Source organism: Pelodiscus sinensis, chromosome 1 (assembly GCF_052426305.1).
Source record: "Pelodiscus sinensis isolate ZL-2025 chromosome 1, ASM5242630v1, whole genome shotgun sequence".
In the NCBI taxonomy this organism is placed as follows: Eukaryota; Metazoa; Chordata; order Testudines; family Trionychidae; genus Pelodiscus; species Pelodiscus sinensis.
In genome coordinates, this window is record NC_143052.1 from 176,976,407 (window position 1) to 177,120,585 (window position 144,179).

Here is a 144,179-nt window from a genome sequence, read left to right on the forward strand (position 1 = left end):
TAGCAAGTAGAGGAGCCATTTCAGACTAGTGAAAGCAGGAAGATAGTTGAGAAGTCAACTATAAACTTCCTGGCTGTGTCTAGACTGGCAAGTTTTTCTGCACAAGCATCTGCTTTTCTGGAAAAACTTGCCAGCTGTCTACACTGGCCACTTGAATTTCCGCAAGAACACTGACTTCCTACTGTCTGAAATCAGTGCTTCTTGCGGAAATACTATGCTGCTCCCATTTGGGCAAAAGTCCTTTTGCGCAAAGCTTTTGTGCAAAAGGGCCAGTGTAGACAGCTCAGATTTGTTTTGCGCAAAAAAGCCCCGATCGCAAAAATGGCCATCGGGGCTTTTTTGCACAAAAGCGCGTCTAGATTGGCACGGACGCTTTTCCGCAAAAAGTGCTTTTGCGGAAAAGCGTCCATGCCAATCTAGACGCTCTTTTCCGCAAATGCTTTAATGGAAAACTTTTCCGTTAAAAGCATTTGCGGAAAATCATACCAGTCTAGACGTAGCCCCTCAGTTTGGAGGTTGACAGTAGCAGTGGGAGACGCCTGCTGGCTCCCAGACCTGGAGGGCTGGAGCTGAAGGGACAGAAAACTCTCCCTCTCCCCCACAAACCTGACTGGACAGGGGAGGGAACACATGGGAGTACTTGTGCCAATGACAGACAGAGATAAGACACACCAGCCAGAAAGGTTTTGGAGAGAAAGCAAAGCAGCAGCCAGCACAACAAGTAGAAGCCTTGTGCTGGGACACATAGGCTACATCTACACTGCAGAGTTTTTGTGAAAAAAAAAACCTCACGAGTGTCCACACCTCACGTGTGCTTTTGTGCAAGAAAATTGACAGTGAATTGACAGAACAGAGGGTTTTTTGTAGTACAGGAATTCCTCTTTCTATGAAGAATAACTCCTTTTCATACAAGAGTTATTGCACAAAAAGGTGCATGTGGAGGGACAGAAGGGTTTATTGTGCAAAAACAGCCTATTGAAAGACACACAGGTGCCCTGGTGGCCATTCTGTGAATGGCAATCAGAGCTTTCTTGAGAGAGAGCATCCATGCAGCGTGGATGCTCTCTTGAGCAAAAGCACATCGCTTTTCCAATGTGCTTTTGCAGTGTGGATGCGCTCTTGTACAAGAAGTTTTTGCAGAAGATCTCTTCTGCAAAAAGCTTCTTGCGCAAGAAGCCAGCAGTGTAGACGTAGCCACAGAGAGAGAAAAACTGTATTTGGAGCTGCTTGCAAAGACACAGCCTAAGAGATGACAGCTGAGACCCCCCTCCACAACAGGACCCTCCCTCTGAACTCATCCCTCAGGCTAGCATCAGAGTGCTCTGATTTGTATCTGCTCCTGACTTTGCCCAGGTCAGATAAAAGTAACGTTAAGGGTGGTGCTTAGTCCAGGGGTTAACTCTGAACCCCTCACCCCCAGAAGAAGAATGGTTGCTTGTGCAGAGGTGTGTGGCTAAGTCCTCTCTCCTGGTGCTTGGAATCTCCTACCTGACAGTTGGCTGAGGAATGATGATGAGATGAGCCTCTTGAGTGTCTCTGGTCAAGAACTGGAACCACACTTAAAAAGGAAACCAGGTGAAAAATCTTTCCGGCTGGAATGAGGCATGGTGAGAGACGCTGCAGCTGTACCTGATGCTCTGAGGTTGGGACTTGAAGGTGATGTATTGTCTGGACTGTTCTGGGGAAATCTGGATTCTGGGGGTAGGCCTTTTCATTATGATTTTCATGCACTGGACTTTAGTTCTAAGTTACCCCAGAAATGGCTATTTATATATGGAGAACTTGGGTGCACTTACTGGGGACTCTATAAGAAAAGGGAAACTGAGGCAGGTATACATGTCATGCTGTAGCCCATTGTTAGATGGAGTCCAGCGAGGCTTGCCCACTCAGTCTATTTTATCTTTAGTTAGTATGTAATCTACAGGAAGAAATAAAACAACCTTGCCACCAACTGAACTGACTATATCCTATGCAACACCACTGGTAAAAGCTGAATGGAATCTTGTTCTGGATTGAGGTAGAACCTCTTTGGGCTAATGGGTGACCATTTAAGTCTGTTGTAAGAGAGAGTTAAAGGCACCAAACCTTAAGGAAAGCCTAATGAAATCTGCCCCAAAGTCCCTAAAGCCCAGTGCTGTGACCAAGTGTCAGGGGCAATGGTGGAGGGAAGAGAAAAGAGCATATAGAAACGGACACAGAAGGAGCATTGTGGCTGATCCTGGAAGAAAACTGCAGATGTATTCTGGGGGTGAAAGAGCAGGATGAAAAAGGGTGTCCTTAGTGTTGTGAGCCAAAGAAGTTGTTCCCCAATAAAAACCCTCCAGAGACACTTGACATTATTTACAAAAACTGTACAAACAAAATTGCAAAGAAAATACGAGGCTCGAATGCCCACTTCCATGCAGAATTTATCCAGGGCCCCATGTGTGCTCAGTCATACCAAAAAGGGACAACCATGCTTATTTTTCTATACTGTTTTGTTGTACGCACATTACAGTTCACAGATGACTTTTCCCCTCCCACATCTGTGGGAAAAAGTCAGAAGCAAAGGGAAGGATTCACGTTCATATTGAATTAAAAATATGCAGCCTGGATGCCTAATTTAATTGTTTAAATGCTTCAAGATGTGAACAGGGCAATTTCTTATCTTTTCCTATCTATCCAAGCTTTGATATCACAGTAATGAATTTAAGATTTCAGCACCACACGATGTCTGTTTGATGGTGGTCTGAGTGGTAGGGACAGAACCTATTTCCAGAGAAATGACAGTGTTTCAGGGCTCTAATTATATTTCAAGAGCATAGGGAAACAAGTGGATGTTATATAAATACATATCACAAGGTCAGTTCATATTTTAAGCATCACACTTTGAAATACGTGTGGGAAAGTCCCCATAAAGACAGAAGCAGAAAATACATATATGTTTCCATTAGGTGTGAAAAACTACCCAAGCAGTGTAAGTAGAATGAACTCATTTGGGAAGATCCAGATTGCAGTTAGCCCTTTGACAAGTTCACCAGAGAGGGGAGGGGTCTTGTGATACTTGTCCCTTTGTGCCTTCTGCATACAAGGACTATTTCTCAAAGAGATGGAGGGAGGGTTAAAGCAGAGGTGGGGAACCTCAGGCCTGGGTCCAGCCCCCAAGGCTCAGGGCTCCCCTTTCATGGCTTTGGAGAGCCCATATAGGGCTGGAACACTCAGCATCTACTAAGCTGGGTGCCCTAGGCTCTGGTGAGCAAGGGGAATGATGTGGGGAGTGTCTTTCTCCTTCTCAGTCATGGGCCATGTCAGTGAGGGGTGTTTTTTTTTGGTGCTTCTCACTTGTGTGTGGCCCCTGATTTTTCTGTGGGTCAGTGGCCCCCAATCCTAAAAAGGTTCCCCACTCCTGCTTTAAAGGCACAATTGAGGGCAAAGTAAGGGAATTATGCCCGCATTGTCATTTGGTGCAAATATAAGGGGAAAAACTATCAGCTTGAGAACAGGCCAGACAGAGTCCAGAAATGCATCACACCATACTAGCTCAAGAAGAGTTTACATTGTCTTTGCAAGTTAATATGGATGCATGAATTAATTCTCACTAGGGTTGGGTAGAAAACAGGAGGATTTGAAATCATTTTCATTCCAAACTGGGGCAAAATCAGAGCTCTTTTGTTGCAATCTCCCTCTCTCTCTCACACACACCCCTCAATAGCCTAGAGATCATGGTGCTCAACTACAGTGAAACCCTGCTCTACCTGATGCATAGCTTGGAAATTGCATGTGAATCTCCCACATCCCAGGTGAGTACTGGAGGCCTGGGGCTTTCTGGGATCTCTTTTGCTTTTTCTGAATCCCCTCTGGCTAAGAGAAACTTACTAGCCAGAAGTTTCATCAAAACCCAGTACATTTTGCATGAAAAGTTTTGGTTTTGGCGCACAGAGTTAGAATGCCTCCACCAATTCTACAGCAGAGCACATCCTTACCCAACTTAATTGTCTGTAAATAATTCTCTGCCGGTTTCAAGACCACTAGTGGACTGGAAAATCCACTCTGTGGAGTTCTCATAGCTGTGTTTGAGAGAGAAGAATGAATCTGGGAAATTAGGACTGGACATAGAATCTAGTGAAGAGGGCATCATATCAAAAATTTATATTTTCCACCGTAATTCCCACTGAAGTCAATGGGAGCCAGTGTTATTCAGCACCTTTGAAAAATTACACCACTTTTATGATACTGCCTATATAGTACTAAGCAAATAAAACTTAAAAGTCAAACTTCAGACACCTACATTTGCAAAAGCTGGTCTGTATCATTAAAAATGTCTCTTTGTGTTCAGTCAGATCTAACCATCTGGACCCAACATTTACCAGCAGGGAGATTTTGGATAGTGCACCATATCTCTGATGAGAAGGTCTGACTTTGAGGCTCCCCTATGGCAACTTTTCCAGATGGGCCTGATAGTCTGTGTTCATGATTGGAGCTGAAGTATTGGAATTCTCTTCTTTCTTTAGTGTTGACAGTTTATTTATTTATATATAGTTTGTTTATTTTTTTAAAAAAATATTACTTCCTTGGACAAGCACATACTGAAATGTAGAACTGCTTGTAAAAAAAAGAAAGAAATCAATGAAATGTCAGTCCCTCAACTGCAATAAACTGTTTTTATCACAAGAGCTGAGCAAACTATTTCTCTGACTTCTGTACATCCCCAAAATACTGCTGTTTCTTTAGAAGCTACAATCTTATTTTGCAAAATTTTACTGTAATATGCAAGCTAAGGTTTACTCACTTGATTATCATGCACATACTAATTCTGTACAATCAGGTGTAGAAGATCTGTCTTCTCTGTTAACAGAATATTAAATTTTATCCTAAGAGTAATAAACTCTTGTAACACAGCAGGGCAGCAATTCACTTTGGCTCCCATTGAAGTTGCACATAGGCACTTTCTCCAGTGTTACTCTGCACCTTTGAGAAATTACACCACTTTTATTTGTGTTTCAGATCTGTGAAAGTTGCTCTAAGCAGCTTTTGACAAGTTGATGCAAAGGAGACATTCACCTCAAATGGTGCTTTAAGCATTCCTCAAAGGAGATGTGGATATATACCTAGTATATAATTCAATCTAAAATGTTTTTAACATGACCATTTTCTAGATGCAATAATTTTTGACAAATTTAAAGATTCACAAATCTGCACAGGCTGTGAGCTGCTGAGCTCAGAGATATGGGGCTCCATCCTACACCCATTGAAGCCAATGGTAAACTATTGACTTCAGCATGCAAGATCAGGCCTTGAAAGACCAGTGTATATTCTGATCATGTTATATAAACTGAACTTTTTTTAAAAAAAATATGAGAATATAAATATAAATACAAGCAGTCTCAGAAAAGAAGCAAAATTTGTTTGTTTGCAAAGTGTAAGAGCTGATGTTGCTAACAGTTGAACCTCTCTAGTCCTGTATGATTTGAATTAGTGGACGTCCACTTATAAGCGTGACCAAGTTTCTCATGATCCCATAAAGTTTGTTTACAGCCACCAGTCTTGCCTTTCAGTTTCCAGTACCCTAAGAGACTTCTAAAAGCCCAGTAAGCTGTGGAAGTGTTAGTAATACTGCTAGACAATATTGACCTCCCATGGTCTGGCAAATTCTCTGGTTTGGCACCGGTCACATCGCAAGGATGCTGGACTAGAGAGGTTCAACCTGTGGTAAACTAGTTTTTAGTGATTTACCAGAGGGAATTTATCTACTACTTATATGTAAAGCCTGAGATTGGGTATTTGTTTTTTCTCTAGCATGTATAGGTTTACTCTCCCTATTTTATCATTCAGTCACTGGGATTTTCTATTACATAAATTTTATTTTTATCCATAGGCCTTGTGTGCAAACTGCATAAGGTGCGTGTTTCCAAGTGAGCTGATATCTGGATGGTGGTGTTACAGTAGGAGTGACCTTTTGGGAACTACCGAAAGCAAAAGGAGTTTCATCACCTGCCCCATATCTTGGGTGCTTTTATGCTGTACAGCTTTTGTTCACATCAAAGTAGCCTGCTCACAAGCACAATGTTTCAACTTGCTTCCAGCAGCTGAGTTACCTCTCGCAGGGTGACACCAGCCACCCTTCCACTTCCAAGTCTCCCGAAATCATTCCTTCCCAATTTCCTAATGATCAGACACTTAGTTCTCCCCTCTCCCCCACCACTTCAGCACCTCTGCAGGTGTAATATCAGCCTCCTTCCCTGCCCACCCAGTTATCAACTCCCTTTGGAGCATACCCACTAAACAGTTTGCACACCAGACTTCTGCTTGGGTAAAAATAAACCTCATTAACTAAAAAACCCACAGATTGAAAGAAGAACTAGGGAGAGAAAATCTATAGATGTTACAGAGAAGAAAAAAACCCACTATCCAATTTCAGGCTTTACACTTAAATATTAGATAAACTCTCTCTTCTAATGTTCGTTACCTATGGGCATTGAGGGACAACCTAGGCTAAAAAGGAGGCTGCAAGATAGTGGTAACCAAGATGATTTCCTGGGATTGGGTACTTTTGCTAGCTGCATTTGCATACCTAGAATTTGTGGATTGTGCTGATTGAATTGTAGCAGCACTGACTGAATGCAGAGGGAGCTGTTAGAATGCGTGCTATCAGCATCCACCTTGCTTCACATGACCTTGCTTTAAGTGCACATCACTTTTTTAATATCGGTAAGAAAAAAATATGCAGAAAAAGCCAACGGGATCTGGCAACCCTGCATGTGAGCAATGATAAACCAAATGTCTCATACGCCCACACACAGCACCTCAATGGGCCACATGAGATGGGTGAAAAACTGCAGGCGATCCTGTATATCAGAAGGAAGAGGGAGATTCAGAAATGCCCTCGGGCCACAGGCTGCCCACTACTGCTTTGAACTCTTCACCAACATAACTGCTAACAAGTTGGGTGTATTTAGACGCGATCAGGGTATTTTTCTTTGTTTTGGTTAAATTTCTGTGTGAATACATGCCTTCCCTCCCCCATTCACTAACAGTATACCCAGAGACGTTCTGTGTTTTGTTTTACTCCGTTGCTCTGTAACACTTAGCAACCAAGTATGCATTATCAAGTATATCTTTTCGTTTTGTTAATAAAAATCACCTTTTCTAAGGCAATGATTTATTCTTGTGTCCTGGAAGGTAACAGGAAGTTGGTGTGCATCTGCCTAACCTTGGAGGTCAGCTATCAGAGACAGTTTGTTTTCCTGTGATTTTTGACTCTTTTTCCCAAACTTTCTTGGGGTAAAAGAGCTTGGGTTACCCCAGGGAAGGAATTCAAGTGTTCTTTCCTGTTTTTTCAGGTTTAAAATCACTTGATGGCAGCTATCCCCTGAAGTCAGTAAATCTGTGACTGTGGGGAGTTTTTGTAAGTAGAGCCCATAGAGGCAAGGTATCTAAGGTTGCTTGCAAGCCCCCATCTTTTGTACTCAGGTGCCAGAGTGGGGAGCAGTCCTGATAACTATATGTGCTCAAAATGTTGTATTTGAAATCTGCTTCAAGAAATTGGCAGCCTGTCTCTTTATATTTTTGTATGACACCAAATCACCTCCATGATACTTAAGTAATTTCTAGCCTGCAAGAGTACTTACTCCCCTCCACTGCTGACTTAAATTCCAGGCTTTCTGCTGTCCATTTTTTGCTGAATTTTTCCTTTTTGATAATAAGAGTCGTTGTTCTGATTTTGTATGTGCATATACACACATTTTTCTCTGACTTTAAAATTCAACTTTTTGATGGACAAATTATATTGCCATGTACAAAATTCCTACCACAAATTCACACTTTGGATTGTTTTAGGTTAGCTAGAGACACGACCAGCCTTTTTGCACTTTCACTTTCGTCAAAGTAAGCTTTCTTTTTTAAATCCTAAAAATAATCTCAGAAAATTGTTTTAGTGTCCTGTCTTAATCCAACAAAAGTCAAAAGTCTGCATTAGATGGAAAGCCCTGCTTTATCTATGATAAATATATTACAGATGGTAAACAGAGGACTAAAAATATACTGTAATCCTGAAAACTGGAACAAAGCCTAAGTAAAAGGGCCGAGGAAAACACGTTGAGGCACAGCACAGCTGAGAAAAGAAATGCTCACAAGGTTCCCACTACCACAGCAGAAGTGGAGCATTTCCACTGTACTAGAGCTGTATGAGGCTTCTCAAACTGAAGGGTTAAACCTGCTGTGTGATTATCAGGGCTGTGGTCAGGTTTTACAGGGTCCAGGTCCAAATTTAAAATAGCACTTCAATCCTATTTTAATTATTCCCTAATAGGAAACCCTTTTCTCTCACACTCCCCCCTCCCCGCCCACTTTCTACCTTATGCCCATCCCCAGTTTGTTTTTTAACCAGCTTCATTAATTCATTATATTTAATTATTTTATGTTTTAAAAATATTTCTCTCACCAATACTTGAGAGAGAAATCCAGTGAAACCAGGGAGTTAAAATGACCAAGATAGGCCCAGCATCGCAGAGAGGTGACTAGAGAACAAGTGCAGAAAGCTGCAAAGGCCAAAATTCTGGAGTTTCCTTTCTGCTCTGTGGTTCCTTGCTTTCTGAAGTCAGTTGTGTCAGCTGGGGATTGCCAGAGCATAGCAGCAAAGGACACCCTGGGTTTTCCCCACCCCACACCCTGCTGGTTTATCTAGCCTAAATATTTTAAAAGCTCAGATATGCTGGTTTTGGTACAGCAGGGCTTACTCAGACATAGAAGGGCAAATGTCTTATCAGAGTTGCTTATGCCCCCCATTAATATAGAATCTAAGTGCCTCACATTATATAACTTATTTATCCTCCCTGACACTTCTGTGAAGCAAGGAAGTGTTATCTCCTTTTATAGGTGGGGAACCACAGCACAAAGAGGCTGTGACTTGCCAGTGGTAATACAGGAAGTAAGTAATAGACAGAAGAACCAAGGTGTCTCAGGTCCCAAGCTAGTGCCTTCCTTCCTCTTCTGGGTAATTAACTTGTAAGGTGGCTGTGCGCTAGAATGGTAAAAACTACTAAGCAGGAGCCAGGATGTGTCCCATAGTACTGTTAATACTTAGGCCACAGCACTCAAATTTTTGGCACTAAAAAACCCTCATCCTTGTACATTTTTTATAGTGTGGTTTCTGTTTGGATTTCATATTATTTCCCTTGCCTGTGCACCATTCCAAGAAGGGCTCTGCCAGTAATTGTACGGTGTACCACGCACTTTGATCTCCCCTGGCAACAGAACCATCTGCTGTGTACCATGAGGGAAGGGGGTAAACAGAAAAATACCAAATCTTGGTAGAAAGAGAATCAACAGCTGCCACATGTGCAAATGGAGGTATGAGGCAGGTATGAGCAGGGACCACTGTCTCCATGTAAGGCTGTATTTGCCAGTTTCAAAATAATAGTCATATTCATTAGATCTCTGAAAACTCTTCCTGCTCAATCCGCTCTACTTTGTTGATATTGCAGTAGGAAGCCATGTACTCAGCCTCGAAAGCACATAGATCGTTTCAGCACCTGATACTCTCTCCTCACATCAAACCTGCATCATCGCTGTCTCCTGCCCTTGGGATCGCTCTATAGGTCCTACAGTCCCCCAGAATGGTCTTCGCAAACTCCTGACCTGGTTCCACATCCCATGCACTAAATCGGGCTCGAATAACTGGTCTCTCTCTCATCTTTCACACTGAGCAATTCTGTGCTTCTGATGATCAAATACCACTTCTGAGTGTGCTTAACAGTAAGCTCCAAGAATTCTATTCAGCTCTACAACAATGGAGCAAGCATTCATCCCTACCTCATCACTGCTCCTAGACCTTAGTCTATTGCACTTGTAGGATCCACCAATGCTTATTGGACACTAGTTTGGCTGCAAATGTGCCTCCTTGGCACCAGTTCACACCGTCCAGCTTTTGCCCAGCTGACTGCATGCTCATAGGAAGTCTCCTTCTGAAATGTTTACTGTAAAAGAAGGAGTTTAACACAGAACAATGGAAGAGAAGTTGATGCTTCTAAAATGATATGCAAATAAGTTCTATGGCTTGTGCAATGTTATACATGTAAAGCACTTCCAGAGCACCTTGACCTAAGTTGAGCACAGAAATTAGTGATCAGAATCCAATGCCACTGGAATTATTATATACCAACTCTTACCATCCACCATGACAATGCATCAATGAAGACTGGCACCACGATGCTCAGAATAACTCCTTTCTAAATAATGGTGCAAATGCCTGTCTACTGCAGGAGCCAATGAGTGTAGGTAAATGGATTTTATGGCAACCAAATGATGGCTTGCAATCCACATTTTATTGCAGACTCACCCAGAATGTGTATTGACCTTTAGATCACAATGGAAGGTGCGTCTACTTATACATGCATTCAATGGATGATGCAAGGGAAGGAAATAGAATGACAGGTATAGAGCAGTTCTGAGCAAGCAGTCACTTTAGCTAATACTAATTACTGGTCTGTTCTATTTGTGTAAGTGTGCTGAGCATGTACATTTGGCTGAGAACAATTCATAAACTTTAAAAATAAAACAAACCGTAGGCGATCTGGTATATTGGAAGGAAGAGGGAGAGAGAGCAATGCCTCTGCAGTAGATTGGCAGAGGGTGATGAAGAAAGAACACAGTAGCACAATTCTTACCAAAGTGAACAAAGTTTCCAAGTGCTAAGCAGATGAGGAAAAAAAGGATAAAGAATGCTCTATTGTGAATTACCTATTCACACACATTAGTCAACACTTTGACGAGTGTATGCAGTGCAGGAACTGCGGTCTCTTCCCAGATAATTGTGTCTTTTTGTTAATGAATAGTAGTATTAGTAGTTATTGAGTAATAAGATACTAAATTCTTTGGGGACAGGGAGTATTCGATGCCATGGTGATGTGTTATAGACTACATGTAATATCTTGGGCCCATTGAAAACTCAGTGACTACAGTGGGGTCAGGATTTTACTCTGTCTCTTCTTGCTTGTACGTGCAAAATGTACGTACTCACAACTGAATAATATTACAGCACCTAACCCAATGGGTCCTGTTCCACAACAGGAAGTCCCGGGGGTTATTGTATTGTAACTAAGTCAGTTATATTAAGAAAATATCTGAATTTTAATAAGCCCTGCAGTTGCCAGATTTCCAGAAGGGAGGCTATGAGAAGCCCAGGAAAAGCATGAACCTCTTCTAATTTATGTTGGCCCACTTTGCTTCTGATTTCTTCATTTTTAGCAGAGGGCACCAAATTAAGCATTTCTCTTTGACCTTTCTACTGACTGAGGAGCACTTTCTTCCTCTATCTTCTTCCATGTTTCCCCTAGCTTCTAAGTTCATTTGATCAACGATGTAGACTTCAAAAGGAAAATAGCACATCTCTCTCTCTCCTTTGTCTTATATCGTCTCATGTTCTCTCCTTGAACTGATACTTTCTACCCAGTGGCCTTTGTAAAAAGAAGATAACTTTGGTTTAAGAAAAAATGTGGTTTTGCAATCCACTCTTCTTTCTGCCCTGCTGTGTAGCTTCCTGAAATATAAACATATACCGGGGTCAGAGCCAGTTATAGGTCACCTCCTCTCCTTTCAGTGTGCAGCAATAATACAGCACCTTAGGTTAATACTTACAACTGGAGATTACTAGGTATGGCATGCAGTTATGCATAATGTAGTACCTTTTTGGAGTAAACATCTCCCCACCCCCACCCTTTTTTTTGCACTTTTTTTTCCTTTCACTATATTTCACTGTTTTTTCTTTATCATTCCAGTAGTGTGATTAGGGTCCCACATACATAAAAAATTAAACAAGAGGACTCAAAGTAAGAGGAACAGAGGAAAAGATGTCTGAGTTGGCTTTGACTGGGATACGACACAGATACCATCACCTACAGGAATTAAAAGACCCAAATTCTTTTACGTTTCCATACATATACAAGTAAACCAGTTTTTAATATGAAAGTATTTTGATCTGTGGCTGGTTTTTCAACTGGTGTAAGCTAGGGTAAACTCCACTGATTTCACACTAGCAAAGGAACTGGCCTGCACAGTTTTACTATTACCCAGGCATCCTGGCTGTTGCTAAAGTCCTTTAATATTATGAAGTATTACTTCAAATACTAAGAAGCAGATACTCCCAGCAGCTACACTGAAGAGAGGAGTGAAGGGGAACAAAAGAGGCCCTTGAAATGCAGGCAACATGGCACAGAAGTTTGCAGCATGCTGTGCTGGGGCTGGAGATCCCATTTATATAAGCATGTCAGTCAAGGCTGTGAATCTGGAAAGGGCATGCTAGACGAGCATCAAACTATGCAGAGAGGTTATGGAATCTCATTTCAGTTACTGCTAACCTGGGGCACAAATGGTACCTGCAAAATTAAAGGTGGGCGTAGGTCTGAGTGGCAGCACCACCAACTACACAGTTTGCATCCCTTGCTCTCACTGGAGTTAGGAGTCAGTCAGTCCTCTCTTGCAGACAGCTTCCTAACCTGAAACACACACTCACCATCAATGACACACCCCACCACAGCAATACTAACTGGAAGAAATCCCTGCAAACAAACAGCGTTTTCAACTCTGTCCACATATCTACCTTAGTGACACCCATCATAGGGTGTCCACCACACCACACCAACCATACCATGAAAAGCTAGTTCATCTGCACAGGTATCAGTATGATATATACCCTCATGTTCTAGCAATTCCCCTCTGCCATATACACTGGACAAATCAGACTCTCTGTGCAACAGAATGAACGAACACAAATCCGACATCAAGAACAGTAACATACAAAACACAGTGGGAAAACATCCCTGACACACAGTGGAAACTTTCAAATCTGTAATGCTCAAGCAAACAAACAAAAACAAAACACACCACACAACATCACCACTACCTTTAAAACCAGTCTGCAATGTGAACCTGCCCAGCTTGAATTGATATGCAAATTTGACACTGTCAGAGTGGGTTTGAATAGGGACTGAAAAGGTCTCATTACAATAAAAAATTTAAACAATGAAAAGTCTAGTAGCGCCTTAAAGACTAACAAAACATGTAGATGGTGGTATGAACTTTCATGGGCACAACCCACTTCTTCAGATGACAGGAGTATTAAAAGTCCAGATCCAAGAATAAATAAAGGGGGGGGAGGGGGGGGGAAGAGACCGTGAGTGTAACTACTGGAACATGGTCTTTTTTCCCTTTTTTCCTGCTTCTGTTCGCTCCCCTCCCCCATTTATTGTTGGATCTAGACTTTAAATACTCCAATCAGCTGAAAAAGTGGGTTATACCAAGGAAAGCTCATGATATCAACTACATGTTTTGTTAGTCTTTAAGGTGCTACCAGACTATTTGTTGTTTAAGTTTTTCTAGTTACAAACTAACTCAGCTAACCCTCTGAAGCTTTCATTACAATGAGTAATTTTCCACTTTACATATACTCACCTTATCTATATCCATCCTGATTGAATTAGCTCTGATGTAATGCTCCCACATCTGTATCCCTACTATCTGTTTCTTTTACTTTATGCATCTAATGAAGTGAGTTGCAGCTCACAAAAACATTATGCCATAATAAAATTTGTTAGTCTTTAAGATGACACTGGACTCCTGACAGTCATGGAGTTAAGGCACTGCACAAGTACTCAGGGTTATTTTCTTGGCTTTGCTACAGATGTCCTGTGTGAACTGAGGAAATCACATGCTGGGCTATTTGCAGAAGATGAGAGAGGCCAGGATGGGATTCTCAGAAAACGAACTTTTTTAAGGGGAAAATGTGAGTAGTACTTGCACTTTTAAAATATTTCCACTCTTCTTCCACACTGGGTAGGCATTCAGGCTTTAGCAATTGAGTGACAAAACTGGTGTCATTCATGAGTGCTCAACAGCCTCCTATCCCCAACAAGCAAAAGCTTTATTGTAGCAAGGACTAGGCTGTGTCTTCACTGGGAAAGTTTAGCAACTAAAAGTGCTGTCAACATGCAAAAGTCACCAGAAGTGAAAACCGGTCAAACTGGTTTTCCTGCTTCCCGTTGTTGGCATTTGATGCCACATTGCTAGCACCTTCCACAGATAGAACAAAGCAATGTCGGTAAGAATCCCACAGTGAATTGTTGTGTAAAGGCAAAGCTGATCCCTTTTGTTTCTTGGGACGCCCTTGTAGCTCTGTGAGCTCTCTGTGCTGAGGGCTCTACAGCACAACAGTATCTCCAGTCCTCCCTCTGGAGCAGCAGCTGTCTGGGCAGAAGAGAAACATTCCAAATTATTTGTTCCCCAAAAGGAGCAGCTCACTCATCTGTCATATGCTTCCTGGAGTTTGAAAGAGGAAGGATGCACGCCTGCAGGGCAGTAAAGATCACTTTAGCTTGGTTGAAACAAAGAGGCTCTGGGAGACAGACCCATAGTCTCCTATAGACAACAACCTAATCTCAGGATTATTCTTACCAACCACCACAGGACATACCACACTAATACCAACCATGGTACCTTCCCTTGCAACAAACCCCATTGCCAGCTTTGTCCACATATTCACTCTGCTGATACCATTGGACCTAACCAAGTGAGTTATAAGATCAAGAACACATGTTCCTGCTCATCCAGAAATATAATTTCTGCTATCATGTGCCGAAAGTGTCCGTCTGCTATGTACATTGGACAAACGTCTCAGACACTTCGCCAAAGGATCAATGCCCACAAAACAGATATTAGACAGGATCACAAAGAAAAAACAGTTACTTGCCATTTCATCCAGTAAGGACATTCTCTCAATGACTTAATTACCTGCATCCTGCTTCAAAAGCCTTTTAAGACTGCACTTGAAAAAATCCTCTGAACTGTTATTCATGCTTAAATTCGACACTTTACACCTGAGTCTGAATAAAGAATTGAGTTATCTTACCCATTACAAAGATAGCTTCCCCAATTATCACCTCTAATATCATTAGCTCACAGACATTTACCTTCCTCCCCATCCCCCTTCTGTTCTGAAATTTGATTTGTCCTTTTCATATGTGTTCATTTTTTTTAATTGTATCTTTTGGTATATATGGTTGTGACAATTTTCTTCCACTATTTGATCTGAGGAAGTGGGTCTGGCCCACGAAAGCTCATCACCTAATAAACCATCTTGTTAGTCTTTAAAGTGCTACATTGTCCTGTATTTTGTTTCAGCTACAACAGACTAACACTGCTACATTTCTATCACTATTTAGCTTGGTTGTGAATGTGGAAGAGGCTTCTGCATGAATTTGGGCATCTGCAGCAACAAATGTGTTAAAGGAGCCATGTCAGTGGTAAAGCATTCCTGGTAGAACTATTAAAAAGCTGTATATTACTTAGAAATTGACAGTGATTCTTGAACTTAATCCATTTGTGTGTTGCTAGCCTCAGATGCTGATTCCAGGGCCAGAAGGGACCATTCTGATCATTTAGTCTGATCTCTTGCTTAACAGGAAAATCTCTAAAATAATTCCTTTTTAACTCAAGTGGGATTTTTTTTTAAATCCCATCTTTATTTAAAATTGCTAGTGATAAAGAATCCATGATGATGCTTGGTAAAAACTCTTCCAATGGTTGGTTACTCTGCTAAAAATTTACCCTATTTGTGGCCCAAATTCGTCTAACTTAAATTTCCAGCATTTTACTGTATTATATCTTTCTCTGCTAGATTGCGGAGCCCATCACCATGCATTTATTCCCAATATTGGTAGTTACAGATTGTATTCAAGTCACTCTAAGAGAAATGTATCACTTTAAGGCATGTTTTCTAATCCTTCAGTCATTCCAGTAGCTTTTCTCTGAACCCTATTATAAACATCCTTCTTCAACTGCCAACACTAAAACTGAACTCATTATACTAGCAGTGTCCACATCAGTGCTAAATAGAGGAAAAATAATCCGTCTATTGCTTCTCAGGATTCCTCTGTGTATCAAAAGATCTTATTAGCCATCTCGGCCACAACATATTCAGGAAATTCTCTTGAGGCCTGGTAGTACAGGAACACCTGAGCACCCAGAAAAGGATCACACACAAGTAGCTCCCATAATTTACAGCTCTCATGGGTACATTTTGTGTACTCAAAGCCCACACACGGAGAATTTTTCCATCTGCTAATCAACAATTACCACTTACTAGTGACGTATGCATGCTAAAAGACATGCAACTAAAAGTGGGGAGATATTTTAGAGTTCTCTAACCAGAGCATGCAGAATGGCTACAGAAACAGGTTTTGGACAGATGGAAGCAATGGTGTTTAGGACAGAGAAAGGGACAGGAGTGAACTAAAAGGAGGCCCAACTTCACTGGTAATGAGATGAACACAATTATCAGTGAACCTCTTGAAAATGGCTACCGTGTAGAATGATGAAGAAGAATCTCTGAAGATAAGCACTGTCTCAGTTAAATATCTTGAGTGGCCCTGGCAAAAGTTGTGGAAGGTATAAAAGAAAGGCAGGAATCTCTCTGTTATGGATGATTAGAGATGACTGTCTCCCTAGGAGTTTGAAAAGGATTTAATGCCAGAAGGAACAGGCCCGTTAGCCCTCACCAACTGATCCTTACCACCATTCCCTTCCCTGGCTATCCAATTTCCCCTCCTTTCCTGTTGCTGTTCAGCTCAAAGCATGGGTATATTTCAGAGGCAGTATTAGGCACATGTAGTTTGAGGCTAAGATTTGTGAAGTCGCATCAGGGAGTAAGATCCCAAATCCCATTCAATTCAATGGGATTTGGGCACATAACTCTTAGGCTCCTAAAATCATTCTAATTTAAGTGATTTATTATCTTTCAAAACAAGAAATGGGTTAGGTGTAACAAAGGCCTGATTCCACTGTAACCATTTGGAGTTTTGCATGGACTTCAATGGAAGAAGGATCTATCACCACCATCCATCCCTCACCCCCATGAAGTCATACTTTCCAGATGACGTTTCCTGAGAGTTAGATTAACAAATATTTATCACCCTGTTTGGAAGTGCAGGCAAGGAAAATCTATAATGTATAAAGTTATTCTGAATTACTTGCCTGCAGTTGTGCAACTCTAGACAGAATAGGTCTACAATAAATTATTCTAGTAGCTGCTTAAAATTCTGTGGTGGAACACAATATTCCATACCTAACATTTGTTGAAATAACATCACAGTTACAATTACAGAGGACATTTACACAGATATCAGAATTAAAAATGATGTTGAATCTTAGTCTGAGTATCCACTCATTCCTACTAGCTTTTATTAATTTCTTACTGCACATTTTGTTGAAGAAGATATGGGGTCCTTTGAATTCTTGCAGGCATTTTTGGCTGCTGAAAGTTTACAAAATTACGTAGTGCTATTGGACTGTAAAGACTCAATACAAAGAAAGGACACATAAAAGTAGATTTAAAAAACCATGAACACAATGCATTTTTCTCATTTATTCAAATTTTCTGCAGGAAGTAAACACTGAAAGATTTTAAAAAACTCCACTCTACAGTATGTACAAGTTTTGTGACATCACATGAAGAAATTAATTGCTAATAAAAAATGAGACCAGCTATATTACTGATAACACATCATCACAACAAACTTGGTTGCAGTAAACCCCAGTATTTATGTATGGCAATGAGAACTGTCATTCCATTGTTTTGCAATGGCGAAATACTCTCGGTACAATATCTCAATTATTGTAAATGGAGTTCAAAAAATGTATGACCGATTACAGTTGTGTGAGTTCTTTATGCTTTAAAAGTAGTTTTGAGGGTTTTTTTTCCAGACCCTTTTGATTTGAAGCACATTCTTTCACAAAGCTAAAATACCACAGAAGAAGTCATGTCCAGAAATGGAATACTGTTGTGTTTTGATGAACTGACCTGACTTAAGACTTTTTTGCCAATGCACAGATGCACAGGGTCCCCCATGCACTTTTCATGCAGCAGGTAATCACAACTTTAAATTAAAGGTATTTTCTATACATTCTTCCAGACTTGCAACTGTATACTTACATGCAAAAGTTTTTAAACCTATGTGATCATATTTACACTTGTACATAGAATATACATAACCAAAAGAAAGATTAAAAGGTTTTTTCTTTTGCATTAGAGCAATACAAAATATGTATTTTTCATTAAGGAAATCACTATTTACATCACCTTTTAAAAACCAATTTTAACAGTATATGTTTAACAAGTCAATTTATTTACATATATAAATATATATAATATATACTTACCAGTTTACTCTTCTGTAAGATGCTGCAGAGAACAAAACTGGTAATATTTCACAGACATCAATGAGCGCTGTAGTACTCTTTCATTGACAATGTTTAGCAGGGAAATTTTAAATCATTCATATCTTTATTTTATTTTTAAATTGTAAATTAAGCATTTTAAAATGTTATAAACAAGAGATGGCTAAACAAGTGAAAAATATGGCTGAATTCCCTTTCAATCTTCTGATGTTCTTAAACTGTTCCACCTGAAATGATGGTTTAGCATCAGCGGAAGCTTCCCTAGCCTTGATTCTTTTATGGTCACATGTACCTTAGTTGTTTATACTTCTAAAACTGAGGCAGAAATGAAACCAGAAACAGCAACTCTGCCCCCAATCCCGCACACCTCATTTCTTACGGAGACAGTGCAATTCTGGGCACTCTCCACCCCGCTTAACAGGAATATTGTGCAGCACAAGTCCTCCTTCCCCCATTGTGCTGCAAACCTGGGGTTTGTTAGGCCCCTCAGCAGTATTCACCAAACCTGCTCCCTTCTCCTAACCTAGTATTCCCATCCAGGGTATGATTATTTAAGCTCCTTCCATACAGGTTTAGAGTGCCAATTTGCAACCTCAAGATGTACTGCTTTCTGTCCCTCACTTCCACAATTGGGAATCCCCATTTGAAGATGGTAGTGGAGAAAGCCACAAGCTGTATATGTCCAGATAGAAAGGTTCTACTGAGCCATGAAGCTGAGGATTGCTAAGGCTATAGAGCTGTGAGAAAGCGTACAAACTGAGTCTCTGTACAGACCTTCAACTAGTGCTGATCCTTCAGAATCCATGCAGATTCCAGAATCTGGGGACTTGCTGCAACTGGAGGACAGGGCTGCAAATAGTCTGAGGGTGAAGCAAGCCCTACCCCTGCATGACGTCTGATGGAACAACTGGGAAGAGAAATCCCATAAGGAGAATTTTGGTGATCTCCCCTGTAACTCTTGGGTGAGAGTTAACAGAGAGGATATCAAGTCTTTTAGGTTAAGATAAACCTTGCTAATTGGTTTCAGTTTACCAATATGAATGGGGGCAAACCATATTTAAAAATTCCCTTGGCTGGTCAAGAATCACATTGGTATTACACTGGAGGAAGCTAATAGATAATATCCCCCTCACCCAGTGGATAAATGAATAGTATTAAATAACCAGTTTAGCAGGAACTGTGTACCAGCAGAATGCCCTCATCTCTTTTCTAGGGTCTTACTGACCATTGTTGCAAATCTTGCAGTTGGTGAGATCTTTCTGTCAACATGTTCTAAAATGTTATTTTGCCGTATTGTAACTCTTGACATTTGAGAGTTGCAATCCTCTTTCATTAACCTCATCTAAAAGGAAAGCTAAAATGTTCACGGTTAAAACAGTTAACATTTTAACTTAAACGCCATGTAAGCTTTAAAAAACAAGAACTATATATTATAAACAATAACTGACTACCATAAAATGAATACAAAGGTAAGCACCCACTATGGGCTTCCTTGCCACTCCTTGCTAGAATTGGTTAGAAAACAGTGAAGTTTGATGTTCCCTCATTTTTCAACAGAATTTTGTCAGAAGTTTTCCAACCATATCTACTTCATTCAAGTTGCCTCCTACTGTATGTGAAGTAAGCAGTGCCCCACAAGTGAATTACAACTTTGTATTTATTCTAGGAACTATGATTCTATATTTCATAGCTCTATACATATGTAATTTCAAGAAAAATAATCACTTAAGACTTTGAGACAGGTTTCATGGATGGAACAAATACCATCTTTTTCTAATATTTGTGTCAGGCTGATTCATATAAAAACATTCAACTCCAATGGCAATAATTTAAAATATAGTTTACCTTGTTAACATTTAATTTCTAGGATAAATTTCATTTGTCAGCAGGCCATTTATTGTAAATGCTAACTATTAAAGAGAAAAACTTTTTTTTTTTTTGGTAATTTACTGAACTGAAAACAGGCTAGTGATAATACAATTTAAAACAATATTAGACTCATGAAGGTTTTTAAATACATATCTTCTTTACACAGCTCAATAATATATTAAACACCACCCAGACAATATACAAATGTATCTTTTAGCCCCTCTGTAATTATATATCTTTTGGGATGATTTGTATAGGACACTATCAAATAGGTCTCAGAGGGGTAGCAGTGTGAGTCTGTATCTACAAAAACAACCAGGAGTCTCGTCTCACAAAGTGATTTCTACCCACAAAAGCTTATGCCCAAATACATCTATTAGTCTTTAAAGTGCCAAAGGACTCCTGGTTGTTTTGTCAAATATGCATTCTTTAAGACACTACAACTTTCATTATCTAGCTATTATAGGGTTTTGTTCATAACACAGGGCATTTTCAATGAAAAAAATACGTGATCCAGTTTTGGATAAATTAGGTTCAGCAGTACTCGTGTTATTAGTAATTATTTTTGTTTTGGGAGGAATGGGAGAAGTAATTCTTCACATTTTTCTACAGAAGTTTGGCATTCCTTAGGGGTCATACTGGACATTGGGAAAGTGTGCAGTCCTTACTTTCCCCACATAATGCCACTTCTAATGCTTCTCAATTTTAATCTACAACTCTCCACTACTCCAGTCCAAGACTGATTTTGAACCAATGGTGCCAACATTACAAAATATAGGGTGGAGGCAGAGGAAGAGAAGAGACAGGCCATTTTGGAGATGTAGTCCACTACCCACTATGGAATATAACAAAACCAGAGTGACATCTAACAAACTGTTCTGAATCTAGGTGTTCAGAGATGAAAGGCCAGTGTTTTAACTACAGATCAGTTGCTCACAAAGTAAATACTGGCAGGATATACATGAGGCTCTATTCATAGGAAGACCTATCATGTTTTCCACCAACATACTATAATTTCCATTGAAATATGAAATATGTATTGTATGAACACAGTAACTGTTCTTTTGACAGAAAGCAATATGGTGCTGAAAAAAAATTGCTTATGTGTTCCATAAGCTGGAATCAATGACAGTTTTCTGGCCACGAGGACAAGTCTCAATCCCAAAATTCTAAGATGCTTTTTTATCTTCCCTTTATAAGGGTAGGTCTGCATTATCGTCTACCATAGCACAAGTGCAATGTAGAACACTTCCTACACCAGTGGGAGAGTTTCTCCCATCAGTATAATTAATTCACTTCCCTGAAGGGTTGTAGCTATGTTGCTGGAAGATTCTTCCACTGATTTAGCCCTGTCTATGCCGGAGGTTAGGTCATCTTAACTATGTTGCTCAGGGGAGTGGATTTTTCACACTCGCAGACGTATAGTTGGCACAACACTATATACATTGCAGACCTGGGCCAAGGCAGGGGAAAGAAGAGTAAAAGTGGACAAAAAAGACCCACTTTTTTATTACAGTGCAGATGAAAATCTGCCTTTTGTATCAAGTGTTAGAAAAACCTAAACAAATGTTTAATCATAACCCTATTTTATGAGTACTACTCTGGGTCCTGCAGAATGCTCTAGTCAAAAGCAAGTGGGAGGAGAAATAACAAAACAAAACGACATCACACCATGATTTGGAGAGGACTACAAAAATAATAAAACACAATTTGGAAGCACTAAAAATTACATTTCAGTGCATTTGATTAACTGACATAGATTACCAAATGTAATGTACTATTACCCTGGATGGACTGTTCCATTTCTTACAAAATTCTTAATTTCAGAAACATTAAAAAAAAACATCAACTCTTACATGGTCTCTATGCTCAAATGGCCAAACAAACAAGCAAACAAAGGAATATACTACATGGAAAGAATGAAATGCAGCAGAATGCATTACCACCACCTCGGCTGTATGCTTCCATTTTATTTTATACCTAAATACCTGTGGCTCCAATAAGGATCCAGTCACAGACTATTCATAACTTAGTTTGATGCATACAGAATTGTGTCTTGTACAGCTTACAACTCACAGTTTCCTTGCGACTATCTACTGTAAAGCAAACATATCTACATGTTTTTAAATATCACCAGAAAAACAAAATTTCTCAAATGAAAATATGATTCAACAAGACCATGCTTTTCTCAAATCATGCTCAGTTTATACAGTTTTTTTTTTTTTAATACACAGATTCAAACCCACTGACTGTAAACTCATTGTGTTGGCTATATATTTCACTCTGGTTCTTTTTTGATTGTTAGCACTTTTTCCAAGAGTCCATACACGTCCCCATTCACATTATGTTTATGGGAGCTCTTATTCCCCATATGGCTATTGTAAGGGCTTCTTACATTATGTAGAGGCGTTTTAGGTTCAGTGTCAGGTAATAACTCCTCCTTGATTGTAACAGGAGTTGAATTTTCCATAAATGAAGGTTCACTCCAAATGTCCTTATGTGCTTCTTGGCTATTAACAGAATTGCCTCCTTTCTGTAACATGTAATACAATATCGGATTGGTTTTGGTCAGTCTCGGGGAGGCTTTTTCATATTCACCCTTGTCCATTCCCGTGATAACCCATCTGATAGGGCCTTTTTCACCAGGGATGGGGCAAACACTAAATTGGTCAGATTCAGGTCTAGATACTGTACATCCCAAATGTTCAGAGAACGGGGAACTTGTAGGACTCTTCATTGCTACTGGATACTGAAATGTCCTGTGATCTACACAACTGATTGGTTGTACAGGATTTCCCATGAAGGCATTTATTGCAGAAACATTAAATTCAGGTTTATTATTTGCTACATTACTTTTATTTCCTTTCTTCTTGCCCTCTGTTACTGCACTATTCCTATGCTGTGAAAAATCTCTCTCACAGTTTTCTGAGAGAAGCAGTTGTTTCAACACATTAAAGCCTTTACTATCTCTAGACCAACTCCTATTTTCACTTTCATTATTTGAACCCTGACCTGCAGCATATTTAAATTCAAGATCACTTCTGTTGAATTTCAGCTCTTGCTGGTTAAGCAAAGGCCGATACAATGCCTCTGCAGGAGAAATTGGATTGTTCGAAGCATCGGGCACATTGCTTTTTACCTTTTTTAATGGACTTTCTGAAGGCTCGGTATGAAACTTTCTCTTCTTAGGAATGGTGCAAAGGCTCTTTGAGTCTAGAACTGTCAGCTCACTATTTCTGTGACTTCTGTCCAGATCATCCACAGGGTAACTGTCTTGATTCTGTCTCAGCAATCGACTTAACAAGCCATTTTTTGAAAAAGAAAAATCATCAGGCAAACGAGGCTCAGGTTTCAAGTCCTCAGACATGGGAGAGGCACCTATGTTTCTCTGCACTGAATGAACTATCCCTTGAAAACTGTTACCCTTATGTTCTGTTATTGGCTGGGCATTTAAATTAGGAGGCGTATTTGATTCTTCACAAGGTTCGGTTTTTATTTTTACTGTCAATATTTGCTCACTCAAAGCCTGTTCTTGTGAACTTTCATCTTTTAAAAGCATCCTCTCTTTCTTTTCACTTTTGCCTTTAGTGGGGGTTCCCAGCAGCAACTGAAGGACAGTGCGTCTTTCAAGGAGATTTTCTATTTCTGAACTGGGAAGTCCTTGTTCGGTGGATGTAGAATGACAACTGAATATTTTGTTTTCTTCAAATTTACCTGGTACATTTGTGATTAAAGGACTGTTCAATCTATCAATCAACCCTATTGGTTTATCCGTATTTATTGGTAGCAGCTGTTTGCTGGTTCTTTGCTCTTCACCTGAAATGGAAGTCTGCATTCCACACTGAGCTAAGTTCTGCAACAGCTTGCTGGCACTGAAAGCAGCAGAATTTTGTGCACTTTCATTTCTGTTTAGTTTAGTTCCTTGAAGTTCTTTATTTTTTGTAAGATCGATCAAATGTTTAGATGCTGGATTCAAGAGCCCCTCTGGCTGGATGTTGCAAGCATATGGTGGTGAATTGCGTTTGACTCCTAGAGAAGATTGGTGGGAGAGATTTATAGGAGAGTCTGCTTTCGTAGAAATAAGTAAAGGAGGAGTGCTTAATGGAGTTATTCGATTCGCAGTGGGACTTTCTGTCACAGGAGTCCTCTTATCAGTTTGTACAGTAAATTTTGCCACATCAGCTACACCGTGTGGTCCCTGAGTGTCTGTATTTTTCTCTTTGTTTTCTTCACTCTTATGCCCAAGTAATAACTGAAGCAGTGTTACTTTCTGATGTGGATTCAGTTTTGAATCTCTAGGAGTGCCTTTATCTTCTTTATTCTCCATACTGTTCTCTAGACATGGAATTTTTGGATCCCAATTATGCAATAATGGCCGAGTCAGATTATCTAGAGAAGCAGGCAGTCCAGAATCTTGTTTGTCTATCCTCTGTTTGAAAGATAAATCTATAGGAAGACAGTTAGAATGGGAGCTTTCATCATCACTGCTCTCATCTTCTGTAAGACTGGGATTGTTGTCTGAATACTCATCCACAGTAGTTGGTGTGCTACGGTCCTCAAAAACACCCACTGTCTCATTCTGCTCATGCCCTTTGGTTTGTTTTGTAGCATTTTGACTTTTGAGAAGATGTAAAAGCAAACTGTTGCTAGGAGATGGTTTTAAATGGTTCTTTTCCAATGCATTCTTATATCCTACATTTCTGGGAGGAGAATGAATGATTCCAACGGGGCTCTGAAATGGTGCCATATTGCTTTTGTTTGTTGTTATTTTGGTTGACGATCTCGTTTCTCCATTCAGATGGCTTGGCATTCCTTTTGATAGACTGAAATGGCCAAGGTCTTTCTGGGCACTTTCTTGTAATCTAGCCATGGCAGCAAGTCTTTCGCTTGCCACCTGATTTGCATGTTGTGCTTTTAAAGCATGTTCCCTGGAATACTGCTGCAAATGAGCTTCACTTGAAAGTAGTAAAGCTAGCTGACTACAAGCTATGCTAGGTTTAGGCGAAGCAGTAGGACTAGATCTTTTCTCTACCATGCTTGCAACTGCTTGTAATCTTGCAGCACATGACAGAGGTTCATTCATTGCCTTGGGTCCACTCTGCCCTGTATGTGGAGACTCTACAAACCTCTCCTTAGGCAGGTTCGTTGTTGCATCAGGCAAAGTGGTGTCCAGCTTTTGTTCTTTTGCTTTTCTTTTCTTCAGCAGAGTTTTCAAGCGACTAGATGCAACACCATAGCACCTTACATCTTTCTCCACTTGTAAAGAATCATGGCTGAGGGAATACCCTTGCTCCTTGAGGCTCTGCCTAATCTGTTGTGACAGAGCAACGCTTTGCAGCCTAGAGCTGAATGACTGAAGCAAAGAGGCAAGTAATGTGCTATCCTGTTTGCCTTTAGGCACATTTTCAACCATGCCAGCTAACAAAGCTTCTTTTTTCCCGTTCAAATCCACAATGGAATCAGACAACCGCCTTCTCTTTGCTGCATTCCAGTCTTCAGAAGACTGTAATAGTCTTGCTTTTTTGAGATGCAACATGCCAGATCCCTGATATGTATGTGTGTTAAGAACAGGACCATTACTTTGACAGTTGGGAAATATATTTCCTGAATTCTTAAAGTTTTGATCCTCACCACTCTGCCCTGTAGGCTTTTTGTCAATGGCAGTACCTGAGCCTGCTGCTGCTTGATGCATTAGTAATCCCTCTAAGTAAGTTAGAACAACAGAATCCTGGTGCATCTCAGAGCCAAGCTCTTCTCCATGAGTCATGTTCAATACAAGTATCCACAAAAGCTCTGTTTCTAGTCACTTTAAAGACGGGTTTGGCGTGGCTGAATTGAGATGCAAGATTAATAAATAATAGGTAGAAATCTATAATTTTTTCACATACTCTGAATTAAAGCAAATGTTAGGTTCCATGCAAGCTTCTTCCAGTGTATGTTGTGGACGAGACAAATTTTCAGTCATAACAGTCTCTGGAGATGTATAGAATATTTATGAAATTTGTCTAGAATTACTTAGAACATGGTTCCAAACATAATAAAGTTCTACTAAACATTCGTCTTCTTCACCTTTGTCCAGTATGTCAGCTTGTTTTTCATCCTTTTTCCACCTCCATCATGCATGTCAAATTTCTAAAGAGAAAAGACAAAAAAAAAAAAAAGGTCAAAAAAGATATGAGCGCGATCTAGAACATAAGACACACTCCAGTGGCACAGGATGTGTTTTATTTAGGTCATGTTTCCCACACACTGATGTAATAAATAACCATATTAAAGAAAAACAGAAAAAAAGGACACAAAGCCTATAACGAACAAGTTCAATTATACTAGAGAATGAAAATTTAGAGGAAAGAAACAATTATGTGCCTAGGTATTAGAGGTGGTCATAACTGTACATTCTAAGATTGCACTCTTATAGCACAAAACACAACAGGAGCGTATAAAAGGAAAATCCCAATGTATTTCAAAACTTCATAGTTCGAACAATTAAGTTGGCATATATTTCAAACTTGTATCTTTTTAACAAATAATGCTTACACAGAACATCCTGTAAACGCCTCCCCTCCCCTCCATTATTTAGGACACTAACTCTTAATGAGGATCAGTGATAGAACAGGAAAGATTGAAGGCTTTTTTAAAGGTTAATTTTGAATCCGTATTGGATTTTTTAAATAGGTAGCTTAATTTTTCACATGTTAGCCTGGCAGACAGATGACACACAGGAGATATAAAAGTAAAAACAAATAAAGGCTGACACCCCAGACCAGGTGCCAATTATAAATAGTTTCCCTCCTTTCCCTGATGCTGAATAAAACAGTATGACTGGGTCCTTCATTAACACCCATCATCCACTTCAATTTCCTTATGACCAGTTCTCTGCCTCTCTCCAAATCAATGGAAATCCGAGCCGTGGCTCCCAAACTGTATTGGTTCAAGTACCATCTTCTTAAAGTATGGTTAAGCAGCTGGAATTATCAAGTTCACATGCCACCAGTACATGTGCCATAGTCTAAGAAGTCTAATCATGAGATGCTTATCAGCCCTCCATTATCAATGGGCACAACACAGCAGGTTGCTGCACTGCACTGAAGAATGCCAACTACACCTACTTCTTCTCTCCTTCCCCTCCCCCACAATTCTGTCCTTGCTGCTACGAACTAGCAGCAGCCACACTGGAGACAGAACAGAAAAGTTTCGGGGCCAGGAGAGGGTGAATTCTGAATTAATGGATATTTGGTGGCATTTTATTTTTACATTAGTTTCCAGGGGACTTTTCTTCCCTGGAAGGTTACAGTAAATCAGTAGAATATCCCTTGATTTCCTACTTTATTTTAATATGTAGAGAACTCTATTTGATTTTTTCCATAAGTAAAAGTACATCATAAAATTTTACTCTGGAAATCCCAACAATAGCACTTGCTCTGGAATCAGGTGAGACATTTTCAATAACTTTTCAGGACTATATTTATTGATTGTTACACTTCGGTCTCTAAGAGCACAGATCCAGGATGGATATTGCAATAACTGAGACAACTGCACTGCATACAACTGAGAGAATAATCAGGCCTAAGTGTACAGCTGGTGTAAAAATGCTCAAGTAAATGGAAGGAAACTTATAAGTGGAAGACTGAGCATGCTTTTTGACGTCCAATACATGCGGTGTGAATTTGAGTTTAAAGAACAAGGCTTTGTTGTTATGCTGTTGCCAGAATTTCAGTGAAGAGATACAGACATAGGCTAAAGGTATACTGTTTTGAACAGATCAGTAGAACACTTAAAATTGAATACTTTTGTAATGTATATACTCAAGTTATGCAAATCCTCACTTTTTATATTTCAAGCACTATAATGAGCCCTTTCAAAAATATGATGCCCCAGTATTTTTATACTATCAAGTCTAAAGTCATCTAAAAATTACTGAAGTTTCAGCCTTGCTCAAAGAAACAGACACACATGCTACCTGTATTCTATAAAATAATTAATTATGGTTGTTTCACCAAGGATATGAACAATACCTAAAGAGAGATGCTATGTTTGGATCCATCTAACTAACAGCTATTTAACAATGAGCCCCGGGGTAGTCAGCTTAACGTAAATTAAAATCAACAACCTTTGAAAATCAGGGTACCTAATGGGAACATCAAGTAGTTGGCAAATGCAGTCCTAATAAACTAAGGCTGTGTAATAATGGTGCTGAGTCAGGAGCTGACTCAGTACCCCATCACTCAAATTGCCATCAATATAAATTAACTGGTACCTAATTAGAGGATCAGTTTAAAAGCTGAGCTACAGCTGATGGGCTAATTAAAGGGGGAAGCAACCCCAGCAGTAGGGAAAGAACAAACAGGCTATGTCTAGACTGCAAGCCTCTTTCGAAAGAGCGCGTCTAGACTACAATACGCGGATCGGAAAATCGATCCGCTTTTTCGAAAAAGAGCGTCCTGACTGCTGGATGCTCTTTCGAAATGAAAAGCCACCCGGAACCACTTCTGCCAGGGCATGGGGGCAGCATTTCCTTCCGGGTGCTGCTGCCTGCCTGCCCTTTGCAGAGACGCGGCGTGGTTAAAGGGACACTCCTGAACACCCGTTGCTCTGCTTCTGCAGCTGCCTTTGCTGTCCTGCTAGGAGGTAAGCAAGGCATTGCAGTGCTGGTTTGGAGTGCTCAGCTTCCTGGGACACCCCAGCAGCTTTTTTCTATGGAGGTTTTTCTGTTTTAGACCCATTTTTTTGGCATGGAGCCAGAGCTGCCCCTGGGCAGGCGATGGCCCCACGCCTTCATACTGCAAGTGTTGCTGCATCTGCATGACACAGTCATGAGGCTTCTTCCCCATCTGGACCCAGACCAGAGGTACGAAGGGCTCGTCCGTCAAGCAGCTGCACTGCCCTTGCCTCCAAACTTCTTTGTGGACAGGCGTGTTTGGAGGCTTGACACCAGCTCTGACTGGTGGGACCGGCTCGTGATGGAGCTCTGGGATGACCAAGAGTGGCTACGCAACTTCCGGATGCGAAAGACCACTTTCCAGGAGCTGTGTACCTGGCTCGCCCCTGCTCTGCAACGGCAAGACACCCACCTGCGGCCCGCTATCCCCCTGGAAAAGAGGGTCGCCATTGCCCTCTGGAAGCTGGCAACCCCCGACAGCTACCGCTCCATGGGACACCAATTTGGAGCGGGCAGGTCTACTGTTGGATCCATCCTGATGGAGGTAAGTCATTGTCTGGGGACAGTCACAGTTTGGGGTGGGGGGGGGAAGGGAGACTGTCAGGAAGGGCCAAGTGGAGTGGGAGTGGGAGGGAGCTCCTCCACTCACCCTGAATTGTTGGGGGGGGGGGTTCTGAGGAGGGGATTCCCGGGGTGTTTGAGAGGGAAGGTGGGTGGTGGGTTCTCCTCCTAAGAGATAAGGCACCCCTTCTAACATTTTGTTGTCTGTCTCTTTCTGCAGGTGGTGAGGGCCATCAATTCGGAGCTGCTCAACAGGCTCATCTGTCTACCAGATCTGGACAGCGTCATGGCCAGCTTTGCTGCCCTTGGCTTCCCGAATTGTGGAGGAGCGCTCGATGGGACACACATTCCAATCCGTGCACCGCCCCATCGAGCAGCCCAATTCATTAACAGAAAGGGCTACTTTTCTATGGTCCTCCAGGCCCTGGTCGACCATCGTGGCCAGTTTTCTGACATTTGTGTTGGGTGGTCAGGGCGGGCACATGATGCCCACATCTTCAGGAACTCGTACCTGTACCGGAGGCTTCAGGCAGGAACATTTTTCCCGCATCATGACTTTGCAGTTGGGGATGTGCACATGCCGGTGTGCATAGTGGCTGATGCGGCCTACCCCCTGATGCCGTGGCTGATGAAGCCCTACACCGGCCACCTGGATGCGAGCAAGGAGCAGTTTAATGCTCACCTTAACCGGGCTCGCAACCAGGTGGAATGTGCGTTCGGACGTTTAAAAGGCAGATTCCGGTGCTTGCTCACACGCCTAGACATGGGGGAGAGCAACATCCCTGAGGTGGTGGCCGCGTGTTGCGTTCTCCATAACCTGGTGGAGAGGAAAGGGGAGGCCTTCCTACCAGGGTGGGGTACAGGTGCTGATGGCCAGGAGAGGCACTTTGCCCAGCCCCGGACAGCTGCCATCCGCCAGGCTCACCGGTCTGCTGTTTGCATACGGGAGGCCCTACGGGAGCAATTCTCAAGTGGAGGCCACTGACTCTACTGAGGGGCTTCTGCCTGGGGACTGGGCCCTGGCCCAAAAGAAGCTTCCCTCCACAACCCATCTCCTGACCCTGTTTGGACAAATCATTAACACCAGGGTTTGTCTCAAAATAATAAGTTCTGTTTTATTTTTTTAAATATCAATCAAAAAATAGTATAACTGTTGCAAACATAAAAAAGCTTTTGTACATTTTTGATGTAGAAAAAACTATGTACAATAAACATTTTGTTGAACACTTTGTCATTTAACTGGGGTGATGGGGGTGCTTGAAACCTGGAGGGGGGGAAGGGGACTTGAAACCTGGAGGGGGAAGGGGATCAGGTCGCACGGTGCTTGCCTGATAGCAGTCTCCTGCCTGGGCCTCGTGTTCGGGGTCCATCATGGCCACGGGATCAGGTGGTGCACCTGTCGGTTGGCTGGATAGGGTGCTCTTGGGACGGGGAGGCCTGGGGGAGAGGAGGGCCGGGGGGGAAAGGGATGCTGTTGTGGAAGGGGGGTTTGGTGGGGCGGGGTCATGGGGTACTGGAGGAGCAGGACCAGGCACAGGAGCAGGCAAGCCGCAGACCTCCCTGAGAGTGGCAGTCAGGGACGTGCGCTGCTGGACCAGCTCCTCCATCAGCCGGTCACGCCACCGATCCTCTGCCTCCGCCCTCTCTCGCAGGATGGAGTTGAGCTCCTGCACGGCCTCCACATGCTGCCTCAGGATGTCCGCATACACACGCCTGTGTCTGCGGCTCCCATGTCCCCGAGATGGAGGTGGAGGTGTGGCTGGGGTGCTGCGGCCCTCTTGCACGGCTGGTCTGGCTGTGGAGGAAAAGAAGAAGACACAATCAGTCCTAAAAAACTGGACTCTGTAGCACTTAAAATACTAACAGGATGGTTTATTAGGGGATGAGCTTTCGTGGGCCAGACCCACTTCCTCAGATCAGAGTAACACGGCTACATTTCTATCACAATCAGTCATGTGTGCAACGGCTGTCCAAAAGGGCATGCCCTCTCCTTGAGACAGGGGAATCAGACATTCTGAAGGTAACACTGTGTGTGACCTGGGCATCAGCCTGAGCATGACAGGTTTCCCTTGTGCATCACCCACTGTGCACCCACCTACCCCCCCCTCCCCCGGGTGTTACACAACCTCACTGCACTCACCTGCTGCTTCATCTCCTGCGCCAGATGACACCTGGGAGGCCTCTGGGGTCTGGGTGACTGGCTCCAGGGTGAGGGTCGCCGTCTCCTCACTGTCCTCCTCTGGCACCATGTCCCCGTCTCCTGAGTGCTCTGGGTCCTGCTCTGGCGCGTCCACCACAGGGTCTGCCAAGCCTGACTGGACGAAACGCCGTGGTGTGCGTGCTTCACCACTGCCACCCAGGATCTGGTCCAGCTCACTGTAGTAAGGGCAGTAGTAGGGCGCTGCACCAGAATGGGAGCTCTCCTCCCTGGCCTTGACATATCCTTGGCGCAGCTCTTTAACTTTGGAGCGCACCTGGTCCTGGGTGCGGGGGTAGTGTCCCTTCTGGGCCAGGGCCTCTGCCATGCGGCCATAAATGTCCGTATTTCGCCGCCTGCTTTTGAGGGCTTGTAAGGCCTCCTCCTCTCCCCAGAGCTCGAGAAGGGTCTTGAGCTCTGGCCCAGACCATGATGGTGCCCGGCGTTTGGAGCCCCTGGCTGGGTCCCCAGAAGGCTCTCTGGAAGGGCCAGGAGGGTCTTGGGGCTGGGACATGCTGCACCTAAGTAGCCGTGTGCTCTGGCTCCTTTGCTGCAACAAGTGGCTGTGAGGGTGCCTGTCCCTTTAAGAAATGGTTGCAGACAGGAACAACAGACATGCAACCCATGCCCCAGATTGTCCACCAGGGCTTCTTCCTGGAGGCCAATATTTTCGAAAAAATGGCCTCCCCACGTCCACACTCACTTACGACGGATCTCCGTCGAAAAAGGCGTTCTTCCTCGTGCAATGAGGTTTACCGCCGTCGAAAGAAAAGCTGCATTCTTTCGATTTAATTTCGAAAGAACGCGGCTGCAGTCTAGACGCAGGTGAAGTTTTTTCGAAAAAAAGACTACTTTTTTCGAAAAAACCCCTGAGTCTGGACACAGCCACAGAGAAGAAGGAAGCCCTGAAAGGCACAGGGGAGAGATGAGGGGGAGGGAGAGAAACTGAGCCTGAAGCAATCACTGCTCCCTTTCCCAGAAGCAAGTGGATGAAGTACCTAAGACTTGTAAATATGCAAATAGCCCTGCAGGCAGCGGCCTGCTGGCACAGTATAAAAAAAAAAAAGTGGTGGTGATGAAGTCTAGAATGGGTAAGGTCTGCACTTAAGGCAAGAAAGAACTCACAAGGGACCACCTTCAAGTATTTGGTGTACAAAAGGTATTCAAAGGAATAAAAAGGGTTATTACTGTTTGCACATCTCAGAGGAGAACCAGGAGTCCATAAAAGACTCGGAAGGTAGTATGCAGCACAAGAGGATTATTTTTAAAAATAAGTTAACTTTTTACAACTAGAAAAATTGCATTAATCTTTTAATTGTTTAATCAGACTAGCACTACCGTTCCAAAAGATGTATGATAATCCAAGTTAGCACTGGTTCGGTATCTCGGGACAAATACCTTGAATTTTACACTATTCAAGATATTAGAAAATGAGAAATCCAAATTTTGTTTGCCTTGGAAATATTCTATGATGACTAACGAAAAAAATGTTGTCACTGAAATCAAGAGAGAGTGAAAATTGAGTTTTTGTTAAATAAACATTTTGGAGAAAGAACTTAAGAATTCAGCATCCCTCCCCCTCCAATTAAAGCTATCAGAATTGCAAGACCAGACTACACGTATATTTTTGAGATGACAAAACAAAATCCAAAACCCACACACAAACATGGGGTGGGAGTGTGGGTATAGGAGTGAGACCAAACCCAATTCTTTTCTAGCCTTCTTTATATACATCATACAACAGAATAAAGCCCAATATTAAAGAAATCCCCTTTAGATAACTTTTAAATTACAGACATCAGCTAATGTTCTATGGGTTATGCCAATACTTTATTTAAATTAACTCTCTCCATCTCTGGGTAATTAAGCAAAGACATGTATTTATGCAAATCCCTTGGTGCTCTGATAGTATAAGGTACCCAAAGACAGTTTAGTTTACTCATGGAAACTACACAATGTGATTTGTTTAAAAAAAAAAAATTACTCTCAGCAGGAGAAATGGATAGGTCAAAGTGGCCATTTGCTAAAGATTAAATCTGAAAAAAGTACATAAAAGTACGAGGACTTCACCAGCCCTTTTAATAAGGTAATTAATTGAGGCAAGTGATGGATCAATTATTATGTAATTTTGTACAAACAACACTGTGTATGTTTTTGTAACCGGTAAAACGTGCTGAGCAAAACTCAACAGAATTAAGCTGGGAATCAGGAAATCAGGTGCAGAGGATTACAGACTTTTTCATATTTTTGATGAGAGGAGAGTAGTTGCTAGCTGCAGCTTTTTGGGTCTGGCTCTAAAAGTATTTGTCTCAAATAGGGATGTAAGCAAGTAGTCAACTACCCTATCAGCATATGCTTCCTCCTGCAAGGAAGTTTAACGGTAGTTCAAATTAGGAGCTTTAATTCGAACTACCTAGACCGTGCCATGTGTAGGCAGGTAGTTCGAACTACAGGCATTTAAAAATGGCGCCCACCCGGGAACATGCAAATGAAGCCCGGGATATTTAAATCCCAGGCTTCATTTGCAAGTTCGAATGCCTACATTAGCCACCCTAATTCGAACTAGGGTGGCAGTGTAGACATACCCTGAATGTGATCCTGCGGTAGAGGGCTGCCCCAGTCTGCCTAACTGGGTGAAAAGGGTTAACGAAGAAGTGGTTTTTGCATATTTTCAGAAACCAAATCAAGGGCTGTAAATAAGTACAGATAACTAAGCTAACAAATAGTACAGGTGTCAATTCCTGAAACAAAATACAGGACTATGTAGCACTTTAAAGACTAACAAGATGGTTTATTAGATGATGAGCTTTCGTGGGCCAGACCCACTTCCTGAGATCAAATAATGGAAGAAAATAGTCACAACCATATATACCAAAGGATACAATTAAAAAAAAAAAATGAACACACATGAAAAGGACAAATCACATTACAGAACAGAAGGGGGATGTGGGGGGGGGGGGAAGGAAGGTGAATGCCAGTGAGTTAATGATATTAGAGGTGGGGAAGGGGAAATGTCTGTGAGTTAATAGTATTAGAGGTGATAATTGGGGAAGCTAGCTTTGTAATGGGTAAGATAGTTACATCTCTATCACTATTCTACATGTCAGGTGTCAATTCCTGTGATCTTTTCATCCCACCATGCTCTGGTCCACATGTTGTATGGTAACTCAAGGAGAAGGGTGGACTAGAGAGAGAAATCCAAGTGTGAAAAAGATTGGGAGGGGTTAAAAGTTTTAACCCTGAAGCGGAGAGAAAGGAGAGGGTCTGCAGAAAAGCAGAGGGAAGAAAGGTCTATGGAAGTACAAAGCTGAGCTTGGCTAAAGCTTGAAGGGAAGGGTAAGCTTCTGGTAGAACTTTAGTCTAAACGCAAGGAACAAACCTACTTTTACTTGCCAAGGAAACAGTTGGTAACCAGAGGTGCTGTAACATGAATTGCAGGATTCCACTCGGAGGAGAGCAGGTGCTAGGACTTTTACTTGAAAGGTGCACCAGAGAAAAACTGGGTGGTGAGCATAAGCTTACCCTGAGCAATAACTTCCAGGTGTCAACAGATATACTATCAGACTCTATTTTTGATGACATCAAAAGATGGGACAGCAAAATAAAGTGTTAACAAATCCTAAAATTTACATTTTAGTCAATAAAATACCATTGCGGCCAAGAGGTAATTGAACTTTGGAAAACATCTTTTCAGACTAAGTTAAACAACTGCTTAAAAGTCAAAGGAACTTTGATGACCCATTAAAATGACAACAAGTTATAAGAATTAGTCTATTTCTAAACAACAGTATAATACCTAATCAGAGACCATAAAGAACTGTAACTCTCCTGTTTAGCTCTGTGTGTATAAATGCATATTTCATCTCCAGTGCAATAAATCAAATACAAAATTAGTTCTAATGCCATTTTTCTACTCGGCTAGTTTAGCAACTATTACAATATCATTCCTATCTCAGAACTGATTTTTAAAAAGAATAAGGGTAGATACTGAAAGTAAATGATATTGGACTAGATAATTTCAGTTGAAGGGCTACTCATGCTCAGGAGCAGTCAAATTTGTTCTCATGGTGCCCTCCTTGGAATTTTTTGGCCAGGTAACATGGAGATCTCTATCTCCACTATGTTTCATGAAGAGTAGTAACTATGTACTAAAGCCATAAATCTAGAGAATCTGCAATGCCTGGAGGGGTCCCTTACAGGAATTCTCATATGAAGGGTGGGTAGCCAAACCATGAGGAGGAAAAAAGCAAATTCAGGTTGTCACAGGTCTCTACAGATCACAAGCTGAAAAACCTCAGATTTATCCTTCCTTTCCAACTCTTGACTCAAATGCAATTCGTCAGAACACATGCAAATGGACTAATTTAAGAAAAAGGAACAGGACCCTCTAAAGGAAAAACTATAGATAGTGTAACTAAACCTCAACGTTTTGATGGTTCTAACAGTCAGCTTAGGAAGCATTATGCTGGATCTATGATGAACCTCTCTATTAGCCCCCCTTTCCTCAAACCTGCTAACTTCTAGTTCTTCAGTCTCCTGCAGTACTAGACTCACATTTACAAAAACCAACACAATTTTTTATCTACCTACCTAGTGATACAGCCATATCACCTTAACACCTCACAATCATTAATTTATATCTTCATGCATCTGACGAAGTGGATCTTTGCCCACAATAGCTTATGCTCCAATAAATCTGTTAGTCAGTAAGAAGCCACAGGACTCCTCATTGCTTTTGCTATCTTCGCAACAAATCATTAATAGATTTTCTTGTCACAAATGCGGATGCATTAGCGGAGGTGCAGGGTGAATTAACTAGACTTGCTGAAGGCCATACAGGAAGCTTGGCTGAATCAAATATGAAACCTAGGTCTCTCACATCCTAGTCCAGGGTTTTAGCCACTGACCAACATTCCTACCTATCCATGAAAGGAGAATTGCAGAAAGGTGAACAGACTTACTCAAGATCACACAGCTGGCAAGTAGCAAGCCTAGAAATTAAGTTAGGGGTCCTAAATCCTAGTTCAGTGCTGAACCCAGAGGTCTTTAAATTAATTTGGACTATAAAACAAAATTACACATTGGACCTCTCTGGTCTGGCACCCTCCGGACCTGACCGGTCCCGAGCGAGGGGAGTTGCTAGACCAGGGAAGGTCTCTCCCCTAATGGCCCACATGGCCCATGAGCTAGGGCTCGCTACTTGTCCCAGGCTTAGCTGCTGCTGGGATTGGAGCCAGAGCTTCCTGGCTGCCACTGTGGCTCGAACACCATACCCGTGGAGTTCCAGCCCTGTTCTGGGAGTTCCGCAGCTGCCTGGCTCCGGGGCCAGAGCTCCATGGCTGCAGCTGGGCTGGATCACCGTGCTGCCTGCCCCCCAACACAGGACTCCTGGCTGAGTTTAGCCCCCTCCTGACTTTCCTGGGCTCTGGGTATATCTAGACTGCATCTCTCTGTTGGCAGAGGGATGCAGATTAGGCAAGTCGACTTTGCAAATGAAGCGGGGATTTAAATATCCCGCACTTAATGTGCATAAAAATGGTCAGCACTTTGTCGGCAAAAAGAGGAAGTCTAGAGGGGGATCTGTCGAGGAAGAAAGCCTTTTTCGACAGCTCCTGTCAACCTCCTTGCAGGAGGCATAAGGGATCTGTCAAAAAAGGCTGTCTCTCTTGACAGATCCCCCTCTAGACTTCCTCTTTTTGCCGACAAAGTGCTGACCATTTTTATGCACATTAAGTGCGGGATATTTAAATCCCAGCTTCATTTGCAACGTGACCAGGCTAATCTGCATCCTTCTGCCGACAGAGGGGTGCAGTCTAGATATACCCTCTGTGGTCCAGGAGCATAAGTATGACTATTCTATCAGATGAAGCAGAATGTAGGCCTCCTCAGCTGATTTTTAAATGCATTTTATTTTAAGACCAATAGTAAAAACCAATGCAACAAACTTTGGTTAGAACTATGCCCCCTAAATTCAAACAAGGAGGTCGAAGTGGTTCACAAAAAACACACTCCCCTCCTCCCACAGGGCAAGGTTGCTCAGATTTCCATGATGCAACATCTCTCTCCTTTCTTTTCCCCACATATCAAAGGGAAATGCTCTATGAATCCAGGGATCCTGAAGTAGTCAGCTCACTGGCAATAAGGACCTCTGAGAGGACCTGTAAATACAGAAAGATGGAGGTTTCAATTTCTACAGCCTGCCTGTCTTCTGGACTGGAAACAGGAAGGGAGAAAGTGGTATTTATGCAGAAGCACCATCAGTGAGAAGCCTGGGCAGACATGTGAAGGGAAGGTGGGGCTAAGAGAAAGGATCAGGACAGGATGGGAAAGAACCAGAAACCAGAGCCAGCATCAAGACAAAAAGGGAACTGTCATCAGACCACAGATCAGTGATACATCAGGAAATAAAGAAATTAACATGTGTATACATTATTCAGGTAAAAATGTGGTTTAAAATGTAACTGTATAACCACTAACACAGTAGTTACATGTACTGCAAGCTACGTAGTATAACGCTTAACTTAGCTTTATATTGCAGAGCCCACAGTGAAGCCTTACAGAAAGTGGGGCCCAGCAGCCTCTGCTGGCTCTGCTCCCGGGGAGGCGGCTTCACGGTGGCAGCAAAGCTGGCAAGGGCTACTAGGCCCACTCCTGAGGAGGCTTTGTTGTGGGCTCTGCAGCCTGCTCCTCGGGATCCAGCATATAACTTGTGGCCGCACAAGCCCTGAGCTTACAGGTACCACTGATCCACATGGGTGGACATCATCAAAATGGGCAACCTTACTAATAGCAATCTGTGACAAGATTCAAAATATGAACACACAGTTCTCCAAGCAGCACTGGGCTCTTCAGGCTTGGCTTCTCCATGACCAGTGAAAAGATAAATGATGGTAGCTCTCAAATATCATTTACTTCTGGTACCGACATGAGACTTCATTCACAGCAGACTAACAGTACAGATCTGCGATGGTGCCACGTTTCCTTCTCAAGTGAGGAACAAAATAGGTAACACTCAAAAAATTGTCACTGGACACCTCACTGAAATGACTGGCACAATTCACACAAGCCCTTATTATGCCAGGCTCTTTACACAGTCAAGTAGATGTATTTTCATCAATTACATGGTCAAACTATTTTAAGGTTTTTTGTGGCGTCATAAAAGCAAGAAAGTTTTTTTTTTTCCCCTTTTAAAAAGGTGAAAATGGAATTTCTGGAAACCTTGTTAGCAGCCTCAGAAAAGTACCAGTGCCTGGCGCTACCACGAAACAGCTGATTCTAAGCCCTGCCTGCATTCCAAAATATCCTGCTAGGACACAACAACATTTTTTCAATTGAATTACAACTACAGAAACTCTTACAAGAGTGGTAGCAACCTGTGACCCATGAATTAAGGTGCATGGTGATTATACATAACATGGACTGCGAGAGCCATGCACTCCCTCTGCACCCAATCAAAGCACTGCTACAGTTCAGCACACCACACAAATACTAGGCATGCAAGCAGTGTTAGCAAAACTACCCTATCCTGGGAGACCATCTTGGGGACAACAATTTTGCAAGCTTACCGAGATGAAGACATGTGGCCCACTCATTAGCTTAGATTGCCCATCACTGACTTGGGTCAGTATTTTAATGGTGCAGAAGACACATCTCAACCATGTTTGTTCATTCACCCACAAACCAAGAGGATAGGCCTGCATGCGTAAGTGTCATTCACAAGTGAGGCAAATCCATTATATTCACCAAGTTACACATACATCGAAACCACTTCTTTAGTACATGTGCATGCATAGTGTCTCTCTCACACACACACACACACACACACACACACTTTTAGTTCAGCGTTACTATGACTTTGTTCTAAAACAGACTTTCTGAATTTTTCCAGGTCTCTTCGCTGCCACAGCAGCATCCAGAAATTCATGGACATCAGAACTGGTATTCAGTTTGCATCTTGTGAATGAAATTTGTCTTAATGACAACACTCCATTCTAATTATTTTACAATTGTCAGTCTGTCTGATGCAGCACAATTGTTACTCTGGGACAATAAAAACAAGTGTCTTCTCTAGGTGAACTTCACCCAGTTATGGCTCTGGAAGCACTGAGAGATGGCACATACTAGAACCTGTGAGGCCACTGCTGACCTTCACAGAGTTATCCAAATGTTTAGCTTCTTTACAATGCATTACTGAAAGGCACGATCTGGAAATACACCTTAGAATCATTCAGAAATCCCTACAATTCATTTTGGAAACAACTGGCCCAAGTCTAAAGCATTGATTTTGACCTATCAAGTCCCAGAGAGTTGGGGTCTTGGTGCTGTCTTAATATAATAAGAACTGTGAAAAGTTCACGTTGTCCTATCTAAAAAAACAGCCTGGTTTAAATAGGAGCAGTTTCCTGAGAAGAGATGGATTCTCAGCTTCAGCACTCACTTCCCATAATGGATCATTCAGAGTCTGGACATGGTGACTTTAGAAAGATGCCCTACATTTGTTTTCCCAAAGCTTTCTAGGGACAGGGAAAGATCTGACTGAAGTTCAGTTGGTAGGATAAGTTGTAGGAATTTATGATACATTTTTAATAAATCCACAGACTTGCTGGTGGGTATAACATGTACATTTAAGTATAGACAAATAAGAGAATACTTTCCACATTCAGAAAGCCATGTTCTCCCCTTGCAAAATACTATTCTAAGATCCGAATCCTCTTCTATATGTTTATATTTACCATCTATGACAACACACAAATTTCACAGTCTCTCTTAAAACCTCTTAGCCATAAGTGTAAAAAAAATATGTAGTTAAATAATATGCATTTTATAAAACATAGTTGTCACCCTATGCTACTGGCAACTTAAAGAAAAGTAAGCCCACAGAAGAAGTCTAGGACATTCTAACCTATATCCTGTAACCTGTTCTAACCTAGAAATTGATAGAAAGTTTTTGTCCACCATTCTGGCAGTCAGGAGAAGTAGCCTTACATAAAATGTCAGTCCCAAAATCAGACTGAGGGTTTGACACCTAGACCTGTCAGTAATCTACTTCTACACAGAGAAGAGGTCAGAAGGAAAGTAAAACCAAACTCTGACAGTGAGCTATGCAAGGGATCATTCTGATACAGTGATTATCTAGGCAGAGAGAGGGAAGCAGTGAAAGGAAATGTTACATTTCAGTCAGGCTATTTTTAAGAACAAGACGACAAAAATAAATAGCAACATCTGCTTTCATGATTGACAAGTGAAAGTGGAACTGTCTAATTCAGTCATATACAAGACTGGTGGATAACAAGGGATAAAGAAAGGATACTTCTTTCCAATCTAATTTCAATACTTCTAAATTTAAAAATGAAAATCATAACCTCACCAACCGCTTCCTATTAGCCTCCTATTATCACTGATTAAACATTTTACTTGCCAACTCCCAAAGACTGAAACTTGTATTAATACACAGTGAAGAAATCAATATTCTCCTCAGGACAGCCACGCTACTAAGGCATGATCAATACTCACAGGTGATGCATTTCCATAGAACTCTGACCTCATAGCTGTTGCAGACAAAGGGTATGTCTACACTACCACCTTAGTTCGAACTAGGGTGGTTAATGTAGGCAACCGAAGTTGCAAATGAAGCCTGGGATTTAAATATGTGGAATGAGCCTAATCCGAACTACCTACTCCGTGCCACGGGTAGCTGCGGGCATGGAGTCCGAACTACCGGGGCTTTAAAAATGGCAGCGCCCAGCAAGATGCCAATGAAGCCTGGGATATTTAAATTCCAGGCTTCATTTGCAACTTCGGTTGCCTACATTAACCACCCTAGTTCGAACTACGGTGGTAGTGTAGACATACCCAAAAGGTAGTAGTGGCCAGTTTCCCCATCTCATGAAGTTCCACAATATCTTTAGTACTACTGGAATTGCTAGAATAGCTTTAAATGGTTGATAATAGTCAGACATTGATAATTAAAAGAAACCAAAAATGGGCCGATTCTTCTCAAATGTACACACATCCAGGCACATTTCAAACTAAGTGCTTGGTGCTAGTCAGCTATCCAGTAAGCCTAATCTTATCAGAGAGAGTCTAGTGATGCAACTAGTCGTTCCCCCTGCCCCTTGCTGCCTCTGTCAGAGAGAGGCAGCAAGTAGGGTTGCCAGGTGTCCTGTATTGACCCGGAGAGTCCGGTATTTTCACCCCCTGCCCAGTTTAAAAAAAAAAAAAAATCAGAAAATACTGGACACCTAAAATGTCTGGTATTTTCTGTTTTTTTCCCCCCCTGCCAGGAGGTGAAAATACCGGACACCTGGCAACCCTATGGACACACCCAGCAACTGGGCCCAGCCCCCGGACTCCTCCCCACCATGGTCGCCCTGCTTACCTGGTTCCGCAGGGAAGCTGCCTTCTGGCTCAATCAAGAAAACAAGATGGCTGCCAGCAAAAGGCCTAAAGACCTGAAGCAAGGGGAAGCAATGCCTTCCCTGGGTCTTAGTGCCCAACCTGTCCCCTCGTCTCACTCTGCACGCATTTAAAGGGGCCATGCTGTTTTATTCTGTTTTTTTGCTTAACTCTCCGAGTCTCCTCCCCTTCTCCCCTCCCCCAAATAATTTTTTCCCCAGTGTTTTTTTTGGGGGGAGGCGGGGGGTTCGGTATTTTTGGTTAAACCATCTGGTAACCCTATCAGCAAGTCCGGGGAAACAGGAGCCATTTCTGGGAGGAGGCTGGCTTAAAAGCCAGTTTCCTCAGCACTATCTCCGTGGGGGGCAGGGGTGATAAGAGGCACAGTGGGCAACGCTGGGAATGGAGACTGAAGCAGTGTTTGCTCGCACTGCTTCTGCTTCAGTTCTGCTTTTGAAAAGTACAAGAGCCTCAAGCGGGTCTCTTGTACATTTCAAAAGAAGCAGCCTCATATGAAGCATGGGGCTAGCGGAGTGACTCCCCCACTGACCCCATGCTTCCTACAGGGTTTCCTTTTGAAATGTACAAGAACCCCAACTGGGCTCTCGTACCTTTCAAAGGCTCAGGCACCGCATGGAGTGCAGGGACAGTGCCCCATTGGTCCCACACTCCCTGTGGGGCTTCCGCTTTTGAATTGCACAGTTCAAAGGCAGAGGCACCCTTATAAACTAATCCAATAATTGATGGAAATCCCATTGACTATTCGATTAGTTAATTAATCTAAATTTAACATCCTAGTGCCTGGCAAGAGGCACATGATGGATTAGTAACCAAGGTAGCACAATTCTAATTCAGACACTCAGACTAATAATGTTCTGATTTATTTTTTTGAATGTTTTCCTCAAAACAGGTTTTGAGAATAACAAACCACAGTTTCATACCTATGAGAACATAGGGCAGAATTCAGTGATCCCGTCTTACCACTATGATACAATGAAAAATTCATGTGCAATATCATACCATCAGTTCTTTAAACAATGCCCCCCCCCCCAAGTTAGCTGGTACTGTCAGTCTCTCAAACCGCAAATGGCTTAGCATGCAGAAGACCTTGTACAATTTCTTTTAAGTGGGAAAGGAACTATTTTCATTAGCAGAAAATCTCTACTACGAAGTAAAATTGATTTTTCTCCAGAGAAGCCATACTGTTTACTGGAAATAAAGAAGTAACATGAAAGCCAATGCTATATGAAACTGAGAAAATATTTCAGAGATTAACATACAATAAGAAAAGAAATGGTATAGCAATTCCACCATAATTTAGCCACTGCTCAAGAATGACCCTGAGAAGTGCTCGTAACACGAACCCTAAATATTACTTCAGCAATTTAAAATTAACATTATACATGAATATCGTGTAATAGTAAAAGCATTAAAAACTAGGCTTCAGCCTCACTTAGGAGCATAAGGTAGTTGTATCATTACTTTAAACATGAATATACATTTTCATTCTACATTCACGACCACCAAGATATGATTGAAGGGGGTAGGAGAAGATGCTGCTGTTTAACTATCCTAAATGCTCATCACAAGGACATACATTCTGAAGTAATTCCTCAAATTTTATGTTGATAAAAATGACAAGCATTTTAAACAAAAAGATGATATGCTGTCACAAAAAGTTGTGGACACAACTCTTACCAATGTGTTTTATATCTGTCTTTCATGAATGCTACAGCAAGAAAATAATTGCAGAATAGCAAGAAACACCTATTTATCTTCACTGCTTTTTCCATTAAATGTCAAGAAAGTTCAGACAGGTACTCAGACTCATTTTAAAAAAAACTATATAAAAACAGTAAAACAGATTTACTGTTTTTACTCTAGCCTATATAGGCATTTACCTGATTTCTGAAAAAAGTTTATGGTTGTCCATACATAGACATTCCCCCAAAAGTTTTTAAAAAAAAAAGCCATAAACTACTAATTTTTGGCCACCAGTGTTTAGGATTAGCATTATCAGCATCACTGTTCCAACAATTTCAAAATATTTATTAAAAAAGTCATTTGTTGCATCCCCTCATGACTGCAAAGCATTTAAGCATGTGCTTAAGACCCAGATAAGCACCTAGAAAAGTTAAGCATGTTCTCATGTACTTTGGTGAATAGAGATGGACTAGTGAATTGGGGGCCTAAATCAGTGGTTGGCAACCTGCGGCATGAGGGCCACATGCAGGCCATTAGTGTTTTGTGTTTGGACCACAAAACATTTCATTTAATCGCTGCCCACATTAGGGATGTAAGCAACTAATCGACTATCCAGTAAGCAAAAGCGTATCGGATAGTCAACAAGTTGCTCCCCCTCACCCCCCGTTGCCTCTAGCAGAAAGTGACAGCAAGGGTGGGGGGGGATGGAGAAGGTGCTGGGGGGAGCTCTGTGGGAGGGGATAGGGGTGCAGTGGCATTCAGCACCACCTTTGAAATGTACAAGAGTCATTTCAAAGCAGAAGCGCAGCATGGAACCCGGGGTCAGCGTTTCCATCTTTGAAATGCAGCAACAGCCAGGTAGGCTCTAGCTACATTTCAAAGCGGAAGTGCCCTTACTGACTAATGAATGGAATAGTCAATGGAAATTCCATTGACTATTTGATTAATCTAATTTTAACATCCCTATCCCACACAGAAGGGTTGCCAGATTCTGCTGATTTCTGTCCAGGTTGGTTTTTTTCCTACTGGTATTACTGAAGTGACATGCACATAAAACAAGAGCATGTGAACTGAGGTTTGTACAGACTGCCCACAACACTGACTTTAGGAGCTTTTGCATTCAGTGAAAGTACTGCTACAGTTTGATTAGCACGCTGAAAAATCTAGATACACAAGCATAGTTAAAGTTATCCTATAATGAGAGATCATCTTGGTTACAGCAGTCTTGCAGTTCAATAAAATAAGAGAGGCCACTCATGCAGCCCACTCACTAGCCCAGGTTGCCCACGGTTGGTACAAATGGCTATCATCTATTTGAAAACCATCATAACAGTTAGCTCTGGATGAAACTAACAACAAAATTAAACCAACATGTTTGGAAACTGCTGAGGTTTCGTATGCAACAGAGTATTCCATTGGAAAGAGGAGAATCCAAACAAAAAGATCCAAAATGTAACAAATTTTTAAAAAAGCATTTCAGGATTCTCAAGGCCTAAAAAAGCATGCGCTCTCTCAAAAATATCTTCCAGATTTCACTAACAGAAAAAACAAACCAACCAACGACAAAAAGCCTCCTATAGTGTGAACTGTATCAAGTTTCCAAAGCATGATTTTAAGACTATAAGCAGTCAGGGGAAAAACCCAAATTGAGTAACTTACTGAATAAGCTGCTTTAATTTTTATATTGCAGTGGGACATCCTGTGAGGCTGCGGTATAAAGCCTATTAAACTGAACTATGGTTTGTCCACCCCTAAAATAGGTCTGACATACAAACACAAGAACAAGTACAAGGTCAAGGTCACAGATCAGCAAAGAAAGATTACAAACAGGACTGATGTAACAGCTGGCATTTGTTCAAAGCTCTTGGATGGGGGGGGGTAGGTTAAGTCAACTTCAAGAAACAGCACATTTTACTCATTCTGTACACTATATTTTCAAGTGTTCCCCATCTTTGTAGACCATTACCTTATGCCTGCTTTATAAGGGATGCGTTTCCTCATAACAATCTAACAAACAAAAAAATGGGAAAGAACAATTTATGTTGAACAAAAAGGGTGAGAGAGCACCTTCAACAACCATTTTCACTAATTACAAATGTATATCAACAGATACTAAATCCCAAAATTTGTGGATAGAAAGAGATCTAACAGTCAAGATACAAAATATCCTATGTCAGTCCGGAATCCCTCCAATTTTTATGCGACTTCACATGTGTACAGGGATCTTTACTGTCAATCAAATCTTGCCACAATGTAATATTGCATACCTAATCACAATGACAGACAGATAAGTTGCACAAACTGAAGTCCCACCACTCACACATCCCACATAACCAACACAAGGTCAATGTAGATCATGGACCTTCTTCATAACAATGCTCTATGATGCTTTTTTAGTGCTGAGTGTTGAGCCAATAAATTGCTACTGTGTTTTAACCTTTTTTTTTTTAAATAACACTGAAAATAGTTAGCAATGTAATCATCTACCGATTCATCCACCTACCTCTATATTCTCAACACTTAAAAAAAGTAATATTTAGCTTATACATCACATTCAAACACAACTTTTGACACTTAAGAAAAATAAAAGATGCCTTGTGCAACAGAAAATAATGTGACCTATTTATTGTTTTAAATTGAGAGAGAGAGAGAGAGAGAGAGAGATTGAGATTCTCTCATAATGCCTAACTTGTGGAAGAGTGTAGTTGGTGCTCTTCTTTCAACCCCCCGCCCTCCACATATAAAGCTTGTTTGATGTCAGCCTAGACATGATTGGGAGCAGTTTATATATAGACAGACATCTAGCTCTATAAATAGGATGATGTGTGTTAGTATAAAGCTTTTATTGGCACTCATTTGGGGTGACCTGCATAACTCACTTGTAATGCAGGCATCTCAAACATTGCCAATAAAACCTTTTTTCCATAATATGCCATCAATTATTTTGTTCATGTCACATTTTATACTGCTTTAGTCCTCTCCCTCTTTTTAATAAAGTTTTAAAATGTTTTATTGGTACTACATTTGTAGCACTCCTCCTGTCTGACCAGGTTGCCTTAGTAGATTATAATATATGGGCTTTGTAGTGAGGGTTTCTTAATCATCATATTTTTTAAAAAAACCTACAACACTGCCCCTCCAAAAATGATCACATTTTTAAGCTATGGAATCTCATGAATGGGGCCCTACCAAATTTATGGCCATGAAAAATGCATTACAGACAATGCCATTTGTTCTTTAGCCCAACCCAATCCCCCAGCAGCTGGGCCGGAGGGAGAGAGCCGGGCCAACCCTAGTGGCTGGAGGTGGGGGGGGGGGGCGAAGAGAAGAGCCGGGGAACAAAATCTTGGCAAGCCAGGGCTGCCATACCTCAGCCTGGCCCTCTGCAGTGGTCTGTGGGGAGAGCCGGGGCTACCTACCCAAAGAGAGGGGGGTTGGCGAACATAGCGAGCAAGGAGCACCACCCCTATTATCGTATATATTTCCCCTATTTTCATGGGGAAAACCAGTTTCCCAAATTGGGGGTTCTCACCCAAAACAGAGTTGCACTATTCCTATCCTTATTTCTGTGATGTCTTCACAGCTGGGTGGCCAGAATGTGGCAACTGTTGGATGGATGTCCAGCTCTGAAAACAGCACTTTACCAGCAGAAGCACAGAAATGAGAGTTGCTCTCTTACAAATAACCCTGTGGCCCCTAACCTCAAACTCTTTCTGGGTCAGGATCCCTACAAACTACAACACGTGAAGTTTCAGACTTAAATGGCTGAAATATGTGAAGTTAGTAGAGACATGATTAACTTTATATGTGCACGTGTTCTTACCAAATGATGCTAATACGGGTTTCCTTTTCTTCTCATATTCTTTACAAGAATACTAATATGAAGCTAAGAAGTCAATTTGTGACCCATTTCCACTAAGTCCGTGTGGCCAGTGGAGGATATTATAGGGTCTCACAAAGTTTTGCTATTTTGCTGATTAACTTCAATGCCTTTCAAAAAGAGAATGGATTACTACCATGCAAATGTAAGCAGACCCTTTTTCAGCTAATACAGTTATAGAAGATTCCTTACAGTATTAGATACAAGCTCACAGAATATCCTCATTACAAATACAATCCACACCGGACTGGCAAAGGACTATCCAACGGAAAGGGTACCTAAAAATGCTAACTACACCTTTATCCTTATTGAAGAAGCTACAAATAGTACAAAAAAAAAAAAAAAAAGGAGTGTATTTTAAAAAGTTACAAAAAGTCCTCATGTTCAGTTCCTAATAAGCAGATGTCCATATCTTCAAAACAAAGGAGTACAATTGCTAGTACTGATAAGCACTCTGGTTTTCTCTCTAAGGAAAGCAAGGTCAAAGATTGAATGAGCTTGAGAAGTGAACTATCATCTGATCCCTCCCTTTTACAAAAGTGACAAACACTAAACCTACAAAGTGTGAAATGGATCATGTTACCACTCATTGCCTGAGAAAACAAGGAAGGAGTAGTAGGAAACATTATACTTTTCTTTAGAATCCTGATGGCAGAAACTCATACAATAGAGGAGACCGACCGGGATCTTTGTCAAATCCATTTTAGAACAAAGCAAATTTAATCAAAGAAGTTGAAACTGAAGACAGAACAGCAAACATCCTTTATTTCTATGAAAGAGAGATGGACATTGTTAATTCCTTATTAGCTCAAAGGGAACCTTTTTTAGCCCTTAGTAAACTGTCAATAACTTTAACTAGAAGAAAATTCCCACTATGAATGTGAATGTGCATGTGGGCTCTTCATAAGATCAAAGTCAGAACACTCAGTATCTGAGGCTGGGAAGGTAAGTCACCCCTGTTTCTCCCTACTTCTTCACTACCATCATTACCCAGTCTCTCATGGTAGCTTTATCACTGGAGCAGCCATGGACAACCCACAGCTCACGAGCCGCATGTGGCTCTTGCCCCCCAAAAGTGCAGCTCGCAAAGCCGCCCCTGTGCCCCCCGCCGACTCCCGCCCAGCCTCCGGCTTCCCTGAGCTTACTGGGTCGGAGCTGTAGGGTTTTTAAAATGGCGCCCAAGTTGGCGGCCGCCTTAAAGGGGCACCCTCAGGTTTTTGTTTTATTTTTTTTAAATTTTTGCTCAACAATTCTGTTCAGGGAGGCTTTTAGGGGGGGGAGGGGCTTGACAATTCTGGTGCGGCTCTTCACATTTTTTCGCCACTGTTTTGGCTCTCTGTTAAATGGGTTGGCCACCCCTGCACTAGAGGGTCATCTTCAATTCCACTACCTACTCCCCACATGTCCAGGTTGTTGTTCATCTTGACATTTCTTCCTCCATCCCCAGGATGGAATCCTGTTTTTTTCTCTACAGTTAAGACTCTCCCAACTGAGACCATGTCTACACTGCCATTTATATCAGCAAAACTTGTATCGCTCAGGATATGGGGGGAAAAAACCTACATTCCTGAGTCTCATAAGTTTTTCAGGCATAAATAATAGCATGCACAGCACTGTGTCATCAGGAGACCTGCTCCTGCTGACACAAAACCACTTCCATAAACAGTGACAGCTGTTATGTCAACAGGACAGCCCTCTCCCATTTGCATGCAAGTTATCCAATAGCAGCATGACTGCAACTGTACAGCTGTAAACTCAGTGCAGACATGGTCTAAGTTATGGCAACCTGCTCCTTTCTGGTCTCACCAGTATCTTAAGAGTCTTCCTCTAGTCCATCCAAAAATGCAGCTGCTAAATTTCTCTCACCATTTGTTATGATCAGATCTCTCTCTACTTCACAATTCTTTATTCCCTCCACTGGCTTCCCCAGTATACCATACAAAGTTTAAATATTTTGCCTTAGCTCTCTGGACATACATAACTCTATCCCACCTACATATATGATTTAATCTTTTATTGTGTCCCTCTCCCGACACCCACTCTGGTTCACCAATATCAATTTCACTGCAACAGAAACCTCTCCTAGAAGAATTTCTATGCCATGTTGTTCCTTACACACAAGGCATGTCCACCCAAGAATAGCCTGCCAACTACTGTGCTCGCATTTATACCACATGATGAAAAGGAATCTGTATTTACACAATGCTTATCTTTTTTTACCTGTACCTTCCTTCCAGTTTGCTGCCCTCACTTATCAAGTCATATGTACATTTAGACTGTTAATATTTCAGAACAAATCTACATCTGTGAGGCACCACATATATGTGTATCAATTAGATTGAACAGTGACAATTAAATAAGGTCCATGAACAAGATTAGCCAATAAAATAGACCAATTTTGGTCCCTTCCTATTGTAAAGAACAAATCTGGCGAGAAAGTTGTATTTATTGTTTATGAAACAGAATAGTGATACACAAATAAAAAAGCTCATATGGTTCCTTCCTCTCCAACACCAACAAACAAATAAGACTATTAAGAGTGAAAAGGAGAAGAGAATCAACTAGGTTCTAACCAAGGGTGAAAAGAGCTCTCTTTTCCTCTATGGTTAGTGTTATTAAAATATAATGAAATTTCTCCCTCTGAGATTTTTCCCTCCTATTCCAGTCTACTTTCACCCCAAAGATTACAAACAGAAGTGAGACTCCAGGAAGAAAGGAAATACTGCGTATAGTGAAACTTTAGAGTAAGCTGTTTCATGATTGCTTTAAAAAATATATCAGAGCAAATGGTGTCAAAGTGGAGATTAGAGATGAAAAGAGTGAAATTTTGAGGCGAGATTTAAAGAAACAGAAAAGAAGTCACTCTAGGGACCTAGTTAAATATAAACTAGGACCTAGTGATTCAATGTAATGGAGAAGGCTTTGCAATGTGCCTCTTAAATCACCCTATAAACAGAACTAAACTTTCTGGCTCAAAAACAAAACGCTTCTAACTCAATAAAGGCCCCACTCCCATCACATTTTTTAAGTGAGAGAAGGAAGCAAGTCATTGGCTCGGATTCACATCTCATTTACTACAGATTTACACCAGTGTGCCACCACAACAAGACATTTCTCTGAATGGACTCGAATATATAACTGGGATCAGAACCTGGTCCACTATAATGCAGGAATCAAGAAGATAGGTACTCACTCAAAAAATGACTCCTCTTCTTGCTGGAGATTGGAGGGGGGCAGGAGTGGGAGAGTAAGCTTTTAAATAACACTTCATTCTTTTCCATTTATAATGGAAAAGAACAATCTTCTTTCCAAGATTGTCTTGGTATTCCTCTGCTAGTTCACACTGGCAGTGTTTCAGTTGTAGCCTCTCTGAAGCAGAGCAATTTGGTTTACCAAGAACTGCTGTAAGTACTCCTGGGCTCTCGTTACTCTGGCAGATTTAGATGAAGAAATTTCTCTGCATTTGACATTTGCCTTGAATAACTATATTGCAAATGATCTTCAGCCCTAGTAAATGGCATTAATTACTACAAAAATATACTAGTGCCATAAATTTATACAGCACATTTCAGAACAGATAGGTTTCCAGCTTCAAAGAGCTTACAAACTAAGACAAGACATAGGGACAACAGTTCAGGTAATAAAGGGTCTGGCAGCAGGGAAGAGGGGTGGAGGGTTTTCCTTACATGATAGGTTCCAAAGAGGTGTACGTAAGTAGGAAGGAAGGAGCTAGAGGATGAGAGAAGAGATACTATCTATATTTCATGTGTTTGGTAAAAAGTGTATTAAGAGTACTAAGTCATGAATATGGGAAAGAGGAAAACAGGATGGGGAAAATGAGAGTGCAAAGACCTAAGTGGAAGCAAAATTATGTGGGGCTTATACTGTGAACAGAAACAAAGAGCTGAAACTAATGCATATTGATACAAAGCCCCTTGAGATATTCAAGGGAGCACTTATTGATGCTATAAGGCTGTGTTTCTCAAACTGTAGGTCCCGACCAACTTGGGGGGGGGGGGTCTCAGTATCTCAAAGTTTGAGAAGCCCTGCTATAAGGAAATACCAGCCTGCTTCTTGGGCTCTTCATAATATAGGATTCCACTATTTCCAAACATCTCCACTATTTTAAAGAGGATTTAATTGATGGGGAAGGTTAGATAAAATGTTCCAATGCAGCTGAACAATGAGCCATCTGATGGGCCAAGCGATATGCACTGGCCAAAGGGAGCACAGAATGACCCTAAGAAAGAATGCAGTACTCAAGTTAGTCTTCCCAGCACAAACCCCAGGAACGATGCACTGGGATGTGCAAGTAAGCACTGTACACATCTAGTGATGCCAATAAATTCCCTTCATTAAATACTTCCCTTGTCTCCTTTACCATGAGATTCGTTACTGACCATTCTCATCGAATTTTATCTCGAGTTAGGGGTTTTATTTTTATGTGAGGTTGGTGCAGCCACCTTCAATCTCAATATGTCATGTCTCAGCTGACACAACCAGATCAACTGCACTTGTAAGCACAAAACTGTAAGAAACTTCATTCTTCTCAAGTTATCCAGTGTTGGAAGACAGAAGGAAATTCAGCTAATGGAGGCTCTACTGTAGTTATTTATGAAAAACGTTGTTCCACTGCAGCTCCCAGCTACTCTTCCATGAAATTATTTTATTTGCCAAACAACAGTTGTGACAGGTTTGATCACAGAGATCCCCTTGTGATGGTCACCCGATGTGCTGATCATACCACTGAGCCTGCTGCTCTCTCCTCTAAGGCACCCCACCACTCTGTCCTCTTGAGCCAGAAGCTCTGGTCTCCCCCAGCAAAGGCTGAGAATTGGGGTAACAACCCCCCCTTCCCCAGCAGAGTAACACTGACAGCAGAGCTTTGGAGAGAGGGAGGGGGCTGAGGTAAGCGATTTGACAGCACCTAGGAGAACAGCACCTCCTCCGAAAAGAACCAAAACCCCAAAAATCCATTTTACCTTGTAGGAAAGTTTTACATAGGGAAAGTTCATCGAGTTTGCTGTCTTCATCAATGAGAGAAATATGCACAACCTGTTGTCCCCTGTCCCCACAGGTAACATTTATTTACACTGGACATAATAAACAAAAGTAAAAGTATACAAAGTAAGATGTAAGTGGTGGCAAACAGATCAAAGTTTCTATGTCAGTCCAATACACAAGAGAAACTGTTACAAATGGTAATTTCTCACCCTAGTTTATTTCCAGTAAAGTCCTGCAGGCCAAACCTTATCTTTTTTTTCCTCACGTGGACCCAACTGCTTGTCCCCCTCATCCCAGTTAAGAGCTCTGTGTTTCCAGTTCTCTTTGCACCTATCACAAAAGGGGACACCATCGGTGAACCCAGCTGAAGACAATCATCTTTTGCTCATCTCTTAAAAATAATTTCCCCAGGGTGGGAATCCTTTGTTCAAGTCTCCCCCCTTCTGGAAGTGTACAAAATTCAAGATGATTCAAGTACCAGGTGGCATGATGACATGTCTTTGTAGCACCAACCACAAAGACTGGTTTTGTTTTTCCTTTAAGCCCCATTCATAGATCATTGCCTTAAGGGATGTAAAGGCTCAGGGCTCAAGTACCATTAATCGCTTTCAGGGTTATACTTCATATTTCTACCTTTATATACAATCAAGATACACGCACACAAACAGGATGTACACATTTAATGGACTGTAAGCTTTTCAACGAGAGGTTACATACCACATTTTGTGTAAATCATATTTGAGTTACGCACATTCATATTCAAAACACATTTCTAATAAAAAAGGGGATGTAGCATCACAATACAGTCACAAGAATAAATTACACATTGAGAAAAAATTCTCTACATTAACTTGAACATTCCTAGCAATGTACTCATCTTTAGCTGAAGGCACAAAAGGCATGAAAAGCGATGTTACTTTCCTCTACTTGGGTGAAGTACTAGACTAAAGCCCCAACTATGAGAAAAGTTTTTAATAATACAGTTTGTATCTTTCTCTGAAAAAAGAAACCAAAAATAAAAACCAAAACAGCCCTGTTGTGATCATTGTTTGTGACACTGATCACAATTATTTTTACTCTTGTACACTACTATCTGCATGTTGTATTTGCTTGTTATCTTGTCATATATTTAAATTGAATGGTCTGTGAGGAAAGGAATGTCTTTTATGTACGTGTGCAGTGGCTGACAGTCAATACTTGATCCCTGATTGTGGTAGTATCTGGAAGTCCCAATTCGGAGGGGGGGGGGGGGGAAGAAATTTTTTTTTAAAAAAGCAGTAATAGTAACACACATGGCCCATATCAGGCAGTCTGACTGCTTCAAAAACAACATTGATCACCACAAACTCCCTTTGAAGTAGGGATGTCACAGGTTAACCAGTTAACTGATTAGCATCAAGTTACTGAGTGATGTTTATCAGTTAACTTGTGGCCCAGCTGTGCTGCAGGTGGGGAGCTACTCCAGCCCGGCCCCAGAGCAGCCTCCTGCACATGCAGAGTGATGGACGTGGCCTGGTGCGAGCACCTGGTAGGAGCCACTCCAGCTCTACTGGAGCAGTCCCTGTCTATGGCCGGCACGGCCAGAGCAGCCCGCAGCACAGTAGGCTTGGTTGGGCTGGAGTGAATGCCAGGATCCTGCTTAAGTGGTTAAACAGTTAAATGTAACATTTAAGTGGTTAACTGATTACATAGGATTTTGAGGTAGCCAGGTGCTAGGATCTCCACTTTGTGTGTGGGGAACAACTGAGATAGAGGAAGATTAAATGACCTGCCCAAGGTCACCTATGAACTCTGCAGAAGACTTGGGAATTGGACACTAATCTACTGAGTTTCAGTCAAGTACTTAAAATATAAACTATCCTTCCTGCACTGATAGGTGCACAGAAAAGGTGAAAATGTAATACCTGTTTAATGCGAGAAAACAGGATTGCAGGGGGAGATGGCAGTTAAACAACATGGAATACACAATTTGCTACACCTCCATTTTTTTATGGACAAACCAAAACAACCCTCTTGTGATCACTGCTTATGACACTAATCACAATTGTTTTTACTCTTGTGCACCACCATCTCCATAGTGTATTAGCTAGTTATCTTTTGTGATATATTTAAATTACATGCTCAGTGAGGAATGGAAAGTATCTTTGTTAAGTACGTATTCATGTGTGTATGCTAGGGCCTACTAAATTCAGGGCCATGAAAATGCATCAAGGACCATGAAACAGGGACTCCTCACATGAAACATGGTCTTTTGTGGGCTTTTACTAAACACTATACAGATTTTGCAGGAGAAAACATTTCTCAAATTGTGATTCTGACCCAAACAAAGAGAGTAGAAGGGGGGCTGCCTGCTGTACTGCTACCCATATTTCTGCATTGCCTTCAGAGCTAGGAGGCCAGAGAGTGGCAGTTGTTTGCAAGGTGCCCAGCACTGAAGACAGCACCCCACAATCAACAGCAAAGTAGTAAAGGGTAACATGGTATGGTAGGGTGACCATATTTGAACTTTCAAAAAAAGGGGACACGTGGTGCCTGCCGGTGCCACTGCATTGGCGGCTACTCCACTTGCACAGGAGGCTGGGCTCAGGAGCTGGCAAACTTGTCCCCGCACACACCAAGCTCTGGGCTCTGGCCACCACCTTGTTGCTGCCCCCGCTGGCTCTCATGGTGAAAGGGGATGCCACATGCTGGGCTCCTGATTCCCCGCTGTACTGCTCCGAGAGGTGTGGCAGCGCGGGCTCCAGAAGCACCAGCAACCAGCCGGCAGCCCAGGCTGCTGCAAGACCCAGAGGAGAGAGTGGGGGACCAAGGAGGCTGTTGGCTAGGGTCTGTCCTGGGGCATGAAGTTAAAGGCACCGAGGGGAGAAGGGGCATGGCTAGAAAAGGAACCCAGGAATCCTGCTTCCCATAATCCCTTCCTTTCCCCTGCCCGCCCCACCAAGTACCAGCTCCCACAGTACTCACAGAGCTGAGACTGGACCCACTGCCCACCTACAGGAAAGGAAAGAAGCCAGATGTTTTAATGCCCAGTTCCATGTTCTAACCCAGTGACCCTGCCTTCCCCCAGAAGCAGCTACCCACAAAGTTCACTGCTCTAACGCAATACATCCACCCTTCCCCTAGAGCCAGGCATCCCATCCCCCTGCTCTAGCCCATCCCTTCCCCAGAGCCAAGCACCCCCCAGCCTCCCTGCTCTAACCCAATGCCCCAACCCTCCCTCAGGGCCAGGCATCCCCAGGTCCCTTGCTCTAACCCAACACCCTTCCCCTCCCCCAGAGCCTGGGACATAATCTAGTGGGACATTGAGCAGTGCGGTGACTCTGTGGGAGGGGCCAAACCCATCCCTACATCGGGCCTGCCCTAGGTCTCACCAGAACTGCCGCCGCAGTCACATGCTTTTTCCCCACCCCCTGCTGTGGCACATGCACACAGCAGCAGTTAATGTTCGGGTATGTGGCTCCAAATGTTCAATCTGAGTGACAGGGACATGCCCCACCCACTCCCCAATACAGGGCAAAATCCTGGACATTTTTAGTCATTTAAAAAAGCCAGCCAGATGGAGATTTAACAAGTGAAAACGAGGACATGTCTGGGGAAAAAAAACCAGATGTATGGTAACCCTATGGTATGGTATCGCCACCTTTATTTCTGTGCTTCTCAGGGACCCCCTCCTCAGGTAGCAGTGCTAAAGGAAGGTTGGGAATTCTATACCATGCCATCCTTACTTTGCACTGCTAGTGACGATGATTCTGTGACTCTGCTTTCAGTGTTGGGCTCTTGGCTAGTAGCCACTGCTCTCCAACTACAGGCAGTCCCAGAGTTACACGGATCCGACTAATGTCGGATCCGCACTTATGAATGGGGCTTTTCTCGCCCCGGAGGATGCGGCCGGCGGGACCGCCCAGACACGCCAAGGTCCCGCCGCCCTCGTCCTCCGGGGCGAGAAAAGCTGCCCCCCCCCAAAGCAGACCAGGGAGACGCGGAGCAAAGCCACGGAGGACCCGGGCGGGACCGCAGCACGTCTGGGCGCTCCCGCCGCCTGGGTCCTCCGCGGCTTTGCTCCGCGTCTCCCTGGTCTGCAGAGAGAGGGGAGGAGAGAGGGGCTGGGCCCGGTTGCTGAGTGTGAGAAGGGTTGCCAGGTATCTGGTATTTTTGCCTCCTGGGGGGGGGGGAGGGGGGGAGATGACAGGGAATCAGAAAATACCGGACATCTTAGGTGTATGGTATTTTTTGAATTTTTTTTAACCGGACAGGGGGCGAAAATATCAGACTGTCCGGGGCAATACCGGACACCTGGCAACCCTACTTGTGCATCAGCACCTGCCTACCCCCGCTCACCCTCTGCACTGCTACCTCTCTATCAAAGGTGGCAGTGCAGGGGTAAGGCGGGGGACAAGTGGCTCCATGGGATCCAGCTTTCATGAAGAGCCACCTTAAGAGCTGGTTCCCCATGGGCACCGCCTTCCACCTCCCCCCGCCCCCACACACTGCCTCTGATACAGGAGCAAGCAGGGGGAGGGAGGGGCGTGTAGTTGATGGGATTAAAACGGATAAATCCCAGGCTTGTTGGTTGGCCGTGTAGTTAATTACACGTTGACATCCCTATCTATTAGTGAGGATGGGTAGGAACGGTGTCCTAGCCTCTGTTTGTCAGGGGCTGAAAATGGATGACAGGAGAAGGACCACTTGATGATTCCCTGATCTATTAATTCTTTCTGGGGTGTCTGGCATTGGCCACTGTCAGAAGACAGGATACTGAGCTAGGCGGACCTTTGGTCTTACCCAGTAGGAATGTACTTATAACCTGGGTCACTGACAGTAATTCCCTGCAGCACCCTCATTTTTCTGAGATTCCCCCACGGTTCGGCAGTACCATGTAACGACCTGGCCCAAGCCTCTTTAGTTTGAGTGAGCTGACAGGATTGCAGTACAAATGCAGAAGAATTTTCCAACTAGTTCCACCATCTTGCCCCACATAGTCCTACTGAATTACTTATTAATGCAAACTCATTTCTAAACACGCACAATTAATCCCTGTAGATTTGGAGGAACTTGCAGATTGTACTTGTTGGTCCGTCCCACAAAACTCCATTTTTTGGAAACTGGCCATATGGATCCTACTTAACACTTGGTCCAGGGCACTTGGAGTAGTTCTGAGAGGGATTTTATTGGGCAAACGAGAAGCAGATTGGGGTTGAGGGAGGGACAGGACGACGAGGGAAGCCTTAATTGCCAATAGTGGAAAAGGACTTGAGCTGAAGTAGCCAGATAAGGCTGCCCAAGTTGTTTTCGTTCACATTTATCAGCTTTGCTAATTCAGATCCGGATTCTGGAACATTTCCTCATACCAAATCATGTCTTTCTTGCTCTGCAAGGAGCCTATTGATTTCAGAGGGGCTGATACTACTCTGTGAAAAGATAGCAGAATCTATGCTTAAGAAATTATTCATCCCATGGCTACTGTGAAAGCCAAAGCACAGGAAGAATTTGTATTTTTTTCAATCTAACAATATTAACTTTTTCTGATGAATGTTTACTTTTAACTCTAGGAAAACCTTACCTATGGCTACAAAAATTGTTAAGACAGGCTTCAGAGACAAAACTATTTTTTCTTTGGTCTTGAAAGAAGTGTTGCATTTTCGGAAGAGTTTTTGTAGACCTTATTCATGTCTCTGTTGCTGGATCTCTTTTCAGGTAGAATTTACATGGTTTTTATCCATTTCTTCTACAAAAGAAAATATTTACAGAGGAATGTGCAAAGTGCACGTCACTGGTTTATAAAAAGCAAATAGCAGAAAATACTTGAAGCTGAGAATAAGCAAGAGGAATGGATCACTTGATGATTACCAATACTGGGCTCGATGCACCTTTGGTCTGACCCACTATGGTCATTTTTATGTTTTGAAAGGGAGGGAAGAAAGGGAAGAGAGCCCCAGATTTTGGATCTGTGATTGATCATTATGTCATGATATCCATTGTGGCTCAAAACAGGAATAAATACATCGACAATGAACAAAAATAATAGCTTGGAACTTCTACATCATTTGAACACCAAAAATACTACTTGGAGGATAAGCAATTTCTGGATTTGCAAATACTTAAACAAGGAAAACACCAACATCTGTGTCTGTGGCCATCTACCCACTGTAGCCTTGTCTAGATTAGCAAAAATTCTAATTGTTTGAGCAGAGGAGCACCATTGGAGCTATAAGTGTAGATAAACTCAGTTGTTACCATCACTATGACATGAAAGCCTGAAAGTGTTGCCAACCCTGGTTGTCCTTGAATCCCCAGAAATTCAAGATTAGTCTTTAACTAAAGATCATCATGTGATGAAATCTCCAGGATTATGTCCTACCAAAACTGGCAAACTGAAGGCTAGAGACAGAGACAGAGACACACACACTTTACCTGAAGTGGAAATCAGGTACCTACATATCTTAAAAATCTGGTCCCAGGTTTCAAAATAAGAATATTAGTAGCATTTGTATTTTTCAGGAAGAATTATCCAGCATAATAGATATAACAATTCCCTTTAAGAGGTTTAGCAAAAGTCTCAGATCAATACACAATTGCCTATAGCATTAATGTGAATTGAGCAGCTACAGACTCAATCGCAAATTAATATATTAGTTGTCTACAAATATTTCTGTTTTCCTAGAAAAGTTAGGTGACAAGTCAACGAGCTGAAACATGGTAACAAAAAGGAAGCACTAGAAATTGGGAACTAAAATTGAGATGTACAACCGCCTCAAAATCCATGCCAAGCCAAACTTTCCCATCAAATTGGCATAAAAAGGGAATAGTTTTCAAAAATATTAACACTAGAGATATAAAATCCTGGTTGTAAGCCTTAGGTTTAACTGATTAACCAATTTAGTGGAATGCCAGAAGCCGGAGCCAGCAGCCCTGCACATGGGGGGCGGTAAGGGGAAGAAAAGACAGCTTCCGCTCCTGGCCCCCAGCACGCAAGAGGCTAATGTTAATGGCCCCGCCACATGGGAGGCAGCAGCAGCCAGAGCCAGCAGCCAGACAAAGGCAGTATCACCTGCACCTGGCCCCCCCTCCACAGTTACCTGTTAACATCTCTAAATTAGAATACACTAAAATATTTATCCAGGATTATACCTGAACTCGATTTTTTTTTCGAAAATAAAATGAACACACACACTACATTTAAATCATTGCTCTGCAGTGGGGCTTGGGAAGAGGGGTTCAATATGCAGGCTACCCTGGGAGGAGAGGACTACCTCAGCCCTCTCTTATCACATCAGTTTGGGGCTAGGTGAGAAGCACCTCTGTATGGCCACTGCAGCTCCAGCAGGCACAGCTGGGGGAGGAGTGCATGTCCCACAGCTAGGGCAGGTCCAGGTTCATCTGCCCCCTGCACTCCACTGCTAGAATGAGGAATGCAAACTGTGCACTTTTGCCTCACACTCTGATGAAGGGGAACAGCCAGCAATGTTCCCATACAAATGGAGAGGGGGAAGGAAGTTTCTCTGCACCAACCCTTCCTAAAGGGCACCTGGGAGTGGTGGGTGGGAGAGGCTTGTGACTGGGCCAGTAATCAGATTGGGAGCGGGGGGGGGGGGAAATGACAGTCATCAGCCACTTTCACCTGCCTGGTGATTCTGTTTCTTTTCTGTATGTACAGGCAGTCCCTGACTTACGCGGATCTGACTTACGTCGGATCCGCACTTACGAACGGGGCTTTCTTGCCCCGAAGGTCGAGGTGGCGGATTGCTACCTGCGAGCTCCGGGGCGAGAAAGCCCCGTTCGTAAGCTGCTCCAGTGCCCCTGGTCTGCTGGAGACCGTCTCCAGCAGACCAGAGGCACCGGGCGGGTTCCCGCGCTTCTGAGGCTTTGCCAGAGCAAAGCCTCAGAAGCGCGGGAACCTGCGGCGGCTGCCGCTTCAGTCCCGGTGCCTGTGGTCTGCTGGGGACGGTCCCCAGCAGACCACAGGCACGGGGACTGAAGCGGCAGCCACGGCGGGGTCCCGCGCCTCTGAGACTTTGCCAGAGCAAAGCCTCAGAGGCGCGGCACCCCGCTGCCGCTGCGGCTCTGCTCCCCGTGTCCCTGGTCTGCTTGGGGGGGGGGGAGCGCAGCTAGTGTGCCCCCCCCCAGAAGACCAGGCTTTTGTTTTGGACCCTGGGGCAGAGCAGCTGGGGCGCTGCCGATTGGTCCTGCAGTGCCGCTCTGGGCACTACTGGACCAACCCGGCAGCACCCCAGCTGCTCTGCCCCAAGTCCTGATTCAGCCGCTGCTGGTCAGTTTCAGCAGTGGCTGAATTAGGACGCCTGGGGCAGAGCAGATGGGGTGCTGCTGGGTTGGTCCAGTAGCACCGAGGAGCGGCGCTACTGGAGCAACCCAGCAGCACCCCAGCTGCTCTGCCCCAGGCGTCCCCAAGTCAGCTTCTGCTGAAACTTACCAGCGCTGACTACAGGAAGCCCGAGGCAGAGTTGCTCTGCCCCGGGCTTCCTGGAATCAGCTGCTGATCAGTTTCAGCAGCAGCTGACTTGGGGACGCCTGGGGTTCTTAAGTTGATTCTGTATGTAAGTCAGAACTGGCGGTCACTTTCAGCAGCGGCTGAATCTGGACGCCAGTTCCGACTTACATACAGATTCAACTTAAGAACAAACCTACAGTCCCTATCTTGTACGTAACCCAGGGACTGCCTGTACTTACAAAACAAACAAATAGCCTTGCAGCACCTTAGAGGCTAACAACCAATGTAGATGGTATTTTACCCACTTGAGCCCATGAAAGCTCATGATACCTTCTACCTTTTTTGTTAGTGTCTAAGATATTGCAAGACTGAAAAAACTTAAAAAATAATGAATAGTTACAGACACAGCTACCCCTCTGAAACTTCTGTATGTTTTATGAGAAGCAATCCCATTGAGGGACATTCCATTTTCTCGGCACAACCAAACTCTTCCCAGGCAGTGGCTCAGACAGCAAGATCCTATTTAAATGGCTCATGACTCATGAGCAGCGGCACTACCCTGGCGTTGCAGAAGCCATGAGCCCTTTAAGTAGCCACAGCAACCCCAGGCGGCTATCAGGCAACATGGTAACGGTGGGGCCAGGAAATGCAAGCCCTTTGCAGTTCTTAATTTAAAGCCTCAGGCCCAGACAATTCTGGGGGGGAAGGTAATCCCCAGCTCCAACCCTTCCCCACAACCCTCACCCTATAGGGGTGGAGCCGGCCCATGACCACATACCAAAATTCATTAAGTGCCTTCCCGCCCCGCCGTGAAAATTATTACCCACCCATTTAAGGAGGAGTTCTTGGACAGACAGACAAACATTAGGGATGTAAAATCCCAATTAGTTAACTGATTAAACATTAATTTAATCCGTTAACGTATAAAGCGGGGCACGGGGCTGGAGCAGCCACCTCTTCTGCCCACTGCGGGCTGCGGCTGCTCTAGCTAGACTGGAATGCCCTCTGCCTTCAGTGGGCAGGAGGCTTCTCCAGCCCTCACGGGTTAATCATTAACATCCCTAACACACAGAGACAGACACTTTGAAATATATAGTAGACTAGAGATTTACCCAGATCTGACCTGCAGGGAGGAGGGGAAAGGTGCTGCACAGACCTGCTGGTGCAGCCACACTGGGCAGCACAGTAGTGTCGGGAGGTTTTGGGGAGGAAGGGGAGGAGACTGGGGGCTGCACTGCTAGGCCCCGATGGTGCTAGGGAGAGGTAGGTGTCATGGCAGTGGGACCAGGGGGGCTTCTCCACCCGATCTGGTTCTGCAGCTGAGGGAGAAGGATTTGGGGCAGGGCCACCACTCATTGGGGCCAGTGAGCCCCATCCCCAGATGACTATTCCCTTCCTGGTGCGGCTGTCCCCAGTGGTCACTCAGTAGTACAGCTGTCCCCAGCTGTAGACTTTCCATGTTATGGAAAACAGAATTCCCTGCACACTCCCATTTTCCCGCCACAACCAAATCCCTACCTTGCTTTAAAAGTTAGGATAAGAGGAAGCTGCCTACCAAATGTGGTGGTTCTAGCTGTACCTGTTTCAGGAAGAGTTCTTGAACAAATGGACAGACAGATGTCTCTAAAATGAGAGATAGGAAGACAGAAAGTTTAATTCTAAAGAGGTAGCCCTAAAGGAATTTTTGCAAAAAAGTCTACCCTCCATCCTAAGCATACAGATAGTTCTGGATCTCAGGTGAAGCTGATGCCTTTAAAAACAAAACACAAAACAAAACAAAAAACAAAAAAACAAAAACCCTTCCTTCTCCTTGAACAGAGAGTCTGCAGTATCCCAAAAGTAGTGCTTGTCAAAAATAAAGCATTTGGGGTAATCACAGAAGTCTTTGTTGATAGAGAATATTCAAGGTCTGACTTGGTTTTAAATCTGACATTTTTTTTCTTCTAATCATTTATTTAAAGTCATAGGTTGAATTATTTATGAAGGAAAGTTATTTGCATTGAAATACTGTAGTATTGCCCTGTATTTGTCTACCAAATATATTCCTCTGAACTCAAAGCAAAACAGTTTTTCAATAACTGATTAAAAACTGTGAAAAGTCATTGCAGAATGGGATAAATGTTAAAGAATTCACCAATTCTCCTGGGTTATAGTACTTAAATACTGATTTTTAAAAGTCTTCTTACATTTGGTCAGTTTCCTTTAACTTGGGGCTTGAGTGTAGAGAATGTGTAATTTTTATTGCATTACAAAGAATGTTTTTATTGCCTTAAATTGACTACAAAAGATGCTGAGGGGGGAAAAAACCCAACACTATTCACAAAGAACTTTCCTTGCATAAATAAGGTTACAGTAACAGTTTAAATTTTATTATTCATTAGTTCAATACAAGGTATCATATCATTTGCTCCTAGGTCCAGGTCTCTTGAAATATAGTTGTAGTTTTCAAAACAATATATATGATAACTTAATATCCATAAGGTTATAGTCACATGCTTTGCAAGGTATCAAATATAAACTCAAGGGTACTCGTCTATAAATAATCTGCACATCTACAAAGTATTAATCTTAATCCACAAATCCATATGATGGAAGTAACTATTTTAATATACACACATACACGTCACTATTTGGCATCTTATAGGTCCCTGATTTCTTTAAAGCAAATTGTTTACTTGTCATACACTGCAACAAGGTGCAGAAGGATAGTCTTATACGCCTCTCTCTCTCTCTCTCTCTCTGATAACTAGTGCATAGTAATAACAAGCCAGCAAGGCTGGATTTTCATTTCCCCATCAAGTTACTAGATTGGTTTTACATCAAGCTTTCAGTGTCCTAGTCTTCCACCTGTTCTAAACTTAATTGGTTGTGGCTGTTTGAATTACAAGAGCAGCAATACTTTAAATGTTTTTAAGTGACCACAAGCAAACATCCAAAAAAATCGCTAATGTAACTTCAGCAACGTTAAGAATGGAGCACTGAGTACAGCTCAATATGAAGCAGCCGGATCTAGTAAGAGTGCTCTACACTTCCCAAGCATACATCAGCACAGCATCTTAAAAAAAACCCAGAGATCCAACTAGGTAAAGTCTAAATTGGAACAGCACATTTAAAAAAAAAAAAAAAAAAAAAAAAAAAGGCTACAAATGAAAATAAACCCCAGAGCACAAATACTACATAACACTCTCTTCCAAGTCTTGTTCTAATTTAATGTTTAACAGTATTGTACTATTAACAGTAACATATACCCTACAATATATTCTTCTTGTTTTCCATCTTTCTGCAGCACCAAAATGTAGGACCAGTTCAACTTAAGTGGAAAACACACACACACACACACACACACACACACACACACACACACACACACACACACACACACACACACACAATAACTAGAACAACAAATCAACAGTCACATCTAAGATTTTTCCCCATTCATCTGGATATTAAACCCTTAACCTGGAATTGCATCTGTGCAGGCATGTGGCAACCATTGACATATGTGTGTCACTGAGCACTGTATGTAGGTTATCATCAATCTGGTTATACCAGTCAAGTATACAGCAAATTTTGTCTTATTAAAATGGGCTTAGTTGATTGTAGTAAACAAAGCTTCAGACTCAGTGCTCTGAAACTTTCATTCATTTTTTGTTTTTTACTTAAACTTATAGCATGTGCCACAGAAAGAGCTGAACGTTAAATATTCCTGGAGTGTCACAAGATGTAATACAATAAAACAGATTACAACCATACCTTTCTTTCACAGCAGTAGTGCCAAGCACAGGTACACTGTAGCAATCAATTTGTTCTGCAGACAGTAAGGCTTTCATAGAATGCTAATGTAAAATCTCTTTTCTTTCTCCTTTGACTTGACTCCCCAATGCCCGGGTCCCGACCAATACAAGGAGGAGGGCGGAATGTCTTCTGCTGAGATAACCACAACTACTGATCAAGTATACGTGTACAAGGGCACAGGATTAAACCTCCACCAGGCTTGACTCAGGCACTGAGAGGAGCTAAACACATGCACAGCAAGGTCAAAATTAAACACACGCACACGGACGTGTCTACTTGAGTGAACTAATTCATCACACTTTACCACTGACGGCTTTTTACCTCAGGGGAGTAAAATTACATCCTGGTGAACTGATGAGATTTATACACAAGAGCATCCAACAACAATTTGATTTCACTGAAAGGAGAACTAGTGAACACTCTTCTCTGAAGTGATATGCTGTTTCAGAAACAAAATGTATATGGGAAATAGTTCTGCAGAAGCTAAAAACTGGAATTATGCTATTAAATTGAAAATGCATCTAATATGCTTTGGGAGAATTTTCTTTTAAATGGATCTTTAATATTAGCATAACCAATATATTAAGTTTAATTATCATCTAAGAATAGGCATTTCACTATGGTCTAACATTGCAAAAGTCAAACAAGCTGTTCATTTACCTTGAAGTTATTACCATAGCAAAGTAACATCAAGATGCTTTCAATATCGTTCAGCAGTACCCAACATACATTCTCAAAATCATTTAATAGCTTTTTGTTGGCTAGCATAGTTGGATACTGCATTACTCCTTTAAATTGGGCATGACATTATCTTACTCAAACAGCCCTTAAGCTACTTTAAAAGTTTTCCTTTAACCATTCATTTATTTTACTTACCCCTTCCCTTCATTTAAGTCATTATAATGTTTTACCACTACACAGTATCAACACACATCAATATTTTTATTACAAATGTGTGGTGGTGAGCGCACACACACACACACACACACACACACACACACACACACACACACACAATATACATTATTGAATTATCACTATATGAAGACTGGGAAGAAATGTTAAATGTCACAATTTATTTCTCTTTAATTTTGTCTAGTTGCATTCGCTTTTCGGCATTTCTTTAGCAATAAGTGAGACCACATATGTATGCACATTTATGAAATACATCCAGGCCACTACTATAAATCATTATTGACAGGGCTTAACTAATATTGCTTCTCCTGTGGGATCTGTAGTTAGAAGAAATACATGTAAAAATACTCAAACACAACCCTGGATGTTATCATTTGGCACTTTACCACCTTAAAATTAGGAAAAATACTTTTGAAACATCAGTGGCTTCAGTGAGATATCATAAAAGAGAAGCATAATCAATACTGATGAGTTTGTCCTTGACATACTGACCGTGTCATCAGGCTATTGTCATGTGATATCATGTCATTTCCCCACCTGGCTCATGACCTTGTCCTTTAAATGACCCAAAGCTTCTCTCAAGTAGCAGGAGGCCCCTCCCCGCAGTCTCAGCAAGGTCGAATGGGTCAGCATGTCCTCATCTATAATCCACCACCATTTGTCAGCAGGGAGGCTGGAGGAGGCAAGCTAGCTACAAGGGGAGAATGCCCAATTAGGCAGCTGTCACACAAAGCATAGGCTGCAAAATTATCCCCTGTCAAAAGAAAGAGCAGCTGCGGGTGCCAATTACAGCAACCTTTCAACCCTTTAGGTACTGGAAACTACACAGAAGTAAATGAAGTACAATTAGTGATAACAAATCGATGAATTAGGACAGTAAATTACAAGTTACTAGCAGGTGAGCTTAGGTCTCTCATAATGTTAAGGGCATACCATGCCCCAAGCAAGGGCAAGAATGTACAGATTTTGCACAATGTATCAGTTTTCTTCTATCCATTTTTCTTGCATGGAATCAGTTCCCCCCCCCCCCCCCCAAATCATTTTATTCGTACAAGCCTGCTGCCAGAGAGCAGAACGTGGTGGGGGAGGGGAAGGGAGGAACCAAAAGAAAACAGAAGTTGCATTTCCTACTCTTGCCCTTTTATCCTGGCAAAGGCTGAGTTTCCCATCTCATAGGGAGGTTACCACCAAGAAAAAGCACAATTTATTTATACTAAAAATAGTTAATTTCAGCCCGACATTTAATGTTCACAGCATCTACACATTGAGGTTTGTCCAGAGACCAGAATATCTACTCAACTTATAAATCCTCCACGTGTGTTATTTCATTTACATTTGAAAGCCCTTAAATCTCTATTTGAAGTGTCAACAACTGTGTTGCACTTAAGATTAAGGGGGAAATGTTTCTCATTTCAGTCTTCCTCGAGGCAGCAACTGTGCATAGCCACAAAGAATCTCTCAGTCATGTTCTTCCAAGTTTGTTGGCAAAATTTTCCTTACCTCATGAATAATAATTTTTATAAAGATGGCAAACAGCTTAATTGACTTAAGTTTGCAGTTTAAGATGTCAGCAATTTGCAGCTGCACATGAAAGCCAGGTTCTACAAGACACTATATACTCAACCTTTCCTTCTCTTCTCTCCAGTCGATCACAATGGCATTATAGTACAGGTTGGACCTCACTGGTCCGGCACTCTCGGGACCTGACCTGTCCTGAACCAGGCAATTTGCCAGACCAGAGGAGGTCCCTCCCTCTCCTGACTTGTGCTGCCAATGCATTAGGGCTCCAGCCTGCCCCCACTGCTACCACAGCTCCCCAGGGTTCTCTAGATGCTCCCACCGCAGGGCCAAAGCTCCCTGCTATGCCGCCCATCTCGCCCCCACCCCCTCCTCACAAGGCTCCTGGCTGAGGTGCCTATGACACTCCTGCTCCACTGCCAGACCATCCTGTTCCTGGGCTCTGTGGTCCCGAAACATCAGTGGTCCCCGCCATACTATAGATGTTGCCGAACCAGAGAGTTCCGGTTAAGGGAGATACAACCTGTAAGCCCCTCCAGCAGATGGAGCTAAGTTACATATAGAACAAGCAGCATTCCAATTGAATTTCCTGTACTTCAGTTTTGAGGGATCTTTTGAGATATTTCTTATGTTAAGGTCAAAAAGAAAAAACAAATAGAGGTTGCCGAAGGGCAGAAGTAAGGGAAACAAAGAGCGAAAGAAAAAATACCGATGACCAAAGCACTCCCTGCACACTGTTCATTCCATTGCATGGAATTAATATTTTACATGCATATTTTGGATCAACCACAAAATCCAATAAAAAAAATCCTGTTCCAAGACATATTATGTTATTCACTGTCTGCAACAAAAATAGTTGTAAATTTAAATGCAGTTTGCCCTTTTTTTTTCCATTATTACAAATGAGCACTCTATCCCTCCTATCAAAATTCATCTTCCATGAGGCTTCGCCTTCATTGTATTTTTTTCAGTGATATGGGAAGAAGCCCAAATTTCTTAAGGGAATAGTTTTGAACACAAAAATCAAATTGTATATGTACATACATTGAGCATCACTTCAAATAATAATACAGTTGCAGGAATAAACTCACTGATCTTTCAGGAATAAAAAGTTTTATACTTTTGTTCTCTAGCCACTGAACAGCATTTCAGGGTAAAAGGAAAACTAAGTTTTCTGACTTTTACAGCTCAGTTAGAGAGCATAATTATATACACATTGTTGTGCTATCTGTAAATAAATGGAAAATGTTCATTTAATAGCAATTAAAGTATTTCTCATTAAGTTTGACATTTCATTTTGAGTAATGTATGGAAATCGCACCGCAGTGAAAGAGTTAACATATTTAGAATTCAGTTTGCATCATACTTGGGTGACTATCTCTTTAAATAATTTAAATCCTCTCCATCAACTACAAAGCTGTTTTGAAGCCATTTAGCTTTGTTCTTTACATGTGTTCTAATTAAGAAATGACCTTGTCATCACACACACCAGAAATCCTGGATTATTTCCTACAGCAAAAATCCACGAAGCCAAAAAAAAGAAAAACACTTCTTCGTTTAGTGAGGAACTGAGGAAGTTGTTGGTTGGCTGAATGCTGAAGCAGTTTCACCGCATAATTTTTTTTGTGTTGATGTTGTTGAATGTCACAGGGCGGGTTAGCATGACCTTGAGCTGCATCAGCAGCACAGCAAGGGTCGAGATGCCTGCAGGCGCCCTTGTACTGGATTTGCAAGACAAAACCTTCAAACTGGCTGAAGGACATCTTAAATCTCTTCAAAGGTTTTCTGAACTAATCTGGGCTGCTCTTAGCCGGATCTGTGCCAGTATGAAAGGCAAAATTAAAAACAAGGTCTTAGACAGAATGTTGTCTCCTCTTAACCCTTCTCATGCAGAAGGCAACATATTGTAGGCATTCTGGAGACAGTTTAATAAGCAACAGAGATGTACACAGTTCAACCAGCTGCATTCCTCCGCATTCTTGCTTATGAAATTTTGCTTAGGAGGGTACTGTTATTAACAGTGAATGTTCAGCAACCCCACTACACAGTATTCCCTTCCTCCTCAAACATGAACTATTTTATTTTTCTGATGTTCTTCTACTTATTACAGTAACACTCATTTCTTTTTAGGACAAATCCTGAGAATTCAATGGGAGCAGAAGATGCTCATTAGCCCACAGAATCAGGCCCTTCATATGGGCTCCAGATTCTTAAAGCAGAAAAAAAGGTGACACCTGCGCCTTAAGGACGACTGAGGTGAATAGCAGAAAGGGTGAACTGCACACAGCAAAAAGGTTTGTCTCCTCAACCACCTTGTAGATTTCAGTATATAATCATTTTTTCCCTGTGTGACTTAAGGAGGTAAGGAATCATTCAAGAAAGTAATGTCGACATGTCACAAACCTAATAGAAATAAGCAGTGTACTAGGAACAGACAAGAACTGAGTCAATCTGCCTCAGTTTCACCACTCTATTTGGCACCTTCTATTGGTTGACAAATCAAGTGTAAAAATACTGGGCTAATACAGTGAGAGGGACACCAGGAAAAGCACTGAGAATATATAAAAAACACAGCATTCACCAAGGGAATAGGTCAGTGTTATTTAAAAACTAACACCACACTTACTAAAAGAAATATTATTCCAAGATGTATTTCTACACAGATCCCCCTATTTCATTTTTTTATTTGAAGGGAAAAAATTACAGGTATCAGAAAAAGCCTCTTTCTATATTAGTAGATGGAGAACTACATGGATTCTGGTGCATTTTAGTGGAAAAACTACATACTTTACCTTACATTACAATGGTTCATTTGGTCAAAGTAACAATAAAACTGTTGTAGGAAGTTACAAGTATAGCTGGGTTAAAAACAGACAGCCTAGTTATGAGAAATCACCATGACACTTTAAAAATGCCTTTTAACATTTACAGTGTATAGGCCAGACAAGTCCTTGGGGAAGGAGAACTGGAAAAAGGAGCCCATTAATGCCAGCAGAGGGTGTTCCAATTCTTCTCTGGCTATGCACTCAGTTTAATCTAATCAACTAGTGTACACTGACTTTTAAAATACTTGTCTATAGAAGAGCCAAGAAAGGAAGACATTTAGGTTTACTGAAAAGACTATATTGCTTTGGCAACAATTACTACAGCACTATCCATGTACCAACCACTAAAATGGCCTCAACTGGTTACTCCTGTGAAGAGCTCTCCTCACAAAATATCTCACTTCAACCCTCTGTTTGCAGGTAAATCAGTGACAGTTCCTTCATATTTATCAGCACGGAGGCATGCTACATAATCTGAAACACCTTAGAGATCTCTCAGTGTTTCAACGGTATTTATTTTGTGTGGTTGGCAGGCCTGTACATTCATGGCTGGGATCACTGGCAGCTGAGCAAAACCATGAGCACTTCCATGACATGTGACATGCTCTCACCTGGACCGTGGCCAGATTGGGGAATAAATGTGGCAGAAGATTGCCTTTGCATCCCTTCCTCATTTTCAGCCTTGAAGAAAGCACAACATGGCCCAAGCCAAATATTAGGCCAATTGCCTTTCTGCATTAACTCCTTCCATTTCCTTTGTGCATTAGGTCAACATAAAGGCACAGGAAACAGGTGAAAAAGAACTATTGGGTCATCAAGTCTATCTCACTGCCATTACAGGATTTTACAGACTACATTTTTAGTGATCTTTCTATTTTAAACCATACATTTATTAGGTTGGGTCTAGGCAAGAACCCTGTAAGTCTATGTATTATGCATCCCTGTAGCAGAAACTATTATGATGCGTTTTACACTATAAGTATGTACTGCAATAAGGAACAGCAAAAGCAGCCTCCCACATTTTTCCTTCATGTAATTGAACTACTCAGTGGAGGCAGAAATGTCACTTTGTTCTCCGAGTATCACCACCGACTGTTGTGAAGCTCCTCAAAAAAGGAAAGAAAAGTGTGTTGCTTTAACCTGGCTGATCCCGGTGAGTTAAAGACACAATGAAAGCTTTTCAGTCAAGCAAGAGACGCTGCCAAGTTTGAGAGAGACAATACAGTACTGCCAAAAGCAGAAGTCAGAAAACAAAATGCAAGTTAATAGCTTCACTCTGGACATGCAGTGCTCCAACAAGAACTTCTAGGGTGGCCAGGTGTCCGGTATTTGAGCTCTCTCTCCGGGAAACAAATTGAGAAAATACCCGTCATATAAATGTCTGGTATTTTCTAATTAAGTTTTATTGTTATCATGAGTATCAGTACGTAGTTGCGTACTGCCTAGCTGGTAGACATGCTCACACTACGTGAGTGTGTCTACCAGCCAGACAGTACACAACCACGCAGTAGAGAGGAGGGGAGCGGGGATGGGGTCTGGGCAGGTTGGAATCCCTGGAGCCGGACTCGCCCGTGCACTCCGCCGGGACCGTTTGTGTGATGGACAGCACCCCGGGATCTGCATGAGCCCCGGGGCCAGCACCGCTCCCCACCAGCTGGTTCCCACCGTGCTCGTTCCCCCCCTCCCTCCACCAGCCCGCTCCCCCGACCAGCCCCAGTCTCCGCCAGCTGGTTCCCCCCCTCCCCCGACTAGCCTTGCTTCCTACCAGCCGGTCCCCTCCAATCTCCCCTGATCAGCCCCGCTCCCCCTGACCCCCTCCCAGCCAGCCCTACTTCCCTCCGTCTGGTTCCTTCCCCCAATCCCCCCAGCCAGCTCCGCTCCCCTCAACCCCCTCCCAGCCAGCCCTGCTTCCCGCCAACCGGTTCCTCCCCAACCAGCTCTGCTCCCTCCAACTCCCTTCCGGCCAGCCCTGCTTCCTGCCGGCCAGTCCCCTCCCCCTCTCCGCCCTGATCAGCCCCGCTTCTCCCAGCCAGTCCCGCTCCCTTCCCCCTTCCCCCTCCCGTTCTGTGATCATGTGTGTCCGGTATTTTTTTGAAAGCCATCTGGTAACCCTAACAACTTCCCAAATCAAAATTTCATTAGATTTGTGGCACAAGAGCAGAACATTTACACATATAGCGCCCACATGCACACAAACCAAACCAGTAGCTTTCTACACTCCTATGTATGGAATTCAGCCATCCATACATCACAAATGTACCAAGTCAGGCAATCTGTCACTGGAGCTAAAATTCTTCATGATTAGTCTCTGAAAAGAAACACAAAATGAATCATACTTCCCAGAACAAGATTCTTGGTTCTTTCTCTAGCCTACTTTGTCATATTAGGCAAGATTATCATTGTGTGCCCATGCTGCATCATCCTTAATTTTTGCATTTTGCAAATCACTTAACTTTCCACGCACCCGCACACCCTACCCCGCAAACTCCTCCTTATCTGCCAAAAAGGAGAAAGATGGAGGAAATCTCACACAATTTATCCTCTAGGTACAGAATTAAACCTACAAAAGAGCTAAAGTTCCATAGCACATATTCTCATTTGAGATCAGTCTTATCTAAAATTATTCATTTTCAGAACTACTATATACATGTCATGGAGCCTAATGAACTCAAACACAGTTCTTACTATTATAATTCGGCACTGCCTATTATACTTATTATAATTCAGCACTGCCACGAAGACAACAAAGACAACAGCCCCAAATCATCCTTTCACAGGTTTTAAAAATCATAATGCAGACAAGTGTCTAATAAATTTGGGTGGGGTAGGTTTTTTTTTTTTTTACAATACTGATAAAGAAATCAGCTTTTGTAGTAACATCATTAGAGACCACAGAAACACAACACCTCCAAAAATGACTGAAGGATAGTAAACAGACCAAGCTTACTTAGCAACATAAGCAAAGAAAACTATTGCAGTGGTCAAAAAGAAATGCAAACTTCTTAAAAAAAACAAAAACAAAACCAAAAACATCTACATAATAGCGTCTTTGAGGATGCCCAAAACCTTAATATCAGTTATTGTTGCTTAAGTTTGATTTTTTTTTAAAAATCAACAGAACATTATTGATTGGAAAGTTTAAAGATAGTTGTGAACCATTTGACATGGACGACAAAAGCATTTTAAAGAGAAACAGCAGAATTTGGGCTTTAGTGTAACAATTTAAGGGAGCAACATATCTAGGCTAGGAAGTCTTTGGTAACCATCCACGTGCTTTTGGTACCCTCATCCCCTCACTCTTTTTTGCAGGGATGGGAGGTGCAGGGGTATGAGTAGAAACAGAGGGTTTGAATCATGGTTCCTGCTGTGCCTAGGGTCGCCGACTATCTAATACAGGGGCAGGCAAAATACGGCTCCCAGGTTGGATCTGGAGGAAAACGTCCTGCACCCCAGTAGAGTACTCCAGCAATCTACCGTAATCATGCCACTCCCAGAAGCAGCTAGCTGCAGCTAGCAAGCATGAGTCTGTATGCCTCTGGGGGGTAAAGGAGGGGGTATGCAGGTTTCCATGTGCTTTTATCACCCCTAGCACCATCCTGACAATTTCTGTTGGCTGGAAATTGGTCAGTGGGAACTGTGAGGACAGCATTTGTGGGTACAGACAGCACATGGAAAACCACTGCCCCCACCACAGAATGGCCACACAAAATGGCATGGGGCCACCATGACCTGCAGGTAGCCTGCCTGAGCATCTCGCTGGGCTGCCAGCTGGGAGCAGCCAAGAATAAGCATTTCTGGCCAGGGCCAGAGCCTGCACCGTGCACTTCTTTCTACACTGCAACATGCTGACCTTCTCCTGGATCCAAACCCCACCCTGGACCCCCACACTCCAATCTCCGCCAAGAGCTCACTCCTGCGCCCAATCCTCACACTTCCTCCATTACATTTAATAGGAAAGTGCAGCCCGCTTACCAAAAGTGATCCCTCCTACAAATAATTGCCTACCCCTGGTCTAATCACACAAACACTGTCACCCACTCCCCACGGCTCTGCCTCACTCACAATTCCCTCTCCTTCGATCACTTGCTCTTCTTCACTTTCACCAGGAGTTGAGGTGCAGGCTCTGGGACGATCCTGGGGCAGGGAGGTGGAGTGTGGAAGGAGAGGAGGAGTATGGGCTCAAGCTAGGCAGTGCTTACCTTGGACAGTTCTCAAGTGGCAATGCAGAATGGCTACGGCAGGCTCCCTGCCTGGTCTGGTCCTGCATGGGTCCCACATGCAGCCAGCTTAACCCTACGGCCCGGGAGACAAAGGGAGGGTAGAGGCACCAGCTCAACCCACATGACTCAGAGATATAGAGCCCACATGCTCCTGCACACCACCCCTGCCTCCAGGCACCACCCCCAGAGCTTCCACTGGACACAGTTCCCAGCCAATGGGAGCTGTGAGGCAGTGCTGGGGGTAGGGACAGCACACAGAGACCCTCTGCCTCCCCCACTGGGGCCACAGAGATGTACTAACCAATTCTAGGAGTGGCATGGAACCAGGGTAGCCTGGGAGCCTGTCTTAGCCCCATCAGACTTTTAACAGCCTAAAATCTCCCAGTTGGGCTTCAGTAACCTCCTCCAGGAGATGGAGGAGAGCTGGCAACCACAGCTGTTTGCACCAGTGGTTCTCAAACTCCAGGTCACTTGCAGCCCAGTCAGCACAGAACTGTGGCCCATATGACATCCTCGTGGCCATACAGGTAGTATTGGATGTCTGCCCAATGTTAAATAGGTTGAGAACCACTAGTTTGCACTGACAACATCCCAATATGTTTTGCCACAGAGGGCAGATTTAATTTGTACGTGAGACTTTCATGTTTTCCTGCTGGTGAGATGTATTCAATCAAATCATTTCTTGGGCATGCTGCTATATCTCCACTGGGGCTCTTTTAGGGCTCTAATGGCCCATTGTGAAGTCCATGCGTCTGTCTAGTTACTTATATGGCCCTTATGATCAAAGCATCTTTGCACAATTAATGAGTATGTTTCTAATTCATAGAAGTACAGGCAGTCCCCGGGTTACGTACAAGATAGGGACTGTAGGTTTGTTCTTAAGTTGAATCTGTATGTAAGTCGGAACTGGCGTCAGCCGAGGCTGAAACTGATCAGTTTCAACCGCGGCTGAATCTGGACACCAGTTCTGACTTACATACAGATTCAACTTAAGAAACCCAGGCGTCACCAAGTCAGCTGCTGCTGAAACCGATCAGCGGCTGATTCCAGGAAGCCTGGGGCAGAGCAACTCTGCCACGGGCTTCCTGTAGTCAGCCGCTGGTCAGTATCAGCAGCGGCTGACTTGGGGACGCCTGGGGCAGAGCAGCTGGGGTGCTGCTGGGTTGCTCCAGTAGTGCGGCTCCTCGGCGCTACTGGAGCAACCCAGCAGCTCTCCCTCAGGCGTCCTGATTCAGCCGCTGCTGAAACTGACCAGCAGCGGCTGAATCAGGACTCCTGGGGCAGAGCAGCTGGGGTGCTGCCGGGTTGGTCCGGAGCAGCTCTGCAGGACCAACCCGGCAGCCCCCAGCTGCTCTACCCCAGGGGTAGGCAAGCAAAGCCTGGTCTGCTGGGGGAGGGGCACTAGCTGCACCCCCCCCCCCCACAGCAGACCAGGGAGACGGGGGTGGGGACGCCCAAGTCCTCCGCGGCTTTGCTCAGTCTCCCTGGTCTGATGACCTGGGAGACATGGAGCAAAGCCGCAGAGCACGCGGGCAGCGGGAGAGTCCAGGCGCGCCGCGCTGTCCCACTGCTGGCGTGCTCCGAGGCTTTGCTCCCCATCTCCCTGGTCTGCTGTGGGGGGGGGGGTGCAGCAGGAGGAGACCAGGGAGACGCGGAGCAGCTTTTCTCGCCCCGGAGTACACGGGCGGCGGGACCACGAGGTCCCGCAGTCCGTGTCCTCCGGGGCGAGAAAAGCCGCGTTCGTAACTGCGGATCCGACATAAGTCGGATCCGTGTAAGTCGGGGACTGCCTGTACTTAAAGCATGTGTTCACTTACATGTATGTGAGCACTCCCATAAGTGTCAATGAGACCTTATTGGCTTAGTTAAGCAAGTGCTTAACTATTTTGCTAAACAAAAGGCCTCAAACCTTAATGCACATTTTTCACATAGCTTCACTGGTTTACTTTAGTAAAATACCAAAGCACCACCTGTCAATTATATTTCTTCAGGGTCATTGTAAATATTCATAAGCACAGCTTTCTGTGTGCACAGCAGAGATGCACTTTTTAAAAAAAAAATTCTAAGAACTAAGTGATATCTAAACTTTCTGGGGACAAGAGTGCTCCAGAAGTTATGAGCTGTGGATAAGCCCAGATTATAAGAAGGTAAATTAAAGCTGCTCCTTGAAGCTGCTCTAATTTACGCATCCAGCCCCAGTAACCACCCAGAATTTAGAAGGTGAAAAAAAAAAGGTGGTTTAAAGTCACTTTTGCTTTCCCGATACTGCAATCCCAGACTGCACCTTCTCTGAGTCTCCAAGGAGAATACAGCACAGAATCTGAACTCTGCGTTTTAATCTCACCTCTGTCAGAAGAGATGTTTTCCAAACTGTTTTACTGCATCTGTAAATTATGAAATGAGATGTGCTTCTGCTCAGCAACAGTCTTGAAATACAAAATCTTGCAAGTCTCTCTGGCTGATTACTCTTGCCCTCTCCAAAGAAATTAAAAATATTTCAATGGCTCTCTCCCTCACATTCATTCTCATACACACATATACACTCCCTGTAAAAAAGAATCTGGCTTTGGGGAAGAAACATTTCCAACATCTGATTGGAAAATGTTACCTATTAAAAATAGTTTTAGCAGTACCTGACAGCTCAAATGAATGTCAGAAAACCGAAGAAAAGTAATTTCTTAAATTGCATTACCTGAGGTTACATTTTAAGAAGACTAAAAGAAATTGCTACCCCGAGGACACCTGAAAAGCAGTCATATGCCCGCCATATTATTGCTCATATGCCCACCATGCAGTGGGATATTAGTATCATTCACTAGGCCTACTGTGGTTGCCTTCACAATACCTTGCAATTGCCTTTGAAAACCAAATAACTATTTACTTCTGTAATGTATTGCCCCTCAATATTCCCTGTGCAAAATACAGAGAAATACAGTGAATACAGAATGAAAACAATTCTATCTCGTCATGAAATGCAGACACTGAAAAGGTGTGGTGGGTGACCACTTCATGTATTTTTTTTAAATTTGGAACAAACAGTTAAAAGTATTGAGAACCAGATAGGCATAGTAAATGAATAAATTATGACGCACAGTGCAAGCAACCATCAGCAGCAACACAAGCCAAGAATATGGAAAGCACGAGAGGAAGGAACACAAGCAGCCTCCAAAGAATCTGCAACTCCTCGTGACAATATTTGTTCAGGAATTCAAGTATCATTTTTCCTTCAAATGCACTTCAGTTCATCTTTAAACAGGGTGATTATAAAAATGATTAAAAAAAGAAACAGAAAAAAATCAGATTTTAATAAAATGCTTTTGAAGGAAAAAAAACCTCTCTGAAGATAGTTTTAATTAAAATACATTACAGCTCAAAAGATAGCTTATCGTGGAATAGGGATTCTAAACCTCTAATTCTATAGTATGAGAGAATATGTTCATGTAATGTTTAAGAAGTTGTGTAAACAAGTTCCAATAGTTTAGGGACCCAATCTTATGGAGCTCCAGAGGCTTCTGTATAGATTATTTAGGTTAATCTCTCTATCCCAATGGGACTTAGAGCTCAGTCTACAACAGAGGTGGGCAATAATTTTTGATGGGAGAGGGGCATTCCAAGAATTTGGAAAATGGTCAAGGGGCACACTTTTCCATGATATTAATGAAGGTGGTATGGGATTTGGGATGGAGGTTGGGTGCAGATGGGAGCTTGGGGTTAACAGACTGGGGTGCAAAATGGAGTGTGGGGTCTGGGAGGGGGTTTGGGTGAAGGATGAGGTTGTGACCAGAGTCTCCTGTGGGCCAGATCTGATGGCTTGGCAGGCCACATCCGGACCCGCAAGGCATATTTTGCCAGACCATAGTCTAGAAGATACCGTGAGAGATGCTTAGTTTTGCAATTCTCAAACTGTGGATTTGTGTCTCCAGAGATAACATTTGTTAACAAAAAAACATTTTAAAATAAATGAATATAGAAAGGTAAGGAATCACAGACCTCAACCCTATTATCCCTCAGAGAGAGAAAGAGAAAATAAGAGTCACACAGACAGTCCCTTACCTCTCTACAAGTGAAAAGTTACAGAAAGTTCAATGAATAAAAGATTGTTGGGGGTGAAATAGAGCTGGACAACTAGAAGTCTGCAGATAAATGTGAGAAAGGAGGGACAGGTGGTAGAAACAAAAGTGAAACCGTTAAAGCAGCATATTCCATAAGTTTGATGTCTCTGAGGGTAGACTTCATTGGTTTGAGCTGTACCATACTATTCTCTTTGAGCTCTCACTAGAAGGGAAAACATATAGAAGAAGCAGGTTGTAAGATCCAGCTTCAGAATATTTTAATGAAGTTTCTCTAAATGGGAATAATACAGGTATGCGTGCAAAATGCAAACAGTGCAACAAAGACATGTAAGGCCTGGTTGCCCAAATGGAACATCATCGTAAGAAGTGTTCCTTCTCAGGAGGAAGCTGCGCTGAAGATGATGAAAGGAACATGATCTTGCATGTTCAGATTTCAGTATAGTAAACTTTATTTCATACTTCTTTCATAAGGACTGTCTGTCCTCCTTCTGAATTATTCTTGAATTCTCAGGTCTGAGCGAGTAAATAAGTAAAAAAATATAGTTATTACTCTACGGCACTACAATTTTTTGATGCAGCTGTGATAAAAACACATGGCTGAAATAGGCAGATCTTCCTTTCACAATTTCACCTTTAAAGTAGTACTGACAGTGAATGCAACAAGCAATACTAAGGGTACATCTACACTGCAATGCTATTTTTTAAATAACTAGCGCTATTCCAAAATAACTTAGTCTGCATCTACAAAGCAAGCATTTATTTTGAAATAAATGTCAAAATACCGTCAAACTGGAGGACTTCTTAGTCCGACTCCGAGGAATAAGGGAAGTCAGAGGAAGAGTGCACCATTTTGAAAGTGCTGTGTAGACGCTCCCTATTTCAAAATAAGCTACACAACTGATGTAGCTCAATTTGCATAGCTTATTTTGAATTAAGCACTGCATTAGACACACACCCTAAGTGATCAGTATAGTAATAATAATTATTAAATAACTGCATTGACTTATTTTCTTTAGGAGAATCCATCCTCAATTTAAAAGGATTCTGAAGACTATTCACCTTCAAGATCACCATCATTTTCTATAGTTTCAGAGTCACATCATGTATCTCAGATATGCTGTGTCTATCACCTGTAGTAAAGAAAAAAAACTCCAGAAACATCGATAAGTTTGTGATATAGCTGTAAAACTAATCTGAAAGGTTTTCAAAATGGATCATTGTTTAAAAATGTTTAATGTGTACCTTCTAAAAATGAAACCTACATCTATCTCTGAGCTGTGGACAATGTGGGTTAACAACAAGAATGCACTTTTATATAGAGAACAATGATTAAATCTAGTCTTCTTGGCTGTGTCCAGACTCAGGGGTTTTTTCGGGAAAAGTAGCCTTTTTCCGAAAAAACTTCCCCTGCGTCCAGACTCAAGCCGCGTTCTTTCGAAATTAAATCGAAAGAATGCGGCTTTTCTTTCGATGGCGGTAAACCTCATTTCACGAGGAAGAACGCCTTCTTTCGAAAGTTCCTCTTTCGAAAGAAGGCGTTCTTCAATGTAAATAGGGCTTCTTCGAAAGAGAGCATCCAGACTCACTGGATGCTTTCTTTCGAAAAAGCAAGCCGCTTTTTCGAAAGTTCAACGTGCAGTCTAGACGCTCTCTTTCGAAAGAGCCTCTTTCGAAAGTATCTTTCGAAAGAGCCTCTTTCGAAAGAGGCTTGCAGTCTAGACATAGCCCTTGACTAGTGATTTAAGTAATTTTTATTTAAATCAAATCCATCCTGAATTAAACCTTATGTTTAACCTGTTAACCAATTAAGCAGGATTCCCAGCCGGAAAGGGAGGGGGGGGGGGACGGAATGAGGGAGGGGAGAAAGAAGGCTACTCCATCCCAGGGGGTGGCTGACTTCCGCTCCCACCCCCTCCACATGCAGAGCGGCCAGGTCCTGACCTCCGTGGGGCTGGAGGAGCCCTCCACTCATGGCAGACTGCTTGTGGGTACCAGGTAACCAGTTACACATTCACATCCTTAGTAGTCATGAGGAGTGCTTGTTTCATTGTGTAGAGGAGTACACCATGGATAGTCATCCCAATGTGCAAATTGCCACTATTCAGTACAAATGTAAAAATCACATTTAATTAGTTAACTGGCTAAAGGTTAACATGGTGGGCTCCAGGGAACCTGGAGTAGCCCCCTGCCCACAGGAGTCTGCGGGAAACTGGCCCAGGCTCCACCAGTTAACCCTAACCAGTAAGCCTCACCATTAACAGCAATGCCTACCACTTAACCAGTTAACCGTTAACATACCCAGTATCCAGTATTTTGTCTTTTGGGAAGTATTGGTAATACATGGTGGGCAGAATGAGTGGTTCAAGATGGTTGGGACTACAAGTTTTGCGATCCCAGAATGCTATATCTAACCCATAATTTTTGCTCCTGTTTTGAAAATCCCAACAATCAGCACGAGACATGTAACTGTCTGATATCCGACAGAAGCATGGAGCCTGCCCAGTTCTGCTCTATTGTCAGGAGTGTTCCAAGCACAGGACCCACAATTCTCCAGTATTCTCAGAGCCATAAGAAGAACATAGTGAGTGCAATAATTTCCGAGAGGGTAGACTGCTTTGAGACATCACAAGAACCCATTCAAAATTGCGGGTACTGCTCACTGAACATCTGCGGTTGATGGAACACCACTTCACGACACAAGAAACAATTGCTTAATGGTGGGATTGCATTGTAATTCAGACATGGGATGTTGAACAGTGACCAAAAAGCTTCGGATATGCCAGGCCACATTCCTGGATCTGTGTGCTCAGCTTGCTCCAGTCCTCCAATACAGGGACACTAAAATGAGAGCTGCACTGGTAGTGGAGATCACACTAGAAACTTGCAATGCTGGATTGCTCTTAGTTTGAGGGAAATCAGTTTGGAGCTGGAAAAACCCACTTTGAGGAGACATCATGCAAGTGTGTAGGGACATGGTGTCCTGGTGCAGAGGACCGCAACGCTCAGCAAAACATAGGATATAGATGGACGTATCTGAAGTAATAGGGTTCCCAAAGTGTGGTGGAACAAACAATCTCTACCCCAGTCTGGCGCAAGACCACCTTGCTACACAGTACATCAAACAAGGAGACTGCTTTTATATGGTTATGCAAGCATGGATGGATGATGAGGGACACTTCACTGACATCAATATTAGGCAGCCAGGAAACATGCATGATGTTTGCATATATAAGAACACAGGACTGTTCAGAAAGCTACAGGCAGGAACCTTCTTTCTGAACTGGCAGATCATCCTCGGCAAACAAAGAAACACCAATAATAATTCGGGAGGGGGTAACCATACCTCTTACTCTCCTGGCTCACGAAGCCATACATCACCCACCTCCTGAGAACCACGAAAGGTCAACTACTTCTCAGCTAGTGCTGAACAACATTTGAATGTGATTTTGGCACACAGCGATTTAACCATGTTTAATTTGAAAGTGACAAACTCTTGTGGTTTCATTTGATTGACTAATACTCAATAGTTAATGCAGGTATAAAAATACTCTTTAGAATGAATAAGATTGCATAAAAGCTAGCTAAATTAAACTCATGATAGACACATCAGTCCTTTGCCTCTCCCCTCCTCCCCCCCCACCCCCCCGCCCAGTATGCATTAAACCCATGCTTACATTAAATGTAAGAATGGATTAAAGTATTTGAGATTTTCCATTAGATAATTAATAATGGAAGGAAATGTTTGTAGGACACTGGTCATGTCAAGAGAAGCATTCTATTTCACTATCTTACTGAACACGTGAATCAGTTTTTAGAAGTCATGACTGAGCAGGAGGTCCAGTAGTGAGAAAGAGAGAGTAAATGTAGTGTCTTCAAAAAGATGTAGAAAATGGAGCCTAGCAATTCTCATTGTGGAAATTTAGCTTTTCTAGATCACAAAACAGTTGGACTAATGTTAAGCCTAACCGTGAAAGGCTTAACCCCTTGGTTAAATAATAGGCCTCTTTGGGGTTATGTCCACAAAGGACAGCGAGAAGAGCAGTGTGGGGAGAAGGGGAAATCAGAGGATAAAGGAATTGCGCATGTAAACATAATTTTTTTTGTAATTACTCATTTTAGTAAACAAACTGGATCCCTTTATTGATAAAAAAAGCAAAAATGATTTATAACTAATAACTTAATCCACTCCTACCCCACCCCCAAGTTACAACTGCTTAGTGAAAACAAGAGCACATCCAACATCATCATTTTCAAAACTGAAATCCTTAAAACTAAGAAGAACTTGCAGTTTTTTTGGTTTTTCTGTGCTTCTGCTGAGATGATCCTGGCCATAGTGCATGCAATACAGGGAATAATAGATGGCTAGTCCCATTGTCTGTTCTGCCACCCCTGCAAAGTGAGCTACCTGGGATAAACACAGAAAAGAAGAAGGGGGAAAAAAAAACCCACCACACACTACACTTCTTCAACCTTTAGACCTTCCTGTGAGTTTCCAACAGTAAGGCCATAAGGCTGAGAAAATTAACCTGAAGATTAACCTGAACACCAAAACAAATCTTCTCCACAACAATAACTATTGGGCCATGAAACAATGTCAGAGTGAGAAGAAGCTGCACTAACTCCACTTCCTCCATCACTCAGGCTATGTCTACACTGGCGGCTTCTCGCGCAAGGGTTCTTGTGCAAGAAGTCTTGCGCAAGCAAACGTCTATACTGCCACGTGCGAGCTGTGCTTTTGCGCAAGAGCTCCCATGGCAGCGTGGATGCTCTTTTGCGCAAGAAAGCTCCGATGGCCATTTTAGCCACAGGGCTCTCTTGCACAAGAAATCCCTGCCGAGCGTCCACACTGCCCTCTCGCGCACGAACTGCTGCACAAGGAGGGCTTACACCTAATAAAAAAAAAAGAAAGTCTTGCACAAGGAGCTCTCTCTTACCACGCCATGTAAGTTTCCTTGCGCAAGAAGCCGCGAGTGTAGACACAGCTACAGAGTATTTTGAACCTAGCATTGTCAAAGAAACATACTACCAAAAAATGCTGTAGGGCATAATCCAGCATTAGCATGGGCAATAACAGGACAAACATCTAGCAGGTCTAAATATGACATATGAAATTAGAAATGCCCCTAACTTTGTGGAAGTAGATAATATACAGAAACTAGATCTACCAACACATCTTGCATATTAATAAGCCAGTTAGTATACTTAAGGCCTTAAATTCAAATGTTTAATTTTTATCCTCCCAATCTGTACAGTTCACTAAGCTAGTATTGCACACCAAGCTGATCGCTTAGAACTCAGCTCAAAGTTCAGAATGACTGCTAGCTGCCATTCCAGCTAGATGGAGACATGCATACTAATGTGCTTGGATTGCTGCCACATTATCCATATATGTTTTACAATAGCTCATCTTAATGTATAAAGACATTTACCCTTTGATTCTTTCAAAATTAAAAACAAAAAAAAAGACAAAGACTGGATATCCTAGGACAACTTAAAAAGAGCCATATTAAACTAACTCTTTTGGCAGCACTTGTTTTTTTCCCCCCTCAGACAAGAAATAAATTATTTTTTGTCTTAGTGGTAAACTCTACACAAATATGGTGGGTAGATTTTTCTTAAAAATCTATCTAGTTAAATTCATTCATTTGCAGTCAGGAAGTCTTCATGTTAATAAAATTGTCCCAAAGTCAGAATCTCTATTTTCTCTTATTTCCAAACCTCATTCTAAGTATCCCTACCAATGGCAAACTAAGACCTAAACAATTCAATAAAAACTCCAAGCAAACATAATGCAGAACAGGCACAGGGCTTAATCATGAACAACCATACTCAAATCAACACCATTGGCTTCAATTTTACATGAGAAAGGGCTTACAGGATTGAGCCCCAAAATAACAAATAACTAGGGATGTAAGGGAGTAGTTGACTACGCAATAAAGGGGAGCGGGGGGGGGGAGAGAAGCAGGAGCTAGTGCTGGATGGAGCAGGCTTAAAAGCTGGTTCCCCACAGCAGGGAAGGAGTGGGGGGGGGGGGTGTTAGGGGAGGCAGCGATTCCAGGAGCTAACCCCACTACAGCTCTGCAGTTTAAATGTAGGAGAAGCCAGGCTGGTTGCGTGCCCAGCTCCTACTACATTTAAAAGGCAGAGCAATAGCAAGGATAGCATGTTTTCCTCCTACCCCATCATGACCTACTCAGTTAGCTAATTATTCACAACTTAACATCCTCTCTCACTACCCCTTACTCAGACTTAAATCTTGGACCCATAGAGCTCCCCATCTAGAAGAAAGATGCTATGGGGCCTGTGCCAGATACTCTTTGCGACCTGTTGGCTTGCCTACACTGCAAGTTTCTGCAGAAGAAAATATGCTAATGAGCAACTAATTAGCATGAGTAGCACATGCCTCGGCAGAAAATATGCTAATGACATCATGACTCATGCTAATGAGTCTCATTAGCATATTTTCTGCTGCAAAAATTGCCGTGTAGACATTGCTGTTGTGTTTTACCATTTGTTGACATAAGGTCGTTCATGGCTACTCATGACTTACCTTCCTGCTCACCACAAAAATCAAAGATTGAAAAACAAATACCAGGTAGGACAAAGTTGACCATATACCTGCACTTTGCAAGACAGAGATAAGAAAAAGTTACCGTGAGGAAATCAGGGACCTAGAAATCATGATAGTATCCCTGCAAGTGTTTTTGCCTCCTGAATTAGGGATGTAAGCGACTAGTCAACTATCCAGTAAGCAAAAGCTTATCAGATAGTTGACTAGTCCCTCAACTAGTCACTTCCCTTCCCCACTCCCCCTCGGCCTCTATCAGAGGCAGTAAGGAGGTGGGAGAGCAGTAGCCAGTGCTGGAGGAAGCTGGCTTTAAAACTGGTTCCCCCCAGCATCATCACTGCAGGGGACAGGGGAGTAGAGGGGTCTGGGCACAAGCCGGGAATCAGCTGATTACTGGCTCGCGCCCAGTCCCGGATGCTTCATCTCTGCTTTTTAAATATATTAAAAGCCTGCCTGCTCTTAATACATTTTAAAATCAGAAGCGCAGCACAGGGGACCCGGTGTGAGCTGGGTCAACTGATTCCCAACTGCTCATAGATCCCCCCACTACACTCCAGCTTTTTCATGTTTAAGGAGCGCAGTTGGGGTTGCGCAGTGGGGGGGGAGGGAAGGGGACTCAGCGCGAGCTGGGAATCAGCTGACCTGGCTCATGCCGGGTTCCCCCCTGCTATGCTTCAGCTTTTTAAATGTATTAAGAGCCAGTATACTCTAAATACATATAAAAGGCAGAGCCACAGTAGGGTTAGCTACAGCTAGCCCCACTGCAGCTCCCCCGCTTATCAACTAATAAATAAAAATCCATCAACTAGTCGATTAGCTGATAAAACTAAATTTAATATCCCTATCTTGAACAACACACTATAAAGCAATGTAATTCCTGTTTGCCTATTTGGAGACTATTAGCCTTCTTATAAAAAAATTCAGCAGTTTGTAAATTGTGTTCATGTTACAGGACTCAATCAATTGAAAAATGATTGGTTTAAAGAGTGTGTATCCTCCCACAGATGGTTCAAGGGGAGTTCCTATAGGGAGTTATGTTCAGAATCAGGCTCCTAGTCTATGTCAAAGCAAGCATGAAAATACACATAGGATGGCATATAACCAAACCCACAATTTATCCTGTTCTGGTTACCTGCCCTTTGTGGGCCCAAAATGACAAATAACCTTATAAAGAGTTTAAGACTCATCTGAAGAAGTTAGTTGTACACACAAAAGCTGAAAAAATCTACATTTTTTTGGTTTAATCTCTAAGGTGCTACAGGACCATTAAGGTATGTCTACACTGCATTCGTCTTTGAGAGAGGAATGAAAACGCAGCTGAGCAAAATTGCAAATGAAGTGCGGATTTGAATTTCCCACGCTTCATTTGCATAATCGCATCCAGGTACTATTTCAAAATACCCTATTTCGAAAAAAGAAACGCTGTCTAGACACAAGTATCAGAGGGGTAGCCGTGTTAGTCTGAATCTGCAAAAGCGACGAGGAGTCCTGTGGCACCTTATAGACTAACTGAAGTGTAGGAGCATAAGCTTTCGTGGGCAAAGACCCACTTCGTCAGATGCATGTAGTGGAAATTTCCAGAGGCAGGAATAAATATGCAGGCCAGGATCAGGCTGGAGATGATGAGGTGATCCAATCAAGGAGGATGAGGCCCACTTCTAGCAGCTGATCTGGAGGTGTGAATTCCAAGGGAACAGAAGCTGCTTTTGTAGTTAGCAAGCCATTCACAGTCTTTGTTTAATCCAGAGTTGATTGTGTCAAACTTAAAGATGAACTGTAGCTCAGCAGTTTCTCTTTGAAGTCTGGTCCTGAAGTTTTTTTGCTGCAGGATGGCTACTTTTAGATCTGCAATTGTGTGTCCAGGAAGATTGAAGTGTTCCCCTACAGGTTTTTGTATGTTGCCATTCCTAATATCAGATTTGTGTCCATTGATTCTTTTACGTAGCAACTGTCCTGTTTGGCCGATGTATATAGCAGTGGGGCATTGTTGGCACATGATGGCATATATTACGTTGGTGGTCTAGACACAGTTACTTTCAAAAGAAAACCTGTATTTCAAAATTACCCTTACTCCTTATAAAATAGTAAGAGAGAGGTAGCCGTGCTATTCTGATCTTGCTAAAACAAAAGGAAAAACTATGTAGCACTTTAAAGATTAACAAGATGGTTTAATAGGTGATGAGCTTTCGTGGGCCAGACCCACTTCCTCAGATCATATTCTAAAAGAGAATTAGCATGACCATATACACCAAAGGAAGACATTGAAAAAAGTGAACACATTATTAAACTGACAAATCAGATTTAGTACAGAAGGTGGGGTGAGAGAGAGGGAGGGAATAACTATTTGAGTCAATGAATGGCTATTCAGGGGTGTTAAGTGGGGAAGCTATTGTTGTAAAATGAAGTTTAAGGGTAATTTCGAAAGAAAGGTTTTACTTCAAAATAACTGTCTAGACAGCATTTTTTTCAAAATAGGCGGTTTTGAAATAGTGCCTGGACGCGATTATGCAACTGAAGCGTGGGAAATTCAAATCCACGCTTCGTTTGCAATTTCGCTCAGCTGCATTTGCATTCCTCTCTTGAAAGAGGAATACAGTGTAGACATACCCTTATTGTTTTTTTAATAGCTTGCGATAAAGAGTAAGGTTGTGACTACCTGACACATGTAGAAAACAATTCAAAATACTGTAGATGTGAATTTCAAGTAGATTAAACTGTATCAAAGCCTTGAGTGGACACACCCATTCAACAGAATTCAAAAAGCCTGAATTCAGTTTAATTGAATTTAATTATGTGTGAATAGTTACATGCCCCCACACAGACAAGTCTCACAATGTAGAACAAGGAAGATACCTGATCTCAGGAAAGTGGAATAAGGACAGGATGAGGTGTGGGGAAAGAAAATTGAGAAATTGGGTTGATTTGGAAAGAGAAGACTTTAATATGATCTAGTACCTTTTCAAAACTATACAAAAGGATGACGAACTCCCAGTATACAAATAGTATGAAACAAATTAGATAAAACTAAGAAATGAAATTAGCTACCACAGGTGGTGACCTAAGCAGTCAGTTTAAAAGATATTTAGGATTACTTCCTTAGTTAAGGATAGACCAGCAGCTTTAATATGAATTGCTCCACTTTTTGTCAGTTCAAATCCAACCTTTAATATTAAACTGCAGAAGTTTTGGGCTTTTTTAAATTGAGGGGACCATGTTATAGACACGGTATATTATACTGCTATGCTTTAGAAGATTAATTTCACAAAAAAATCCACAAAGATGTGATTTTAATTCCCAAAAGCAGGAATATACAGAAGCATGTCTGGCCTCTGTCCTTACAGCAAATACATCAGACAAGTGTGCATTTGTCTCCAAACTGAATGATTTAAATCAAGGGTTCCCAGACTGGGGCCTTCTGCCCCAGTTCTGCAGCTTCCTCTGTGCTTCTGAGCTCAATTCAATTCTCACCTCTGCCTGTTCTCTGCTGTTTCCTGGCTCACTTCCTCCCTTCATCTTTGCAATGAGATGCACAGGGAACCCAAGGCTTGGAGGCCATTAAAATCTGTGTCTGACAACATACATTTATGTCCAAATACTTCATTTTTGTGCTGAATGCAGGCAGTTTTGAGAGGGTGGCCTGCACTTTAAGGGCTCCATTGGAATCCCAGTAATTTCCAAGTGAGTTAATCTTTAGAGGGGGCTGGATCTGAATGGGTTTTGGAAGAGATGCAGGAGAACAGAGATATAGAAGATTAATCAGAAAAAGAAGCATCGGAGGGGATGGAGAAACATGAGATGCGGATTGTTGAGTAAGTTAACAGACTGCGTAGAGGAGAGAGTCAAAGAACATGGGGGAAGGTAGACCAAAAAGAGATTAAATAGAAAAAAAAAAAGATGGAAAACAAATGAAGGAAGACAGTGGAGTACAAGGAGAGAGAAAAGGTAAAAAGGCAGGAGCAAGTAAGAGACAGCAGATTGAAATACTGTGTTATGTAACAGATTCCCTTCCTCCCCCCTAAATGCATGGAGGACCAAGATCCTTAACTCCACCTGGTTTTGGTATGCCGGCACTATACCAGCTGCTACAGTTCCTGTCAGCGAATGGAACTCATCCTATGCATGCCAGAGCAGGCCAGAACACACAGCACTTCGCCTGATAGTATGCTGGAGCAACACAGCCACCTACGCCCCCCGAGCAGCACTAAGCAGCCGTGCCACAGCAGCGCACTCCCATTGCAACACCCAGTAAGGCTGAAGATTAGAAGCACCTGACTAAAGTATTTGCTCTTAAATAGGGACAAGTTCTGAATTTTGGTAAATAATTTGATAAGGAACTCCTTACTGGAAGACTAAATGATTTAGTATACCATTACGTCAAAAATACCAGAGTTAACCTCAACTGTGAATTGCCTTGCTTCACCAGACAAAAGTCTGTCTGCTAGTATTACTTGACGTTTGTTGTAGTTTACTTTAATTATGAAAGGGTTTACTTACATACTTTCACTACCATTCCAACAAGCTCTAGGTAGTATTAAGTGAGTTCATACAAAGGAAATGAGCAAAATGTAAGTGCAATAATTTATTTTTTAAATTGTTTATGTATTTTCTGTAACATTGAGGAGGTTCCCATAAGGGCAGTTTCAGTAGATTGTGTCAGCTATGAATCAAATACAACAGGGACTTGTTGTACACCTGGGTACTGTGTCGCCAGTAAAATCAAAACCCCATATAAATCAGTCTCTCTTTCTCTCTCTCTCTCTCCATAAAAGTTTACAAAGAACAAGCTCCTAAGTTCACCTTCTTTATCAATGAAACAGATATGCACAGCTGTTGCCACCCCACCCAGTAAAATTATTTACAACTGGTTTATTATTAAGTGGCTGCAAGTGATGACAGTTCAAAGTTTATATCCTCCCATTTCAGTTTCAATTAATAGAATGCAAGCTTTCTTTTAAAAAAAGTAAATGTGTTTGTTCTTGGTGTATTATATAGAGCTAAATTCAGAAAAGGCCATAAGTATACTATAGCACTTAGCTAACTATGGATTTAGAGATCCCTAGTGGTGGCTGCTGAATATGCTGACAGAGTACCCCTCTTCTAATTCCATCTTCCCCCTCCCCCCCCTGCTCCCAATAACTAGGGTGACAAACTATTTGAATATGGGGACTGAAGTGAAGTCCAGATCCACTTCCTGCAACTACAAAAGCAGAAAGATGTCCAAAAGAAACCCCAAAGGGCAGAAGTCTTGAGGCAAAAAGGGTGACTCAATCATCCTCAATTACAGGTGCAGAAACTACCTTACTATACTCCAAACAGATTTTCTTCCAGCTTTCTAGTATTGTCTGCATCTTCGGTTTCACCTGATTGTGGAAATCCTTTGGTATGTGGGTGAGAGCAAACACACACTCTCTGGCTCTGAGGCTAACAAGCCCTGGAGCTGCAGGTCACCTTCGTATTGTCAGAAGAACAAGCCAATTGCCTCACAATCTCCCATCAGAGAGATCAGTGAAAGCAGGTTTCAGAACCCCACTCATGGGAACTCCATCTGACAAAATTTGAATGGTTCCTAACCAGTGCTTTTTTGGAGACCATACTGCCTAGTACGCAGTACCAGCACCTCCAGTCAGAGCTCAACAACTTTTCCCCTGGAGTACTGGCACTTTTTTTTTAAAAACACAAAAAAGCACTGTTCCCAACCATTCTTTTTAGAGAACGGTGAGATTATTTGAAACCCAGAAAGGCTCTGAATTAATTTCATTTTTCAGTAAATAAAATTAGCACTTCCTGACTGCTGTACAACCTACTGTTGCAAGGCTGATTTGTTCGTTAGTGTCACGGCAGCAAAAAAGTCTTGCAAAAAGATATGAAAGGAGAAGGAAGGAAGTGGTTTTCAGGTTATTTCAAGAAATGGACAGCACAGAAGGAATTGCAGAGGTCTTCAGGGAAAACCCAACAATGACATTTCAAGGCTGCTGTCATTATTGTAGCAAATGCAGGCACAAAAGGGGTTCGAGGAAACCCCAAATATCCAGGTGATACCAGATGCCTCAGAACTTTATCAAACTTGTACAGAAAGCAAAAAGTTAGATAAACTTGAAAATTGATTCTTTATGAAAGACAAACAATATTGTGTGTGTTCTACTAATGCAGAAAAGGAAAAAAAAATCACATTAATGAATGTCATTCCTATACTTGGGCTGATGAGTGAACGAGGGCCAGATTTGGATACCACTGTTTGTACTGGATTATTGTGCCAGGATTCCCAATGATTCCAAAGGGATTACTCATATTAGGTACAGCAAGTTGTAAGAAAGTGCCTCAAAACTCACTTTCTGAAAAGCTGAGTTTTTTCAGTTATACAACTACATCTTCTCTTGCAACTTCTGTCAAAAGTCACAGCAGAACAGCAAGCCACAGTATGTGTTCTTATGAACAAAATACAGCCAGAATTCCAAGAATACTTGCTTATCAATTTTCCAATGCAATCAGGAAACAATACTGGAAAGCTTCAAAATCTCCAGACTATGCATCATAAAAGAACATTTTAAAATGAGAGAGAGAGAGAGATTGGATTAATGATTAAAAAGAGTAAAAGATTACTCAACAACAAAAGGCAGGTTTCCAAAACAATCAATATTTTTCCTTACATTGAAGTATTGTTGTAGCCTAATGCTTTTTTCCATGTTTAAGTGCCAGAAAATCAGTTTCAATTATATACAGCTACATCATGGTGTAAATGTAATTTAAGAAGTTCCTAGCACCAACCACTATTGTTGAGGGTTCATTTGTATGGCTATTAAGCTTCCCCCCCCCCTCCCCCCGTCCTTGCAGTGGGTCTATATATAAGCCTGAGCAACTCATAGTGGACAATATCTAGCACACAAACTGATTGCTATACTTGTTTCAGCATTATTGAAAATCAGTTCATATATAAATTTGAACATAACCATTTTAAAACCAATTAATCATGAAATGGACAAAACTTAATTGCATTTCAATAGAAGTATATTTGTAAACATATTTAATTTGGAAAAAAGCTACCGAACAAAAATATTCAGATTATTTGTGTCAAATCAAGAAGCGAATCTTGTTTAAGAGCAGTAATTCAACAGATATTACTAAGGCACGTGTTGGTGATGCCTATTTTGGCCATCATGGACAACAGCAGCAATCCAATATCCATGCCAAAGACTTCTATAATGTTTTAATATTATTTACATAGTACAGAGTAGGGATGTAAGTGAACAGTTAATTTGATTACGTGCTTCTCCAAACTTTGCTGCCTCTGTATCAGGGCAAGGGGGGTGAAGGGGGAAGGAACAGGAGCTGGTGCGGGGGGGGGGGGGGGGGGGGAGTGCAGTTTAAAAGATGGTTCTCACCAACACCATCTCCATGGTGCTACCTGTCTTGGACAGGGCTGAGCCCGGACAGGGGCTGCTGGACTTGGCTCAAGCCAGGATTGAGCAAGCCCAGCTCATGCCAGTCCAGGACCGCTGTGGCTCTGTACTTCAAATGTAAGAGCTGCCCAGCTCATACAATATTTAAATTACAGATTTGCAGCAGAGGTAGCTCCTGGATTGGCACAAGCCAGGACAGAACACCTTGCCTTATTAACTAATCATATAGTTAAAAATTGTATTATCTACATAATTAGTCAGTTACCCACCTCTGAACATCCTTAGTACAGGGATTCTTCTGTTTAGCATCAGATATAAAATAATAATAATTAAAAAAATAATAATGAAAAAAAAGTCAAGTTATGAAACAAGTATAAAAAAAGTAAGACGCTAAATTTACAATAGGAGACATAACCGCAAAAATTACTGGTCTCAAATATTGCTTTCTAAATAAGCTAGCAGAAAACAGCTAAAACACACATCAATTTTCATTAAAAGAAAAAAGAGGTATGATAGTGTCAACTGTCTTGGCATCCAAGTAATGCAAGATAAAGTATTCAAATAGAAATAGTAGGTCACACACAAAAATACTACACCTGCAAAACACAGTTAACCACATTCCTCACTTAAACAACAATGTGTGCTTTTCAGTCATATGGCTTAGGACAAGTTAAAGAAAACGTCTACCAGGAAAGTGGTGTAAAAACTAAAAGCACAACCTCCCTCATCCAGTTTCTAGTTAGTTTAAAAAAAAAAAAAAAAAAACCACACACCACCACACACACAACACCCACACACCACAGTGGCCTTTTCCCATCTATACTAGGTTGTTATTCTAACATGAGCCCTTGTGGCCAGAAATGACATTGTGGCAGCTATGCCTCACAACCCTGGCCACAGGAGGCAATCCTGGCCCTCCAGCCAGGCAACTTGACAGGTCACTGCCCCTTCCGGGAGCAGTTTTTTTTTTTTTAAATCAAAGTCCAACAAATATACACAAAACCTCAAGCTGGGTTTACTGGACAGCCACCTAGTTAAAAACAAAAAGGAGACCCGTTCAGCCTATTCCATGCCTCAATCCACAGGCAGACTCATTCCTCCTCTACTGAGTGTTCCAAGCACATTCCTGGTAGGTCTCACATCTGGAGAAATCTGTCCCATCTTCACCCCTCTCTCGTCTTTCTTTTAGGCATCTTCTGAGTAGGAACTTCTCGTTTTCTTTCCTCAGGTTTTCCTTCCCACATCCAGGCATATCCAACTCTTCATGGAAACAAATCCAACTCTCACCCAGCTAGCCTTTATCTGTCTTCATTCTTGGCCCACACTCCAGGTACAACGTGACAAGCTAATTGGCCCCTTCAGCCCCACAATAACTCCTCTCTCAGCTAGTTTGAGGGTAAATGCCATCTCAGAATAGTTTCACAAGCAGATGCCGTAATGGATACTCTTAACTACAATTTCTTTTTGTTTAATAAAATATATTTTACAATTTACTGTACAGTTTTTATTTAGAACCATCAGCAAAATAAAATTTATCACATACATTCTGTGGTGCTTTTTCTGAGAGGTTTTGTTGTGTATTTGTTCATATTTGTGTGTATTTGTACAATTCAACAATTTGCCATGAACCTTAGTCTTTAATGCAACATTCTGATGCATCATACACTGGGCTGAAAGACTATGAAGATTGCTTTAAACTACTCCAATTCAGGGAAAAAAAGGTTGACACACAATGCCTCCAGAAGCACAGACCTGAATAGCCTTTGTCATACGCTTTTATATGTTGCAGGCTGTCCTGCCTGCCCCATGTTGGCCAGGTTCATATGGAAGAACAGGGTCATATAGTTCCTTACTTGTGCATTTTCTTGCACTTCAAAGCCTGCTAAAACCACCTGGTTCCAAGGAAATGGATCAGAATTATGCCTGGCTCCTGAAGAAGAGGGCAAAACAGGAGAAGGAAAATAGCTCCTTGATCCCTTAACTCCATTCCACTACTTGTACATGTATGCAGGTTTTCTAGCATCTCTCTTGTGCCTATAATTTAGAAACCTTTGTTCAGAAATGGCTAGTTCCTTTGTTTAGCACTGATTTGTGTCTCATTGGTGATCTTATACCAAGAAAGAAAGAGGGAGGTGAGGAAAATAGCATTTCTTGTGTTGTACCCTTAGAACAAAAATCCTTATGCCTTTTACAATTCACGGAGTACTGTTACAACTATTTACAACCTGGAATTTCAGCAGAAAATACTAAAGTATTACCAGTAGTTATAGCGCAGTTAAACAGCCTTTCAAACACTTGTCAAAGAGCTTGAAGTTGGTATTTCAAGGGAAATTAAACAATATTGAGTGAAGAGTTTTAACTTCTATCCAGAGCATTTTAATACATTATTCCAAAGGGAAAAAAAATAAAAACAGAAGAAGATCAGCTTGCTTTTGCTAAGGCTTGTTTATAAAACAATTTCATATACAGGCAGTCCCCGGGTTACGTACAAGATAGGGACTGTAGGTTAGTTCTGAAGTTGAATCTGTATGTAAGTCGGAACTGGCGTCAGCCGCTGCTGAAACCGATCAGTTTCAACCGCGGCTGAATCTGGACGCCAGTTCTGACTTACATACAGATTCAACTTAAGAAACCCAGAGCAGAGCAACTCTTCCTCAGGCTTCCTGTAGTCAGCCGCTGGTCAGTTTCAGCAGCGGCTGACTTGGGGACTCCTGGGGCAGAGCAGCTGGGGTGCTGCTGGGCTGGGCTGGAGCAGCGCTGTGGGACCAACCCGGCAGCCCCCAGCTGCTCTACCCCAGGGGTAGACAAGAAAAGCCTGATCTGTGGGGGGGGGGGGACACTAGCTGCACCCCCACCCCCAGCAGACCAGGGAGACGGGGGTGGGGACGCCCAAGTCCTCCATGGCTTTGCTCCGTCTCCCTGGTCTGCTGACCTGGGAGACACGGAGCAAAGCCGCAGAGCACGCGTGCAGTGGGACAATCCAGGCGCGCCTCGCTGTCCCACTGCTGGCGTGCTCCGAGGCTTTGCTCCCCATCTCCCTGGTCTGCTGGTCAGACCAGGGAGACGGGGAGCAAAGCCTTGGAGCACGCTCGCAGCGGGACAGCCCGGGCGCGCTTGAGCTGTCCCCCTGCGGCCGTGCTCCGCGGCTTTGCTCCCCGTCTCCCTGGTTTGCAAAGCCGCGGGGGAAGCCGGCGGCAGGACAGCCCAGGCACGTCTAGGCTGCCCGGCTGCCCGAGCCCCTCCGCGGCTTTGCTCCCCGTCTCCCTGGTTTGCAAAGCCGCGGGGGAAGCCGGCGGCAGGACAGCCCAGGCACGTCTAGGCTGCCCGGCTGCCCGAGCCCCTCCGCGGCTTTGCTCCGCGTCTTCCTGGTCTGCAGACAAGGGAGATGCGGAGCAGCTTTTCTCGCCCCGGAGTACACGGGCGGCGGGACAAATACCTTTGATGTCGGCAGGGGAGCGTCCAGACTATTCTGCTGTTTGTCGGCTCAGCGCGGCAGCTATATAAATTTAAATGAAGCGGCGATTATTTAAATCGCCGCTTCATTTTACTATGTCCGGTAGCCTAATCTACATGCCTCTGTCGCCAGAGGCATGTAGTCTAGACGTACCCTCATACCATGCCTCCTGGGAAGTTATTCTTAATTTACAAAATGACTCAGTCATGTGTCTCAAACTTTCCTCTGTACATACAGAGTCTGCCAAAACAGGTCAACATTTTAATTTTACATCATTCCACGTGTGTAACATTGAGTCAAATCAGAAGAAGTGACTGGTACAATGGAACAAATTAGACCTACCGTCTGTTATGCCACCTTAAACTCCTATTTACACCAGCTCTGCCGACATGTAAAGGAGTCTAAGGTGCAGACAGGTGCAAATGAAAATAGTACACAACCCCACATTTAAAAAGCAATTAGAGAAAGTGTCCCTGGTCCCTTAATATACCGTTGCCTCCTTCCTTCACTTCATAATCTGGAAGCTAGAATAGAAAAAAATACCTTTTTTATTTATTCTATTGCCCACAATTATTTTTTATTACAAGATTAGGTGTATTGTTAAATTTAAAGAATGAGTTCTCAGTTTTCCCTCAGACACAAATGTGTGTCTTTCACCCCTCTTCATCCTCATTCAATAGTGCATTCCAAACTGAGAGGGACATCTGCCTCTATTTCAGAGATCATAATAAAATGAGTATTTCCATGGTTTATCTCCCCACCTCCCACTCCACACACAAAAAGTGCTATAGTATTTTCTGAAGTGCCCCTCTTTGATAGTCTCTTGGAACTAGTTCAAAGAATCCTTCTTCTGTGATCCCATGCTGCAGATTTCTCTATTGTGTCTGTTGGCTCCATTCATGGAAATAAGCAAGAAAGATTCAATTTTTCAAAGTATTCATATACAGTACAATTATTTCACATGCCCACCATTGGAAGTGTCAACCACATACACAAGACCCAAAGCACAGTACTTGCTGGCTGAGACCTGTCTCTTCCTACTATATACACATATCTCCTGTCACAGAAGGCTTTTTAAATATATATATATATATATATATATATATATTTAGCTATGTAGGGAGAGAGCTAACTACCTGTTTTTTTAAAAAAAATCATCACTACAGTAAGTTAAAAAGCACGCACAGACGCACAAGAAATTGTGAACCTACTTGCCTATACCCATATGCTAGTAGGTCTAAGGTTATCCTTGCAATGCAACAAACATATTATAGGCTTCCGGATATATTAAGGACCAAGAGTTGGTGCCATTTTTCTCCCTTGTGAATATATTCCAAACTATGAAGATATGACCAAGTTTAAGGACTGTTTAAAACTGACATACCTCACAACAGGTGGCATTTTAAACAAAGCCTTTTTTTTTTTAAAGCAACACCATCAGAAAAAGGCGCTATACTTATAAGCTGTAGTCAGTGCATATAAATCAAAGAAAATCATTGCTGCATACCTCCATTTATAGAAGCAGATTCATGTTTATATTGTATGTCTTATTAAAATGGACAGCTTGGTGACTGCACAAACAAGCTCCATTTGATCCACTCCATATAGACAGTGGCATAAACTAGCTAGAATGTTCAATTTTGCTTACATGTCTTCAAGACGTATATAAAAAGAGATTCTGACTCTTTATTCACAGTGAATAATCTGTGTATAAAACTTGCCTTGTAACATAGAACTACACCTTAAGCATATGCATATATATATATGCTTATCCACATCTTCAAAAAAAATCCACACAACAACAAAAAGTGGCAGAGGAACAAATTTTGTGTCTCAGACAGTAGAGGATTGCTGAGTATCTGCAGCATACATGGTCCCAATTCACTAAAACACACAAGAACATGAGCAGGTCCAGTCCCTTTGACTTCAGGCAAAGGATTCCCAGGCAACAGAGGAAGCCAACTTTTTACATACTGAATGTGTAATGTGCATCAAGTGCAGCAGCTCCCCTAGTATTCAGAGAACAGAAAGTAGTATTATGATTCACTCCTGATTGTGGGAAGGGGAAAAAGGAGAGCAGTTCAGGGTGTCCCTTCTGAGCCAAGCATGTCCAACTTCAGAATGCCATATTTCACCCCAATGCATTACTTCCAACCTCATTACTTCATTACCAGACAGGAACACCTGCCCATATTGTTTATATTATATAATGAACTGGAATAGTTCACTAAAACAAATAATCTCTTTCCATAACAACAGGAACATACTAAAACCGAATCAGTACTTCTCTCCCATATGGACGGTCCTGTGACAACAAGTGCACTTCAGTAGCCCAATTCTTTATATTATTCCTATTTATGAGTCAGCAATACCAAGACCAACGTGTTTCAATAAATTTAAACACACACACACACACACACACACACACACAATACTTCAAATTTGAAGTTCTTGAAGGAGAACCCTAAGTTTTAAAAATACAGTTAATATAATTGGGAAGAAGATGAAGCCTTAACAGCTGTATTGGCTACTACAAAACTAATAGATTTTGAGGGGGGGGAAGGTTACCTCATACTGTAGGGCAAATCCCAGGAGTTTTTGCTTATTTATTTAGAGAGCCCTTTACTGATGGAGTGGACCTTTCAGTGCCATGTTGCAATACAGGAAGGCTACGTCTATACTGCAGGAATTTGTCAGCAGAGGCAATGCAAATGAAGCGCTCATTAGCATTTCTCGCACTCATTTGCATAGCTTCTTCCAATCCGTTTTGCGGAAGAGGTTTTTGTACACCAAAAAAAAGCAGTGTCGACAGAGCCATTTTGCGCAAAAAAACAGAACCCCTATTGCGCAAGATCCCTTATGCCTCAAAAAAACAGGATACAGGATTTTGCGCAAAAGTGTTTCCACAAAACAGATCAGAAGAGACTATGTAAATGAGAGCGTGAGAAATGCTAATGAGTTCTTCATTTGCATTGCCTCTGCCGACAAATTCTTGCAGTGTAGACATAGCCTTACTGGGGTCTCCAATTTTTTCAGAGGGTTGGGATTTGTGGGGGTTGGGGGGAGGAAGAAAGGGTATTCAGGTTGTTTTCTGCTCATCTCTCCCTACCCCTCTCTTGTCTTTTATGTATTTGAGGGACATACTCCCTTTTGCTCATTTCACCTCATCCCGGAACGGTTAGATGCACTACAGATGATAGAATAAAAACTGAATTAAGTTATGTGGGAGAAGTAGAAGCCGAGCTTGGAGCTTACATGTGCCAACAGTGACTGGAAGGCCAGGAAAATGGAGAAAGCTGGCTTTCAAGCATCTTATTAATTGGGACAAAGGTGAACTCAGTTTTTCCCCACATCCCAGCAATCATGTCATGCAGATTCATTTCCTTCCACAGTGAAAGAAATTCATCCATTGTTTTACCAATGGCAGAAAAATCGACATGTTTCACTTATGTCAACTTTAAGGCAGAATTCCTTAGTAGTAACTGTAATGATCAGAGACCTGTTCTTCCTTCTCTAAAGGAAACAGCCCTGTTACTAGGTTTTTCTACTTCCCATGAAGCAAAGAGCTGTATATGAAAGCATGGGTTAGCCCCACCTACTTCCTTTTCATTCAGTACTGAAAGAAATCCAAATTTCACATTTGAAAAAGAGAAGTCAATGTTTGGAGATGCACAGAGGAATGGGGTAGAAGAAAATATGAAAAAAAACCGTACAAGTCATTCTTCCTTACCACATCCTTTCCTCCTTTTCTAGAAAAGGAAGTTTCATTTGAAATAGTGGCTGTTTGAGCATCTCTAAGGATTTCATCTAATGCCCACTGAAGTTAACATCAGTTTTCCCAAAGTCTGATAGGAACTGGATCAGGCCCTGTAATAGAAATGGTTTGGAACACTTTTTTTCCAAAAAGCCTCAGACAACAGCAAGTGCAATTAGTGTTAGTGATAAATTAACAAGGATTAGCCCAAATGTCACTCCCACAAGTGTCAACAGCCTACTTCGATTCAACTTCACCTTGCCAACAAATGACCACTAAGCAGGAGGTAGGCAAAAGTGTATGCTAAATTCACACAGGTAAGAGACCTAAGGCTCTGGATCACTTTTTACAAGCATTGCAGCAATTTCTTTTGCATCCAAAAGAATAGCAGACGAAATCCAAAAAGTTTCTGCACTCTTCGTATCTAAAATTTGAGTGCCTGTATTAAGAGCCAGAACAACAGTCCTCCCAACACCACAAAGGGAGGGGTGACTGAAGTATAGAATCATGCAGCTATTTTAATGCTGAAGCTCACTCCTATAAAACGCAAAACACTGTCAGCCTTTGCGTAGTCAAGATCCTGAATATATTAGTTACAGGAGTGTGTTCTTCCTACATGAATCTTCTGTCTGCTAATCCCAAACATACCACAGAGTTCATGAAGAGGGTAAGGGATTCTTTCTTTACATACCAAACAGAAAATATAGCCCTGAACAAAGTGAGAAATTTGTCTACTATCTGAAATACTCTATGCCTATTAAGAGTAACTCCACCTCACTCAGCAGTCCTTCATCGCATGAATAGGATTCAGCAGAAAAAGGCTGCGAGGAAAGAGAGAGCCCTGAAGCTAGAAAATTGGGAAGACACTCCAAATTTGGAGGGGAAAAAAAGCTATTAGTCATAGATACGATTCTGTCAGGTATCATGACTTTCCAGGATCTCCATGAAGTCTTGAGAGCCAGCCCTAGAGCAGTGGACCAGCAGCCAGTCCCAGAGCAACAGCTCTGGGAGTGGATTAGTCACCCTGGGGCTCCAGCAGGAGCAGCAATCAGCCCCTGCAGCATGAACAGAGGTGGGGCTGGACAGCTGCAAGCTCTGGCACTGCTCTGTTTGTAGTCCCCCACTCCCTAAGGTATTTTTAGTAAGAGTCAGGGACTGTCTGCAGGCTCCTGTGAATTTTTGTTTATTGCTCACACGTGTCCCTGACCTTTTATTAAAAATGCCTGTGACAGACTCTTAACCTTAGTCACAGGTATTGACCTTGCCTTGATTGTAAAGCAAAATACAACACCTTGAGACTTAGGATGCATACATAGAAAATGAAACAGATGGTAGTCTAGCTTTTAAAAACATATATTCTTCAATTGTTTTATGATTCAGAAGCCAGGACCTACTTTTTGGGCTAAGTACCAGAGTGAAATACCTAGTTCAGTCCCCCATCATCATTATGGCCCGAGAAAAAGATTTCAGAGTCATCATATATGTTAACTTGAGCCTCAGAGCAGGAGCTTACTGACAAAACAAACTAATCCTTTTGGACAAGATCCTGGCATGAACCTCACTGTATATCATTCTTACACTACCTTCCAAACCCACTGAAATCTGAAGACGCACAAGTACGCCCCTCTGTGAAATGGTTAAGCCTTGTCTCACTTTTAGAGGATAGAACAGAAGGAGATGGAAAGACAACCTTCATAGGGACTGCTTTGAAGAGGAGGGAAAAAAGTCGCATCACATCTCTCGGTACTTAACTATCCCTAGAAAGGTGGCGGGGGAAAAGGAGACAGGGCTCTCTGAAATAAGCCTAACACCCTGTGAAATTGCTTCATGAAAAGTTTGTGAGAAAGAAAATAAGGGCAGCTGCGTTCAAGAGCTCCTTCGAAAAGGTCATGTCAAGCTTTCATTTCTGATATTTTACTCCAAGGATAACTTGAGTTCTAGAGACAATGGGACTAATTCTCCACTGCTCTGTGCTTTATGTTGTCATTTAAGCCTGTGCCTAATGAGTGCAAGGAGACTAAAATGCTGCCATACTGACTTGGTAGTGTTTTGACCTCACTCTGCGCGTGTGTAAATGACTACACAGGGTACAAGGTAGTGAAGAGTTAGGCTCATTGAGTACAGACTGAATGAAGGGGAAAGACTGCACCTATCTCTATAGTGGTTCCATCAGATTCCTCAGGTGTAAAGATGTTATTTCTTTTCATGCAGTCTCTTCTCATCCTTTTGGGTGGCACTGATGAGCAGCTGGGGTGAGGACCCAACCCCTATTTTGGAGTGGCAATAAATTTTTGCAGGGAGGCCACTTCAAACCAGCCTTGCCGTATTCCCTTAGTTCAGGAGTTTTCCAAGTTGGGTCATGGGTCTGGCTGGTTAAGCCCCTTGTGGACCTGGATACACTTTATTTATCTAATCATCCATAGGCATGGGGCCTTGCAGCTCCTATTGGCTGTGGTTTGCCATTTTCAGCCAAAGGGAGCTGCAGGAAGACACACAGCCTGGCCCATGCCACTGACTGTAGCTCCCATTGGCTGGAAACAGCAAACCGCAGCCAACGGAAGATGCGAGGCTCTAACAAGTATCTTGTGGCCCACTAGAGGCTTATCCGAGCGGGCCCATAACCGATCTTTGAAAACCCCTGTCTTCGTAGCAGGTTAGTGGACAGAAACGATGCTTGAAATGGTAGGATGACTGAGGTCTGAAGCTAAGATGACAGAACATTTTCCAGGCAGGAAAATTCCCATAATCTAGCAAGGCCTTCTATTTAGATTAGTGAACTAGGGACACCTGGAATTACATCTTCGCCACTTTGAAATCTAGGAAGTCAAAAGGTAGCTTTGCTAGTTGGACAGTATTTCACATCCAGATTTCATTCTCGATTCTCTCTTTAGTCTATGTTTATTTCTCTTTGTACCTTTACTTCTCTATTGTACAGATGGAAAGTAATTTCACTTCGCCTCATGTGAAAAGAAGAGCCTAATAATACAAGGTGTTATCTGTACTAAAGACAGAAATTAACCACACCAAAAAAAAAAAAAAAAAAAAAAAAAAAAATAATCACACACCTGGGAAACTGGAACTAGAACCTCAGGTCTTAGAGCGCCTCAAACAAGACAAAACAGATCTCCAGTATTTTAGCTAAAGGACACTGCCATAAACTAAAAGCATTAGCATGCCCTTATCTTTGTGGGTCAGCCTCACGCACACACATAATACACCCAGCAATGTTCTGGTAAGTGGAGAAGGTGCTCTTCCTAAAGAAGACTGTGTGATAGATTACAAGGAAAGACAGATGCTCACTCTGCCAGGCCAAAAAGCAATCACTGTGTTGTAGAGATACTTGCTTAGTGAAAATAAAGCCAGGGTTTCACCTCTTTTAGAATGACTCCAGGAAAGACACATTCTGGGGAAATGATTATGAAGAGTGGTTGGAAGTAAGGGCTTTACTCAAAATTGTTTGGTTTATGGACACACCTCCTAAAAATCCAGTACTTAGCTAGTAGGAAATGGCAGGGGCAGATGAGAATTTCGTGCCCCCCCCCCATTTGACACAGCACATGCACGGGGCTTCTTGAAGCACGGGGCCTGGGGCAGCCGCCCCGCTCGCCCTGCCCTATATCCGCCCCTGGGAGATGGAATGGCCCAGGACCAATTCTCTGCACTACAGATTCTGCAATGACTCGAGGCAGATAAGCAGGAGAAGAACATATGCTTTTTTACAGCAGAAAGACAACACATCAATTCCAAAAATCTAAGTGACACAACTGAGTGTATTTAAATCAAACTAGACAGAAAAGAAAGAGATAAGTCTTAGCAGCTGCCATTTTCCTTACTCTGACCAAAAATCAGAGGGCTGACTGAAAAAGAAAAAGGAAATTAATAGTTACTAAATAATATTTCTCTTGCTTGACTATTTTCTGCTTAGACTGAGAGGAAGTGTCAGAAGAGATTAGTTAATTATCAAGACCTGAATTCTAAGAACCAGTAACAAAGAAAGAATCGAAGAGAGAGAGAGAATGGTATAAGTAGACTAATTATTACTGGCTGCTTTTGTACTTCCTTCATTACTGATAGGTGGAGACAAACACTAGCTGTAATGAATAAGTCCTTTAAATGAGACAGGAAGACAACATACTACAAACACTGCAGAATGGAGATAAATGTCTTCAGTAAAGCAAGCTTCCGCAAATACCCTGAGGTCAAATAAAACTATTTGCATTTTCAAATGTTACTTCGTTTAGCAGCTAAATAAAAACATTACTAAATCATTTTATGAAAAAAAAAGTGTAACTTCATCTTGACCTTCCATTTAAGTAAACAAACCTTTCTAGCCAATAAGCTTCCCTCTGAACTCTGCAAGATGATAAGCAATACCTTAATTACATTCATTTACATGACTTTGGAATTGTTCCAGACTGAAGCCAATGACTGCAAGGTCATACAGTATGGAAAAAGTAAAATGAAGACACACACACATGGGGCTGTTGACTCAAACTGCAGCAGTCACTTCTCTCAAATTATTAAGGGTGCAGGAGATCAACAAGTATCTGCCTTTCATCAATTACAGATAAGAAACAATGTTTTAAGAAGCCAAACTAGGTAACATTTTCCTTTTTGAAGCTAATCCAAAAACTGAAGACACTGGACAATCAGAATTGCTTTTAATGCTTAATGATCAATGCAAGCAAGATGAATATTTTATACAAATGTTTTATAATGTTCTAATTGAGAGCACAATACAGATTAGAAGAACAGAAGGTTAAGAGCATGATTATGTTGGTTGCCAACTGTGCTAGGATTGTTACCAATACCATATTGCTATTTTCAGTGACATGAAAAGGGAATATTTTGGACGCCTTTATTTACAAGTGTTGGCAGCTGAAAAAGCCACCGTATTAACATCACTTATCAGAGTTTCATCACTGGCTTCAGTGGGACCAATATTTCACCTATGAGTTAGGAGAGAAAATATCCAGCACCACGGCTACAATTAGAATCTTTAATAAACTGAATTAGGCAAAATATTAAAATTAGGCAAAAATAAAAAAAGTATTTGGGCTATAACAAAATATTGGTACTTACTATACTAAGTAATTACATACCAGTAGCATTGCAAAGATGGTAATGGTGACCGCTAAGAAATATAAACACTGAGAGTATGTTATTCTGTGGACCAACAGAAGACAGATACAAAGTCCAACTCATTCCCAAGCATATTTACACTGGATAACGTATTAAATGTGATCAATAGCAATAAAATTATCTGAACTGTCTTTTATATAAGCATTTTAAATATTACACAAGTGAGAATATAAAAATCTCAAATATTGCAATTGATTTTAAGCAACTGCATATCAATTAACTGTAGCTGACAAGTTTTAGTAGTAAATAAGATAAGTCTCTATGCAGCCTTAGTTTACTAGCCAAGCACTTTTATACAACTCTCAAGCCAACCTTCTGCAATTTAAGAATGATTTAGTGCAAGTGAAGCAATGAGTATTATAAAATTTATGCTTGTTCACCTTCTCTCCCTACAGAGAAGGGCAAGATGCTTTTTCTGTGTAAATATGTATTAGAGGCAAATAATTTCAATAGATATTACTCCACAGAGAACAAGATGCTTCACATACTCATTTCAGCTCCCTGTTATTGATAAACTGCAAAATAATGATGCTCTCTTACCCCTCTTAAAATAGTGAAAATACCAGCATACTTTATAACCAAAACATTAAAAAGGAAATAAAAAAAAAAAAAAAAAAATTGAGAGAGAGATTAACAGGTTCCACTAACTCCTTTAAGACAAGGACATCTTGATATGTGATAAAGGAAAATTCATTTTATACATCAATTATAAATATGCATACCAATCTTGTGTAACTGTTTTCAGAGTTCCACCACTAGTCTAATATTTTATTCTTCACCATCATCCAACACACACATGCCGACAATAAAATAGACTTGTGCGAGCCACAGCCATAGCACCTGAAATCGCAGGTATGGGACAAGCCAAAAAACCTAATTTTTAAATATTAGTAAAGCTTAAAAGAAACTCAAACAGGAAGACATTTAATTGCATCTGTTCCCTTTAAGAAATGTGCAGCACTACCAAGCATGTTACTGTGAATCTCATTCATAGCCAATGATTTAATGTGGAGTGCTTACTTTGAAGCTACCACATCATATCATACTGTTGTACCAAATAAAAGCAAGCAGTATCTTATGAGGGGGATAAGGCAAAAAGCCACATTTATTGTAAAGATAATAATAAAAAAAAATAAAGAAAAGATAGAAGCAAACAACGTTGTTAACTACTTAACCCTTATACATATAAACATTCATTCATCCAGGTTCTGTGTATTTGTTATAGTTACCAGCCAGGAAGTTGCTTGTGACAGAATACTGGCCAGGTATTCTGTACACTAGTGATGGTAGTGGGGAGCGAAGCCCCTCTGTGCTCCAGGGCATGCTCAAGTTTGTGCAAGGGGCTGCTTGAAATTGACATTGCAGAGATACATTTGTATTTAGTGCAAGTGAAGCAATGAGTATTATAAAATTTATGCTTGTTCACCTTCTCTCCCTACAGAGAAGGGCAAGATGCTTTTTCTGTGTAAAAAAAATTTGTATCTCTGCAATGTCAATTTCAAGCAGCCCCTTGCACAAACTTGAGCATGCCCTGGAGCACAGAGGGGGGGCTGTTTCTGGCTATATAGGATTATATTCTTAACAGTTCTAAGTTACATGACCTAATACATTATATTCTAAAGGGGCAATAATAATAATAAATCTAAACATTTAACAATCTTAACAAATAATAATAATAATAATAATAATAATAATAATAATAATAAGAAGAAGAAGAAGAAGAAGAAGAAGAAGAAGAAGAAGAAGAAGAAGAAGAAGAATCCTAATAAATCTAAACACTTTAAGTTGTGGGGAACAAATTATGGGGAGTCACTTCCATTTGGGGGAATCATTTTCAATACATTAATATGTTATCCCTACAATACAACACCATCATCTGAATTCTGCTTGAAGAATAACCACTTTTCACTGTGTGTGAACCTATGTTAACAAAAAAAAAAAAAAAAATTTTATTACCTCAACAATTTAACAGTTTTATATTAATAGTGATGTTACTTGCCTGACTTCACAAAGTCATAAAGATGACGACAAAGTCAGACTTACTATACCACTCATTTCATTTTAGGCTGATAAACCGATTTATGACACAGTTGGGAAAGCTATCCACAGGAGCAGGCAATGCAATAGCAAAATAATTAACAAACAAATACCATCACATATACGCTATCTATATTCTGGTCAAATAACAGAATGGGGAAGGTAGAGGGAATATTATGCAGTTAGACGTGAAGTCAAAAGCATTTTTAAGTTTACAGAACTGCCTTACATCCAGCTTAATTTGTGGCTGTAAAATTATTACCAAAACAATTAACTACTGTACAAATACATTTAAAAAAAGAAGGTTCTAAAGAAAGTTAAACACATGCCAAATCTTCAAGTAATTTAATAAAAGCCATTTCCCTCTTTAATAAACTATTTACAGAATGAACAAGGGTTATAGCTCAAGGTTTAAAATAAAACTTAAAATACCCACACCTGACATGTTTCAATTCAAGACACCTGCTTCAGAATCTCTGTAGTGTTTTTCTTATTGTCATCAACATTTATAACACTATAGAGTAGTTATCCCTATTACAAAACAGTTTGCAGTTAAAACAAAGAACTACCAAGAAAGTACAATATTCAGTAACTGACATTTACTGCACTGGCCTTGGACTTCTAATCTTCACCAGACAGGCACACAATTCAATCCATCAGCTCATAAAGGTGTGCTTTTTTAACCTCTAAAACAGATGGGATTGGCTAGAAATGTCTAGCATGTCAAACTGCTAATCACTGTTGCCCTTTGCACAAAATAACCCACTTAAATTGAGGCATGGCTGCACTGTAACCGACATTAGTCTGTGGGAAACCCATTTAACTGTCACATACTCCTGCCACTCCTGCTCTCCCTTAATTAAGCCTAATGCCTTATGCTTTGACCTTTTGTTCTAGCCTATTAACCCTATCGCGTACAAGTTCAAATATGCTAAACTAAAAACTTTGCTATAAAATATTAAACGCCAAGTTACTGAAAGCATAAGGGCTTTTTTTTTTGTTAACCCAAAGGTTATAGACATCCTATTGCCAAATTTATTTGGCATGCAAAATGGCAGTGATGTAAGGGTTAAATCCTAGAAGATACTGCATAACGATTAACTGAAAACACTAAACATCACTCAGAAAAATACTGTTTCTTTCTCTTCTGCACTAAAGTACAGTATACACCCTAGAATAAAAAGGTCACTGGATTAGTACATTATTTTTTTTAAACTTCAATGTTTCCTCTCATCCTCCAACCTCTCATCCTCCCTCATCCCCATTCTTAGCAATGTTTTTAAATTAAAAAAACTGCCATCAGAATGGATTATACTATGCATGATCGCTTACGGGCTTCACCACTCAAACAAGCTATTATATTTTTGGACAACATCAGTTTCTCCTAACTGATGGCAAGGTTCTGTCAATCCTTGCTCTAACTGGGTAGTACCTTACTCTTCCAATAGCATTCATGACATCAGTTTCATTACATGCAGAGTAAGATTCTGCTTACCTCCCAATTGGTAGACTATAGCCTTAAAAAAAGATTAATTGCAACATCTTTAAGGTAGGGACTCCCAACCTTTTCCACTTCTCAACCCTCTTTCCTACAACAGACCATTCCAGATGAGATGTATCTGGGGCTCACCCCTCTTTCAGCAATATGTTAATGGACTCCCCTCTCATTTAGTATCATGATTTGCAGTCCACAGGTTGAAAGCTCTTGCTTTAAGGAATAAATCTGTTCTAGCAGACAGGATGATTGCTATTTCTCAGGAGAGATTCAAATCTCACCCAGCTGATTAGCAGAGCAACCATAACAAGGTTTTGAGTTTCCACTGTGGTGTACAGTCGCACATACCTTGTGTACATAAATTTATTCCACACCTAGATGGAAGAGATTAGAGGGAACATTGAAGTGCAAAAAAACAAAACAAAAAAAAAAAAAACAAATCCAATGACAAAAACAAGTGTTTGGTTCTAATTCAAGAGGCAGTTTCAGTATGGAATGCAGCACAACAGTTTGCAACAGCTTGTAAGGTAAGCTTGTGTAATGAAATAGGCTGAATGCACCAATAGGTGTACAAATTTTGTAACAGAGAACTTGGGCCACCTACTCAAAAGTAGCATTGGTCTGGATGAACAGAGGGGGGAAAAAGCAATTTTAAATATATCAGGATATCTGCTTTGCATAAACAGGTAATAAATATTCCCTCAAGTTTACAGAATATTTACCTTTTATGACAAGCTGAAATATGTAATGCAAGACACTTATTACTGTTTACATTGCTAGATCCCATGAAGGAAATATATTTTTTGTGCTGTACAAAAACACATTCTTTAAAAATAAAGTACAGATGTTTGAAGAAAGCCTATTGTAGATAATATTTATGATGTGATCTATCCCTAAAAAGATACTCTTCCATTAAGCACAATACAGTACTGCATAAGGAATAGAACTATCATCTATTGTTGACTACAAGTTTAAAGTGGCCAATTAAACCCATAGGTTTTAATTGTAAAAGTTTGTAACTGTGGTTTTGAGGTCAGCCAAAGTCACGTAACTGACTTTACAACAATCTTGATTACCAAAATTAAGAAATACTAGAGCAAGTCAAGAGACCATCCTCTATGATTTTCTGAATGGTCAAATGCAACTAACTGTAGAATCATGCACTGGGGCCAGGTCTACACCAAAAAGTTTAACCAGCTAGGTCTATTAGGGCCGTGAAAAACACCGGCTTCCCTTCTTCCCCCTCCCCCCCAAGCAACAGTTAATCCAATGTTTACCAACAACTTTCAGATTTTCTAGCGATTTATCCCTGCACATACCATATACGTTCAGATGTTCTCAAACTGTAGTACATACACCACTGGCAGTATCTGGGCTGCAGTCAGGTGGTACAAGGACTGGTTTAGCAGAATAAGAATACATTATAAACACATTGATTAGAAGTTGATAAGCCAAGTACTTTTCAGTTTTCAGGTTGGTATGATTGGTCTTATAATTAGAGGACTGCTCTGTTACAGCTTTTTTTTGTTTATATGGCAAACTAATCCCCTAAAAGTACAGAATATAAAACAGATTCTCCTGCAACCACTCCCTCTCCAATAATTTCATTTTTCTTTTATGATCTTGTTCTGCAAATACACATGCAAATAGTGCTACTGAATTCAGTAGGCAAGTGTGTAAAGTTACTCACATGCGTAAGCGTTTGCCTGCTTTCAGGGGAGCCAACAGCCTCATTGGGCAAGGTGAGGAAGGGGCCAGCTTGGCACTCCTAGAAGGGGCAGAAGAGGTGAGGCCATAGGCAATCAAGCCTTTAGTGCTGCCTGGACTGCGGCATGCCCCTCGCTGTCTGGAGTGCACTGCATGATGCTCTAGTGGCAATTGAAAGGGCCCAATCCTCCAGGAACCACTGCTGCCAGTAGCAGCTATGACCAGAATCCCCAGGCCTTGTTAAAAATTTCTAGGCCCCAGGGCAATTGCTCCTCAACACTTTGTGACCATGGGCCAACCTGCTTTATGGCCAATGCTACAATCTTTGGACAAGGCTAAACGGCTGATTCCCTTATACCAAAGGGAAATCGGGACAAAAGTTAGCAGATATCCACAAACTGACAGTGGTAATAAGTCTATAAACCATAAGTAAGACTCAAACTTGAAGGTCAGAAGGGACCATTATGATCATCTAGTCTGATCCCCTGCACAATGCACAGAATCTTACCTACACACTCCTGGAATAATCCTCTCACCTAGATCTCAGATATTGAAGCCTTCAAATAGTTTAAAGACCGCAAGATGCAGAGAATCCTCCATGTGATCTGTGCCCCATTCTACAGAGGAAGGCGAAAAACCTCCAGGGCCTCTGCCAATCTACCCTGGAGGAAAATTCCTTCCCGACCCCAAATATGGTAATCAGCTGAACCCTGAACATGTGGGCAAGACTCACCAGCCAGACACCCAGGAAAAGTTCTCTATAGTAACTCCTATCACTACTCCATTGACGTATTTACCAATAGAGAATATACATTAACCATTCCAAAGTACCAGTCACTTTCCATAGAAGCTCAACTGTCTCATCTTACATATGTTGTGGGGCTGGGCTCATTTTATAGGAGGTTAAACAAACATTCTTAAACTTCTGTTTTTTTCCTCTCCCACTCTTAAAAAAAAAAAAGTATCAAAACCATTTCCTGGAAGATTTTAAGGCCAATAAACCAGTTCCCTCCCTCTCTCCCTCCCCCCACAAAATTCAATAGTACCCAAAAACATGATTTCTGCCTTTTGAGGGTGTATTAAAAAAAAAAAAAAAGCAGCTCCATTTCTTGCTTTGGAGAGTTTTCTCTTCAAAAATAGATAACTTTAAGACGTACTGTATAATTCTAACATTGAAAGTATATAATAGAAAGTCAGACTTTTTTTTTTAAAATTAATGACAGTCCAAGTAGTTAACCCAAAGAAAACGTTTACCTTCAAACTGGTCCCAACTGGGAAGCCTATTCTTCAGAATCCCAAGGATGCATTTGTTCTCCAGAACAATTCCATGCTTGATCTGTAGGGGGGGGGGAAGAAAACAAGATTGTGAGTGTATGCAGAAACTGTTCTCTATCCCAGCACCTAGGTTTTGGTTTATTGTTAGGGAGGTAACACTTCACCGGGTGCGTTAACATTTGCAGCTTAAGTTTATATCAGGAAAATAAACATTACTTTGAACTTCAGAAAGTTAGGCCTCTCAGACAGCACTACCGTTGAAGTGAACACAGAAAAATGTATTACCCAACTACTTGGAAAGTGTATTTTCAAGATCACTGTTCTTACATGAAACAAAATACAGGACTATGTAGCACTTTAAAGACTAACAAGATGGTTTATTATTCATGTGTGTTCATTTTTTTAAATTGTATCCTTTGGTATATATGGTTGTGACTATTTTCTTCCACTATTTGATCTGAGGAAGTGGCTCTGGCCCACGAAAGCTCATCATCTAATAAACCATCTTGTTAGTCTTTAAAGTGCTACATAGTCCTGTATTTTGTTTCAGCTACACCAGACTAACACGGCTACATCTCTATCACTGTTCTTACATGGATACGATAGTTTTGAACTTTGAATGCAAAGACAATAATTCTTTGATTTTTTTTTTAAAACTTGGACTTGCTATATTATGATTGTGACATAACACTTGAGAGTCACTTCCAAAAAAATACTTCGGTCATGATTTCTGAAAAGGACCCATATTAAAATTAACATAACAAGGAAACTATCAGGCCATAGCAGAACCTGTTATGCAATATACATCATACTGTACATCCTAAAAATTCTAAAGATTGGGGGGGAAAAAAGACAGGAAGTTCCTCTGTGGAGGGGCTGAGCGATCAGAATGCAGGCTGCCCTGGGGTCAGGGGACTACTTGAGCCCCCTCTCCCCACAGCAGCTTGGGGCCAGGTGAGAAGGGTCTCTTTGTGGCCACTGCAGCTCTAGCAGGGACAGCATGTTCCCCAGCTGGGGCAGGTCCATCTGCCCCTTCTGCTCCCCAGCCAGAATGAGGAATACTTGCAAACTGTGCACTTTCTTCTTGCTCCCTGATGAAGGGGAACTGTCCGCAACGTACAAATTGGGGCTGGGGAAGCTTCAGCTCTTCCCCACTAAATGGCACATAGGAGAGTGGGAAGATCCAGGATAGGGCAGTCCCAGATGGGTGGCCATGCCCCTATCCAGCCCCTTTTACCTGCCTAGTGATCCTGTCTCTTTTCTGTATGGTTTTATGAGAGACAATTGCATTCCAGGCGCATCCCATTTTCCCAGCACACCAAATCTTTACCTTGCTTTAAGATATAATAAGAGGAAGCTATGTTCCAAATTTGGTGGTCCTAAGTCTTACCGGATAGGTGCAGTTCTTGAACAAACACACACTCTCAAATACAGAGTAATTTTTTTAAATCTGCTGCTCCCACAGCTGTCACTATTACCATGCCTTAATAGACCAATAGAGCTGTACGTGTGTAACTCTTAAATCTGGACTTCTGTTTTAACCAATTACCACTCTGAGATTACCTTTTAAAGCTGGGGGGGACTTGTTATCACCTACATGCCTTCAACTGCACCCTGAGGAGAACAAGTAGCCAGCCAGCTTAGAGACCTGAGCATCTGTGCTGGGTGTTCACAACAGTTCCATCTACTGTAGAGACAACCAGCTTTAATGTTCACCAGTTAAACAAGCTTCCAGATGAACTTCCAAGGAATTCTAAAGATAGTTTTAACAATGTTACCTAACCAGGGGCAATCAAGTTGCAAACTTATCACAAGGGTCATTGTCCAAGAGAAGCACAGTCAAAGCCTCCCGGTCAGTTACAGATAAACCGGATGCCCTCTGGACAACTGCTGTCACCCAAAAATCCTTAAGGGCCACCATACTATAAATCTTTTTTGGAAAAAACAGCTAACTATCCTCAAATAATACATCGCTTACATGTTCCCCAAGTACACAAAAAGCTATCTGGCCTCACTAAAAACAGAAATAAGTCCCCATTTTGTAAATTTTAATTAGGTTATCATTGCAGTCGGAGTCAAGAGTCTCTCTCACTTCATTTTCACTTCAAGTGCACAGAGGACAGAGAAGTGAGCATAATGGTAATTTTTATTAATGTATTAATCACAGTAACATCATCCACTTCTCTCACAACAAACCATTACGACTCACAAAATTGAGGAAAAGGGGTAAGACAGGAGAGGGAAGCAATGCTTCTTTAGAGGATTTTCATTTTTGCAGATCTTAGTGCTCAGCAAGATATTTTCTTCAATATATATTTTTTTTAAATCTAAACACGCTTCTTCTGTATTGCCATTCCTTGTTCCATGTAATCATTGGGGGAAAAACCCCACCACTATACAAAGCAAAACACTTTCTTATTAAATGTATTTCTCTCACTTCATTTCACTCCTCAAAAATAGATATGTTTAAGGAAAGCCAGAATACTGTACTTCACATAAGATTTTTTTTTTTTTAATTCAGGAAGATCAACTTCAAAGAATCTCATCGGAGACAGAAGACAGGCATTCTTCCAAATAGGCAGCAGCTCCTGGCTCTATTCTGATTATGTCTAGAACAAAACTTCTTTTTCTTCTGTTGTAGACACAGACACATTTAGAAATAAAATATACATATAAAAATTGAGAACATGTCGTCTTTTTCAAAGTCAAACTAATTAAATAACGCCCTCCTTATAAAAAGAAATAGGTCCCAACATCAATTTACATTCCTCCATAAAAGACAAGTTAGTTTCTTTGGCCAGAGGCTAGACAGCAAGATGTGACCTCTTTCTCCTCTGAAGTTTGCCTCCTCTACAAATTCTTAACTTGCCTCTTGCTTCCTTTACCAGGAAGCCTAGGTGTGTCATACTCTAAACGAGGGGCAAGAAAACACCAAATAGTATTATTCCTGGAATCCAAGTACCACAGTTCTGTCCACAATGCTATGGGGCTTTCCATAAACAAATGAGAAGTGTTAAACCTTATGGCTAGTCCTGATGACTTTCCAGTGACTGTACTACGCTGCGTCTGCCCAGTGGTTCATTTAGCCCACTGTATTGGCTACTATCAGAAAACAATGCCAAGAGCCTGATGGGATGAATGGACCAGGTAACCATCAAATGATCGACACCCTCTCATACACTTCCAGCTTCTGGCAGACGGAGGTTATGCAACCCAAAGCATGAGGTTGCATTCCTGATTATCATGGCTAACAGTCACTGATCGATGGGTCTTCCATGAACGTATCTGTTTTGAATCCACATATTTCAGATTTCACTGCATCTCCTAGCAATGGAGTTCCACAGATTGAATGTGTGTTGATTTCTTTGTTTTTAAGACTGCTGCCTACTAATTTCCTTGGGTAATCCAGAGTTCTTGTATTATTGGAAGGGGTAAATAACACTTCCTTATTCACCTGCTCCACAGTCATTATTTTATAGACCTCATATCACACCACCCCTTCACTACCTTGTTCCAACTCCCAGTCTTTTTAACGTCTCAAATGGAATACCCCCTAATTATTTTATTACCTTTTTCCATACTTTTCCTCCTCATTTCTAATATATTTGAGATTGGAGCAACCATAAACAGCATCTTTCCTGGGCAAGGCTACTGTGTGAAATGCAGTTCAACAGGCTCGCTTGGAGCACATTTAGACATATGTTCAATCACATAAAACAAATTGAGCTCATAATCTGACAGCCCCCCGTACAGAACTAAGTATAGGTTGAACCTCTCTAGTCCAGCACCCTCGGAACCTGACCAGTTCCTGTGGTCCAGTAAACTTTCTTGTTTGGAGGTCAATATTGTGTAGCAGCAATACCAACACATCCAGTGCTCATTGGGCTGCTAGAAGACATTTAGTTCTAATTTACCCCTAAACAGCACAGAGCACTGAGAGCTAGGACTCGTGGCTGTAAACAAAGTTTATGGGATTGTGGGAAACTTAGCCAGATGTCGACTTTTTGTGGCTGTAGCCAACTAAAATCATTCCAGATAATGAAATGTTCAGACCAGAGAGTTCTGGACTAAAGAGGTTCAACCTGTACTATCTATATCCTCCCTGATGAGGTCAGAAAAGCACCTCTCAAAAATCTCCACTGACGGAGATTCCACAGCCACCCTCACAAAGTTTTTCCTAACGTACAACCAAAGTTACCCTTGCTGTAATGTAAGCCGATTGCTTCTTGTCCTAGCATAAGAGGATAAGGAGAGCAATTCTCCTTTTGTGTGACAATCTTTTATGTCCCCCTCTCAGTTTTCCCTTCTCCAGACTAAACAAACCCAATTTGTCCAGTCTTCCCTCATAGAATATGTTTTCTAGACCTTTAAGCATTTTTGTTAATCTGCTCTGTACCTGGACCTTCTCTAAATTTGCCCACCTCTTTCCTGAAATATGATGTCCAGAATTGAACACCATCCTCTAGCTGAGGCTTAATCAGAACAGAGTAGAGAAGAATTACTTTTTGTGTCTCTTACAACACATCACAGAATATTTGTAACACTATTGTGCAAAAAAAACCAAACCACACACATTGTTCACTCACAGTTAATTCATGAGCCACTATGTCCTCCCAGATCACTCTCTTCAGCACTACTTATTATGCATTTTTTCCCATTTGTGCAACTGATTATGCCTTCCATAGTGGGGTGTTTTCCATCTGTCCCTATTCAATGTCATCCTATTTACATCAGACCATCTCCCCAGTTTGCCCAAACCATTTTGAATTTTAAATCCTATCCTCCAAAATACTCGCAAAAAGCCCACCCCGCAAGCTTGGTATCATCAGCAAACTTTATAAATGCGCTCTCTCTCTCATCAGTGATTTAGAGAATGGCAATGTTGAACAGAATTGGACCCACAACTTATCCCTCCCCCCCATCATCTCCTGTTGGTGAGCCTGCCCACAAGGAATTGCCCTGGGGCCTGGAAATTCATGGAGGCCCAGAGCTCTCAGAGGCCACCAGAACCCCAGGCTTCTTTGAATTGCTGCTGAAGTGCGGCTCCACATGGCTCTGAAGGCTGAGGGGTGGTGTCCGCTAAGGTCTAGACAGCGCTATGGGCTGACTGCCCTCAGCCCTGTTCCTTCCACCCCTTTTGAGGGCGCAGATTGTGTCCCCCCCCCACACACCTGGCCCTGGGGCCCATGGTTGTTGTTGGTCCCGCTGCCTGCTGTACCCTACTGGTTATTCCCCTCATGCTTGATGGTTAGCTGCTGCTAACTACTCTCTAGGAAAGAACCAATTATCCATTCACCTAAGTTGTATTTCCCCAGTTTGTTCATGAGGTCACATAAGACAATATCAATGTTCCTGAAATCCTATTTAAGATTTCTAGAAACCTTCTTTTGCCAGACTACATCACTTTGCAAAAAGAACAAAAAATGTATCTTCAAGGACAATGTGATAAGCCATTAGCTAGCAAGCCTGTGTCTTCCTTTTAACTGATCTCATATTAAGCAGAAACTAAGGGGAAATAAGATCAGTATTTCAGTTCACTCAGGTTTTAACTCCATGACGACTTATAGTGAACCTCTGTTGTTGTTTTAAATCAATTTTTCCCCTTCATGTCATTTACAGAATAAGATACAACATAAAACAGTCAACAAAGTCAACATTTAAATAAACCATTCAAGCTTACTAAATGGCGACACTCATCACTTATTACTTCTTTACTTAGTACAGGTTTTAGTATCATAATAATAAATCTATACGTTCTGACCTCCCCCCAGTTGAAGATGGTTCTTAAAAAAAAATTAAAAATTTCTCTCTGAAGATGTATGCATCATAATGGATTCAAGTAACCTTTACAATTACTTGCACATAAGTATGTATACTGAACTTACAAGTTAACTGTTTCTGTCAGTTAAACATCAATTGTAAGTCTTGTCTCAGATTGTACAAGGAGGGAATGCTGATAAGTTAACAAGTTTCAGAGCACAGCAAGGCAGCAGAAACCCTTTATTTGCTCTGAATTTAGATACCCTGCAACAGAGCGCATTGCCTGAGATGTCAACTCTAGTTCTAGCAATTTTGCTGTTTTAATATGTCTTTATAAAATTCACTTTACAGCAATAGTTTCCCCTTAAATTATATTAGATGAACCACAAAACAGCTTCACCTCCAACTTTCGTAAGTGTCACATTCCAGCTTCTAGTACAACAACCTTTAAGACAGCAACTAACTTTTTTTTTTAAATGAGGCTTTGCATCATAAACACAAGGACAGATTACACACACACACACACACCTTTTCAGAAGTATTTTTTTCTTAAATCAAGTTTTGTGTTGCGTTACGATCCTCTGCAAATTCTATAAAGCTGATAAATATATATTGCCATGACTCAGTGAAATTCTAACTGGTTTTGATATTCAGTTGCTAGCACTCAGGCCAAATACCCACAAAATACCCCAGAATTAAATAAAACTCTCTTATGGAAAGGTATCTTGTCACAACAGAGCGAAAGAAGTAATAGAATGAATCAACAGCATACGAGCTTCTCTAACGCTGAATCATTCCCAAAGTCTGAAACTCCACAGTTCTTAAAACATCATCTGCATGTGTGGAGTATTTCCAGTACCACCATTGTGTTTTTAATTAAAAACATAACAAAAATGCACACCACCACTCTCCAGGGAGAGAAACAGTATGCTGTGCAACACAGTACAGTGCAGGAAGGTGTCTGACTGCATAAAGCTAATTTATTACCCAATGCCCCAAAAGCACATTTATGTACATTTTGGTTTGTTCAAAGTAGCGTTACTAATTGAGAGGAACAAGAAAAACCCACAATCACTCTAATTTAATAGGGGAGAAAAGGCAACCTTGAAGAGGTTTAGAGACACTAAGTATGTATGTGGCAATACATACTAAAATACCAGCCTCTGGCTTTAAAAGGGAAAGAAGAAATGCCCCCAAAGGGCTGCACGTTATGGAAGTTAAATGGTGAGAAAGCACCTTTTGGCGCGGGTGGGGGAAGCGCTGTGGGACATAAGCAGGTGGGGTCAAGGGGGCGGGGGTCCTCCTAGCCTACTATAAAGTATAGGCGCCTTTGGCAGGGGAGATGAGGAATGACTAACAAGATGGGGAGCATAGGGAAGCATGGCCTTGCCGGCTACCGTGCAAGCAAGAGGCGGCGACAGATCGAGGAGGGAGGGGGAATTGTGGGCAGCCTGGTCTAATGCTTCGGGGGCCCAGGGTTCGTTTCCCCAGCCCCGCGGAGCTGCTGCAAGTGCAGCTACCGCGCAGGGAGTTGGCGCTGCCAGAGCCCTTCAGCCGGGCAGTGGCCGGAGGAAGCGGGAGTCTCTCGGGGGCTGCGGGGCGAGTGGGGCGGCCACAAACTTTGCCACGATCCCTGCCCCCAAGCCGCAATCTGGGGCCAAACTTTTCGCTTCCTTCCTGCGCCCGAGGCAAACAGCTGGGGGGGGGGAGGGTTGTCACCGGAAACAATCCCTCCCTGCCCAGCCAGCAGCAGCGCCCGCTCTGCGGCCACCCCGCATTGTTCCCAGCCGCCCGCCCGCCTCCCACCCTCCCCAGCTCGGCCGGGCTCAGCCGCGCGCACTCACCGCCGCCGCCAGCCCGGCGCTCCTCCGGCCCGGGCTGCGCGTCCCTCTCCCGCCTGCAGAGCCGAGCAGCGGCAGCAGCGCCCCGGCGAGGACTCCTCTAGGGCCGGGCTCCGGGGAGCATTCCTAGGGCAGGGGGCGGCGAGCTGGGGGGCAGCAGCGGGGACGGGGGAGTGAGTCTCCCGTCTGGCTGCACCTCAAGCTGGGCAGCCGCCTTTGCCAGGCAGCGCGCACACACACACCGCTCGCTCGCTCGCTGCCTGCCCTCCGCCCCGGCTCGCTCTGCTGCAATGGCTGTGAGGCTGACTTTCATCCTCCCCTCCCTCTCCACCCAGCTGAGCGCAGCCCAGTCCCTCCCCTCTCCATGCCGCTCAGCTCCTCGGCCAAGTTTCTGCTTAACCCTTTCCTGGCCCCTCCCGCCTCAGCGACGGAGGTAACAGAGCAAGGGAAACTGCTCCCCCCTCCCCCCTTCTCAAGCTGGCTCTCTTGGCCTCAGGGAGACTTGTGGACGACTAGGTGGTAAATATCTCCCAGCATATCAGTCTGGCTTGAACTCGAGCCCAGCCTGGGAGTGAGACTGGAAAGGGGCGGGGTACTGCAAAAGCGCCAGCACTGCAAAATCAGGAAGCCAGCACCCCCCAAAAACCCTGAGATTGGTTAAAACAAATGAGCTTTGGAGAATAATAAATGTGGGTTTCTTTCTCATTACCTTCTTGGTTTTGTGACTATGGGGTTCCCCAATCACATGGCTCCAGAAGCTGGGATTTAAGAAAAGAAAAACACATATGGGGACATTGTTCAGTTCACCAGAGTTGACTATAGTGATGAAAGGAAGGCAGGAGAGAAAACAGACCTTTCTTTCCCAAGTCCTGCCTACTGAACCAGCATTTGCACAGACAAAATTCATGTAATTGGTCTTAAATCTTTGCCTTTCTAATATTTGAGTGAAGTGCTAACTTGGGTAGCTAAGGCTGAACAGAACTTTGAGTTTAACTTACTCTGGGTTACCAAATAGTTTGTGAGGTATTGTCCAAACCTATGCAAAGAAGACATTGTTCACCCGCCTGCCCTGCAATTACATCTAATGTCTAATTTCTTTGGCTAAAAGGTCTGTTAGTGCCATTCTGAGGGAAAATGTGAATATATATATGTGAAATACTGCTGCCATATTTGTTTTATATATGCAAAACCACAACATGTCTGACCTTGGTTACATCCTATCTATTCAAATAGAGTGATTGTGTGCAGAGTCTGTAAACATAACAAATGGGTTCATGCATACTTTTCTAAACACTTCAAGATTTTTATGTACACAGCAAAAAATATGGCAATGCTTGCCTTTTCTATAACAACATAGAATATTCATCTTTTTAAAAATAAAGTATTGAAAGAGGAAAGAAAATACATTTACAACCACATACAAGCAAATAACTATCCAAAACAAAGGCAAATGTTCCGGAGAGAAATCAGACCTAAAATACATGTTTAAAAAAACTAACAAATGAGTATACTCAAACATCTTTTTTTAAATTAATAAACATATATTATAACTACACAAATAGCATCTGGATTTCAGTTTAAAAAACAAGAGAGGTACACATTATTAAAGCCAAGTATTTTTAGTCTACAGACTAATGAATGAAAGAGGATGTTGAAATATTAAGCAAAATCTCTTGTACTTTGGAATGTAGGAATTGAGTACTAGCAGAACTAATCATGTATTACTTGACCTATTTTTAAGCCGATGAGAGATCTGGCAAACTTCATCGTCTTGTGTTTTTAACCACTTAAAAAACACACACACACCAGCATTTCCTAAAGCATTGCATCTGCACATCAAAATCTTCCAAAAATTAGTTTCTTTATTATAAAGTATAAACCAATGCTATGGCTTGATTCTGCCTAACACTAAAAGAGAGTTTTGCCAATGATTTCCATGGAAGCAGGCCCTTTGATTTTAAAGAATATCTCTTTAATGTTTAATTTCTTTCTTAATTTTTTTATCTAAAAAATGTCTCAGTGCTAAGCTGTTGAAGTATCCAAGAGAAAGGGAATTTTCTCATTACTGCAGCAATTTACCAGCTATTTCAATCAAATATGTCTGTAGTAGATACCTTTTCATTCTTAACCTTAGGGAATGTCTTGCATAGAGAAGGAACCTACAAAATGAAGAACTGTGAACAAGCAATAGTAAGAATCCTTATCTGAAATAATCTATAATAGGACTCTTAGCAAAATATAAAATGAACAGCTGTATATGGTGTAATCAGCTAATATTATATTAGGCAATGTGGTCCTTTAAAGCCAGTTTATTTCCAGTATTTTAAATTGTATTTATACGGGGCTAGATTCTGACACCCTTACTCACAATCTGTTCTCTCTTGGCAGTTCAAGTGACACTGCTAAATAACTACTACTCCATATGAATAATCTAGCCCAAAACAAAAACATTTTAAAAAAATGAATCAGTCTGCAAGACTTTATCAAGCTATATGAATATATTTATTAGTTCTTTGTGTAGCTAGTTTTGAACCAAAGCCAAATAAGTGCTCACTTCCCCAACAAAAGCAGTGTACATATGTGCATGTGTGATGCGCACACACACAGTAGATTGTCTGAGTACATTTTTTCATTACAGAAGTATAGGGTTGAGGACTACTTTTTCAGTTTTTGCTTTAGGGGCTTCCTTATTGTCAAATCATCCACATGTCCAAGACTTTTTATAACAGAAAGCAGACTACTTTTGAATTGGTCTTGAAAGAAATATAAAATTTATAGAAGTTGAAGTTACTGTTGAATTGCTTCCCAGAATTACAAGCACTTACTGGAAAGTTGCTGGTACTGTGCTTAACATTTGTGAAGTGTAAACTCCTATTTGCCAAAGCCAGTGAGCCATTTCTACTTACATATTACATTCCTCACCAAAAATTTCATACAGATCAAAAGCAAATATGCCTTTGTATTATTAACCCCTTCAAAATAAAAATGTAATTGCATTTTTTTACAAACTTGAAGTACAAATTTGATCTATTTAGCTGTGGAAAACAGTTTAAATATTATTGACTTACACATAACTTTCTTTGATCACCTTTATGCTGGGGAAAATTATTTTCTAAATGATTAACAAATCTAAAATACATTCCAGCTAGAAAAAATTGATTGTCTGATGCTGAAATAAAATATATAAATGGGTAACCCCTTTTTCCTGCATGGAACATATATTTGTAAGAGCATCTCGCAGAACTTCCAAACTCCCATGATTTCAATTGGAGCTGGATCAGGCTAATCTAGATTTAAACAATGAAAAGTGCTTTATGAACAGTAAAAATGAACTATGGTTATATTTATTCTCCTCTTAGGCTTTCTTCTGAAAACAACAACTACCTTTCTCCATTAGAACAATGAAGTCCTTGGCTTTTGACAACCAGCCATAATGTGACAAATTTAAACCATGCTTGTAACATGCTAGAAAAGTTAGATGGCTTCATAGAAATAAATTGCACAAAAATCTCATTCAAAAATAGTTTATTATGTTTGTGGACAGGTGATTAAATTACATCTTTGATTCAACTTATTTCAATTCATACAATATGTCTGATTATCCACTTTTGGGAAGTCCCTTCATACAGTCAGACCACCAAGTAGTATGACCCTTTACACTGGTGAAAAAAAAAATCACACTGACATTTGTTGCATCACTGACTTAATGAGAGTTTTGCCTGAACAATAATAACAGTGGACTCTGAGCTAGTGCTCTTCATTCACATACCTCAAATAAGAAGAGCCGTATCTGTCTTCTTATCAATAGATAATATTGAGAATTAACTGAAATCTATGGAAGTTGCACTGATACAATTGGAGGCTGAATTAGTTCAGAGTGATCACTTCTGTGTGGACAACACCACTGTTCATACATTACCTTGTGGGTGTGAATAGTAAGTCTGTAATCACTGAGTGAAAATTAAATGGAATCTTTATATAAGGGTATTTGCAAAGGGAAGTAACCACACCTATACAGGCAGTCCCCGAGTTACGCGGATCCAACTTATGTCGGATCCGCACTTACGAACGGGGCTTTCTCGCCCCGGAGCTCGCAGGCAGCTGTGGCAAAGCCTCAGAGGCGCGGGACTCCGCCGCCACTGCCACTTTGCTCCCGGTGCCTCTGCTCTGCTGTGGACCGTCTCCAGCAGACCAGGGACACCTGGAGCAAAGCCGGGGAGGCGGAGGGTCCCTCGCCTCTGAGGCTTTGCCAGAGCAAAGCCTCAGAGGCGCGGCACCTCACCGCCGCTGCGGCTTTGCTCCCCGTGTCCCTGGTCTGCTGGGGGGGGGGGGGCGCAGCTAGTGCCCCCCCCCCCCGCCCCAGCAGACCAGGGAGACATGGAGCAAAGCCCAGGGCCTGTGGTAGAGCAGGTGGGGCGCTGCCGGTTGGTCCCGCAGCACCGCTCCTTGGTGCTACTGGACCAACCCGGCAGCACCCCAGCTGCTCTGCCCCAGGAGTCCTGATTCAGCCGCTGCTGATCAGTTTCAGCAGCGGCTGAATCAGGACACCTGGGGCAGAGCAGCTGAGGTGCTGCCGGGTTGGTCCAGTAGCGCCGAGGAACGACGGCGCTACTGAACCAACCCAGCAGCACCCCAGCTGCTCTGCCCCAGGCATCCCCAAGTCAGCCGCTGCTGGAACTGACCAGTGGCTGACTACAGGAAGCCCCTGCCCCGGGCTTCCTGGAATCAACCGCTGATCAGTTTCAGCAGCAGCTGACTTGGGGATGCCTGGGGTTCTTAAGTTGAATCTGTATGTAAGTCAGAACTGGCGTCCAGATTCAGCCACTGTTGAAACTGATCAGTTTCAGCACCGGCTGAATCTGGACGCCAGTTCCGACTTACATACAGATTCAACTTAAGAACAAACCTACAGTCCCTATCTAGTACGTAACCTGAGGACTGCCTGTATATCAAAAAAATATCAAAAGTTTATGCCTGTAGAAAATGAACATATTTACATCCAAAATTATAAAACTTTGTATATTTACAGAGGTTCTGTGAATTCTTTTAACATTCATATTGATGTTGCTTTTGAAATCAAATCTTTTTTACATATATTGTCAAGAAAAGTCATTTCACAAGAGGTACCCTCAGTGCCTCAAGTTCCTCTATATTTATGTTCTTTTTTTGTTTTTACATTCTTCTGTGTTCCTGTAATTTTTCAGATGGATGGACTACTCTAAAATATTTCTCACTGTTTCATTATCAGAACCCTCTAGATGATTAAAACATAGATTTCATATAATGACTCTTTGATCTAAGCATAAGACTCTTTGATCCAAGGACCAGTTGTTATAGCCTTTTCAGTTGCAGAAACGTGAAGCCCGTTGTACCCTACAAACTCTTATGGAAACACCATATGCTTGCAGTATGTAGTTGGTTTTCTCCATGCTTCCGGTGTAGTGTATTTGTTTTGAGACACACACTACTAGGCAAGGTTCCCTGTAAGCTGGGCAGCAGCACAGCCCCTCAGCTGCCTGGCTAGGGAAGGGGCTGTGCTGCCACGCAGCTTACAGGGAACCTTGATGCTAGGGCTTGTTTGCATTTACTTGCATGTTTGCACACACGCATGCATGTGTGTGCATGCCTACATCCCAAGTAGCAACTACCATTTAATCCTTATGTTTTGTGTCAGAGTATAACAAATAATACTTTGTACACAGATTTCACCTTTCATGTAAGAATCACAAAAAGCTGTACAAACGTTATTTGATGAGGCTTAAATAACTATCAGTTTTAACATATCTGGGTAGCAAATACCTGATTTCGGTCTTACTCATGGGAATACATTTAGGACTTCCAAAACTACTGCAGTTAGATGGCAGTCCCTGAAAAAACCCCAAAAAATGTTGTACTCCTAGCTATGTTCTAATACACTGACAAATCAACATTATTGACAGTATGAACTCACATCTAGAAGCAAAATAGTCTGGCATTATTACTTCCAGGGATGACATCAGAAAATGCCAGTATAGCAGACATAAGTGAAAAACCCCATGGTATGAATGGGTTAAGGATATTGCTACATATGGAGATGTCCCAGTTTTTTATGGTTACATCTTTAGTCTATGTATATTTGTCTTTAGGACTTTGCCCTTACCTTGGTCTATCCAGGCAAAGACGTCACTTACATCCGTGAGAAAAAACTGAGTAACAATCAAAGGATTTGGCCCTCTGTCAGACAAAACAGCCAATGTTTATCAGAGTACCACACCATTGTGTTAGAGTATCAGGTTGCTGGCTGGCTATCATCTGATCTGCATAACCTTTTTTGTATTGGTTCTTAAGATGAGACGAACCATGTTGTTGAAACAGTATGTTCTAAAATAAAATGAACACTATGTACAAATTATACATATTGAAAACTGGCAGCCAGTATCCAACAATAAAAAGAAAAAAAGTGTGAGACATTAGCATTAGGAAACAACTGATAGGACAAGTTGAGTGTTGTTCCCTCTGTTCAGCTTTGAAAGTAAACGAAGCAGTAAATAAATGTTTCATAACATATACGTATAATTCCGTATTCATATTAAGAAAGTACATGAATATAAATGTTCCTAATTTAACTACTCTGATGCAGGAAATGAGGATATTATTTTACTGTTTACTCAACTGTGCTGCATATCCTATATAGTATATTTTATGTTATGTCTTTAACTACACATACACTTGTATATGACAGTTCACCTTTAAAATAATAACAGAAATAGAAAATATAACTGTGCAATGCAGAAATAGAAAATATAACAATGTGCAATGTTATTACTATGGACAATCATTTTTCTTCTATAAATTTTTGAGCACTTATAGTCTTAACCTTAAGATTAAGATAACTGAAGCTTTGGTGTTTCAATATTCTAGTTTGTTTTTTCTTAAAAAAAGATTTGGGAATTAAATGTGAAGCTCCAACAATACCGGAGAAAAAGTAAGTAGGGTCTGTTCATGCGTGTGCAGAACACTCCCAACTTAACTGAATAACAGAGAATAAGGGCACCTAGCACCTCAGAAAACTGGACTATAATAATCGATAAAATACTGAGGTCTTTAGGACCAGGCCTTGTGATCTAAGAAAAAAACTAGTAAATGGCAGTAAAGTAAAAACTCCTCTTTTCTATGTTCCTGAAGGATCTTGTGGGAGTCAAAACCTCAGATCTGCTGCAAAAGGTCCTCTGCAGTGCTGAAGCTAAGACTTGTAAAGGGGTTTCCTGTCTAATGATGAATGGGAATGAATACAGATAATTTTGTTTTAAAAAGCCCACAATTAACAGCTTTGAAAAATTCAGGAAAACAGACTAGAAGAGAAGAGAAGATGCAATATTACCTGATGTCAAGGCTGTTCCCCACTCAGGCACTTTGAGTGTAGAAGTTGGCGGCCCAGAAAACACATTTAAAATACCTTGCCTTTACAGGCATCTCCTTAAAAAAAAACCAAAGTCACAGATTCCCTGACTGTGGGTGGTATGCTGCCACCAGCCAAGTGAAAAAAACCAAAACCTTTCAGAAAAGTCACTTGGGAACTTCTTCTAAAGGCATACCCCAAGCTCTTATACCATAAGAGTGCTTAAAAAAATCCCTAAACAAACTGTAATCTCTGATAGCTGTCTTCCCAGTTTTAGGCATGCATACACAGACCTCCTACAACCTTCCAGGAAACAAAAATCAGATCATAGTCTTTAAAAAGGGTGATTTTATTAACAAAACAAAAAGAAATACTTGGTTACTTGGTGTGATAGAACAACTGAGGAAAAACAGATTAAAGCACAGAGAATTGCTTTCCTGGGATTCAGCTTTAGTTACAGTATGACGGGGGGAGGGGGGAGGAAGGAGAGGGGAACATATGGACTCAGCACAGAATAATTTAACTAAATTATAAAACAAAGAAAATAACTTCATCATGTCTAATTAAACATTCCCTATCACTTACATATCTGTATCTTCAAGGTCCAGTCCATTTCTAGGCATGGGTTTTCCTTTTTCATGGCATGAATATTCCAGCCTGGTTAAATTAATCTTTTCCCCAAGCTCCTGATTTGAACTCCCACAAAAGAACTACAGCAAGCAGATTCCATTTAAATCTCAATTTTCAATGCAAATCTCAGCAATTTCTTCCCACTGATTCTCCTGGTTCCCTGCAACCCTTCCTGGATACTTTGGGTTTAACCCTTTACTTACTGAATGTTGGGATGTTAAGAAAAGGGCAGCACCTCTCCCGGCCATCATACCTTAATATTGTTGGCACCTCTCAAAGCCTACATGCACTGAATGCACAGAGCACCTCTGAAAATCTGGACACTTCGTCTGGGTACCTAGATGAGTGCTGAGCTCTTTTGAAATCTAGACCCAATTGTGCATGAGGAATACTTTAGAAAATTTGGCCCTATATACATAAAACTAATTATTTTGGCTTCCTTCAATTATTGGGCACTCAACATTTTGAAAATCAGAAATACATTTTAAGTTGCCTTAACTTGAACTCCAAAAAAAGTAAGCATCTGAGACTCTTGACAACATAGGCCATAATTTTATTTTGTTATAATCACATTCATTGTATAGATAGCAAATACAACTGAATAACCCTCAATGGTTTATTAACATGCAAATTTCCAAGTCAGATTAGGAGAAGATGTCCTTAAGTGTTAGATACATGACAAATCAAACTTTGATGTTGTTAATCATAAGATTGAGATTTTGTATGTCACAAAGCTGGCAGGGCTAGGATAGCAGTTTGACTCACCATAAACCAGATGGCAACAGTTATGTTCACACAGGGTGAGTCCCTCTGCCAGGAGTAGGGAAATTTCTCTTGCTTTTTTTGTACTCTTTATCTTATCAAATAACTGCTTTCACAAGATTACTCTTGCTTTTAAAACCCTTTAGGAAGCATATGACATTCCAAATATAAACTTCAGCTGTTGCAGTCTGTGTCTAGAATTTCTAAATTTAATTTTGCAAAGATTGCTTCGTTTTCCTATCCGATGTGTAATAAAATAAAACAAAACACACTAGAGAACATTTCGTAGACGGTCCCTAAGGTTTTTGGATTCACAGCACCAGTCTGTCCTGTCAAATTTCTTCAAATAACTTACTCCTAAATAAACACATTGCTTCCCAAATGGCATTCACTGCACAGAAGCCTTGGTGGTAAGGTGAGCATTTTTTAGGGATAGAGTTGATCTGAAATCAGTAATTCCATGGCATAAAGGATTTTGAGATTTTGAAATTTGATTTTAATCCAGTATGTACAGTAGCTCCCTTGGTAGGATGGCAAGGACTGGATCATTCTTCCCAAAGTTCCTAAACAATGCCTGCCTACATAAAGGCAGTTGTGCCTTTCTTCTATTTTTCTGGCTGGTGGTTCTTCCTAAAGCGGTGAGGAGTCCTGTGGCACCTTTTAGACTAATTGAATCTGACGAAGTGGGTCTTTGCTATTTATGCTCCAACACTTCAGTTAGTCTATAAGGTGCCACAGGACTCCTCGCCGCTTTTGCAGATTCAGACTAACACAGCTACCCCTCTGATACTTGGTTCTCCCTAGTTACCAAAGAAATATAAGGGTTTAGAACTGAATGATATATTTGCAACAAATAATTATTCATTTTTATTTGTGATTTATCTATAACAGACTAACACTTATGTGTTCATTATTCAGCATTATTTAACAAATGATTTGTGAGCTGATTGACTTCACCACACTTCGTTTCAGTCCCTAAATGAACACATTTCAGCCCAAGAATGCCTGAACTCTTTGCCCAACTGTTTGTTCACTTATTTGCCATTTGTAATTAATTAATCATCCTGTTTGATTATTTAACACACATGGTATTATTTCTTCTCCCTGACTAGATGATTTCAAGACATGCAAAACACTTAAACATCACCACAGGCATATTTTTGGTGTAAAAAAAATATCTGCAGGAGCACTTGTTTCCATAAACACAAAGTTACTCATATGAATGTTTGAGGAAAGCTGAGAAATGAGGTCATAAATACCACTGAAGCAAATGCAGTTTTTATTGCAACAAATAGTTCAGAAAACCATTCATAAAAATATCTCCTCACTTGTTAACAGGTTTCCTTCATTTATTATAGAAAAAAGACAAGGTAAAATTATAATTTCATGCAAATTACATTGAACTGTTCTCTTTCCCCAGAAGCAGAGTCACCAGCATGATTCAAGGAGTGAATTTTTCTTACACTCACATGACTAAAAGACTGGACAAATTACTATCTGAAATAACAAACATTTGCTATCTATAATTTACACTTTTTTGTTTCTATTCTCAGCCTCTCTCACATTAAAAATTCTCCTGTATTCCATAAGGGCCAGATTTTGCTCCACTCGGATGCAAAGCATGGGAAGAATTATGCATTGGTTCCTACAATAAAGTTATTTCTACATGGCAATTGAAACAACAATAACAAAATCAAAGCTTTTGACTTTCTACTAAATCCATTCTTGGTTGAAAAATGTGAGAGGAGGGGGACTAAGGGGATTTTTTTCAAGAAAATGTTTTGTAACCTTTTTTTGTCAAACTCTAATTGCAAAAAAACCCGTAACCAATCTATACCATTTATTGTAGTTGGCCTGGGACATTTCTGTTAATGTGATACTCTAAACACAAGGGCTGTGTCTACACTGGCACAATCTTGCGCCAAAGCGGCTGCTCTTGCGCAAAATCTTGCTGCCTGTCTACACTGGCCGTGTGTTCTTGCGCAAGTAAACGGACGATTTACTGTATGAAATCAGTGCTTCTTGCGCAAGAACTATGATGCTCCCGCTCAGAAATAAGCCCTTTTGCGCAACTGTTCTTGCGCAAGAGGCCAGTGTAGACAGGCAACATGAATTTCTTGCGCAAGAAAGCCCTATGGTTAAAATGGCCATCAGAGCTTTCTTATGCAAGAGAGTGTCTACAGTGGCATGGATGCTCCTGCACAAAAGCACATGCCAGTGTAGATGCTCTCTTGCACAACTACTTAAACGCAAGAGTTTTTGTGCAAGATCATGCCAGTGTAGATGTAGCCAAGCTCTTGCATGGTATGCATCCCCCGTCTACCTTTGGGGCATGATGTGATTGTGATACAATGACAGCCTATAGGCTGAATGCTGACTGCCCAGAGATCAGAGGCAATATGGTGATTCATGGGATCATGGCACAGTGGCTCAATGGCCAGAGTCAATATAGTGGCCCTTGCATTCAGGCAACATGGTCCAGAGGCTAGGATCAATATTGCAGCCCTCAGACATGGGGCAGTACAGCCTAGCACCCAGAGTCACTATTACAGAGCCCTCAATGTGGGGTGGCACACCCCAGCAGCCCAAGCTAGTATTAAAGCCTTCAGACACAGGGCAATGCAGCATAATGGTCAGTGTCTGGGGGCTACCACTTGGCGTTAGTAGCCCATGTGCAGAGCCCAGGCCCACCTGACTCCATCAGGCCCCTACCCAGGGCCCAGTAGTGGTGGAATGGGCAAGCCCACTGAAACACGCTGACCTCACTTGGGTGGGAGATACATTTGCTCACCCTCTCTGGGTCACTTCCTACCATGCTTCCAGAAGCTACAGTACACAGGGTATTGGTGGTCTCCAGATTTCATTGACCATATATCTCCAAAATGACAGATCTCTGGCTCCTGCAGGCAAAGGCTATAATGGATCTTCAGCTGCAAATTCTGCCAAAGGCCAATGAGCTGGGCTGCTCCCTTTTATGCCGAGGCAGCAGTTGAAGCATTCCCAGCATGGGCTGAGAGGTGGGAATTTTGACGCTCATAGTTAGGGGTTAACCTTGTCCTGTCCAGGGTATAGTATACACACTCTGTCGTATTCCCACTTTTTTCTTGGGCAGAAACTATGCTATAATTTTACAATAGGTAGAAGAGAGGAACACTGCCAAAGAGATATATTTTTAGTAGTCAGAAAGTAATATTGTCTATGGATTCAACTTCAAATCTATTAAAAACTTGACACATTTCATTTGGGTTGGGACTCATTTTTTTTCTCTTTGCTTTCCTCCTCTGCCTTCACAGTACATTTCAGATTTGCCCCTTGACTGAGATCAGAATTTCAGAGGTGGAGGAGCAGTGGTAAAATAAGAGTAATATCTCTGAGTTAGTGTCATAACGAGGAGTAGATGAAACAGGCACATTTTATTTATAATTAAACAAGAAAAGAGAGATGACGCTAAGTGAACAATTTTACAGTAAAACTCAAATTGTCCGGCATCCAGTGGTCCGGCACTGCTGATAGTCCGGCACCAACGGGAATCCAGCAGAAGTGCTCCAGCCAGTCGGACAATTGGAGCTCCTGTGAGCCCCACGTGCGCTCATGGGCCGGGAAAGGGAAGGTGAGTAGAGGGGAAGAAGATTATACCCCTGTGACAGGTCTGCCGGAACCCGCACTGCATCCAGCCGGGGGGTGGGGGAGAGGGGGTCGGTGGGGAAAGGCGCTGCGAGGGGCGAACCCTCCTCCATTTTGCAAGGAAGCGGGGGAAGCCCCGTGCAGCCACCTGCTACAGGCCAGCTGTGGCTGCAAGTGGCAGTGGAGGAGAAGGGGCGGGGTGAGGCGAGGGGCAGCGCTGCGGGACCAACCCGGCAGCACCCCAACTGCTCTGCCCCGCCTCTTCGCCAAGTCCACTGCTGCTTCTTGCAGCCCAACCTGGCCTGTTGCCAGTGGCTGTGGGGGTCTTCCACCACCTCCTTCCAAAACGGCGAAGGGTTCACCCCTCGCTGAGCCATTCCCCGCCAACCCCCCTCCCCCCCCGCAGTGCGGGTCCCAGCAGACCCGTCACAGCCCCCCACCGGAGTACCTCCTCATACTCTGGCATATCCAATAATCCGGCACCCCCTGTGTCCCAAAGATGCCAGATTATCGGAAGTCTACTGTAGTTTGCATGGGCCTAATCCCATATTACTGCAGCCACTGATTATAATGGGTGCAGGATCAAATCCCATATGCTGTTTGTTGTTTAAAATTGGCAATAGAATATAAAATTTGCAATAAAATATACATGAAATAATCTATTCCTAAAGACAATTCTCATTCTCTATCCATTTTCATTTTGCTAGATCTCCATATTCTTCTTAAATGCCTGAGGGACTGTTTGGCACAGTCCTAACTTGTCTTGAATCATTTATCCAACAGTTACCTACAGTAGATTTCCAAAGGAAATTTATGTCCTCTTGCTGGTGCACTTATTTCTTTTGCTTCACAAGGTTCCACTTTGGCCCTGTTCTTATACAGCATTTGTAAAGTGCTATTGCACAGGAATATTCATAGGCATGATATTGGTTTTCATTTCAGTGCCAGATCTACGTGTCAACTACACCTACAATTTCAAACCACTCTATTACCATATTGACAAGTTGGTGATGATAAGAGCCTAGATGTGCATCAAATTCCTCTAGTTAAAAATCAAACAATGCAGAATTTATAACTAACATGAATATTTAACCCATCTGTGAAATTAAACTCTGTGGCAAAGGCCCCTCTTACCCAGGCCACTGCTTGGGCTTGGGCCAACGCCAACCCCATCCCCATCCCAGGGGTGGGGAGCTCACTACAGATCTCTGTGGTAGAAAGCCCAAACACTCCTTTTGAGAGTCCCTCCCCTTGCTGTTTCTTCTCCAAAGCTAAAGCTGCTTTGACTCTCACCTTCCACCTGTGGAGGCTTTTAAAGGCCTCCAGCAAGCCAGCAGTGGAGTCAGCTGGCCCCACTCTGCCTGAGCCAGCTCCCTATCAGCTGTTTCTAAGGGTATGTCTAGACTACATGGCTCCGTCAACGGAGCCATGTAGAGTTGTTTGTTCGGCAAAGGGAAATGAAGCCGCGATTTAAATAATCGCGGCTTCATTTAAATTTAAATGGCTGCCCCGCTCTGCCGATCAGCTGTTTGTCAGCAGATCGGGGCAGTCTGGACGTTCCCCTGCCAACATGAAAGCCCTTTATCGACCTCCCCGCTAAACCTCATCCTATGAGGCATAACGGGGAGGTCGATAAAGGGCTTTCAGGTCGGTGCGGGAGCGTCCAGACTAGCGCGCTGAGCCGACAAACAGCTGATCAGTATTTAAATCGCGGCTTCATTTCCCTTTGCCGATCAGCCTAATCTACATGGCTCCATCGATGGAGCCATGTAGTTTAGACACACCCTAATTGTCCTGCCACCCTCTGTTTCTATTTAGCAGGTCTTTTAACCTTTTTGGGCTGCCTTTCTCCCACTCTGCAACAGCCTTTTGGTCTGATCCTGCCATACCTTGTTTTGGTTTTTGATTGCAAGCTCTCCTTTTAGTATTGCATTCAGAAGATTAAGGCCTCATACTATTTGAAATAAATGTTTTTTTGTTTTATGTATTGCTCATTCATGCTTTCATTTTTTGTAGACTAAACTACTGTAATGCTTGCCTTTCTGTTCTGCCATTGAGACTGTTTATCATATTTCATCTTGTACATCCAATACTGCTTCCAGGGCAGCATATTGTGGAGAGGAATAAATACATTACACATTTTGGCATTGACACTCTGATTATGTGTTACCTATGGGATCTATGTTAGCTATAATTGCTGTTGACCTATAAAATCTTTCACGAGTAGGGCCCCTGGTGTATCTTGAATTTTATATTAAGATATACTCATTAGGGGCCAGATTTTGTCACCACTGAAATCAATGAGAGCTTTACTATTAACTTCAGTGAAAACAAGCTAAGGCCCTATGTGACTATTGTTCCTAGTTCTTAAAGCTAGAATATGAATAGTGGGAGGCCCCTTTCAGTTCTTATGCCCTCTGACTGCAGAATAAGTTCTTGCTATTTATTGGATAAATTAGTTGTTTATTTTACACATTTTTCTCAGTAGCAGTCTATATTTTGTGTATATTTTTCACACATTGACCTTCATGATGCACTATAAGGTGTATCTTATTTGGGTTAGCTGTTGAAGTAAGTGGGGCTAGATATGGATGTGGGAGTGGAGCTGTGTGTTTTGTCAGGATTTGGGTTCTGTTGGCTATCAAGGAGTAAGCAGCTGTTTAATTTTATTTTGATTTGTGGTAGGGCACCTACTGCCTTGGGTAAACATGCCTTTCTGTTGTAAAATTTAAATGGTCATTTTCACCAATGCCTTAAGTCCTCTTGCCTATCACGTTACCTTTTGGATAGTCCTACTGAAATCAGTAGGAACTCTTGCCAAGAAAGGTACTATTCATGGTGAATAAGGATATCAGAATCTGGGTCAAAGTGATTTGACACCATATGGAATGAAAAAATCTACCATATGTGGCAGAATTATTAGTCCATTTTGTTGTGTCTACCGGACAGGACATGTCACCTTTGGCTGATTGCTGACATTTGTAATATATTGGTAAAAAAAAATATGTTAAGTTATAGTTGCATGGAGTTGAGGAGCACTCCAGCCTTAGCACTGATTTCCCTTGATTTTGTTGGTTTAAACTATATGGCTACGTCTAGACTGGCATGATTTTCCGGAAATGCTTTTAACGGAAAAGTTTTCCGTTAAAAGCATTTGTGGAAAAGAGCGTCTAGATTGGCACGGACGCTTTTCTGCAAAAGCACTTTTTGCGGAAAAGCATAGGTGCCAGTCTAGACGCACTTTTGCGCAAAAAAGCCCCGATCACCATTTTCGCGATCGGGGCTTTTTTGCACAAAACAAATCTGAGCTGTCTACACTGACCCTTTTGTGCAAAAGCTTTGCACAAAAGGACATTTGCCCGAATGGGAGCAGCATAGTATTTCCGCAAGAAGAACTGATTTCAGACAGTAGGAAGTCAGTGTTCTTGCGGAAATTCAAGTGGCCAGTGTAGACAGCTGGCAAGTTTTCCCAGGATAGACACAGCCTAGATGTAATATTTCTTTTTTTTTTTTTTCAATTAAAAAGTAGGCCAAATTTAAGTTAGGGTGGATGACTGCAAAGCTCACTTCCTGAGGCTGATGGAAGAAGCCACAGAAAAGGTCCAGAGGGTCCACCACACAGTTAAATGTGTCTCCTAAAAGTGGAGTAGATGGATGAAAACACATTACAGCTGTACTCCGCTTACAACTGTGACTCTGTTTTGTATTGATCTATTTCAGGGTTCTGGTCTTCATCTTCAAAAGCTTTAAAGGGGTAGGCCCTACTTACCTAAAAGTCTGTCTGTCTGTCTCTCTCTCTCTCTCTCTCTGTAAAAACTGCAGTACTATTGCAATCAACAGATGTAATACAACTGACAGTACAAAGGTTCTTGTGAAGAGGTACCCTGCTTAGCAACAGGTAATCAAGATGAATTCCTGTCTCCTCTCATTCACAACACTGTGCAAGACTCCTCTGTTTTCAGAACCTGTTTGCAGTAGACCTTTCTTTGAGCAATGGCACTTCTCAAATCCACCTGCTCTTTTAAATAGCTATAGAAAAAGACAAACTATGAAATGACAACTCATTGGGGTTGAATTTTAGAATATAGTCCTACAGGGGGGTTATAACAGGATGTTTACCCCGCATCAACCTCAAAGGAGTTAATCTGGAAAGGAATATGTAGGGCTATGATACAGTCAAATCTGGCAGCCGAAAGAGGCTGTAGCCTGAGGCCTGGTTGTCACTTGAATTGAAAGCTTTCTAGCCTTATTTGGGAAAGGCAGAAACTAGGGGGAAGCCATGTGGCTGAGCGAAGGGTGTACCTGAGGATGGTGGAGAAAATGCCTGAAAGAGGCAAAGTAGGAGAAGCCCAGGAAAAGAGTAGCAAAGTTTGGGAGCAGAACTTATCCGTCCAATTTCTGGACTGAAAAGAACAACTTTTCACAGCAAAATTAAAATAGCTGATATGTAGAATTTTTTCTTACTGCGGTGTGGAGGGTGAGAATGAGTCTCATTGTATTAAGCAAAAGGATTAAGCAGTGAGTATCACTTTAAGTTTTATAAGTGATTAAAATAATTATGCATATTAAGATTCATTCTGGTCCATGTTCAATATGAACATGGATTGTCAATTGATTTCTGAATAGTAACCCAGTTCTTAGGAAGTTGACCAAATCTTTGAGTATCTTTGATAATCGAAGATTTTGGCCGAGATCTGAGAACAGAAGGAAATATGGATCCATTTACAACATTCTTATTTTTGAAGTCTGAAGTTAAAAGTACTGACACTATTTGCTTGTGCAAGGAAAAGAATGAAGGCTAAGACCATGACTCAAAATGACAGAAATGACAATTGTTTTGCGTGAAATATATTTCCCCAGTAAGTGTGCGTCTACACTGAACTGTTATTTCAAGATAACTAGTGTTATTGCAAAAGAACAATGCAACCATCTACACAGCCATTCTGTTATTTCAAAATAATGTCAAAATAATGGACGGCTTATTCCGAAACCTGTAAACCTCGTTCTATGAGGAAGAACGCCTATTCTGAAATAGCTATTTTGAAATAAGGTGTGTGTAGAAGCTCCACTGCTGCTATTTCGAAATAGCCCCTCACCAGGGCCATTCTAAGTTATTCCGTCCTGGGGCTTTAAATTGAGATAGCACTTCTATAATAGGGAAGCCTGCCTTAGACTAATTTTGAGGCTTTCCTGCAGTGTAGACATGCTATTTTGAAATAATCTATTTCTGATTCACCATTCTGGAATAGCTTATTTCGAAATAAGCATGCAGTGTAGACATACCCTAAGAGAAAATCAATTAAAATAGTCATTATTTGTAGGTTAATTATAGTAGGGAAATAAACATCTGTTTTCTTTGTTTTTAATCACTTAAGTGAGAGTAATGTTTGTTTGTTTTTCCTCAGGAATTTCTGAGAAACTGTTTCATCCTAGTGGTAGAAAATATATTCATTATCTAGTTGCGAAAAATTTCCCAGACTCAACACAAGTGTATTACATCTGACCTGTCCTCCATGCAAGCTTTTCATGGATGTTTCTCTGTCAATAAAGATCATGCTATTCTATATTCTATATTTTTTTATAAGTAGAACTCAGTTGCACTTATCTAGTTTGGAAATACGTCAAGAACTTTTATCTTCAGAGTCAGTTGCCAGTTCTGTTTAGTGAACCAGGCATCAGGGACTTTGATGCCATCAATACAGTTCAGTCAGAACCCCTTTCTTATTCCAATGGCTGGACAGCCAGAGATGCATTTTTAGAATAGTTCTCAGGGAGTAGTTAGTGGCAATTTTCTCCCTTGAGACAGTCCACTGGCAACAAATTTTGCTGCCACCATGGCATGAAAATAACTAAGGTACTGCATAAGGGTCTGATACTGTTACTAAAGTCTGTAGAGATCCTGCTATTAAGTTGACAGGAATATTCAAGAAGAAAGGTCTTCATAATCAAGATTTATGTCTATACTCATAAATGTACAGAACTGTTCTGGCGAGGTCATTAATTTTATGTAAAGGATTTTGAGATGTGGCTTTTACTCTAAATGGAATTAAACTTGAAATTTTCAAAAATCTCCAAGATGGAAAATTCTGAATTACTTTTCATTACAGATCATTCAAATTATTTTTCAGTTATGACTTCATTAATATTATATAAAATAGAAACGGAAAAAAAATTAAATGGTAACTTAGATCAAAATGAAACATTGAAGTGCTTTATTCTGAAAATATTGGAACAAAATGCTTAGAGGCTGCTAAAAAATTCCCATGTTTTTCTCTAAAATAAAATTTAAAAATTAAAGAAAATTTCTCTTTTAGCAGAGCTGTATTTTCAAATGAAAAACAGTTCTGTAAACATTTTTCTAGCCATTTCTATAAATTTCACAGTTGCCAGTGAAAATATTGATTTTCTACAGTTGTTCTATAACAATGATGACTGTTATCCCTGTGTCCGCCTGACCCAAAGTCAAAGGGAATCTTTCTACTTACTTCAATTGTTTTGCATCAAGCCCACAGTTGTTTATGCATTAATATATTGTGATCAGCCTCACAAATGTCAAGTGCAGTATTTCCATAAAAAAATACCAAAATGGGTTGTTTTTGTAATGTTGATTCATTTTTTCCCAGGATATTATCATACTTGGCAATACTGGGTTTAATTCCACTTAAAATGATGAAATTGAATAGTCAGCTTTTTTAATGAGTAGAATCTATGCAGTTCAACAGAGGTTCTGTTAAATCTAGTCAGAAATTAAGCTGTAAATGAATAGACCTACATTCTGTAAAAAGTTATTTTTATAAATTAGGAACTTCAGCAGATTCTGAATTTAATGAACTGTAAAATTCAACTGCATTGTAAGCCTCAGTTAAAAAATATACACAGTGAAATAGCAGGTATGCTATATTAGAACGTTTAGTGGCAGTATTTTACACTAAAGGGGATTACTTTTTACCAAATCAGTGAATTGTGTGACAATGTATATACATATTGTGGCCAAAAGCAACTGGATTTAATGGGTTTAATCTTTTTTATAGTAAAACTTCTGGCTGGTGTAAGATTCAGGTTATGTGTCTAGACTGCAGAATTTTTCTGGGATACCAGAGGTATCTTGGAAAAGCTCTTCTGCATCCAAGGAACGCATCTGCTTCTTCAAAAAAAAATTTCAGAAAAGCAGACGCGTTTTTTCGGCATCCCTATGAGGAAGAAAGGATGTTCTGAAAGAGGCTTTTTTCCCCAATATTTGGCCCAGTATACCCAGGCCAAAAGATGGAAAAGCCTCTTCCAGAAAAAAAGCTGAAAAAAGATATACAACTTGCGGTTCTCAATTTGTGTATCTTTTTCCAACTTTTCTTTGTCGTCTAGACACAGCCATAGAGTTATGATAATGCCTTCATAATTTACATGTGTTCTTTACTGCCCAGTGGAAGAAAGAAGGTGGTTGAATTTACTACCTTGGAGCGATTAATTAGCTCCTCCATCCAGATCCCTCAGATGGACCAATATTGAGCTGAGTGGAACAGACAGGAATTGAGCGGGCCAGGAAAGGAAATGCAGACCATCCCTCCTACCAGTCCTTAGCAGTTTGTCTAAAGGAAAAAAAGGAAATAGAACCACTAGACCAAATACTTTTCCATTATGAGGAACAACCATTTAGTGGTCTGATGAGAAAGAGATATTAATATGGTTCAGTGAGAGCTACATTGACAGGAAGCTGGAGAAAAGGTCTTAGGGAATGTCTTTGCAGCAGGGCTAAATCCAAAATAAACTATGCAACTTGAGCTATGTCAATTGTGTAGCTTAAGTCGAAATAGCTTATTTTGGCTCATGGCACTGTCTACACAACAGGAAGTCCAAGAAAGAACAATCTTCCTCTAACTTCCCTTAATCCTCGTAAAATGAGGGTTACAGGAGTCGGTGTAAGAGCTCCTCTAGCTCAACATTATTTCAACATTATGTCAAAATAACTGCTTTTGTGTAGATGTGGATTATATTATTTTAAAATAACATTCATTGTTCTTAAATAACACTACTGTCTAGATGTACCCAGAGGCTATGTCTACACTCATGGCTTCTTGCGCCAGAAATATGCCAAATGAGGCTAAGCGTGGAATATCACCGAGCCTCATTTGCATACCTAATGAGCCACCATTTTTGCAGTAGAGGCTCTTGTGCCAGAAGGAGCTGTCTACACTGCCTCTTCTTGCGCAAGAAAAACCCTCCTGTGCAATGCCGTTATGCCGATTATTTTCAGGAATAACGGCATTGCACAAGAGGGTTTTTATGTCAGGAGCAATGGCCTGACATAAATAGGATGAAATTCAGTAAGAACAAATGCAAAGTTACTCCACACTGACAGTAACAATCAATTACACAAAAATGGGAAATGACTGCCTACGAAAGAGTACTGAAGAAAAGGATCTGGTTTTCAGTGGATCACAAACGAAATATGAGTCAACAATGAAACACTTGCTAAAAAGCAAATATCGCTCTGGGATGTATTAGCAGGAGTGTTGTAAAGAAAACACAAGAAGTAATTCTTCCACTCTAGCTACACTGATAAGACCTCAGTTAGAGTGCTGTGTCCAGTTCTGGGCACCACATGTTGGGAAAGACATGACAAATTAGAGAAAGTCCAGAGGAGAACAACAATGATTTTTTTTAAAAAAAAAAATCTAGAAAACATGGCCACGGAGGAAAAGTTTTTTTTTTTAAATTGGGTTTAAGATTGGAGAAGAGAAATCCAAGGAGGGACATGATAGTTTTCATGACATAAAAGGTTTGTTATAAGGTAAAGGGTGAAAAATTACTCTCCTTAACCACTGGGGACAGGAAAAAAATGGGCAAGGGAAATTTAGGTTAGGCTTTATGGAGAAATTTAGGTTAGGCTTTATGGGGAAAAAAACCCTTCCAAATTTTAAGCATAGTTAGGCACTGGAACAAGTTACCTAGGGAGGTTATGCAATTTCTTTCAGTGGAGGTTTTTAAGAACAGTTTAGACAAGCGCATACCATGGATGGTCTGGATCAGTGGTCCCTGAGATCTCCTTGACACAGTTTAGGAAGGCAACAAGCCAGTCCCTCGTACCTAAAAGATTGAGAGACACTGGTCTAGAAAATATTGAGTCCAGCCTTTGTGTAGGGGACTTCACGAGATAACCTATCAAAGTTCCTTCCAGTCCTACAGTTCTATGATTCTATTACATTTCTAAAGCATGTTTGAGAATACTCTTCATTTTCTCCTGAATGGGCACTTACCTGTTTTGAAACAGAAGTATGGGAGGTTGGGAAACTAGCAGGAAAAAGTGGTGTTTTCACACCGAAGATCTACCCTGACTGTACTATACACATTATTGAATCTTTCAACAAATAACTGTGAGTCTCCTTTAGTTTTGACCTAGATTTCCTCATCATGAAATCCTTCATAAGCAATAATTTAATAAGAAAAATAGATTTTTAAATTCTTTTTCATTTTGTTTAACCATCTTATTTCTTCCCAAACCTGTATTGCTATCATCCCCTATCTCTTTGAATAATTATAACCTATTTATTTTAGAATGTGGCCTCACAATCTTTGGTCCATTAATTATCTTCTGCCCAGGCAATCTAACCCTGTCCTCCCTTAACCTCTCACATACATTTCACACTTTAGTTAAAACTTTTTTCTTGCAATGATTTCCTTTATGCTCATATATTCCTTTTTACATCTTATTTTGTTTTAGCCACAGGAAAACTGACTTTATTTTCCAGGCATTAGTGCATGTTTTAAACTCTGTATTTCTCATGTAGAGAGCTGTGATTAAAAACCTAAAAAGGAAAAAGGGGACTAAGAGTACAGTACATCTGTGACATTTATGGCTTGCCCTCTGAAAAGGAAGTTCATAATCATCCAGTAGTATCATATTTACCTGCATAGTTCATTGAGTGAGTAGCTAGCAATTTTAAATTTGTATACACACTGACAGAGCTGTACATCCACTGCTCAGGCTGAAACATGCCTTCCCCACAGGAAGACATACCACTATGCACAGCATAACTAATATAAAGAAGAACTTCTGTGTAGTGATCTAGCAAACCGTTAATAAATTCAGAACAACAAAGAAATGTCCAACAATTCTCACAAAACGTTAGCATTTCTTTTCTAGATGGTGTATGCCCCCGTGCCTATACCTCATTTGTTAGTTTGTTACTGAATAAATGAAAACTTACAATATAAACCCATGATGGCCCTCTGGCAGGAATATGCAGTCTACAGGAGATGATCTGGTTGAGTTTTTATCTTCCCAGATTAGATGAAGCAGAATGTTTTTTGAAGGTCACATACTCAGTCTCTAGATTAAAGGATAGTGTCACATTTCTGCATCAACCCCATTGGCCAGTCTTATAGCAGCATTGACTAACTGGATTTTGAAGGGAGTCCTATCCCCTCTCTGGGTATGTCTAGACTACAGAGTTTTGTTGGAAAAATGGCCATTTTCCCGACAAAACTTGAGGCACATCCACACTGCAATCGCTCTCTTCCACAAGAAAATTGAAAGAACAGAGGGTTTTTTCCGGCATTGGTAATACTCATTCTATGAGGGAAAAGCTCTTTTGCGAAAGAGTTCTTTCTCAAAAAGGCACATGTGAATGGGGAGAGGGAGTTCTTTCAGAAGAAGAGAAAACAGGAAAAAGCACAAGTGCTCTCGAGGTCATTCCATCCATAGCAATCACAGCTTACATGCGAAAGAGTGTCCATTCAGTCTGGACGCTCTCTTTCAAAAAAGCAGATCACTTTTTAGATGCACTTTTGCAGTGTGGAAGATCTCTTCCAAAAAAAAGCTTCTTCCGAAAGAAGCTTATAGTGTAGACGTAGCCTCTCTGTGAGACATTTGATTTTGAGGAGACAAGAATACTCCACTGAGGACCTCAGACTGAGTAGGAAAGGCTATACAAAGTGCTTGAGATAAGAAAGGTTTACACATATGTAGAAAGATGTAATCAATCAATGTAACAAAAAACATGCAAATACAAGATGCAAGGTTTCCTCAAAAGATTGGCAGTTGCAGTAGACTTTTCCAGGGTGGATATAGAAAATAAGCCATTTTCCCACAAGCCCTCTCCCCTAAGTCATTTTGTAAGTTTAAGGTTACATGTCTTTATGTACTGTTTTTCTTTACTGTATGTGTTATGTATATAAACAGAAGTCTTCCATACTATCTGTTGCTGATCTGGTAACTTTAATGTGCACTATATTCACATACAACTTTTAAATAAAATGCTTTGGGTTATTAACTCGCTGCTTCAAAATAAGTTAAAAGCAAGAATAAATTAAAACAAATAAATACATCTTCTACTCAGCTTAGATTTCTAGAGTTATGGAAAGTCACTGAGCTTTCGATGACTGTTTCTAGGTATTAGTGCCAAATTGTCAGCCCGTACTTTAACCCATACCATTGGATGCATGCAGCAGAAGAGGATGAAAGATATTTGCAGTAGCTCCTGTGGTTGGATGAAGAAAATTAAAGAGTGAAATTCTGGCCCTATTGATATCAATGGAAGTTTTGCTACTAGTATCAATAAGGACAGGATTTCAGCCAAAAGTGAGTTTAGAGACTTCCTGACCAGTATGTGGGTGCACATTGAGCAGGGGAAGTGTTTTCCCTTCTTACGTGTCCTGTGCAAGGGTCAGATGGAACCCTAGTTCCCGCACGCTGGGAAAAACAGGGACTGCCTGCTTCTCCAGGGAAGCAAGGCTAGGGGAGGAAGAAGGAAGGATGGAGGAGGAAGGAAGGGAGAAAGCATGAACTTGGCTCCATGCATCTCCACATTATCCATCAGATCTGGTTGATCTTGTGAGGCCAATAAAGTGTAGTAGTGCATGCTCTAGTAAGCACTAGGCCTTCTGGTGGCAAAGTGCCTCCTTATGCTCCTCTAATGAGGTGGCACTCACCTCTTGCAAATATCCCCTTCTGGCCTACTGCGTCTGCCTGTGCTCTCTCATTTTAAGCCTCTTCAGCAATTCAGCCCTCTAGCCAAGTCAACCATAAAGGATTTCTTTATGGCTTCTATTCTGGGGTTTGATGTGGCAAGGCCACAAGCCTCTGGATTGGGGCTCCAGGGCCTGGACCACCCTGTCACAGATCCCTGTACAGCAGCAGATCCCTGCACCTTTCCTTACCATGGGCTGTACTCTCAATCGTGCAAGCTAACTCAGATACCACAATGATAGGTGCATTGTAAAATTTAAATGCACCGATATCTCGGAGCGAGCTAACACTTCTTTGTGCCCTCCAAAAAACGCCCTGATAAATCTTTTACAAGAATTTTGCTATGACTTCAGCCTGTTTATATGTGAAAAGAAAATATTATCTGACTTCCTTCAGATTATATTCCACCTTCTTGTTGACAAATTACTTATGACACATTTATTAGCATAAAAATATTACTACCCTCACTACAGTCTGCTTCAATTTACTGGATAAGGGTTTTTCAGATGAGGGCTTTAAAAACCAAGGTCCTAGCTGCTCCTTCTGATCATTAACAATCCCATGGCACTTTCTGAAAGAAAAGAGGGTTGTCTCTGTTTATTTGGCTAAAGTTCCTGCCCTCCTTCCCCACCCGACCTCGCTTTTCATTGTGCTGACTGATGCCAACTTTTCCACTGTGGAAGTGGGTTTCAGCAGCACATACTGTTAATTTAACTTTTCTGCCATTAAAGTTGACTGTAAACAGGATGAAAAGGAGGGCCCGTATGATGAGAGATGAGAGAATATAAATAGGGTGACACAGAGCTGTGAAGGGTCTTAAAAGTGAGGACAAGTTTATACTTTGAAAGGTATCTGTTGCCCTTTATATGGAAGTTACCGTTATTCTTTAAAGAATGTGAATTTAAACACAAATCACTTTCTTCTCTGGCTGATGCTGAGTCAGTAAAATCTGCAAAACTTATTTGTGAAAAATGTAATACCTGGTTTAAACATCGTGGGCCTGATCCTCTATGGTTTACACATATAAAGGACTTCTAGTTTGTTCAGTGGAAGTGGAAATGTGCAAGGCATGTGATGTCAAGCCCTTCTGTCAGCATCCTCCCTCTACCACCAATACCTCAATTA

General features: G+C 41.7%; 1 protein-coding gene and 1 long non-coding RNA gene across 4 annotated transcripts; both read right to left on the minus strand.

The window, feature by feature from the left end:
* Positions 1-17,372: 17,372 nt before the first annotated feature.
* NRIP1 (nuclear receptor interacting protein 1) lies at positions 17,373-119,023 on the minus strand. Of its 3 annotated transcripts, none has more exons than XM_075909839.2 (4): positions 118,702-119,023; positions 111,077-111,158; positions 62,475-62,542; positions 17,373-26,205 (listed from the first exon to the last, which is right to left on the minus strand). In XM_075909839.2, the coding sequence occupies exon 4, from the start codon at positions 25,838-25,840 to the stop codon at positions 22,352-22,354; it is 3,489 nt and encodes a 1,162-aa protein (XP_075765954.2). In that variant the 5' UTR covers positions 25,841-26,205; positions 62,475-62,542; positions 111,077-111,158; positions 118,702-119,023; the 3' UTR covers positions 17,373-22,351. The 3 variants fall into 3 exon arrangements, with proteins under 3 accessions (XP_075765954.2, XP_075765956.2, XP_075765953.2); XM_075909841.2 differs by lacking the exon at positions 62,475-62,542 and adding an exon at positions 74,175-74,268; XM_075909838.2 differs by lacking the exon at positions 62,475-62,542.
* On the minus strand, positions 83,447-91,651 carry LOC149525674 (uncharacterized). The gene is made up of 2 exons (XR_016347903.1): positions 85,063-91,651; positions 83,447-85,008 (listed from the first exon to the last, which is right to left on the minus strand). It is a non-coding gene; the product is annotated as an uncharacterized LOC149525674 (long non-coding RNA).
* Positions 119,024-144,179: the final 25,156 nt, after the last annotated feature.

Coding starts and splice junctions, on each gene's coding strand:
- NRIP1 (XM_075909838.2), bottom strand. CDS start 25,840: ATGACTCATGGAGAAGAGCTTGGCTCTGAGATGCACCAGGATTCTGTT.